This window comes from Passer domesticus, chromosome 3, assembly GCF_036417665.1.
Source record: "Passer domesticus isolate bPasDom1 chromosome 3, bPasDom1.hap1, whole genome shotgun sequence".
NCBI lineage: Eukaryota > Metazoa > Chordata > Aves > Passeriformes > Passeridae > Passer > Passer domesticus.
In genome coordinates this window covers 17,684,707-17,828,885 of record NC_087476.1, presented here as the reverse complement: position 1 = coordinate 17,828,885, position 144,179 = coordinate 17,684,707, and the positions used below count along the sequence as shown (strand labels likewise).

At 37.5% G+C, this 144,179-nt stretch overlaps 1 long non-coding RNA gene across 2 annotated transcripts; it reads left to right on the top strand.

Annotated features, from left to right (window-relative positions):
• The first annotated feature begins 50,634 nt into the window (after positions 1-50,634).
• Positions 50,635-54,290, top strand: LOC135297930 (uncharacterized). 2 transcript variants are annotated; one of them, XR_010359868.1, is made up of 4 exons: positions 50,635-50,881; positions 51,178-51,287; positions 52,785-52,842; positions 54,183-54,290. It is a non-coding gene; the product is annotated as an uncharacterized LOC135297930 (long non-coding RNA). The 2 variants fall into 2 exon arrangements; XR_010359867.1 differs by having other exon boundaries at positions 50,635-51,287.
• Positions 54,291-144,179: the final 89,889 nt, after the last annotated feature.

Genomic DNA, 144,179 nt, shown 5'->3' with positions numbered 1-144,179 from the left:
AGAAATAAATTAAGCTTTGCTTAATGTAGACATTGGAGGACCAAAACCTGGTAGTAATTTCCACAGTTAAATTCTGACAACATTATGAAATATTTTTGTATGGTACATCCTAGTGGAGAGATCTCCCTGCTTTCCTTGTCCCCTAGCAGTTTAATTGCAGCATCCATTTTCAGATGCACTGCTCTGTTCGCAAGCAGGGAGAAGGAAACTATATTTGCCTTGATTTTATACTCTTTCCCTAAGTGTCTATTCCTGACCACTGCATAAAACAGATTTAATAATCCCTGGTGTCTGAGGCAGAAAAACCCCATGCAATAACCCAAGGCCAGACGCTCAGCTACTGTTAATCTGCAGATCCACTAAAGCCAGTTCATAACCTGAGGCTATGGATTCTCAGTGTGTTCAGTGCACACTGAGAATTGCAGGATCTAGTTTATTACTGTACAGGTTTTGAAAATTTCCTGATTATTTTAAAAATAATTCATAAATCCTTATCCCTGCACATGTACTGTATGTGTCTAATTGATACACAAACTCAGAGGATCATTTGCCTGATACTGTACCTGACACATAATTTCTCAAACAGAGTTTGCTATTAGTCATCTCTCTTCCATGTTTTGCACAGGTCACTAAAGTAGCATCAATCTATACTAAAATAAATTTTTTTCTGATCACAGCTACAGTGGTGTAAATGCTTGAGTTCAGTGGAAAATCATCTGTAAAATAGATTTTCTAAACTCTTCCTTTCCCTTTGCTCCTTTTTTATTTGCAGAAAAGAAATAGAGCAATCTACTTTTGAAATAAAAGATGACAGTTCATTTAAAAAATTATGTATTGTAACTTGGTTGTTGAAGAATTGTAATGAAAGAAGTGCAATGGAAAAAACAGTGTCACACTTCTGGATATTTAAAAATCTCAGAGCATTTTACACACTGTAAAGTAAACCTTATGACGCATTAACAATAATATGTTAAAAAATATATATATAGGCTGTATTTTAGCAGTGTATAATCTGAGTCATATACACACCCTCCACACTGTAAGAGAGAATATTTGCAAATGTCAGCAGTACATCTGTGGGATCCAGGACATAGGACTCAGTTCCCCGTGCAGTTGATGATTTCTTGAAGTAATTTTTGGCTGCATTATCAAAACAACTCTATTTTCACCACAACAAGGCTGTTTATTTTCAGGATTATCCAAAATCCAATGTTTTTTCTCTTTCTTTTCCTTTCTTGTGCTATTTACTGATGAGCTTGGAGAGGACTATACATTCTATGAGCTTATTTCTGTAAAAGTAATTTATTTTGATGCACTAGTTGATTTTCAAAACATGTCAGTCACTCATCTCACACTTCCTTATTACTTAGAAGGAGGTATTACTGCTTCCTTCACCTTTCACAGCAATCTCTTTCAGAAATAACTGTTTATTGCTTTGTTCAGTGTATCAGCCAGAGCACAATCTACATCCACACTTGCAGGTGTAACATACCTGGGGGCTCAATATCAGTTTGCTGGTGCTGCAGCCAGCTGGGTGACAGGGAGTGCAGCCATACCTCCCTTTCTGCTGCCCTCCAGAAGACAGCAACGCCATGCAGACTGCCACCAGGAAATAATTCCAAACTGCCCAGCTGAATTACCTGGGAGAATATTAGGTGGCTTCACTCCAGACATGGTGGGTGACTGCTTTACCAGCTCAACACCTTCATGTTGCAGACCAGGAATAATGAGCAGCACCAGGAAACTCATGCATTGTACATGTATAGAGAAATATGAGACAGATGTAAAACAGGCTCTGTAATGCATTGCTACTGAGAAGGACCTTGTGCTGGTTTTGGTTGGGATAGAGGCAATTTACTTCATAGTAGCTGGTATGGGGCTATGTTTAAGATTTCTGCTGAAAACAGTATTGATAATTCAGGGATGTTTTTGTTATTGCTGAGCAGAGGTTGCACAGTCAAGACCTTTTCTTCTCCTCATACAGCATTCCCAGCAAAGAAGCTGGGGGTGCAGAGGGAGCTGGGTGGGCATACAGCCAGGAGAGACTACAACTCACCCGAGGGATATTCCATACAGTGTGAGGTCATCCTGAACATATAAAGCCAGCTGAACACATGCCTGCCTATGGAAAGGGATGAAATTTCACGTTTTCCTTTTGCTTGTGCATTCAGCTGTTGATTTACCTACTAAACTGTCTTTACGTCAACCAATAGATTCCCTCATCTCAGTGGTTGCTGCATCCAAAGTGTTGTGTTCAGTCCTGGTCTAAACAGAGACAGAAGAATTAAAGGTAGTCTAGGGAAGGGCAGCAAGGGTGATTGAACCTGTGCAAAGAAACTCATAGCATGCATAGAAAACAAGAGACCTTTTAATTTAGTTAGGAATGAATAAAAGGGGGCATTAAAAAAATTCCTGACTGCCTGCTCCTTTTCCGAGCTCTGCAGCCATAAATTAATGCCATGTAAAAGTGTTGGATATACAACGGGAAACTCCTCTCAGGATATCTTCTAATATAGAAGCATCTGTTGCCCTGGAGAAAGGGGGAAAAATAGGAAGAATATAGCATAAACATAAGTCTGCTGTGGAATTTCTGGTACCGATTAAAGATTACAGAAGTTACTGTGACATTGCAGTTGTGATGTTTTTTCAGAGAATTCCTTGAGTAAAACATGTTGTTTATCTCCTTCAGAATTAAAAATCTGATTCTTTTTTCATGTAAGGAATAATAATATCCTTAACTGAACTTTTTTCATCTTTGGAACTTATCTGCACACTGTTTCTAAAACCTTCATTCTTATGATGCCTCACTCCCAGCTAACTACTTTCTCTGCATTTCCTATTCTATTCCTAATTATAGTTTTCTTTTTAAAAAGCCTCCTTTTCGTTCTCCTAGTTCTCAACAATTATTTCCAAATTCTTACATATAAACATTGTCTCAGTCTGATTTTTTTTCTTGCCCAAATATCTTGTACCCTTATTTTCCTCATATCTCTCAAGTGTTGTTTCCTCTGTTACTAAGTCTGTCTGTTCCCTGTAGTTATTTTTATGGCATCTATCCTACACGTGTATCCCCATTTTTTTTCCTATTTGTTATTTTCCCTGCACAATTCAGCAGCTCTTTGTAGAACAGCTACAACCTCTGGGAAGATGAGGGAAATTGATAGTGGCAATTGACAGATGGCCTCTTTTTCCATCTGATAATAATGCTAAAATTGCAATGAAATCTTAGAATTGTCATAAAAAATTACCACTCTTCAATAGCATGAAAATTAAGTCACAACCAGGTTTACCAAACAGTAAAATTATAAATCTCTCCAAATAACTCTACAAACAAGAAACAAACATACAAAAAAAAATACGCATGCTAAACAACCAACTCCAACTTTTGGTCTTGCCAGGAAAATGTTCAGGATAAGAAGAAGAAGAGGCTGCAAAGTGGCACAGATTGTGAACTATGGGCTGTAGATAGAGCTTGACAGATGTCCAGTGTTTGACAGGCCTCTAGCATTCAAATTACTCTCAGATTAGCCAGCACATCTCCAGTAATAAAAGAGAGTAATGATTTCAGCTCTCTTGTTTATTCATTTTACACTGAGTCTGAAAGCCATAAAACACTGCACTGATGGATGTAAATTGTCTCAGACAATTAGCTCCTATTGTGCAAAAGCAAATTTGAAGTCTCTCCAGTTTAATAAGCAAGATGTCTTGGATTGCATTTCAAATATTAGGGAAGTAAACAAAAAGAGAAAAAAAGGCTTATAGTGGGCAGACAGATGTGTAATGTCCAGGGTGTGACTGCGAAGCACTGTTAGGAATATAAATCTGCAACAGGACCAGTTCAGCTCTCAAATACATATTTGCCTATACTTTCTGTAATATTGAGTACTAATCTGTTCTTAAAATTATTAACATTTTTACTCTTCCCTTTATAGCATTTCTTGGTTTGATTGCTAGGTCTAGACAGAGTCATGATGTTTACCATTCCTTCACCAAGCAGTTACTCAGTCTCTTCAGCTCAAAAAATCTCTCTGCAGTGTCTGTCAGATTTTTCAGTAAACCCCCCCCCCCCAACAAAAGACTTCTACCAATGATCAGTCAGCAAAGCCATTCAAAACAGTTCATAAAATTTTCCTGTTGTGGTGCCAAAGACAAGTCTGTCTAGACAACTTCAACCTGTATTGCAATATTTCCCAAGGTCTATTTTTTTACAGATTTAAAATTTCCTGGGAATGCACAAGGGATTTGAAGCAAAGTAATACACTGTAGACTTGAACCAAAAGTTCAAAACCTAGCAAAGTGATGTGAATTCTTACATATAATTGATTATTCATTTCATCTTGGCCTTGCTGAAATTTATTTCTCTTGTTTGTCCTGATAGATTTGCATTTGGAAGAGTGTTGAGCCCTGGTCATTCAGAAACAAATTTGAAGGAAGTGTGGGAAGTGATGACTTAATCAGCTTCAGATTTAAGATATCCTTTATCCTTATGGACATTAAAAATTCATGGTTGCATTTGTGTAAATGAAAACCATGACAGATGCAGAGCAAATGTAAGGAATCCCATAAGCATCAGAACTGTCACCCTTTTGCTGGACTTGGGGAACAGTTGACACAGTGTCCCCAAGGTGCCAGAATGATGCTGTTGAAGCATCTAGCACCATCTCCTGTGCTGCATATCCAGTCACAGCAGCTCAACAGGTTCTCCTGTTGTTACAGGGCTGTCTGTGTTGTCTAATTGTTTTGGCTTTGAAGTTATGTCAAAAGGCTCCATGAAGCTGACGCTAAAACTGAAACAATAGCAAAGGCTGGAACTAGATGGTCTGTCCTGGTTTCTACAAATCAGATGGGAAAGGTAGTTGGGATATACACATCACCACTTCACAGCAGCACTCATAACTATTCTTTTGCACTCCAGCTCTGTGTTCTGTCATTTCACATCACTGATCCTAAAACAGCAAGTAAATTTTCATCGTTGTGAGAGAAAACAAACCATCATAAATGTGATATTAAAATAAATAATATGCTTAATATATCACAAATAACCAATAGAACAGAAATAAAATCATCCCAGGATATCTTTTGGTGACCCTGACTTTTGATACCTAAGAACATACTTCAACAGTAAAAGAGGGCTGCAAGGGATATCAATAAGTTGTTACAAAGAGACAGCAGTATCTGAAGGAAAAGACCTGGTTTTCCTTTAGCCTAAGGCTTTTTCCACTGCACTAACAGTGCAAATGAACTCACATAGTGTGTGAAAATTGCATTTGCAGTTGTAGAACATCAAAATGGGCTATTGTACATATATGTCAATTGGGTTCTCTCTCTCTTTTTTCTGGCTTCCAACACACCTGCTCTTAAGAGGAGAAAGATTCTGAAGGACACATTTGTGTATTAACAGCACAAATGTACTCAGCTTTTTCCACAATGATTGTTTCAGCTTGAACTTGGGCCCAAAAACATAGCTGTCTAAAAAGGGGCTTCTCTGGAGTTTCATTCTTGGAGGTCAAGATAATTAAATGAATGTTTTGTCCAACCAGTGAAAACTGAGAACAGTGTATATGATTTTGTACAAAATTGTGTATTTAGACCGTACATATTTAAAACCCTATGATTCCTCAAACTCTGAACTGTGTATAAACAGGCTACAGTCCTAATAAGCTTTTTCTGGTAAACCAAATAGTAACAGTATTTGTTTCTTATGGATAAATTTAAATTTTTATTCAGTACATGTTATCTTCCTGCCTTTAGCAAATCTTCTTGAAAAAGTCCTTGAGACAAGTCCCAAGAGGAACTTTTGGCCATCTCTATAAAACATACACTCCAGCTTGACAGTCTTATCTGTTGTCTTTTCTCCTTTCATCTGTGGCTGGTAAAAATCACATTTTTGTCCAGAAAACCACTGCCAACACTAATGAGTTTGTTTAAGGAAAGGTTGCACTTTTTTCTCCTGTGTTGTTTACCCTATGCTCTTAACTATTTTGTATTTCAACATTCAGCATAAGCTTTACATAACTTTACATTACTCTTCTTTCTGAAGAATAATCCAAACCATGTTTCTTTTTTTAAGAGGAAGATAGAAACTACAAAATCTTTAAGCAGACCTGATGATGTTAATGTCTTTTTTTTTTCTCAGTGTTTTGTTTTTATTTTATAGAGCTCAAGATAATTTTAAGACTTATTTTAATTTCATTTGCAAAATCTAAGTCAGCTTGATCATCTCCATCAATTTTTGGCAACCTATATTATTACTATATTTCCTAAACTTTAATGTACAATTTTCACTGCTGATTAATGTATTTCTTTATTTCCTGTAGGCACTCTGCTTGCTCCAAATATCCTTTTTAAGGTGTTTTTAATTGAGCATGAGATTACATAATTTTCATGTCTGTGCAAAGTGGTTTTGAAATCTCAGAATTTAACAGATTTCTTTAAAGCCAATATTATAGTTTAGCAAATATGGGTATCTACCAGCATATCTACACAATCCATACCAGTTGGTGTCAAAGTAGTAATTAAATACAGCGCAAAAGCAAATCAGGTCCTCCAAATGTTAATCTCATTATCACCTTCTCAGCCTTGCTTGCCAGAAAGTTAACAGCCGTTAAAGCTGTGCTGCTCATCCAATCAGAATATTAAATTAATCAGTGTGGCCTGACACAAATATTGCCAGTGGTGTTAATCCTTTGCTTTGTACATAGCAAATGGGGAAATAAGCATCAGTCTATGGAGCTTGATGAATTTCTATTAATATTTCAAATCTGCAGCACGCTTTGGAATGTTTTATGTCGTGGTGTGCAATGAAAAGTTTCTCAGAGACTGGAAAATGCACCTCATGTCTGGTTCCCAGGCTCTTTGCCTCATATGTGTTCCCCTAACACTGCTCATAGAGAGATTCCTCTCTCTTCCCTCTCTCTGTGCAATCATATGACTTCCTGGCAAATTTTTAAAAATGTGCCAACAGTGTCTGAAATCAGATATGATTAGATGGATGAACCCAGACAGGCTCCAGGACTCAACAGGCATGTGTTGCAGGGAGTCATCTGAACCACAGTGTAACATTGCTCCTTTAAATATATTTTGGGTATCACAAAAGTTATATAGTAAATTTTTTTTCCCCTTAAGCAGACAAACATGAAAACAGCAGCTGAAAGAACCTCCTGTGCTGTAAATTTTGGCTGATGAAAGTCATCATGTTCTCAAAACCTTGGATACTGTTTGGCCGAGACTTTTGCCCTGCCTTTGATATGATAGCTGCATCTAAGCCATGATCCTGTCAGAATTAATCATAGATAATAAAAAAATATTAAATGTACATAATTCCACTTTTCATGTAGATGCTTCCATTTATAAATAATGCACATCTATAAAGAGCATGTTTACAACCTTCCAGAATTACAGTTGTTTGTGGACAACCCTATGTATGGATGGATGTACATACATGAGAAGGTACATATATGGGGAACCTGTATACATGTACATCCATGTGTAGAGAGCTACTTAGTATTTTTATATGTGCATATTTATATAAACATAAAATACACATACATGCATGTACTCATGCTGCAGGAGGAATAAATATTCATTGCTTATTTTAATAATTCATCATAATAAATATTTATATAACATACACAGTGATGTGTTGTGGTATAAATGTTTTAGTGGCATGAGTTGGGGCTGAATACATTATTTATGAGTGACAAAGCCACAACTAAGTCATGCAGGTCAGCAATAAAATCTTTCCAATTCACTCTTATGGATTTCTTACATACTATCAAAAGAAGAACTATTTATCAAATGTCTAGAACCATTAAAATTTTACTATTCCTGAGTTTTTCCTCTATTAATGCTCCTTTTTCTGACCAGAAATAATCAAAATAGACAGCAAACATGTACATAAAATTAATATTTTCTACTTTTATTTTGGTAAATATAACCAAATTTTTATTTGGTAAATATTAATTAGTTTCATTCATTAACAGGGAGCAAAGACAACATTGAAACAAAGGTTTATTACACTGCAATTACCAATAAGTTTTAAAAGTTAACCTGTGATTCTGATAAGAAGCAGGGAAAGAACAAGGCAAAATAAAATACAATGACAACAACTTCTCCAAGATTCAATGTTACACATTTTGGGTTTTGTCAGGTGTAAGTGCTGGAAAAGCTCATACAGAATAATCTTATCTGTGGTAGTATGATTTTCTTTTTTTCTTAACAGACTGTTGAAGCTGTGTAGAGGTGTGGGATAGTCAAGCCTCCTCCTTAAGAGGAGTATTAGTAGCAGGAAAAAGATAAGACAGAGGTAACTGATAAATTGCAGAAGCATGAGATAAATTTTATTTATATCATGGTTTAGCAATTTATCACACAACAATAAAATTTATCCCATTGTTTTGTCATTATTTGTGCAGTAATGTGCTTTTGTTTCCATGTTTTTACCTCTGTCTTTTCACTAGTTTAGGTACAAGGTGCATTTGTTTACATCTGCAAGATACAATAAAAAACCATATATGGTATCTTTTCCCATATCATATAATGCCATGACAATGACAGGAGATGGCTGGTAAATACAGATAATTCTGGAGAAAATGCATACACACCAAAAAGTACTCAACCTAGGCAAAATAGGCAGGTGGGATTTTGAAAATCTGAGTGCATGGGCATAGTGTGACTAGAGATCTGTAATTGTGATTGTCTGGAAAAATATTTTAGATTGAAATAGTATGGACTATTTAGCTTTTCTGTGAATAATGATTCTGTATACCTTCATTCTCATACATATACTTTTTAAAATTTTTATTTTTTATACATGATCTCTTACATCTCTTGTTTGGAAAAAATGAACAAGATTGTACCAGCAAAATAATATTTTTCCTCTACCACATTAGCAAACAACTGCTGATACCAATACCTTGCACCCCCCTGCAACATGATACCAATATCTCTTCTTCCAAGCCCCTAAGCTTAACTGTGCATATTTTCATTAATTATAATTTGGAGGAGATGGAGAGTTTCTTTGAGGTGACAGACAAACAGCAGGATATCATGAATATGTATTACATGTCTGAGAAAATAAATTAGCAGGGGCCATCCACTCTGGTGACCCACTTAGGCTGTCATTGATGAGTGTGACAGGAAGGTTCTGTAAGAACTGAATTTGCATGACAGACTTTTCTCCTGATCAACTAATTTACCCTATGCATTTAGATTATTTTAAGCACTACACAGCAGTCAGATAATTAATCACTAAATCACCAATAGTGACATTAAGGTACAAGCTATACATTATTGCTGATTACCACTTAAAACTCACTCTTGTCGCGTTTCATCTAAAAAATTGGTGTAATCTTACACTGAGTAATAAAATATATGATCTGATATGTTCATAAGGTTAGATGTTTGGGCACATAGGTTGATACTCTATAAATAAATGCATTTTGTTTTCTTTATGACAAATATGAAAAAAAATTATGTAAATTCTCACAGAGGTACCTGGCTGCCACCAGTTAGTAGATTATTGTATTAAACATAAGTTCTATTAAAATTAAATGTCTTAAAATAACTCATGTGAAAATATTTGTGTGCATGCACATATATCTGCATACACATAAGCATATAAATATATAAATGAAACATCATTTTCTGCGGCTCAGTTATCTTCATACAAACATATGAAGATATCTGAGCCACAGAAATTCAGCCAAAGTAATCTAACACTTAAAAGAATATAAACAGATATGGAATTATAATAGAATAGCTCTCTAAAATTATAACAACATTATAGCAATGTATGTTTACGTGATGCATCAGAAACATACAGAGAGCATCTTCCTATGCTGTAGATTTTTACGGATTCATATTAACTTGATTCAATGCCTGTAGCAACATACAGGTTTTCAGATGCTTTCTTAGTAGTTGAATTTGGCCCGAAAGTTATATTGTGAAGGCCAGATATAAACTATCATGTATTTTAACAAATTCCTCAATGAAGGCATGTAAGAGAGTAAAGCAAAAAAGGCCAACTTGTCTCTTTACAACTTGAAAATTAAAAATATAATTTTAAATTATTTTCTATCAAACATTCAAAAAGTTCTCAACTCCTAAAACTGGTCAGGCATCCTCAATCCTATTAATTACATACAGAAAGCAAACAGCTTATAAAACTTTCTTTTAAAAATTGGGACAAACCTTGTGGTGTTTGCCTGGTTTTGACTGACTTTAGACCACATGTTTTTAATAACAGCAGAAAGCTCCAGCACCAAATTCTTTAGCCCAAGAGGCCTTTGACACTTTTGGAAACTTAAGCTTCTTAGTTGGAGGATAACAAATCAGTGTTTGAGACCTGCTGTCTTTAATCTTCTATGCTTACTTGCAATCAAAGAAACAAGTCAGGTTTGGAAGGCTTATTTATCCTGAGGTGCACCTGGCAAATCACTTGTTTTCAGCTCCCTCCCAGGAATTCATCCATCTATGCATGTGCCTTGGGTGCCTTTTGGAGAAATCCACCTGTTGGGACGTAATAGACTGGAAAAAGAATAATCCATTTGGTAGCCAAGGTAATTCTCTCTACATATAATTAATTAGTTTTCTTTCCCAATCAAAAGCTGCTTCTGACTCTTTTTGGGCTTTTTTTTATGCTACTGAAGAGTTTTCAACAGCACTGAGAATTCTCCTGAAGCAAAGTTCTGCAGCTAATATCTTTTATAAATCCAACCTTGACTCCTATCACTCTGCAATTTCTTTGTAAGCTGAGCTGCAATTGTATCTTAAAGGCTCATTTCAGTTCCCAACCAGCTGCTGAGTTTAAGTGACTAGAGGAGCACAGCAAGAGATGAGGCCATTCAAGTTATCAACTGAAGTACTCTGGAAACTGAGAAACTGTGTAGGGCTGTTTTGTTCAGAAGCACTGTGAGGACAGCTATTCACAACACACTCTGCAGGCAACAGCACTTTTCCCAGAAGTCTCTTAAAATCTGTGTTTAATACATAAGGCAATAGCTTTCCTGTGCCACCAACAGAGAACTGGGAATGCTAATGTCCTAGGAAATTGAGCCAGGCACCTCAGGCTCTCCACAGTGCAGAGTCCACGCTCTGGGCTATGGAGGTGAGAATACAAACAGTAACCTCAGTAACTGCTGATCTGATTCTTTGTCTGTACCTACTTTTGGAAATTAGGTTACCTCAATGTGCATCAGCAAGACAAATTTGTATGTATTTAGAGGATAAATCCCCATTTCTTAAACCCCAAACTACACCTATCATCTCATCCTTAGACATCTCATCTGAAGTTCAGATTAAAACTATGAATATCAGAAACTTTGAAAGTCTTACAGGCAATGCTAAAGTTGATAAAATGATTAAAAATCCTTAACCCAATCTGACCAAACATATTTTAGAACAGAAGTAACCCAAAATCCATCTTTGAACAAACTGAAGTTTGTGATCTTGGAAAATATTTGTTCACATTGCATGCGTTACTGTGGCAACAACAAAAAAAAAAAGGTGGTTGAAACTTAGACATCTTGTAGAGAAGAGTCCAAGACTAATTTCTGTAGAAAAGAGGGGGGGAAAAAAGTGAAAACAGCAGTCTGAAATCACAGACTCATACATAAGTGCTTCAAGGAAGGTGATGGTTTTATCCTCTGTCCCAAGTCCCTTTTACATACAGTGTGCATTAAATATACAGAAACTGTATCAACAAGCCTTTACTGGGAGGGAGAATCCAGAGTTCATGTCCCATCTAAGTTTGTGAACACAGGTCAATGTTTAAGCTCATGGTCTCTCCCTGAACATTTACATCAGGAATGAAAGGTTTAGATCTGTGCCAGCTGCTCTCCCTGGCACTGCTCACCGCTCACAGCAAATTCAGTCCCTGTCAAAACAGGTAGAATCACACCAGCTATTGCTGAGAGCATGCATCTCCTGATTACAGCTTCTCCCCAGCAATAATGCCATATTAATTCTCACTAATTTGGCATTCCAATATCTATCAGTCTATCAGCTGAAATAAAAGAATTGCACATTTCCTAAAAAAGCAGGAAATAAAAAGGAAATCCCTTTCAATCTTATTTACTTAAATAAAATGGTGTTATTGACATTCACTCAAGGTTTGGAATGCTACTATAAATCCTCCTATTTTAGTAGGATTAGTGGGTAGACTTCTCACATACTTCAAGAAATTTAACATGGACAATTAACCAGATTTCAAAGTGAGAAAATGAGATGTGAATCATTTTCAGAGAAGAGTGGTTAGTGAGTAGAGATTTAAGAAAGGAAGCATGAGATGCATATAGCATGAGATTAAAAAGCTAGGAAGACCTTTCATCATTTCAATTTTCTTTTTCCTCTTTATATTACATGGTGCTTCAAAATAGTTGTCTGTTTCTGGAACAACTATTAATTTTCACCAATTAATTTTGAACAATGTCATATTGATAGAACATTTTTTTTATTGTGTTCAAATATATTTTTCTTGATTTATATATTTACTTGAGAGTTTTCTGGATTTTCAAGACCCATCTAGAAAGATCAGGTCCATGACCAGCAAGCAACTTAATGAAATTCTTCCTGAAGCTAATTTGTGTGGGGACAAAGGCCCTTTGTTACCACTGTTTCTCATATCTGGAGTTGAAATAAATCCACTTACACATACACACAAAAACAAAAAAAACCAAAAACAAACAAAAAACCCCCAAACAAACAAAAAAAAAATCCCCCCCAAAAAAGGGCTGTTTTCTGCTCATAAGTCAATATCTTTTATTTACATTCAATAGAAACAGTGAATTTTTTAGCCCAAAGTTGCTGGAAGAAAAGAAGCTCTTCCATTTCCCAAACACTAGTAATGTACAAGCTGCAAGTGAAAAGACTTATTTGCATGCTTAACTTAATCATGTGAATAGGTCTGTTCAGTATGTGCATGCCTGTTTGCAGAATGGAAGCCCAAAAGACCAATCTTAGTCCCGGTGGAATTAGGAAAGGCTTTACCAATTATTTCAGTAGAGGCAGGATCATGACATTACATATGAATGAGAATTGATGGTTTAGAGACACGATTGTTTTCAGAGCAACTGTTTTGTACACTGCCAATTTGTCCAGCTCCCTAAGGTCTGCAGTGAGTCCCACAATTCCCTATCTTCTCTGGGAAAGATACATACCTCTCCAATCTTACAACAAGCTGTGAAATTAGCCATTTAGTTTGGGAAGCAAAGATTTATTTCATAATTCTTTGCAATTTTGCTTAATAATTGCATAAACTGCTTGATAATAACAACTCAATATTAAACAAGAATAGAAGAAGAAACAAAGTGAGATTACCTAACAGCTGACAACTAAAATGCTGTGAACAAATAGATAATTACATAGTCTGCAGGGCAGCTCCCTCCCCAAATAATTATTCAATATTTAGCAAACAATTATATTTAAAGGACAATTTATGGGTGTAAGAAGAGGTACTATTTATGAAATGCACCTGGCCATTTATTTGAACTCTTAATTTTTTTCATAAGAAAGGGTTAGAAATAAAATTTATTTAAATCTACAATGACAAATACTCTGGTCCAACCTCCAAGTTTACAAACACTCACCAATTCCTTTACTTATCTCATTCTCCAACTTCCTTTTCTCATCTCCTCCTGTTGGGCCCTTTTCCCTGAAGTCAAGGAAAAAAAAAATAAAGAGAATGACTGAAACAAATAATATAATTGAATATACATATTAATCAGACCAAGATTTCAGATAAAAATACAGACTCCAAGCATTCCTTATGCCAAGGTAAGGCAGGTTTTTTCTTCAGGTACTCGTAGGTTCCACAGCACCTAGGATCAGGTCTAAGATCCACTTATTTGCTCCACTAAATCTTTTGCCATCTGTGTTATCAAAGCATTACAAAATGATAAGCTGACATGTATTCAAAAGAAATCACTCTTTTTTTTTTTTTTTTTTTTTAAAGGCTGTGGAGTTGCTTAGGGAAAAGACTGGAGGATAACCTCGTGTTTGCTTTTCTGTTCCATATCTGTGCCAGAGTTTTTCTAAAAAAAGAATTTTAGACAATAGAGTTGTAGTCTTGGAAGGATACTTTGATGATTTTTACTATACTTGATGCAGGTTTTTTATCATTTAGATGAAAATGGAGTGAAATCTGGATGCTGTAGAAGTGTTTGTTTCAGATTGATTTATTTCCACTGGTGATAGAAAAGTCTTCTCAGGACCAGCTTGTTCTGTTCAAATGAGCAGACAGCTGTGCATCTCCTCCACTGTGGCTCTCTCTATAGCACCTCAGTTTTCACTCTGAGACAGAAAGCACATTCCCTGCCAATACCTTTCAAAGAATAATTACCACTCCCTCCCCTTCCATCTTGCACTTCTGCAGAGTCAATGCATCACAGATGCCAACTACTGCAGCCAGAGTTTGCTTAAGGTGGACAAGACATCATCTGTACTGCAAACAACTTTGCCATGCCATGGCCTAGACCTGCACTTGTGGCTGGCTTTCCATCACTCATGTCTCTGAGAACTGATTAGGCACATCTGGATATGGAAGTGTTTGATGAGGAGGTAGGAGGGCAGATTTCATCAGTGATGGACAATTAATGGATAGGGTAAGGGTCAATGACAGCACAGAAGAAACAGCCAGCTGTGTCTACTCTTTTCCAAACAGTGCATATCATGGTGTAACAGCTGTGGAGGGAAAAGACAATTTGTGGGGACTAAAACCACAAACTTCAACAAGTAGGCTTATAGAAATTTCATAGCAGACTTTAAGAAGATGAAAACACCTTAACATCTGACATATGAAACACCAGCATTTGTCTAAATCTACAATTTTCTTTCACTGTGTCTGGTTTACTAAGTAATATTTGAAACCAATGTATGTAGCTTAATTATTGCTCTCAATTCAGTCCAAATTAATTTTCATCTATATCTTTCCTATGAAATGTAGAGAAGTCCCCAGGTTAAAATTATTTTTCCTTTTATTGACCTTAATCATGCAAGATTTAGTAATAGAAACAGTAACATTCCTAAAACATAAGCATGTGCAACTACAAAATTTACACTTCTTTCTTAATGGAATGAATTAAATCACTCCAGACAACAAACTAGTCCGCAGTGTGTCTGAGATAATTTTATCTCCTGCAGAGCCCTCTGCAACTTCAGGAAATGTGGAGGTAGTCATATAGTTATCAAGGAAAAAGAAAATTATTATAAAATAAGCTTTTATCAGAATATTTTAGTAGGAGAAACTTAAAAATTTGCAGACTATAGAACTGTATAGACCGACTATAGAAGGAGATGGGGAGGACAATCTCTATTTCCCATGCAGAACTGGCCTAGAAGCACAGTTATACATAGCATTTGCGCTGTTCTGTGGGAACACTGCTATATAGTATATGCATAACACTTTTTTCACATTCTTGTTCTCCACATAGGCCAAGGCTGAAGCAACAAATAAATGCATACATGGAAGGAGGTCAGGATCCTGTGTTCTGCAAAAAAAAAAAGTTTCATATAATGTCTGATCAAAAATTATGCAGTTGCTGAAGGTAAGAAGACTTTCCCCTTAAAAATCAAGGGAAATTCCTAGAGTCCCAGAAGCAGGGAGACCTCATCTACCCATCTGCCATTCTGCCATTCTGGCTGCTGCTGCTGCTGCTTTATCCCACCAGTGCTTCCCCCACTCCAGGCACTGTGCTGTGGCTCAGCTCTCACTCACCCAAGTAGCCCGGCTCATCCAAGCAGATGTTTGACATGATGTGTTCCTTTACAAGTGCACTGCTATAAATCAGGAGCAGGTCCACAGAGGTTGGAGGCTTAGTATCAATATATAAGCAACATAAGCAAAAACAGGATCAAACAAAAGTAAAAACTTTGGCCAGCTTTTTGAATTTATACTGAATGACAGATTTATGGAGCAGATTATAAACTATTAAAGGCAGACTATAATTTTTTTCTCCAATATTCCACATACTGAGTCTGAAGGCTCCAGAGTATGAATAATTATATGTCTATTATTAGGAACATTTTTATTTTTAAACATGAAAAGCAGCAGTGTCAGCAAAGCATAAATATATATTTTGAGAAAGACAGCTCACCCATTGACAATCTTTAGTAATGGCAGAAGGGAAAAGGTCATCTCCTAGAACTAAACTCATCATGTATCTAGATACATGTATACTAGATACAGTAGGTTTATCCTCAAACCTACTGTATCTAGTATAACACTGGCGTAGAATGATTGTATTTTCTTTCATTCTTTTTGCTGTGTTTCTAGTGCTTTTAGGGCTTTCCATCCCAGAGTTTCACTGCTGTCTCTTTCTATGTGTGTGGATGGTACAGGAATTTTCCATATGCTCAGCATGACTTAAATAAACTCTTCAGCCATTTGAAATGTGGGTGTTACTGTTTAAGGGGGAAAAAAAGTAGATGGAGGGGAAATGACAGATGTTTTTACTCAGTAGTGTGCTCCCATGATTTTAATCAAGATTTTTGATGTATAAATAGTGCTTGCAAGGCTAAATATTTTTCATGTGGTATTCAGCTGTAGCTTTGTTGTTTTTCTCAGAGTAAAAGTCAGCTGGAAAGAAACCTATATGATACAGTATTAATATATATGTATATGTGTCTTTATGATTCTATAAAAGTGTATGGTTCTTTAAAATGAAAATAAAACCAGAGGAGGAATTAAGGAACACTACAATATTAGAAACTTGAACCATCCTAGTATGTAAACAACATTTTTTTTGCAAATATCCTTATAGACTCCATATGGTTCCTGCAGCTGGATCACCCCACCCAGTTTGGGACAGAAAAGTTAAATTCTATACTGTACATATTTAACCATAATGTCAGTCCCACTCAAGCCCCACGTAATCAGGTATATGTATAAAAGTGTATTCTCAGAAAGATTCTTTTGTACAAGAAGACTGAATGTAGTCACAAAATTTGGGATAGGTTTGTAGTATATGAAGTTTACAGGCAATATGTCATATTCCTAAGCTCTAAATATATACTCAAAAATGGGTCCAAGTGCTGGAGAACTGAGCTGTTTTGAACAAGACTCACATAAACAAGCAGGCCTTTCTCCCTTTTTAAATTTCTTGAACTTTGTATCAAGGCTGAAGTTCTTGATTTAGGATAGCACATGACCAAGGACCTGAGACCATCTTTCTGCAGCAAAACATTTAAATTTAAACATATATCAAATATGCCATTCCTAAGTGAATTTTTTCTTAATTTTCAACTATGTATGGAGAAGTTGTCATGACATCTCCCAAAAAGTAGATATACAAGACAGAGTGAAGATCATTGAGAGCAGAGGGGTGGCCTAAAATGGAGAAGACAAGGTTTCATCTTCAAGTTCTAGGTCTTGCTCTACAAGGAAGCTTTTCTACTCCTGGGCAAGCTGGTAGGGGCAAGTCCAGTGCTACACCCATGCCAATATATTATGTATGGTGTTCCTTTTTTATGCCTCATAAATTGATGCTATCAGGAAAAGTATCTCAACCCTACCCAACTTGCTATCGCTGCAAGTCCCTGTTACTTGTCTTGCACCAGTGTAAGGAAACATGTCATTATACCACTGTGTAATGAAAAAGGGATTTGACCTGATTGAAAACTGATCATTTTACTTTGCTGTGTACATTTTAAGCTGGGTAGCATTTCTGTGTTTTTTCCATACAGCTGAGTTAAATTCAGGCCAGGCAAAAGGGAATTGTTAAGAACACACAGGCAGAAAAGGGGGAGGTTTGAACCATCCTTTCAGCCCCATCCTATGCTGTGAAGTCAGCCTCCAGACTTTCAGCCCAGTATGTTAGCTCTGGTGCAGCATGTGGCTAGAACCATCTGGATCAAAAAATTTAGATGCAGACGCCTACGATGGTGTCTTTTCCCATGATATTTCCAATTCCAATACTAGCATGGCAAGACCAAGCTCAGTTCGGCCTGTACCTGCTAATGTACACCTACACACAGTTTCTGTGCATCTGCTCTTTGTCTGGTAACTTGGGGAAAACTGCATTACCTTAAATGACAGGGAAACACATTCCAAGGAAAAATGCCTTCACAGCTTGTGAGACTTACAAGCACTGAAGTAAGATGTGCCAGTCAAGCATCTTGGGCTACTATGCCAAAAATATGCTTATAGTTCCCAATCAGAAAACTATTAAGAAGTTGAGAAGGAAATATTTGAATATTTTACTATTCTGCTCTGCTCAAAAGCTGTGCATGTTTTAAAGTGGTTCATATGGGCATGGGTCTTTCTCTTATTTTCATAGAGTGAGCTGGTTTTAATCCTTCGTTAGAGCATACTGTACAATTATTGAATACACACATAGCCAGCATGGCTCAGGGAAATTGATACTAATATTTCAAGGGTTTTTTTAGTAACTGATTTAATATGTGCTTCTTTTAAACTTGATGATGCAACATATGTTGTGAAATAAAGGCTGATAAGTAATCCTAGTCTGAATAAGACTCAATCACAGAAGAAACACTGCACACTACGACTGTTTTTGCTAAATTTGGGAACTGTAGCAGCCCATACAGTGCCAATAGTTCTGGTTCATATTGAGAATATTGAACAGACCTTTTACTCTGCATTCTTACTAGCTTTTTTTAAAAAATATTTATTTAAATTATTTAACTTTAGGTGGGAGTTTATATATCCTCAACAACTCTGTTACTAAAGCACCATATTCAATAAAGGGATCAAATGTAAATTTTTCCATTTACAAATGTGATATTGTTTCTATTTAGAAAGGAAAGAACATTGAAGTCATTATTGGAACCAGATTTCCCAAGTGATTTTTAAATAAACTGTATGAGAGACTTTGATCTAGTTAGCTGACCGGTATCATAGTTCCATGCATATATCCCTCACAATTCTATTGAAAACTTAATATCATTTCAGATCATGTATTGCGGTGCCAGTAGGTTAAGTTGCTAGAAGGCCAGTAGCAAAATTTCTATAAGCTAAAAAATATATCTATTGAACATTAACTGAAGTATTTTACAAAATTATCCAAGATTTTTTTTTTAATTATTTTCCTTCCCTTTTTTCTGGGCACTGTATAGTGCTGTGGAAATATGGAAGTGGGGTGAATCGAGTCATCATCTTTTAAACATAAAAACATTTTGGGTCCAAGCTTCTTTAATATGTACTGTGTTTCCAAACCTCAAATTGCTGGTTTTGGCTGTGACTGAAAGTCTATCTCCAGCTGACACGTGTGTTACTTCTCTGTGCACGGTGGTGCAACATTTAGCACAGTGATTTATCATTTGTGCACAGTATCATGTCATGAAACACTTGCCAACCTCCTGAAGACAGTCAGAACAATATCTACCATAATAAAGTACAGTTCCAGTAGGCTCCAAATTACATCTTAGATATTTTGTTACTTGTCCTTTATCAAGCACATGTAAAATTGTAGTGGGGTTACTGACAGACTCTATAATTCAGCTGTCTGCTGCTTTATCACAGCTCTCAGTAGGTCTCTAATGAATATTTCTGTATGCATGTTTCTGACTGATAATCAAAATAAGAACAAGTCCTAATTGGGTTTTCCAGGACACAGAAAAGTGCCTATCTGCATTGGCAGATATCCCAACCAGTGTTAAATTAAAAGTGCAAATAGACATTCTTCTACAATTTTTTTTAAGATTCAAATGTGCACAGCATACAGAGGCTTGTGCATAAAGCTATATGGTGCCCTAGAATAAAAAAACCCAAAAACAATAAAGGGGTTCGCTGCACCCAATGAAAATATATAAATCAGTGACTCTGGATCTGTATCTTCAAAGAATCACACCAAAGCAAACTGAAATGTCAGTAAAGTGGTTGAGATCAGATGAAGGCTTAGAACTTTATCAAATAGTGTAATAAGTACCAGTTTTTTGGAGCAAGATTTGCACACTAATCCTATTCAGGTAATTTTAACCCATTAAGGATTTAACTGACTTGCAGTTGAAACACACCTCTTTTTTAAGTATACACAGCATTAGAGTCAATGGAAGTTACACCAACACACAAACATGAAGCCCATTTAACCAATTTGTCCATACATGATTTATGCAACTTCCTTTAGTTCACAGTGGAAGATTAGGTGAGTGACACAAGAAGAATCCACCTTGTCTCACAGAATCACAGAATAAGCTACCCAGCTTGGTAGGGACCCACAAGGATTATCAAGTGCAGCTCCTGGCCTTGCACGCTCCAGGAGTCACACCATGTGCCTGAGAGTAGTGTCCAAATACTTCAAATACTCTGTCAGGCTGGTGCCGTGACCACCGCCTCAGGCAACCTTTACAAGGGCCCAGCCACATCTTTCTCACTTTCTCATAATATCCCACTTCAACCTCCCCCAGCACATTTTATGGGTTACCATGGATAGAATATCAGTATTCAAGAAGTCAAATTGTGGTTATGTATAGCCAGACAGGATACCTCTCCTTAACCAGTACAAGGGATGTGATCAAGATATGTCAGTTGTATGCAGTGACATACACAGAGCAGGTAATGATTAGCATCATATATTTTATATATCTTAGTCCATAATTTGATCTCCATTGCATAAATTGCATCTGGACTACGGTATATGGCTTCATTTCCTTTAACTTGAATTTCTACTCATATAACGACTTACAACTCAACTGGTTTCAGCTACTAGAATCACCATTGAAATATTTTCATACTTATTAGAATTACTTTTCAGTAGTTTGTGGAGTCTAGTTTTCTCTGAATTAAAATATGTGTGGGGAAAAATGTTAATCTGAGATAGACTGAAGAAGGATCCAGCAGATATAAACAATTGGACTGTGCTTTTCCATAGGTATGGGTAGAATGAATTCAGGTAAGAACAGAGTTCAACAGGCTATTCAAGCTTAGAGTCCTAAATTATCTATAGTCATAGAGAGAAGTAAGTATCACAAAGAACAGGATTAGGTAATGTTATACAGAGTACAGTTATAGTAAAACAGGTAGGCAAGGTGTAACAAAACACAGCACAGAAAAAATCATTGTCTTTAAAAGGACTGACTTCCTTCTTCCAATAATTCCAAAGCACAGCCCACTTCCAATTCCAATTATTTCCATTTTTTACAAAGAATTTTCCATACTTTCAGAGCCTTATTCTTCACTTTCCTAAATTTCTCTGTGTAATGCTTAGACATAAAAGTGGAAAGAGCAGGTAGTTACAAAAGTGGGGGATATCCACAAATACTAGCAATATTAAAATACCAAGAAGCTTATTATAAGCTAGTATCCACAAATACTAGCTTATAAAATACCACTTCACCTTATGTGAAAAGCTAAAGTGCAGAAGCAGAACAGCTGTGGTCTCTTTAAAGACACAGTTTTGAGCATCTCACTACCTTCCCCCTACCACATTGTCAGTGAGTCTTTCTAGCGGGGGCAGAGAGAGGTAATATCAGCTGCATGATTCATGTGCATGCTGCTGGCCCCTGTGAGCCTCAAAATGCTCAGTCTGTTTGAGCTTAAGTGAACTCCTGACCTTCTTCAAGAGAGACACAGAAATTTCCCATTATATCTTCCCATTCTGAACAAGGTGGAATTAAGACACTGGGACAATGAATTTAAAAAGCTGTTTTTCAAGGCTAAATCATGCCTCCAGCAAAATGCAACAAGAAATAGATACAAAATGAAGAACAGGTACTGTCTTTCACTCAGAGCAGAACTGAAAGTTTCATTTAGTTCTTAAGACATGTTTCCTCTTCCTGTGAATTATCTTTACAGGTCATGACTGGAGGCAAGATAGTGAATAAGGTAGAGTATTCATTTTGTATATTTGAGCATTCTCAATTTTGTATGCCTGACTTCAGATGAAAGTGTTTTCTTAGAAAGATTGTTTTCTAAACTTCCTAGACATGGATTAGGTTTCAAGAATATTAAAAGTCAGAACAATTATGAAAAGGAACAGGAACTAATAAATTTATTAAAGATATTGTAGATTATATAAATGTTGAAATTTCTTACTGTATGCATGTTCCCAAGTATACTTCAGACGCTAAAACTCTAACTCAAGGAAAGATCCTGTAGCTTTAGACTATTACACATACTAAGACAACCAGCGTTGTTCAAAGCCTGCCTTGCCAGCCCTGAGGAGATTTAGAACTTTGACTGGCAGAGCCCAAAACTCCTCGCATCTGCTTTATAAAAGTAGTTCTTGAAGGCCAGATATCTAATTATTGTCAAATCCACTATGCAAGTTTAGAGTATCTGATCTTATGATTACAGACAGGTGCACTTAGAATACAGAAAATGTTTCTAATTCAATTTCACTGATGAGATAATCAGGACTGACTTTCTACTAAAGCCATGTACTCCGAAGCCTTGAACTTGGTTTTCTGTGCCATTAATGGCCATCCCTATTGTGTTTTGTAAAGCAAACTAAGAAGTCAGTACTGGAATTGAAGGTACGTCACCATTATCTTAGAGAAAAGCAGACTGGGTGGACAAAGTAAATAAATAATTGTATGTTACTAGTAGAAGTGTGTCTTGATAGGAAACTGAAGAGCTTCAAAGCTAGCTCATCCTAGTAAAATGAAAACCATGCCTGATAGCTAATATCCAGCCATATACGGCTAATATCTAGAAGGTAATTATTTATTTACAATCTTGTAGAGCAAATACAGTTTGACTGACATAGTTTTGTTCTTTTATACAATTTTTAGAAAAGAATCAACCACAGATAACCTCATGGGACAATGACTTAAGGAAACTTTAATCTGTATTGCACCAGAAATTATCCACTTCTTTGAAACAATGTTGTTGCTATTTAAAACAGATGTAGAGTCCACAGTGGATCTGGGTTTTTAATCAAAAGCTTCAAGTAATCTTAACCTCCCAAATAATGAAAGCACTGGAGCAGTTATTAATTATAAAGATAATAAAGTAATTTTATGTTATGATGAGTTACACTGAAATTTGATATGAGCCTATTTGTGTAAGTTGCAGTTGAAAACTCCTTATGCAATTGATGAATTTGTCAATTGTTATGGACCTAGGGATCACAACACAGAAAAAAACCCCACCTTTATTACCTGGATTATAAATAAAGTATCTCTTACTGCCAATATTTATCTGAATCTAGTTCTAAGCAGATCCAAATGAAATAAGGTTGTTGCTCTTGGTGCAGTACACTTGTGAGCCCAGTCTTTTCACCTGCTCTCTCCATAGGATGTAAACATTGCTGCTCTGTTAAAATAATCTATACACGTGTATATCTGTAAGGTAAAATAAATTAATAGTTTATGAAATGTATGGCTATCCTTTTCTAATACAGCAATGTGTGCACGAAGGAATCATATCTAGCAAAAGCTTGGTTGAGAATATTCTTAATAATTCTGAACATTGTGAAGCCACAAGACCAGACAAGTTTTTACTTATTCATCCAATGCATTCCCATTACCTGAAGGTCATCACCCACTCTCTCCGTGCAGATTCCTGCAATCACAGATCTCCTTTGTTGTGTTTGTAACCCAGACTACTCTACTGCCATCTCTGTTGTTGTTTCCTGCCTGGGATAAGCGTGTGGCTGACAATTTAAATTTGCTGTTGCTAGGGCAGGATTTGAGAGCAAGCTGAACCACCCCCCTGGAGGGTATCCTTGGAATAATGGATTGATTCATATCCCTAAGTTTCTCTCTGAGAAAACAGGAATGGGTAACTCATAAGGAATGGGTAACTCATAGGTTCAGTCCAAGGTAATGGAAAATTTCTTGAACAAGTTTGGCAATTTTTCTCTCTCTTTAATAGGAGAATTGCTGTCAAGCATGTAAACAGGAAAGTGGCATTTAGACACATGAGAATTCAGGAAAGGGATAAGAACCAGAAGGAAGACAGAAAATGAGCGTGCAGCAGAACCTTGAGACATCTTTTTGCTAAAGTATTATACCACCAACTGCTGTCACTGCTCTTTCACCCTGTTCCTTGCCTGTAGGATTAAAAGAGGCTCCAAAACTCTGCTGCTTTTGCTGAAGTGAAATTTTAGCAAAATTGAAATTCATGCTGACCTGTGGTAGTGAATAAGAAGCCCTGAGGAGGAGGGCAGTCTGTTTTATTGCAGGCTACACAATCTCAGCCTTGAGGCTTCAATTCTCAAATTAACTCAGTTTATCTGAGAAATTTCTCTAATTTCACAGTTGCCAGGCTGTGACACCTTTGCTATAGATGATTCTTCCTCCCCAGTCTGACTTCAACAAACATGTGCCTTTTGATAACATGGCTGTAAAATTATCACATTTTGCTACATGTTTTCTTGACTTCTGAGAGGTTACAGCTTCTCATTAAATAAAAGCTATCTTGCCATACATTGTAGATTATAATAGCAGAAATAATTATGGCTGTTGATAAAGAAATCATAAAATTCCCTCAGCCAGAGAGCACTTCTCTATGTATTTTACAAGTTTTTAAAAACTGAATCATAGGGAGGTAATCTGACCTTGCATAGATTTCAGGCAGCTCTTTTTCAACTCTGTCACTAGTGTTGAAAGTACTTCAAAGTGTAATAAAATGAACAGAGTTCAAATGCACTGTAACTTATTTTTGAAGCATGAATCAGAGATGCTTAAGTATCAACACTAAGTTGAAACTTGAAACAGCTAATGTGTTAAGCCCTGTACAGATAGTGCTAGATAATACCAAAAGATTGTACTAGATAATATCAAAACTGCTTATTTTTTTATGAAAAAAAAAAAAAACTATTTACAGGCAAAACTGGCTCTTGCAGGGGATTTCCACTAAAATGCATTCTTAATTTCTTTATGAAATTAAAAAAAGTTTACTTAGCCAGCATGACAGAGCATATAATATGCAAGGACATCTTCAATTTATAGTCAGATTATGCCACCTTTACCTTTATTGATTTGAACAAGACTACTCAAGCATCAAGAACAATACTTGATATAGATAAGGCCAGTCAATAGGTCAAAGATAACTATATTAGATGTCTCAGGGAAGCAAGGGAAAATGTTTTAAATATTAACAAGGGACTGAGGTCGAACTACTGTATTACTTAAGCTGAGATGGAAAGAGGGATTTTAACATAGCATTGCATGATTATGTGCAAACTATGCAGAGAAGCCCACTTAGGCTTTGCACTTACACTTTCTGTTAGCTTGACATAACTTTAATCCTACATATGGAAGTGCTTTTCTAGCAAACAAAGGGATCTTCATCTATCAGTGTACCATGGACGATAGTGATTTTCATGTTACCCAGCTTCAGACGTCAGATAAATTAGGGTTTTAATCTACACCAATTTTTCCTGCAGCTAGTAGAGAAGGAGAGATATCTTTAGTCTCTGCTTTCTATTGCTCCACAAAAGTATCCAGCATTCCTCTTTGGCTAAGGAGGAAAATCAAAATAAAAATTAATGCTGTGAAGTACACCTGGAAAGGCATTAAAAATGGGCAACTAAAATAAGTAATTTTAGAATATACATATATATATATATATATAAACATAGGTTTTGCATTATAATTATATATTTTATTAAAAATTTGTTGATATTATATATAGATATATATATACATATACCCACACACCTTATAATAATTCAACTAAAACATCAGATTAACATTAATCAGTGACCAAATAAACTCTAGTCAAATGTTAAAAATTATTAGGGTAAAAATAATGAAACAGAGAATAAGTGTAGCGTATGTTCTAGCACAGATGCATGTCCTTTTTTAACAGCTGGTTCCTTTGACTGAAAAAATTTGTGGATTGACTGGAAAATATGCAGAAAAAACAAGAAAAGAAGTCAAAATTAGGCACAAACTTCTGTATAAAGAAATAATAGAGGGACTGTGACCTATAAAGAAAAGACAGAAAGTGCTAAAATAGAAATATAACTAAAGAAGTATAAAGTCACTAGTGTCTTGAAGCATTCAATACAGAACTGTTTCTATTTTTCTCAAAGAAAAAAATGGTATAGAAAAAAATTGCATAAATTAAAGGAAGCAATGGCTACTGGAACTCGTTAAATGCAAAGACAATAATTTTTCCTCAGGAGGCCCCTTAGCACTAAATCACTGCAAAAGCACTGCTACAGCTTTGCCCTGTTCTTAATCTCTTCCCTTGTTTTTGGCCACTCTCCAAGGCAGGATTTGAGGACATTTACTCTGACCTAACAGGGCTTTTCTGAATCTAATACTTCAGAATTGCTTAGGGGGAAAGGAATCTTAAATTGTTACCATGGATTTCACTTGAAATGATATCAAGGGCATTCTTAAAACCCAGGCAGGTACTTTTGTACTATTTCCCTGAATATTATCAAATAGATAATTTAGGAGGCTTTATTCTCCCTGCAGATGTCAATAGCTCCTGTTAAATTCAGTCTTGCTAGAGAAACTCATTGTAAATTATATTGCCATTCTCCTTCATTTCATGGTATCACATGCTTGGAGCTGTTTGGGTTCCTTGCCAGTTTAACAATGTGATTTTCAGTGATTTTCTTTTTTCTTCTTTGTTTTGTAGCCTTGCTTAACTGTGAGACAAATGGATATATTTAACATTGGAATAAATTATAATTTATGATCCTAGCTGGCAAGAGAACAATGAGCTTGTATGAGGTGAAGACATTTAAAACCAGAGATTAGGCACTTTGCTGAAGTTCAAGAGACATGGAGCTCCAGATGCAGCATGAAATGATACTTGGTTTAAGCAATAGTGGGACCAAGAAACCTCTATAATTGGGAATTTCTGTGGGAAATTACCAGGATTCAGGCATCAACAGCTCAGGCCCTTTTCAATGGAATTCCACTCCTAACACAAAACCTGTGGAGAAATGGAGAGACACTTATCTTTGTGTATGGAGGTAAAAGAGTTCACTTTCCATGGCAAATACCCATGACTTAAACAGAACTTCAGGTATGGAGAGTAGAGGTGAGAGTCACATCCCTAACCTTGGTTGCTCATAATGTAGCCAGTAAAACATGAGGCAGTCCTGGGAAGCTGCTGATTGTAGTAACTGGAGTAACTGGAGATTGAGTCAGTACAATAAATAGATCCCAAGGCGTGGTACAAGTTTCACCAAGACATCTGTATTTGATGTATTGAACATGGTCCAAATTCATTGACTCTAAAAAAATCTTCAAGAGACTTACTATCTCTAGTGTATGCTCCCACGTTATAAACATAAAATAAGATGACCATAAATCAACTTTACTTAAGGAGATTTAAGGGAATCACTTTAAGGTGTTAAGAGAAGCATTGTATCCATCTTTTAAAAGGGTAGAATGGAGAATCCTTGGAACTGCTAACCTGTCAGTTTCACCTTTGTTCCTGGGATGATCATGGCAGAGATCCTCCTAGAAGCATACAGGGTAGTGGTAAATGGCCCAGAGTCCCAATGGACATAAGTGACAAATGTTGTCCCTTAGGGGCCTGTACTGAGACCAGTGTTATTTAATATCTGCATTAATGACATAGACAAAGGGATCGGGTGCACCCTCAGCAAATTTGCAGATGACACCAAGCTGTGGTGCAGTGACAATCCTGAAGGACAGGATGCCATCCAGAGAGACTGAGAAATGGCCCATGGAATTTCATGTAGTTTAACAAAACCAAGTGCACGGTGCTGCACCTGGGTTGGGGCAACCCCTGGTATCAACACAGCCTGGGGTGAGCAGATTCAGAGCAGCCCTGCTGAGAAGGATTTGGGGGTGTGAGGGGGGTGAGAGGCTGGACATGACCCAGCCATGAGCCCTCGCAGCCTGGAGAGCCAAACGTGCCCTGGGCTGCAGCAGAGACAGCGTGGGGAGGGGATTCTGCCCCTCTGCTCTGCTCTGCTGAGACCCCACCTGCAGGGCTGCATCCAGCCCTGGGGTCCCCAGCACAGGAAGGACATGGAGCTGTTGGAGTGAGTCCAGAGGAGGCCACCAAGGTGATCAGAGGGATGGAGCAGCTCTGCTGTGAGGAAAGGCTGGGAGAATTGGGATTGTTCAGCCTGAAAAAGAGAAGGCATCAGAATTACCTAATGTGGCTTTCCAGTTTGTGAATGGAGCCTAAAGGAAAGATGGAAAGAGGCCATTTACTAGAGCATGTAGTGACAGGACAAGGGGGAATGGCTTCAAACTAAAAGTAGGCTTAGATTAGATTTAAGGAAAAAAAATACTTACTGCAGAGTATTGAGTCACTGGAACAGGTTGCCCAGAGAAGCTTTGGATGCCCCATCCCTGGGAGTGTTCAAGGCCAGGTTGGATGGGGTGTAGAACAACCTGGTCTAGTGGAAGGTGACCCTGCCCATGTCAGGGAGTTGGAACAAGATGATCTTTAAGGTCCTTTCTAACCTAAGTCATTCTATGATTCTAAATCCTGCCTTAGGTTTCCAAGTTTGCTTGTTGCAATTACTGATTCAATTACTTGTATAAGGATATCTTTGTTGAAATCAGATGTGTCATCTAAACTGTCAAACACACCAGATTTTAAATATGTTTAAGGTTCTTCTTTCCTTACAGCAATTAGTTATATGTTTTAGAGCGTAGTAAAATTGCTTTAAAATTCTGTTGTAGATATATTTGAATTTCATGTAAAAAAATGTGAAAAGTGATTGGCCAAATTCCCAACCAGTATGACTAGCAATTCATCCATTTCTTAAGGATATACTAGAGTTACATCAGTGACTGTGAAGGAAAGGATCTGAAGGATGTTTTAGTCTTACCTATATAAATGTTGTTAAACTAATCTGAAAATTCGTTAACTGCATTACACCATTTCTGTTTGTACAGCTCTTATAGCAACACAAATATTTCAAAATCTGTCCAGTGATGGAGTTATAACAATATCTTACTTACAGATAGTTCAAAATAATATACCCTGTAACCTCACTTCTGTTCAGAACAGCACACAGATTCTTTATGTAAAAGAGTATTTAAAAATTTGTCTTATTAGCACCTCTTAAGTTAAACTAAGCACAACTGAATATTTAATTTTTAAGCTCTTATGTTTTCAGCATCTTTATTGTATTGTTGCAAATTTGCAGTGAAAAATTAATAATTTTCAAATTGGTTTTTTGAGTTCATTTTTATCATCTCAGTGTCAGAAATAAGTGGTCTGCATATAGAAGGGTTGAAACATGATTCTCCCTTGAGGAATTGCAGAACCCCTGTTCCTTAAAACTTAGAGGTGTGGTTGCACTTCAGTCATGATCTCAGAAGAAACAATAGACCATTTATATACTGTCTTGTTTCGAGTTTCACAACCATTTTACCAATTCAAGGCAAAATGAAAGTAGGCTGCTGTTGGGAGGGGTTTTGTGCAAATAATTAATTTTGTATCAGCTCTTCTTATTTTTTGTTTCTCAGAGTTGTTATTTAAAACTGCCTCCACTGCAGTAATCTAACAATGTTTTTGGTGACTTTATGGTATGATTCAGTGAAATGAAAATACAAAAAAAATTTATATGTTCATTTAATGAAATACCAACTTGTATTTCACTAAATGTCTTGTATTTCACAATTAATGTCTATAATCTATTTTCCGTTCCACTCATATTAAAATTATAAAGACTTTGTTTTAAAAATCTTTATGAATTTCACTGCTTTCTATGAATGGAAGAAAAGGGGGAGTCCATTCACTACTCAGGAGCTACTGCCTTGCAGCTTTTCTCCACGCTTGTCATGCAGGCCTTAGACCTTTAATTCTCCACTTTTATTCATTCGATAGTAAATCCACTCACAGTGTCTCCTAATGGTGAAGTAAGATGTAATAAAAGATAGAATAATAAATAAGAGAGAAAATAATAAAAAACACAAAGGTAAATGAGGAAACAGATGAGGGCAAACCTTTGAAACACGAATTAGGGCTTTTGCATATCTTCAGTAGATAGCAAGTGTCCTCGAGCCATTTGAGAATTAACATGAGAAAGGAGAATTCACCAAACACCCGAGAGAGGAAATTAGCAGTTATTTGTTGTTTTTTCTGTTCAAAGTAGTTTTAAACTTCCTATTTGACCCAAAGCATAAATTGAAATTTTGTTTCCTCCAGCACTGACACCTAAACAGCATCTGCAACACATGTAGGTACTTTATGTACAAGATTACTTTAAGTACATATCTTACCTGCTTATTAACTTTATTTTAGTTTTGAATAATTATGACTATTCTAATGGTCAGCAGAAAGTAGCTTGTCTTTGAGAATAATTGTTGCCTACACTAGCAAAAAAAAAAAAAAGCACTTTTTTTTTGCTTTATCTGGGATAAATTTCTGGTTAAATTGGAATTGCAGTGGTACTCATTCAAATCAAACAAATAATTAATGATGGAAGAGGTTAAAACTGCAGTAGCCAGATGACAGACTTCAGGTCAGCCTCAATCTTAATTCAACTCTGGGATTAAATTTTGCTGAATTTGCCCATTGTGTCAGTAGAAAAGACAGTTGTCAAAATACCTCTCATGTGTGACTATGAAGAAACACTTCCATATTTTTACAGCAGGACATGCAGACACTAACGAAAGAAGTGTTTTGCTTTTAAGTGCAGACTGCAATAGAATGCAGATAGTGACATCCCTTCTAGCCACTGAGTTCTCTGTGTAGATGAGGGCTTTAGTACTAAAAAATAAATACTCTGCATTTCATCTGCTGTAACCAAATACATATATTTGAATGGAATGTAAAAAAGTTAACATAAATTATTAATTGATGTCATTAATGATCTTATCATTTCCTTAAACAACTCCCCATGGTTTTTGGTACAATTTTGAAATGTATAGACATAGAAAATTTTGTTTCCCTATGGTACTAGGATGCTCCTATGAGACTTGAACATTCAGGGTGGTAGCATTTTATCACACATAATAATCTCAGATACGAGAGGAAGAAATTTTGTCTCTCATTAGACCATCTGCACAGCTGAGAGAAGATTCAAAAACTGCCTGGTGGGGCCAGGGAGGGGATGGTTGCTGTTGATGTGCTTCCATCCCTACCTATTTGGAGATGTGAAATTGATACAATACCATGATAGCATCAAATATAATAATTATGCAAGATGAAGGGCCTAGGACTTCTTAACTACTTTTTTTAGTGCTTGTGAAGTACAAAAAGTCTGGGGCAAAATATCTTTACTGAGTCCACCTTGAAAGCTAATATTTCTCTCAGCACAGTTAAATGGACTGCAAATATGCACAGGTGTGTAACACATGAATAGAGTTGAGTGAGCTAGTGAAGGGTGTGATGGAAGTGCTGTAATCATGTTACTGTTAGCCCAAGCTAAGGAATGTCAACAGTACACAAGATATTGCAGAGGCTGCAAGTTAATAAGGAGCCACAGAGTGCCCTTCTATAAAAAAGCAGGCTTGCCCCCTTTTTTTTTAAATTCATTGCTGCAGTGTGGTTATTCATTTGTATATTGTCTGTGCCAATTAACTACTAAATTATCTATCCATTTAACTACCTATTTATTGTCAAAGAGAGGGACTATGAGGTTTTCTTGACAATATTTTTTTTTAAATGAGCTCTTTTCCATCAGAACCAGAAATATCTATAGAAATGGATGAAGAGTCTTAAAAATTAGTGTGACCCAGCCCAAAATAAGGATTAGCAGGATTAAGCTCCAGCATAATGATATGTGATTTTACACATGAATAGTGCCAAATTGAATGGTTTTCATGGGTAAAGTTATTCACCTGTTTAATGTTGAAAGTATCTTTTAATTTTAAATCTGACTTTTACCTTTGTAAAGATTTCTACTTCTGTTCTGCCTAAAACTGCAGATGTATTATAACTAGGCAATAGAGAACTTCCTTGACACATCTAAAATTATTGCAAAGCACCTTTTCAGAAGTTTGATTGCAAAGTAGAATGAATGATAATTATTAAACAATATGTTGGCATTTTTAACAATACTTTTCAAAATAATTTATTTGTCTTTCATTGTTTCAATGAAATAAAGAGCATGATTATTATTTGTAGGTAAGAAAGGGATTTCTGATCTAGTTCTTCTCTGATATAGGAAATTGCTTCCAAAGCAACTCTGTAAGTCTACATTTTAGAACAATTTATTTTTATCAGTAAGCTATTTTTCTTAAAATCATTTTATACATCTCTTGATGAGATATGAACCATAGACTGTGCAAGAAAATGCAAATACTCACTTCTCTTTAAAGGCTTTGCATTGTTCACTCACTCTTTGACCTGCTTGTCCTTCAAAATATAAGAAGTGATTATATGAATAGGATGCCTGCAAGGAACCTGGAAGAATTGCATTTATTTTCCTGTTTTGCTCATGTTGCTTGTGTTATCACAGATTTTCCTTTATTCTCTTTGTGTATCAAGTCCTTTCCTGAAAAACCCAAACAGCAGGCGCTCTCTCACCCCCTCATCTCTGTCTTTTTCTGCCTGCCTGGAATACAAGAATCTTCTGGAGTTTTTGAGAAAGGGTACAGCGGCTGCTCACAGTGTCCACTGTGAATAGAATAGTCCACAGAAAAACAAAAATAGAGCTATTAGGGATCATCTACTTTGCATATATCACTGATTTCAGATTGCTGAGAATTTACCACCTGTAATCATGGTTTTGACAGACTGAGCTGAATTCTAAGAATACTAGAGAAGAAAAGTTGTTCTGCCAGTCTCAAAAAACCCAAACTCTGCACCAAGGATTAAGCAAAGGAAAAGCTTCTTTTTTTTTTTTTTTTCACAGACAAACAGTAAAAGCTATAATATAATAGGATAACAACCTGGTTTTATTTTATTTATTTATTTAATGAATAAGGAGAACATTGAGTAAATCAATCAAACCTGTACAGCACAAATACTAAGCAGTAAGAGCTTATTAAGCCCCTTTTGCACACTTGATTTCAGCTTGAGGAAATTATTTTATTATTAGGAAAAAGTTATTACAAAGCTTGAATTAATAGTAACAAAAACACACAAATAAAAAAAATATCCTTTTTGTTGTCCTAAGACTGCACTTAATTGCCAACCCTATTAACAACCAGAGATTAAATTAAATTTTTTTTGCCTTCTCTCACTGCCTTCAAGGCCTTAACTGACAAGACACACAACAGCTCATAACTGAAGCTTAAATTTTAACTGTAGATAGGAGCCTCAAGACACCCTTATAATATAAGTAACAAAATATATAGTAATTAGTACTGATACTGGGGCTTTCTTTGCTTTATTTTTTTCCTCTCCTTTTTCAGTATTTGGTGAAAGCTTGTTTTATAGTCCTTTACTTGTGACATATTTCTCTAATTTGGTGTGCCCATATCCTCTTAGCTCTGTTCATGTTTAGCCTACCTCAACTTTTCTCTTCTACGAAAACAGACTTTCGTTGTTCTGGATAGTCAAATGCTTTGTCTTTTGGATGGAAATCTCTGGTTGGCTACTTGTATCTTAAGGGGAAAATCTGTTTGTCCTAGCACTTAGAAAGGGCCTAGTTTAAAGCTAGCATGAAAGTAATCCACTCTTTTTTTTTTTTTTTTTTTTGCTTTCCTCTTACTTTGCCCAAAGAATCAACAATTTAGTTGACAAAGAATCTAAATGTGCTTCCTTCTTTGATTTATACCTACTACCTGACAACAACTTTTAACCAACCTCAACCAATCTTCACGCAATTTCTAAACTATCCCAACTATCCCACACTTGTATTTTCACATTGGCTGTGGATGAATTAGGAGGCCACTTCCTCTGATGGGACACCACCATTCCTGTTTGTGTATTCCCTCTCACCTCAGAAAGACACATTTTTGCTACTGCAGTCCCACATGTGGTGTGAGTAAACCTCAAGCACACATCTGACTAGACTATGCCGTGCTGTGGTTTGAGGTCACAGCCTGAATTGTGCAGGAAGTAATTTGGTACAGAGTGCTGTCAAGATGTGGTCCATGTTTGCTACACTTCTGTTGACTGCTCCCTTCTGGTTACTGAGATAGAGTTTGAGGCATTTCCTTGGTGCCTTCAAGAGCACATTATACTGGCTGTGGTTGAACCTAGAGAGGTGCTCAGCACCCCAAATCACCTGGTAATAAAGTAGTGCAAGCCCTTTGGAGAGAACTTTCACTCTTGCCCAGATGAGATTAGAAAGGGTGCTATGATTCCTGTTTTTAACACAGGATAAATATCACCTTAAGCTAATAAGCAGAAATGGATTTCATCAGAGACAATATGTTCAGTCTTATGTTTATCTTAACATGCTGTGCTCAGAAACAGAGCTGGTACAGTTCTGGGAGAAAAAGTTCTCCGATTAGGAATCGAACGGCTGGGTTAAACTGGTTGTTATGAGCAAAGCATCTTGTAAGATCCACTCAGAACAAAGGTTTAATGCAAACTGTCTTTTGGGTTGAACATCCTGCTAAAACATGTCTGAAATAAGTAATAAATAAACAGAATCTTGACTTCAAAAAGCTTAAAGTAAGGGTTAATAGTGAACAGATAAATACTGCCTTTGTAAATATGATACTTCCCCCTTATACGTTACAACTAACTGGCAACTGTGTTGGGGTTTGAGAGCCTTTTTTTTTTTTTTTTTTTTTTTTTTTTTTTTTTTTTTTTTAAGAGGGAAGAAAAGATTTGAATTGGCTCCGATCCCATTGCCCACAAGGTGGCTGGAGCCCGGCCATCTGTCACAGCTGCTGCTTGCCATTGCTGCCACTCTAATTGACAATGAACCCAGCACCCCGCAGTAATTGGGGCTGCACTGTGACTCGGGCAGGTAATGCACCCTTTTAGCATCCAGCAGTCCCCATCTGTGCTGCAGCCCTGGGCAGGGCAGCACAGTGACCCCACTGCTGGTTTCCCAGGCGGGCAGCAGGGATGGCCTCACCTGGGAAGCATTAGGAAGGCCCAAGGGAAACCATGCCCACATTGAAATTGAAAACCTCCTAAACTCACCGGAAGATTTTAATACTGCTGCCAAAGCACACACACACACATCTGCCATTCGGCTCTGGTTTTTATATTAAAAAAAAAAAAATCTTCCAATATTGAGCAGTTCATGGACTCCCCTGATCAGGGTTTCTTTATTAAATTATCTCTCAACAATATTTTCAATTGAGTGGTCTGGGTTTTTTCTCCATCACAAGCACTACAGACACCAAAGCTTTGGCATACGAGGCATTTGATTCAGTCACTGAGAAGACAGCTTTGCAGCAAGTCTTTCCTCAAGACTTAGATATTTTGGAGAGACAAAGCCAAATCTTCACCATGTTTCTTGACTGCAAGGTGTTGGAAAACTCAGCACTTCCCTTGTGCCTTGAGCATAATCTTGGTCCCAGAATATTTTGTGCAGCATTTCTCTGGCTACTTCAGTAACTGGTCTGCTCGTTATGAATTGCAAGTTACTGTTATTTGACCATATTTTGGGAACTGCTGCCTTGTTAAGTGGAAGTAACTCAGGTTTCCATGGCAGGTGCATGTATGGTGAAAAGTAAAGGTATACTCTTATATTTTAAATGTGCTGTCTTTTGGGCCTCATCCAGAACATAATGAAGTAGATAGAATTAAGTCATTTTATTCCAGAGAGATTCAGTCTCAACAGGTAGTTTAGGGCTTAAGGCAACATTTTGAAGCTAAATCTCTGTTCTTTCTGCAATTTCTTCACAATTCTCTATAAATTAGGATATGTGGATGTCAGAATTAGGCCCAGTGATTCTGACAAGCCTAGAAGGATTGAAGACATGGATTTCTTCATAGAAAATTACTTTTGTTTTAAAAAGTACTATTTCAAGCTGTAATGATTTCTAATTACAGGTAAATGCTTCCAGATGAGACCAACTGGCCAGTGGGCCTGCCAGATTTCCAGTGGGAGCAATGTCCTGTGTTGCAAGGCAGCCCCTGTCACCCACACAATTTCAGATCCTCGCAAATCTTGATTTAGTATGATTTGGATGGTACAGAGCCCTTTATTTATTTTTTAATCATTATCAATTCAAATGTGACATTTTCAGTTTTATTATCTTACTTTTTTTCCCTTTGCTTCCCAAAATAGAAGCCCAAAAGTCTTTCAGTTCCCTTTGTGAAATAAAGCTCTCTAGAGAATTTGACCCCTTTAATTTTTAGTATTATTGTTAGGTTTGTATTGCAAAAGTCTGTCTGACCTAGTACAGAACTGCTTTACCAGCTCCTGTCTCCAGAAATGTGATTTTTCCTTCACTTTTGGGGGTGTGATGTTGTACTAACACTAAGTAAATTACTCTAACAGCAGCTTGCAGTGGAGAAATTACAGTGTAATATTTTACAATGTTTTCAGTCCTTTACCCACATATCAGCAAACCTTCACCTGAAATATTAATGAAACTGTGAGTGGAGTGGTGGGAATTGTTGAAAAGAGAAACACATTACACATGAGTTGTTAAGCAGTTGGAAATGCAGTTCCTGTGCATTTGTCCCTTAAATGCAAGAAAGGACATTTCAGATTTGATGTCTAAGTAAAGACAGGAAATATTCCTAACAAAAAAAGGAAATGTCAAAATTCACACGACTAGAAAATGATGCTGATGTGTGATTTTTTTTCCCACAAAAATAAATGATCATGAAGAGGAACTTAGCACATGCACTTCCACACACATGCACAAGAAAGGCCAGAAGGATGTTTCTGATCCTGACATGAAGAGCTTCAGACATTTTGTTAGACCTCTGTCTAGTCAGTTCCCTACAGCATAATTTTTGACATGCAGTTATCAGTGGACTTATACATCATAGATATTTCTCAAAGAACTAGTTGCAAAGTGGTAGATTCTGCAAAAATTTAAGGAAATCTGTTTCTTGTTATGAAATAATTTGGCACTAAAATTATGACTCTAAGACTTCTGTTTCTAGTACTTTATTCAGTTTCATTTTAATCTGGGTTATTTTATTAACCCGGTTTACAGCACGGTTTCAAAAGCACAGAACTGAACTTATGCGTGAAAATTGTCACCTCTCAGAAGAGAGAATGAATGAATGAATAAATGACGTGTGCAATCATCTGCAGTGGGTAACAATGTTGTCTGAAGTGCTACTTGCTTGTGATACATTTCTTAATTTCACCTAAGTATGTTTAAAACCAAGACATGTGAAAAGGGAAGAGCAGAGGGACACTTGACTCTTTTTGAGAAGTGGGAGCAGCCTCTCATTGCAGACAGGCTGCAAGCTGCAGAGCCTGTGCAAGCACGACTCCTCCTCAGCTGCTTGCATAGATGTATTTCCTTAAAGCTGTGGGCTACACTTTAGGTTAATATAACACGGACTTTAGTTGTCCAGAATTTCCCAAAGTTTAGAGCCATGTTTTCTAAAGATTACTTGTGAATACAATCGCAGCATAGGAGGCAGTTATTGAAAGTGAAAATATTGGCCATGGTCCAGCACCTAAAGAGAGATTGAGGCAAAACTCATCTCAGATTCCAAAGGTGTTACTCCAGATTTATATGAGTGTAACTAAAGCAGAAGGAAGTTCATTGTCTATTATGTCAAAGACATAACATTGTCTATTATGTCAAAGACATAAGATCTTTCTGATAATGGGCTATAGATACCAGGCAAAATGCACTCATGTTTTTCATCCTATTCATTGAAATCCTTTGCTTAGAAAACCAGAATTTTAAATGCAATGCTTACATATTGTGAGGAAAGCTTGGAATATCTAAAAAACGAATCGGTGGAAAAGCTTTATATCAATTTTCACACAAAAATCTGTCCAGAGATTGAGATAAGAAATCCAGAGATACAGACAGGATTTTTCACTATTTCTAGACCAACTTTAACTGTCAAATGAAGTGGCCTCACTGTTCTCTTTATATATATTCTATGTGCAAAATCAAGCATATCTCTTCTAGCTGGAGTGACAACTTCATGCATCTTAACAAGTTGTCCTATAACAAAGGATAAACACCTCTGTATTCATGGTAAGAAACTTTATGTGTTGGTTTGAGATATATGACATTTTATAGCTGACAATATGCATTCTCTGAGGGTGAAGCATAGCCTCTGCAAAGTTTTTATGTCTTGATATATTGTGTCTTTGAATATCAGTTTTTTTCAAGGTAGATTGTTGGGGTTTTTTACTTCCTTCAGTATTTCTTTGATTATAACATTCTTTTCAGATTAGGAATTTAAGTTTTGGATTTCTAAGAAAGAAAGACATGTGTGTGCAAAGCTGTGTGTGTTTGTGTACACCCTGAGACACTTGGGTTACTGTATCATTCTGTCCTGGCTTTCTACTACAGAGGCAATTATTCAGCTCACAGAATTTACAGAAGAATACCTTTCACAATGAAACCTGAAGTTTCATTAGTATAATATTGCTTCTTCTATGTAATTATTAAAGGTAAATAATATCACTCTATCTAACACAGTCTGGTCATATCATAATAGTAAATAAATCCTGGTTCATTAACAAGCATTATTGCATTTTTTTTTCACATATTCCAAGCTGCATAATTTGTTCACATGTCAGTTAAACAGATTTCTGTAGAACTGTGAAAAGAAAAAAAATAGAACCAAGACACCAAACTGAGTGCCATGCACAGGAAGACCTTCAACCATGCCTGCCAAGAGCTTGCACATCTTCTGCACAGTGGCTGAAGTGAATTGTTAGGAGCAAGAGGCAACTATATTGTAACTTGTGTTCCAGTCTCCTAAAGTAATTTCTCAAAAGAACCATCCTCAAGAATCATTAGGTAATTTCCAGGAGTTACTTGGTTATTTATAATGCAAGTCTTCTTAAAGTCTGCAGAACCTTTACTCTTGATAAACAGTAAACACTTGTAAAATCTCTGTCATTTGAATGCTGAGCAGATTGAACTCTGTCACAATATTTTCCTCCCTGAGACATACTTTTTACTACTGATAAATGTCAAGATGGCAATATTCTTTCTTTGTAAAGCAATTGTAAAGTTGGCTGCCTCAGGAAAGCTCCTTCTGCTGAAGTCACAGATCTTTGAAGAACTGTCTGCAAAGTATCTTTAAGGTATTCAGCTACTGCAGCTTGTAAACCTGTTCTGCCTGAAGTAAAAAAAACCCCACACTCTTCTAGAAAATACTGGTGCCAAAAATGTAGAAGTTGCCTTCAAAACTAATCAAAAGCTTCTTAAAATTTCTCTGTCAACAGTAAAAAGGACTAAGTTGCTTCTAACCTGGGAGTGGGAGAGGTATATAGGGAGAGGACTATATTAAGTGCGGCCCCAGGCACAAGTAATAAATCCAGGTTTATTGTTTTGCTTGAAGAGGTGACCATAATGTGGAATGGAAGCCTTTCAGCTCTGTGATTCAGCAGTGTTCTGGCCTGATAACAGTATCCACCACCTGCTGCACTTCGACTTTCAGCTCAGTGGCAGCTGCAGGCATTAATTCACACTAGAAAACTGGGAATACGCACTTTTATGATGTTGAAAGGTAGCTGAAAGGCAACTAGAAGTGGCACGAAAGGGAAAAAAAATGCTATAGAAACATAGATTATCCTATTTGGGAGGGACCCAAAAGAATCATTGAGTCCAGTTCTTGGCCCTGCACAGAACAGTCCTAAGAGTCCCAAGTCCAGATGCTTTTTGCTCTCTGTCAGGCTGGTGCTGTGACCACCTTCTTGGGAGCCTGTTCCAGTGCCCAAACACCCTCTGGGGGCAGGACCTTTTTCTAGTGTCCAACTGAAACCTCCCTGACAGAGCTTCATGCTGTAAGCTCAGGTCCGGTATAATGATATGGTTCTGACTGATATAGACTCCTCTTCTTGGGGTCCCACTGCACCACACACAAATGTCCCTGAGCACACAAAGTTTGACTCCTGACACTTAATACTGCTACAGGTACTCATCCAGCTGAACAAGAAACCTTTCTGGTCAATGCCCATTTAGGGAATTTAGAATAGAGTTCATTTTTGGTTGATGTTCATCTGTACCTAAGTTCCCTGCACATGTAGTGAGATGTACTGTGTTTCTCAAAGGAGAGTTCAGCTAGTCCACTGAAGAAATGCTGAGAAAAAAGTTGGTGCCTGGACCCTACCTCAATATGGTTAGGAGACAGCTAAGTGGGGTTGTGATGGTTAAGGACCATTCTGCAGTTCTAAAGTTAGAACTTGTAAGGGAAAAGTAATGGTTAGGTTGTTAAATCTCTTTGTTCTTCAAGCTCTTTCTTTAAAGTCTTCAGAGTGACTCCTGAAGTCTGTGTTTTGTCTTGTAAGTATTACACTGTAAAATAAATGGGGACTGTTTAACATTCCCTTCTAAAAATGCCTGTGTGCATGTTCAGCTCCATTAACATTAGAGGTGTACACAGGACAGGAGAGACCCTGACCCCAGGAAATTATTGCCTACCTGCTGTAATGGCAATTGCTTATCTCTTATTTAAGTAATCAAGTTAAATACCAAACAAATCTTCTAAACTTTGTTTTTTGTTAAGCTCAAAGAAATCGTGGGGAGAATGAAACACAAATCCTGCATGAGAATGATTACAAAAAGTTCCCCAAACCCTCCTTCTATATCCTGCTGGCAAGCTATATGAAGATTAATATTTTTTAAAATGCCAAACTATTTGTAAATATGAGATGTCCCTATCCTCCAAATGCCAACTGAAAGGCTAGATTGCTATCTACGTAAGATTAGCAGGAAATTTAAAGTATTATTTATTGTGGGCAAGAAATTAATTTAGGATAAAAACACTTCCATTCTGAACAGCAGGGTGAAATCAGAATTTGTCTGCTAATTAACCACCAGAGCTTCATGGTAAAGATTTTACTGTCTTCTTAGTTTTGACTTTCTAGTGACTAAAATGGCTTTTTCTGCATCTGAGTGACCGTGTAATATAGCATATCACTGGTGTACCTCCAGATTTTATTTGCTAATGTATTTAGCAAATTCCTTATCATATAACAGATTAAGAACCCCACAAATTGTATAGCAATAATTCATATTACTGGGCTTCTAAGACCACTAAAAACAGCTAGGTAGCACTAATAGTATCAGTAAAATCAGCTTTTTGTACAGGTTTCCTTTCTATTAAAATAGTCGTAGGATAAAACCAGTATATACAGTAATCATGTGTTGTGAGATACTGATCAAACTACAATAAAGTTCTTACAGCAGGGTAATTAGGGCTTTGAATGTGATCTGAACGGGGTAAGTGACACCAACTTACATTCCAATGGTCAAAGAGATGTGATTGTATCTCCCTTACAAAGAATTAAATAACACTCCAAAGTTTATCTGTCCATCTGAAAGAAGTCCCATAAAGGAAAATAAACACTTTTAAATTCTTGACACCTTGAGACCCTTTTTTCACTCTGCTGCAACCCTAATTTTTCCCTCAGTATTGCTACTTTATAATGGTATTACTAATACATTTTAAAAAGACAAAATCAATTTTGCAGTCTAAACTAGAGCAACACAGTATGGAGCAACAAAGTGGACTTTTTAGTGGCTGTCATATGATCTTTAATCTCCAAAGTTCCTGAACATTTTCTTAATCAGTTTATAGACTTCTTCTGGTATGCAGCCAAAATTAGACTTTTTAGCAAATTGCTATTTGTCTAGTGCTCAGGAGCATCAGTGGGAAGAAGAAGCCTGTAGAATCCCAGCTTTAGTGTTTGGTTTAAGGGTTAAGACACATGCCTGCAGATTAAGAATGCTACTGTAATTTTTTTAAATGATTGGAGTGTGAGAGATAACACTGCTGCAGGAGGCATCTAACAAAAGAAGAAAAACAAATGGAGGCTTAGATGTAACGTAAGTATTTCAACAAAGCAGTAACAGTTATTATGAAAGACCCACATAGATGGATCTACTATCCCTAACTCTCATTTACACTAGGAAAAAAATAGCTCTCAAAAATCCCAGACAATAATCCATACAGCACGGTGTCCATAGCTATTCAGTACAGTCCTAACCTCACTTGAAACTCATGATGTTGCCTACACATGTGGTCTAAAACTAATAAAGAAATAGAAAATGGATTCAGAAAGGAAAAAGGGAAAAGAAGAATTTTATATGTAATGTTGATAGCAAGCATATTAATTTTGGTGAGATCTAGATAAATGGAGAGGAAGAACTGAGAGAAGTAGGAGATAATCTGAAATTAAGAATTTTTCAAAAAAAGCTGCCAGAAAATCAGGAAAAGCAGTGGATGTAGATGAAAATAAGATTTTATCATGAATACTCTAATTTCAGTAAGTGTTGAGATAGTTATGAGAAAATATTTAGAAGCCAGAAAGATTTTGTGGACGTTAAGCAATATATGAGAAGCACTAGAATGAATGATGTAAAAACTCACTGTCTGTAAGGAACCAGTATAAACAAAAGGGTAAGCCAGTAACACCACAGGAGTAGTGGGAATTGAGGGAAGAAGGAAGAAGGTTCTATGAATAGGATCTTAAGCAGAAAAAAAGTGAGAAGATATTTACTCCACAAAAAACTAGTTAAGAGATTATCATAATGGAAAAGTCTTTTTTGCAGGTAGATAATAAGGAACTTCCTACTTTTGGAAAGGCAAATTCTATATAACTACATATATAGTTATTTATATTATATACATATATATATATATATATCTTCTATGTAAATTAAAATCAAGGCTGGACAGTAATGATGAAGGAGCGAGAGAACACCATGTGTGTCCTCAGGCAGAGAGAGCCCATTCATTGTGAGGACAGAGAGAGAAGGGCAGTGAACAAGGAGAGGTGGGTGAGATACAATGACAAAGAGCCCAACAAGGTAGAGTTAAGGGAGCAGGAAAGTACAGATAAAGCAAGTGGTTGATACTGTGACAGCATGGAGGCAAAAAAGACAGAAGACTGAATTGAGAAAAAAGTAGGTGGTCTTTAGCTGGGCCATTTGGGAATGGTAATGGTAATGGATATGGTAAAGAGAAGTGGTAGTAAAGAGAAGTGAATAACATGGGCACAGATAGGCTGTGCATGAGCCTGCCAGTGTCACTTTTTGAAATGCCAGAAAGATCAAAGACTAAGCAAGGAAAACTGAAGGTTGTATAGAGCTTTAAAAAAAAGTCAGGAGAGGGCAAAAACTAAACCAGAAGACCTACTGTGAATGCCAAAAGAGAAGACATTCTAAAAGTTGTACTCATCAGTAGTATGAATAGTACAGTAGTTCAGGAACTTTCTCCAGAACAGATGAAGAGTAGGAATAAGTGGTGCCCACAAAGCTAGGAAACAGAGCAGGGAAAGGAATAGCAAGGTGGATCAACAGATCCATATGGTCAGATGAAGACTGGGGGAGCTCTGACAGTGGCACCTCTGGTCCTGTGGACCTGGAGTATTGGGTAGACAGGAGTTAAGTTTAGAACAGATTAGAGTCAGAATGATTGACAGACTGAAAAACAAGTTTGGCAAGTGAATAGAGAGGCAGGACATGAAAGAACCAGGATTAGGGCAGGGCAAGGGAAACTATGATGGGAAAAAAAAAGAGAACATAAGAAATAAGGTCTTAATATGGAGCAGGAGGTGGACAAACAGAAAAGCACGTGTATTTTCTGGGAGGTTAATTTTGTAAAATATGGTTTAATTTTGAGGACTGCGTTTAAACTAAGCAGATCTGCAGCATGGAAATTTCCTCACATGTCTGCATGCTTCTCAGACTTCCCAGAAATCTTTTCTCATTTCAGGAGAGATGACTGCTGTCCCAGATACCTTTAATGTATGTAATCACCCTGTGGTGCCTTTCATCTAATTTGGCATTATGTGCATTTGAAAACCTGTCACAAATGGGCCAGTTTGAAATGATGCTGTAATGCACAAAAATTAGTTCTCCTGCCCTTTGGCTGCTGAACAAGAAAATTGATTTTTGTGCATTATGCAATGAATTTAAATGGTATATTTCAAACAGCTTTGTAAACATAGGACTTTGCAAACAGAGACACTGGAGGGATTCAAACATAACCAAAGGCAATAGTAACTATTTTGGTAATGTATTAAATAATTTTTTACTGACTCTTGCCCATCGTCCATTGAACTAATGGGCAGACTTGTCTTTGTGGTTTATGTATTCGTTAGAAACCCTGGTTCTAAATGCAGCTGGTCACTGCTACAGCTTCCATTACCCATGATGGTTTTAAAAGGTTCTTCTGGTTACAGTACTTAGGTTGTGTATATACAGCGAGTGCTTTTGAAAAGGCAAATTCCTGTGCTGTCATCCAAGCAATCAAAACACTCTTTGTTTGCAGAGCAAGGGAGGATGGAGACAAGGGTAGAAGAGAGGGGGAGATGTTTAGAGAACCAGCAGCTGCCACTCACTGGTGTGGCCGCTGCCTCCCTGTGCCCCTCAGAGCTGTGTGTTACAATGCAGTGTTCAAGGTAAGGTAACAAACCCAAGGAATGCGGACCCAGCCCTGGCACTGGTGTTTTCCCGGCCGCACATCTCCTCCCCGCCCCGCTGCCCGCCAGAGCCCCGGTTCCTGAGGGAGCGCTGGGACCACAGGCGCTGGTGCTGCTCCACCGGGATGACAAATGAAACACTAATGTGTTTGCTAGAGGCTTAGCTGCTGGGCTGGGGTAGCAGATAGGGTGACCCCTCTGCTCTGTGACCTTTGCTTCTTTACTGCAGCTGGGTGCAGAGAGGTTAAAGAACAAACATTCTGCTTTTGATCAGCAGTGCGACACTGTGCTCCAGCCCAGACACCTGATGGGGAGAGAAAACTGTTCGAGCTTTCTCCTCTCTCCATGGCAATATGCTCAATGTTTCTGCAGCACAAGCATTACTTTTTAAAAAGAGATTAAGAGCCTCTACCATCAGGAGCAACCTCTTTGCACTGCATGTTTTTATGCCTCACAAAGATCAGTCTATCTGAAGTCAAAATAATTTTTTCTCTGAAAATAAGCAAGAAATTATGTATTTATTAGCAATTTCTCTGACTGAATTATCCTCCTACAAGCCCTAGCTTCTCTCTCACCAAGCAAAGCAAACAAGCTATTAATTCTCTGTTTTTCCTCAGGGTATGTGCACGAACAGCAGTTGTAGAAGCTCATCAAGCTGCTGTTTGTTCCTGACAGATCCAGAATCCCTGATGAATATTTTATTATTTTCATCCAAAAAGGGGGAAAAAAAGATAATTTCTGGGATCATTTACACTCTTCTAAAAGCCACTGTTAAACCCCTCTTGTTGCAGGTTTATCTAGGTCTCAGTTCCTCTTTTCTCCATTAGAACCTTTTTGAAATCTGGTACCAAAAGCTATGGAGAAGACAGCGAGGTGACTGGCATGGAGCCTAATGTCCCCTTTACACAACCTTTTAGAGCACTACAGTGAAGGCCCCAAAGGCCTCAGCTAGAACAACAAATTGCTTCCCACATGAAGACAGGTCTCCATTACCCAGAACAGATCAATTGCTCTCAGTGTGACTGATGAAGCTGAGGTGAAGGTATAAAAAACAGAATGATGCTAGCTCAATATTTTATTTTTGGTAATGAAAGTGATCTATTGTTGTTTAACTAGTAATTCCAAGAACATCAACACAGAAGACAGGCTAAAAAATGTTGGTTACAACATTGTTTATGTAGCCAGATTTCAAGATTAAACTAGCTGCATGTAGTTCGCGAAACACTGGCATTTCATCATCTTTTATTTATGGAATTCATTAAAATGTGAGACTCTAATATACCATGCACTAAAAAGAAAACCTATAAACTATTCCCTGTATCATCAAACCCATCACCCATACTGTAGTAGATGGCTTTGAGGAACACCTCATATTCCAGTGATGAGCCCCTTGATCCCTTGTGGCTGGCGCATCCACCTTGGCAATTGTTTTTCAGAGCATGACCATTTGTTTCAGTGGCACATCAGGACAAGCTAAGAAGAGCTGTAAGTAAGTGACAGAGAGAGAATTCACCACCTGCATTTTGGCTGTTACATTTTAGATGTAGTATTTATTTTTATAAGCCCCTGGGGGAACAACTCTCCCAGATGCACAGTATCTGCATAATCACCCAATTTTAGATAGATTAAATATTCATATCAGGCTTCTTGAGTTGTGGTAATGTCCCTCTGGGGTTCTGAGGATCCAGGAAGAGCTTTGCCACAGCATAATGATTGGTGCCTGTTATTCAGACTGTCAGGGTTAGCCTCTCCCCATCAGAGCCTATTTAGAGGCAAGTTCTTGTGAACTCTTGAGAATGCTGGGGTTTTCCCCCATATAATTAGGCAAGATATGATTATTTTAATACAAGGTAGTTCAAAGATAACCAGACCTGCTTAAAGACTTTTGCTACACCTGTACACTGAGACTTATTATCTGGCCATTTAGTTTGGACCCATCTAGCAACACAACTGGCTCAGGCGAGGCTGAGGTGAATAACAGGTCAACATCATGGATATAATTATATTAAATAGAAATATCTGTGGAAAAAGTGGGGTGAATGTTCTGTGAGGTATGGATGGGCTTAGTAATATCTTCCCAAAATTCATTCTAGAACTACTCTTTTCCATTTTATGTGCTTGTTTGTTTGTTGTAACAGTATAGTAATGAATGTAATTTTTTTTGCAATTAAATTGGTGATTAATAAATTCAATAAACATTTTTTAAACCCACTCTTTATCCTAATCTTAAGTCCTAAAAATTCTTTGGATTAGTTAACTGATTACATTATGTAATAAGTCTAAATATTGTTCTTGCTCTCTTGTGGTTGGCAAATTACATTAAAGTTTTCAGGCCAGAAGAGCAGCATGATTTAATGAAACTGTGTAAGCAAAACTTGCTGAAAAACTCCCATCACTTTTCTTTGTATTTGTAACTATGACCCATTCTAGCTTTTCCAAACACAAACAGTTTAAAGGGCACACATGATTGTTTTTCCATTTGTCATCACTGTTGGTGACAACAGAGGGTTTAACAAGTATCACCTTGCTTCCAGACAGGATGTGCCTATCCAAACTCAGATGCTTGAAAAACATGTGTATATCAGAGCTAGTTGCCTACAACCCCACTAGAGATAATAAAGAGGAACGAGAATTATTCAGAATAATTCCTTTTGCATTAAATGAAGCATCTAAGATAGGTAAGTTGAATTATTTTCCTAAAATGTTTTCCTCGAGTTACATGTGAGACATGTAAGGCAACTACTTCAGATACAGACATCTGCATTATCAACATTTATAGTTAGGTCAAATAAATTGCACCTTACCTGTTAAAGACTATTTTTTCAAGAATTGCAGATGATTTAGGGTCTCCTTTTATTCTTTATGAAATTAAAACAGAAATGAAGGGGGAGAGAGGCATCCTAGGGTGCCCATTTATAAACAAATCTTGTCTGTGTACAGATAGGCATCACATCCAATTGATATTCAGACATTCAAGTTTTATAAGCTTCATCTAAAGAGTATACCTCTATCACTCAAATGTCGGCATAATGAGGATATTGCACACTATCAGAAGAGTGGATTTTTTAGCACTAAAGAATAAGTTCACAAAATTTTTAAAAATAACATTTGAAATTGGTTAATCATATACATTGCAACACAAAAGGAAATTATGCACATAGTACTGGACAGTAAACAGTTAACAAATTAGTTAAATAAATAGTGGTATTTCATTGAAATGTGGATATGTTTGAAAATTCACAAAAATACTTTTTACAACTGGTAGAAAAACCTGCAGCTTCTAAGACTTGGATGCCTAAAGCTAAACAATTAATTAATGTCTTGAATTAACATTTTTTGGTTTTTTCTTTTTTAAAATGCTGGCTATACTCAAGGAGTGCAAAACCTTTTAAGCATGCTTTTGAAAACCAAGCCAATTCATTTTTTTCCTGTGTAAGATTCCTTAGTTAAAAAATTTGAGGAAACTGAAAAGATACCATGCTAAATGTTAGTAAACTTACATATTAGCAGCTTACAATGTTGTTTAAATACCTTTGTGTTTTGCTATTTATGAACAAAGTACAGCAGGTTATGATAGAAAATAGAAAAGTCCTGCTTTCTTGTTAGATAATATTTCACCAGTCCCACATGATGAGATTCTGCTTGTCTTGCCCGTTCAACACAAAAGAAAACCAGCAGATGGAAGCAATGAAAAGCAGAATCTTTACTGCACTCATTGGCAGCTAGTGCAATTTACTGACTTTCCAAAAGTATAATATGCATCACTACATCTTCCATTCTGTGCTGATAGATGTTGGATGGAGTGTCCTTCATTTCAGGACACTGAGGAAAGAATCAAAAAACATAAGTGGACAGCTGAAAATAGGACATGCTGATTCTATTTCTACAAGGCAAAAATCAAATGTTTCAGCTCCTATACTTTATATGTAATTAAACTTAGTATAATTACAAACTACTATGATTACTACTTGCTCTGAGTATGCACAGGCAAAACCTCCTTTGGGAGGAACCAGCCTAATTCTATTGAAGTGAAAGGACTTGAGTTCCTGACTCACTCTTGAATAGTGAGCTGGCATAGCAGGCCCTTTTCTGGCAAACTATTCCTGTTGTTTGAGCCTTACCTCTTTTTTTTTTGTTTGTTTGTTTAACATACAAGTAAGCCAGTAAGACAGACAAATGCAGTGGATAAATATATTAATACAGATTTGGTAAAATATGGTTTTCAAAGGCATCTACTTAGAGTTTTATAAAATAGAAAATAAGGAGCTTTTATAATACACTCACTTGTTAAGATTTTGAGTTCTGAGATAGATCATCAGATACAAATCAGCCTAGTTTCAGTAACTATGAAACTGTAGATTTTAATCACAAATAGAGAAATCGAGAAAGAAGATAAACAGAAAGTTTACTTTGAATTTTTCAAAGGCAGCAAGCTAGTGGAACAGAAGACAGACTATTTCAATATTATACTCTATTTTCAGTCTTAGTGTAATTAAAATCCTCAGTGTGAATGCTCAGTTATGGCATCTATATTTTACTAGTAGCAAGTAAAACTGTTCAGGAGGAGTTTAACAAATGTTTAAAATTTATTTGAAATTCATTACCACATTTCCACCAGCTGGGATGTAGCCATGTCTGCTACAAAACCTCACAAAGTCTCACACCAAAAGCATGTTACATTGATCTGACTTTTCTATGGGGAGCCAAATTTATAATAATTTGGAACATATCAAAGATTGGAAGGTATTCAAGCCACAGTGACAGTGAGATGAGACTTCATGCACTGGTTGCATTTGGAGGGGAATGGGAGAAACTGAGCAATGGGTTTGTTATGCTCTGGATCTCTTCTTTCTAACATACTCTGGTGTACCTCATTTCCACAAAAGCCTTGTGATCACTCTCCCTAACCACTATCCTTCACCACAAGCTAAAACAAGCTGTATATTACAGCCCTGTTTATTTTTAGAAAGATTCAGAGTCCTGCCTATTCTGGTTTCATTTTCTTTAACTTTCACATTCCAATAAACTTAACCCACTTTCAACATGAAGATAATTTAACATTTCCATGGGGGGACTTGCTGTATTTTAATATAATGTACATTTGTACTTCTATTTCCAAAATGCTTGTGTCTTGTCAAATCTTGAGAAAAGTAAACCAACTTTGATTTCTTGATCTCTAGCAAATTCCACAAACACAACAGGACACAGAAGAACAGCAAAACATCAAACATTGAGTTTTTTTCTGAAAATAGATATTAATGTCTAATATAATTTTTTAATTAATAGAATTTGGAATTTACATTTTAGAATGTAAAATGGATACTTTTTCAATAGTGTTCTCAAGAGTAACACATTTTAAAAGTCTTCTGAAGAAGTCTACATTCTGATAATTTCCCTGAAGTAAGCTTTGGATTTTTTTTTTTTTTTTTTTTTTTTTTTTTTGTTTTGTTTTGCTTTTTTTTGGTTTTGTAATCAGGTTGCTAACTTTTAGGGAGAAAAAACAAACAAACAAACAAAACCCCCAAAACAACAACAACAACAACAGCAAAACCCCAAAAACAGAAACAAAACAAAACAAAATAAAAAAAGAAAAGAAAAAAACAACCAAAAAACCCTACAACCGCAAAAAACCCCATTGTTTAAATAAAGCTTACAAAAGATTATTGAAACAGAACTGACCTATTAGCAAAGCTACAGGACTGTGTATCTATACAGTGTTATGTTTGGAGTGTAAAGACAGTGGATGTGAGAATAGATCTGGCAGTAGGAGGGAATTGCCAGCATGCACTTCACAGTGGGAAAGTGTCCAAACTTATATTTTCCAAGTACTACTCTTTCTCGTTCGATACCTGTGTCTTCCCACCAGCATTGTGTGATCTCAGATTAGTCCTTCCCAGACACTTCTCTTCCAAGACATTCTAATCCCAATGTCTCTTATTCCTATTTTTATGTTGTTATCCCTGTCCCATCAGCCAATGGCTGCCAGTGCTGTAAGACACTCCCAGCTGTTTATTCATCATTGCCCAGTTTGGGAATGGGAAAATTACCCTTCTTTATATACTTTTATTACACTTTTTTCTCTCCCTGACTCTATACCCTAGAGTTCTCTAGGGAATGTTTTTTTAGTAGCACACTAAAAACATTTCTCGGCAAATTAATCGAATCATTGATAGTTTGTATTTGCAAGTAGTTATAAAGAAGTTTCCACAAAGTTTAATAATAAGGAATATGTAAAACCTTTTAAAAATCTATTTCAATTTAGACCAAAATTTAAAATTTTCCGAGAAAATTATTTACCATGGTTAGTAGCAAGACAACATAGTTTATGGGAAATCTGGTTTGTTCTGGGGCAGCTGGCAAGTACAGTGGACATGAGCAGATAAAATGTTTCTATCACTCTCAAATGCAGTCCCAGATGTTACTCCCTTTAACAGCACATCAAGAATGTACTGATTTTCAAATATATGTGTTTGGGTTACTCAAAAAAGGAAAGTAAAAGAAAAGAAAACCACAGTAAAGCATGTTATGCACCAACAAGAAGAAGGAGATGTGACCACATGGTGTACCCCAGAGGTGGCTGTCAGGAGAACTACAGTTGAGCTTACAGGCACTGGGCCTATAAAAAACCAATGGTAATGTTTTATTTTAATTATGGGTCTGAATGTGTTTCATTTATTCTTTCAGTGGCTTCAATCTCATATTGGTCACTAGGGCCATAAAATATGTAGTATGGTTTATAATCCACAGTGCCCTTTGTTGCTTTTGGAGTAAGCGGAAGGCCGCTCATACAGTGCATTGTGCAAACAGGCCTAGTAATCTTCCTCTTGCATGAGCAGCTGTTGGTTAAAACACAATGTGTTTTCTGCTGCTGTGTTACTGGGATGCCTCATGCAGGCAAGACTAAATTCCAAAGCAAATGCTCCAACAGAAGCAGTATGCACTGTGATGTCAGCTGATGCACGGCTCTGGCCCTTGGCACCAAGAAAGAAGAGTCCACAGAAGACCATCCAGCCCACAGATCTCAGAGACCTGAGTCAGGTACAGCAATACTTGAAATGTAGTTCCCTCATCCTGACAGCACTGCCAAAATTGTCTGCATTCTACAACTGAGTTCCAAATCCAAAAAACTTACAGTAATAGTTGTAAAGGCAATTTGATCTGTTCCTGAAGTGGTTATTAAAAATCAGCTCCAGGAAACTGGTTTGTTGGTCTTCTCTTGGGATCCAGCAATTCTCCATTGGAAATTCTCCATCTTTCATCTAGAACTGCTTGTTACTGGTTTTACAGCATGTCCCTGATGTAGATTTCACCATATGGTACTCTGGGGTATATTTCTGGTTATGAGTCCTTGGAGTATTCATATATTTTCCTTGCAAAGAAAACAGAAATGCACACGTGAATCGAGTGAAGCCAAGGCACATCTTGTACTGGACAAATACCTTACCTACCACTGGACACCAAACCTGTGGTCCTCCTTGCTTATTGATAGCATCATTTAGGCTGGAAGAGATCTCTAAGACAATCAAGTCCAAGTGGTCCTCTGCTATAGTTCCTAGCTACATGATACTCACTATCTTTAATTGACAATAAGGGTACATTTCAACTAAATCAAAGAGCTAAAAGTAACTCCTTCTTTACAATAATTGTAGAGATTTGTCACTCCTAAAGAACTGAACTTAAATATTATACAAACGTTCAGGGAAAAGCTATCTTCTCAAAAGTGTAAAAAAGCTGCACTGGACTCCCCCAAAAAAATGGGAGCTTTTGTGATCTCATGCTGATCTCCTAAAACAATGTGTGAAAGGTGATTCTTATCATGGAGACTGAAACCTGCTCAGACAGAGCTCTCCTCCTTGAGGCCTTGGTTGGCTGGCTCCCACAGGGTCTCTCATAATTACTGAATGGCCAGGAGTAAAAAACTGATGCTTGCAAGGAATGCAAGAAAATTTACTGCTTTCCATAGCTGTTCTGCATCACTGCTGTTTCCTTGATGTGGATTTGTAGGTCTGTCCACAAGCCTGTGGAGTGCATGGCCTAAATGCTGGAAAAATAATGTGTTTGCTTATGCATTAAAGGGATTTGCTACATATCTTTTTTCCTTAATTTGAAGAAACAATTACTATTGGATATATTGCAAAGGTTTTACTGCTTGTTGTTGAAGAGAGCTGTCTAAAACCACAAATGTTGAGCAAGCCACATCTCAGAGTGACAGTTCCATGAAAAAGTTTGTAAATCTCAGTAGTCTGCTCACTGCTCTCTAGTGATTCAGATTCTGTGTGTCTGCTCCTGTATATTACCATTTTAATTGCTGTACATGAGACTATATAATATATTCAGTAAGGCATGATGCAGAATAATGAAACATTTCATTACAGAAGCATAAGCCTCTTCATTATATTGTCACGGGAATAGATTTGTCCCATTATAATTGTTTTTATATTTACAAAAAAAAATTCTCAAATATATTAAGCTTTAGTACACTAATTAGATTGTATTTTACAGTACCTGTATGTGTGATTTTCTTTCTGTTCACAGCTGGCAGATGGTGTGGAGCACATAGTTCTGCTATTAAGAGCTGAGGAAGTTTAAAGAGGTGAACACAATGTGCATTGGTTTTTTTCCCCTTTTCATTATGTCTGCAACATTGGCCTGTCTGCTGTTATTTCTCTTTTCTGACATTCTTTATTTAGCTGCTTTTACAATTTAGATCCATTGTACTTCTTCCAGTAAGTCAGAAATAAATACCTTAACCTTTGCATTAAGCTTTGTGTGCTTGAATTTGGTGGATTTCCATCCATATTTTATTTAATTAACTTCACTGGATTGCAGGTACATGTGAAGTTAATAATGCTATTAAACATTCCTTTGAAAAAGCCTCTGGATGCATGAAAAGTCACAAGAGGGCAGACAACATTATGTATTTGATGGTCATCCAGTTAATACTGTCTGATCATACACATATTCTCTCTAAACAATAAAATCTTTATCTTAGTAATCAACATTAGTATAAATTTTATTTAATAAAGAACAACTGATCCACTAGTAATTAATACTCTAGGATACCACAAAGCAACTTAGATCACAAAAATAACTCTCAAACAAATGAAAGGAACAATTTTGGATAGTCTTAAATTTGAATAAAATATAAAGAATATATATTCCAATATACTATTTTCTGTGTAAAAGTGATAATTATCAGATAAAACTGTTTCTCCATAAGTGAGGTAAAATAATAGTGGAATGGAAAATATAAGACTTTTGAAATTTCATAGATACTCATTATAAAATGTATATCAATGTAAGTGTGTAATTACAATATTCCCATTATTTCATGAGAATTGATTCTGTGTTGGAAATTATTATCATATCCATAATCAAAATTATGATCTCTTATAAATTATTACTGGTAAATATTTTACCCAACAAAATCCCTTATAATCATTAACAAAACTGATGACATGTATATCATACTTTGAAATAATAAAAGGTAGATTTTACATTTTTAGCCTTCAGAGTTTTGTATATGTCTTCATTAGATTATGAAAATGAAAGAGTACCTCCTGAAGCTGACAGGTACTCTTTGGTTAAAATACAACCAATCATTAGATTATTAAAATGAAAGAGTACCTCCTGAAGCTGACAGCTCTGCCTACTGATGATCGTAATGAAGAAAACCAACATGGCTGTAGTGTTCTAAGTACTAGTTTCTAAATTCTTTAAGAATAATCCAAGTCCAAGAAACAGTATCTAAGACTAGGAGGTTCAAACCTGTATTTTTAGTGGTAAAAGGTTAAATTAAATACTCTAATGAATTAGGAATGTCAACAAGGCAGACCAGGGCACCTATTTTAGGGAGTCTCAGGCCTTCAGTCAATGTAGAGAAAGACACGTCAAGAAATGAGCCGAAATCCTCACCTCATGTTCCTTTCACAGCCATGAAGAGACCCCAAGTTCTACGGGTTGGGAACTGCAGTGAGTGAGCTCATGCACTTTAAGCACCTTGGAAATGTTGAAGTTTAAAACAGAAAGCCCACCTCAACATTTTTGAGCGTCGTGCCTTCACTGACAGGAATGACTGACTGTCTGACTGACAGACTCTCTGACTGATAGACTGACTGTCTGATTGTCTGGCTGACTCTGACTGACTGTTTGTCTGATTGACTCTCTGACTGACTGACTGTCTGACTGACTGACTGACTGACTGACTGACTGACTGACTGAATGAATGAACAAATGGTGATGCGTGTGTTACTATGCAATGGTACATGATTTAATGCACAAACCTTAAATGTCAGACCCATCTAACCACTTTCCCTGAGGAACAGACAGAAACCCCCCTACAGTGCAGTCTTCAAACAGCCTGAGATTTGTTAAAGACTCTAGTCATTCATAGGAAACTCCTGTCTCCAGCAGGCACTGGAAATACCATTAAGTCCTAGGAAAATTTACACTATTGACCATTTAAGGGGGCATTGAGAGCAGGAAAGATGCACAGGAAAATATCTGTGTGTATTTTTTCTGATGAGGTTGAGTAGATGATGAATGTACAGTGTCTTTTCCCTACTTATTTTTCCTTTAACTACCCATAAATTCTTACACCCAGAAGGAACTCTCAGCCATAAACTACAACTGCAATCTTTGCAATGCACTTAAAAGATTTTCAGTACTTGAAAGGACAGAAATAAATTAATTGAGATGGCTGTTTATTTGATTTCTTTGGATATTTTCTTAGTTATTAGTGAGTGGATAAAACATTCTGAGTGTTGTTTTCTCTACTGTTCTGTATCTTCCTCAGTTTCAAATTTACAAGATTCTGTCACAAGCTTAGTACTTTTCTAGGAAAAAATGAATTTATTTGTTTCAAATGTTCCAAACAAATCAATAGGGCACTTTCAGGTAGCAGGAAATAGAACAAAAATAAAAAAAAGGGAAAAGAATATAGAAAAAAAAGGGAAAGAAAATGTTCCACTTTAACAACCAAGTGTCTTACTCTACAAAACTACTAAATCAACCTCCATACAAAATATCCTGAATTACAGCAGAAACAACAACAAATATTTTCTGTAGAGAACTCTGATTAGAATGAATATTATTTCCTCTTTTGATGAATTGAACTGTCATTTTTATTACCTTTAATTGTCCACATCAAATAAGTTAGTACTGTGCAGTGATACAACAATGCACACAGAGGATTTTTTAATTTAATGTAAACAGTTATATCCTAAATCACACAAAGCATTGAAACTTTCACCTTTCATTGAAACATTCCCTTCACAAGTTTAGAGAATTGTGGCTCTGATAAAGGTTATGGAAGCATCCTACCAAAACAACTTCCAAGGTTTTTGACTGCATTGCAAGACAGGCTTCTTGGAGCTCTATCTGTAGATTCTGACTTTGCTACAAAACAACATTTCTCCTTAAAAAAAGTAGAATACTTATCTTTTTCAAGGGGCTTTACAATCTGCAATGAGTAGCAATACTAAAAATAATGATAATGAAGAGCATCTTGCTGGTATATTTTGGATGTTTGTTTTATAGGCATTGGAAATGAGATCAGTCATTGACTTGGAAAAGTGAAAAAGCATTTAAACATGAGGGGTGTTTTGCAATAAACAATGATGGGTTTATATCTATTGGTTATTTTTATTACTTTCAATGTATGATCAGCCAACATAAACACATGTACAAGTGTGCACTTAAAAAGTGCAAGCAGATATGACTTTAAAAACCACATCTTAGTTCAGTTTTGTCAGATTTTGGCATTCAGTTGCACAGTGTTACAAATATTCTAGTTTCTACTATAATGATGTGCGAGGTAAAAATACATTTCTCATCTAGATCACACAAATATTTTACAAATAGGTTTTTATCTAATTAAAATGAAAAACTGAAGATGGAGACCAAGGGGTGAAGAACAGATATATTTGGAGCATGAGAAAAATAAGGAATTTAAAGGCCTGAAATAAACTGGAAAGTGCCTTTGTTAAAGTCTGGAGATAAATCAGTAATGTTCTGCAACATTCTGAAAGCCCTTCCAGCACATGTAAAAAGAGTTGTCTGTCGTGTATTTTAACTCAAAGGAAGACCTCTAATATATTACAAGTGACTCAGAGAGAAGTGTTACTTTGTAATGAACAAATAAATAAATAAAAATTTAAAAACTTTTATGCTGTCTTAAGCAGAAGTGGAACAAAGAAAAAAAGCTCCCTATTACAAAGTAAGTCAGGTTTCTAACAAGGTGGGGGAAAAAGGATAAAGGAATGCAGAATAGCACTCACAGTTAACAACAAATATAATTTTTAAAAGATTCGTTAATGCACATAGTGCATTAATAAAATTAGCCTAGTCAGACTAATTGGGTGTCCCTTTCTGGACCTGAAAAGGAGATCTGTCCTCATCTAGTGAGAAGCAGGGCAAAAAAGCAAGAGGCAGAAGGAAGGACGCAGTGCATAGGAGGAGTTCAGTAACATTGCCTGCACGTGTAGGGAGGTACCAGAAATGACAGAGCTCAGCTGGACTTGAGACTTCATAGGTGCACAAAAAGAAGAGACAGTACATTACTAGTAAAAGACTGAACAAGGAATGTGTTGAATTGTTGCTGAATGAGAATGATGATTCAGTGCCATGGGAACCAAGATTATACTTGTATATTCATGAGTAAAATTATAGTTTGAAATTTCTTGTGATGATAGGAAACTTTCCCAAAGTGTTACACCCTCCACCCCCAAATAATCACATTTTCTGATGTATTTCACTATAATTGTTTTACTCCAAATTTATGTCTGAATAGTTATTTGCATTTGTGATGTTAAAAGCTGCTTGGAAAATTTAATCAGTAGACTTGAGTTCCCTATCAGTTCCTTGTCTGTGCCATAGGAAATTAGTGAATTTTTCTTCATATTTTTGATGGGCAAAATCATTCATATCTGAAGCTGTCAGCCATCATCCAGGGATGTCAGAACAAGTGGTCATGAGTACATCCAGGACTGATTTTGGCAGTGCCTTGTCCCAGGAGCAGATGAAGAGCCCCATTGAGGAAACTATAGGGCTCATGAAAGTCAGTGAGGAAGCACTTTCCCAGTGGATGGACATTTCATTAACACCTCTATTTGAAGGGCAAAATGACATCCTGCCTACAGTATGCTGAGGTCCTGACCCTCCTCAAGAAACCATCTAATTACTACCCTCTGTCAAACCTCCCTTTTTGGAGAACATGATTAAGGAGGCAGTTGCTAAGCAACTTCAGGAGCACCTGGACGAAGTGGGATTTTTAGCTTTCTTCCAGTCTTCAAGTAATCATTTCCAGACAAGTTTTCGTAACAGTCTTAGCTTCACATTTCCTAATACTGCTCTTGGGACACTAATGAAATATTGTTTTATATCAACTCTGTTAATGTTTTTCACATATATTTCAGTTATTGATGATTCAGGTCATCTTATGTTGAGTAACAGAAGGAACATGTTATTACCAGAATTTTATAAAGAACATATGCATTTAAAATCAAATACTTTTTACTTATATTCATGAGAAGCAAAGCTCACCTTGAAGAACAGATAATGATTTTATTCATATTCATCTCCATGTTTCTTCTTAAATCCCACATATCAAATATGCAAATCCCCTAGCTTCTGTCAAAGAAAAAGAAAAACTGAAATTGTATCACTATCAGGACTTCAAATAATGAAGCCATGAATAAAAAGATCTGTGATAAATGAGTTTCTAATAACAACGGGGTTTCTAATAACAGCAGGAATCAGATTATGAGAACATAAAGGGGAAGTTTCATGTATGAATGAAAGACTGCAACCTTAATGTTTCTTTATCGCTTAAAATGAGGAATGATGCAGACTGTAGCAGTCAGGAGTTCTTCTGTGGACCTGCCAAGCCTCCTGCTTTCACAGATCCTGTGGCACAGCTGTGAAATTGTGGCTAAGAAATTAATCAAGTGCCACAAAAATCAATCAAACAAACAAACAATCTGGTAAAGAAGCTTTCTTCAGAAAACCTGCCCAAGCTGGAAATACTTTGAAATATGAAATATCTAGGTTTGTTTAAACAATTTGTTTATAAAGAAATTCTGCTTTACATGAAAGAAATTATAATTTTTTCATTATATAATTAGCTGGAAAAAATATATTAAAAGCTTTTTGTTGCAAAAGGATGATATTTCTAGAAAATTATTCTGTTTTGGTCCAGCAAGAAGGAGGGAAGAACTGTCTAACTGGTGTTGCTGTAAGTATCAAGAAAGCCCTTTTCTTAAACTCAGACAAATTGTCTGTGAGAAGCAGTTAAGGTGAACTAAGAATGGGTTAATAAATGTAGTGCCAGTGTGTAATTTCAGCTCTGTTGCCCTCCTGTATTGACTTTCTCTGTTATCAAGTTTCTATTACATAACCAGATTTATGCCACAGCTCCAAGCATCACAAGCATAAATCAATGAGTGGGAGCAGTCAGCAGAGTCAGACAGGGAAATTGTTTTAAAGTCCCACAGACATTTGGTTCTAAGTCTGAAACTCTAGCAATGCTCGTGAACTTGTGACCGTGGAAAGTGGTGTTGGTGGGGGAGCTCAGCTCTCTTCTTGCAGCCTGCTGAGCTCTCCACTGCTTAAGCTGCTGATAAAACTGCAGTGAACACACAGGAGGACAGAGCAGAGCAGAGGGAAAGAGAAGGCAGCCAAGGCACAAAAGCACCATGGAACAACTCTTTCTTCTATCACAGCTTCCATCATGGAGGGTGAAGTACTTGAACATTCATTATCCCCTGAGGAGACTGGCAAAGTGATCCTTTTGACTTTTTTCAGCCCTTTTTACAGATGGATTAGGTATTGAGAAGGAAATAAGCTTCAGAAAAACAGTTTCTTCTTTCTGACTGAACATAGAAAATAAGGTTATTTAGTTTCTTCAATACCAACACTAACATCAGTACAGACTTCTTTCTGCTTGTTTTTCTGTTTGGATTCAGAGGCATTTGTTTCAGGCAATGGACACTTGAAAATGCTTTTTGAGAGAAGCACACAAGGAAGAAGAGCTATATGTTATTTCTGAGTTAAAAGTGCAATTCCTATTTGTCTCTTTGCTAACAGTAGACCATTGTCCACTTTTGATTGCCATACCTTCTGCAACTTTCAGAGTAACTCACAGCCAGAGGGGCATTAGGCAGATCGATGGTCTTTCCAACCTGAAGAGCTGAAGTCCATGGCCTGTTGCAGAGCATTGCAGAGCAATTCATGCCTGTCTGTCAGGAAAGGTCCCCTGTTCAGCATGTCCCACCTACCTGGAACCTCAGCTGTAGCAATACAGAGATCCACTAGAACGCAGCATGGCTGCAAATTGCCACACAAATAGGGAATTCTGCTGCAATGGTCTCAGAACAGTCCAGGATACAAGCACATACCAAGTATGTGCTTGTCTTTTCCTGCCGTGGACTCTAGCACCAGGAAAAAAGCAAGCCCTTAGAAGGACTCCTCACATCTTGGAATGAGTGAGAGTGAGAGAGATACATGAGTAGAAAGGTACTTTAACAGACTTCACAAAAGATAAAGAGATTTTCCTTGGACATTTGCAATTCCTCTGTCCTTAGGTGTTTTAAGCTCTTCCTGGCTACATGACCAGTTTCCTAACATGTTATATCTCTTATCCACTATTATCATGAGGCTACTTTCTGTCTGTCTATGAATACATTCCAGTTTGACAGCACAGATTTCTTGGGGGAAAAAACCCCACTGCTTTGGGGATGTTGCAGTTTGATGTTTCTTTGCTCAGTCAGTTCAGTCGTGTAAGTTGAAATTAGCCCAAATATTTTTTTGGGAGAGAATACACCTTCTGGCAGTCCCTGAACATAGCTGCAATGGGGGGTTTGTTTGTAGTTTGGAGAGGAAGCTGTGACATTTCCCACAACCAGGCAATTGCCTACTCTGCATCTACAACTATTTCTAATGGTAGCAGACTACTGAAGGGAAAGAGGCAAGGATTTTGCAGTTAGAAACAATTCCCTTTAAATAGAATAACTCTAGACAGTACCTGTGGTAACTTATCCATTTTCAAGTTCAACTTGTTCCCATGATCCTTTTTCATTTGCCAGATGTATATTCCAACTGATGACTATTGTACCCTACCATCAATTTTAAACAGTCTTTCCAAATAAAAAGACTATCAAAACCGGTCAAATTCCTAGAGGAAGTTTGTCTTCAATTAATTAACATTTTTCCTCACAAAGAATTTTTTGCAAACATCACCTATGTCTTGTGCCTTTCTGATTTACTTGGGTAAGAACTCTAGAGTTATGGTGCTTTGAGTTTTTTTTTAAATTAAAGCAGCAATACAGCATTTGTTTTCACGACCGTTGCAGAATCTATGGCATATTTAAATCCCGAAAATGAAAAATTAAAAGTATTAAATATATGGCCTTACATTTGTAATACTTGTTCTGGAAATGACATTTTGCTTTAAAGCCATTTAACATCAACTTGAAAACAGTTCTTAAAAATTAATGGCCTATGCTAAATAGATACTGAAGGATCAGTGTCTAATTTTAGCTAGACTATATTATAATAAGCAATTACTTTTTCTCATATCATGTTTATATAGCATGACCAAGTTTAAATACCTGATTTAGTAAGGCCCTGAAATGAATAATATAGCTTCATGAAGGAAGAGGAAAAAGCCTTGTGTTATTCACTGAAAACTCATACAGAAGTTTCTTTTAGTTTATTCGGTTGATGAGCTGATAACTGCACTATTACAAGGGGAAAGTATATAAATGAAGTTGTGTCTTTTAATAGCTTTTTATACTGTTAGGTTTCAAAACAAATCCCTTCCTTTCCCTAGAAACTTTAAAGGCCCTTTTCCTTTCCCAGTTGTCTGGGTTTGCTGTAAGGTTGGTAAGACAAGCAGGTTATAGTGTTTTCTAGTGTCTTAGAGGGGAAGGGATGCTCACAATGGCACTGACAGCCCCTGTGGATCAAGACCCTATTCCACTTTTCTTTCTAGACGAGTTCACCAGACCAGAAAGCTGCCAGCAGTGAGACCCCATTTCCAACAGAAGAAATGAGATCAGATGTAAAATCCAGTTCTGTTCAATGGCACTGAAGGTTTCAGTACCTGAAATCTCAGAATTTTTGAAAGATCTCTTAGCATCAGATTCTCCTTTCTTCTAAAGAGGTGATTCTTGAAAGCTGCGGTAGTTCCCAGATAAAATGCTAAAGAGCTGGGGCATGGTTGTCTGAGCCTGTATCAAGAGCCATTCCTTGCCAAGAAATCTAGAGCATTCATAATGGCATTTTTGATCTTGTTAGCTTCAAAGTGCCTGGTAACATAACTATTTTTATGTACCAGTACACAGAGATCACAGAGCACACTTCTATTCAAATATACGGCAAAAAGATGTCTTCTGGCCCAAGGAGATCACATCTGAATATGACAGAGAAGTGACTTGCAGATATACATAGAGGCAAAATAAAGTATTGGTGATCCTAGAAGGTTGTATTCATACAGCATTTGCAGCTTGACCACTGTTTTTTGGAGGAGCAGGGTAATGTAGTTGATGCAAGTATTGTTTTCATATATTTTCTTCATTTCCCATGTACATGCAAGCCCGCTTATAGGAAATGCATACCTTGTACAATAGACTTTCTCACTGGCATGGTTACATTTTTCTTCTTTATTTTTTTATTCTTTAGCAAGAAAAAAAATCATGAATGGTAGCAGAATTGATACAAAACTCTGTAAAGATAAGCATATCACTGTATGCATGTATAAACATATTCAGTATCTATGATGTTTCATACTCACTGCAAGTGCAATTTTTGCTTCCTGAACAGCTTCCACAAGTAGTTTCAATGGATTTCCGTCCACTACAGTACCAGTCAGTCCAGACACGTGACATTTTCAGTCTCACAGTAATGTGAATGAGATTACATGTGATAATGTCAAACAGCAAATGTTGAGGTACCCAATTCCATCAGGTATAACTTGATTTTCAGAAAAACTACACTTGAATCAAAATATATGACTAGACATATGGCCAGAAGTCTTTTTTTCTTTGATTTTTTTAATATTTTAAATTATTTCAAAATAGATTAAGCATACAGTAATTACACTGTTTATGTGAAATCCAGATTTGAAACTGAGTGATATTGATAAACATGTTTAGCTCTTTACATTCTGACGGATGCACACATATTGATGGTATAACACTGTCATATGATTTCTAGAAAAAATGCCTGAAAAAAATTGGCAATAGTAGCAATGTTTCTGAAAAATTCTAATTTTCAGAAAAATTCTGGAGTTCTAATACTTTTGAAAGTCAAAACTCCAACCAGCAATAGAAGTAAAAGAGTGTGAGAAAAAAAAAAAGTTAGAGGAAAAAAATACCATCAAAATGTTTCAAGGGGAAAATTGTATCTTGCTATCTTGATCAGTGTGAGAGAATAGTGTAGAATTATTTATATGATTCACATTGGCAAGAGCTTTTAGAGCTCACATAAAGAATAACATACACTTCCTTTCCTGAGCTAATCCACAGTAACCAGTAATGATGAATTCAAATGTGGGCATAAAATTGGTCTCAAATTATCATTCACAAAGAAAGCCTTTCTATATATCATATGACATTCATCACTGAAGAAAACACATCTTCATTTTTTGGTTTCATGTTCTGGGATGCTGGGGCAAGTGCAAAGACCAGTAAACGCTGAGATATTTTCAAAGCATATCTATAACACTGAAAAGTTACAATTCTTTCTTTCCTGGAAGAGCCATATTAAATAATACAGCCTCAAAGTTCCGCACAGAGAAATAAGACAAATTGTAATTTGTACTTAAAACTGAATTACATTTATTTTCTCTAACTGAAAAAAAAAATTATAAATTAATCTATTTATATTAAACACAACAATAATAACAAAATCTTGCTTCACTGAAAAGCTTAAGCATACATTTAACTAGACTTATTGGTAGCACTTGCATAGCAGAGTAGATGTTATTTTTTCTTTTGCTGTCCTTTCAGTAAACTACTATCCATAGAAGTCACATCATGCACATTCAGACAGCAGACACAGGTAAATCAATTTAACCAGTTTTGATAAAAAATTATCAGGGGGAACATACATATGTATATATTATTTATTTATTTATTTGTGTGTGTGTGTGTTTGTGTTTGTGTGTTTGTGTTTGTGTGTATGTGTACACTTTAAACTCCCTTCTACACAGAGAATTTAGAAGAATTTCTTGCAGAAAAACAGCAGTGGACACCAAAAATCTCTGTCCATCCTTATGGCCCAGTTTTATTCTTAAATGGTAAATACCTAAAATGAAAGAAAAAGCAGAACAAGGACAGGAAAGTCATAAACCCTAAATGAAATGAGAATGCTATTAGCACTGTTTGTCCCCCATCCCAGAAGTGGGAACACTTTTTAATCCTTTTCAAAGATGAACACATGCAGATCTAATGATGCTGATTCACAGACACACTGAGGTAATACACTTCAGATAAGAAGGACATTGCATCATTTCAGCAAGCCTTAAAACATAAGTATTAAAGGGAATTTCATGATGGCATCAGCTTTTACTGTAATCGGACTCCAAGGTATGATTACAGCTATGCAGGTCACACAGTGGGATAGACTCACTGATGCAGTAAGATGGTCCCAATCTAAAGAACATAAGGCAGGAGACACAAGCCAATTCTCTGATTGTATAATAGCTCATAATGTTATATTATGTCTTTAAAAAATCAATTTATGTTCCACCCAACTGCTTCTGGTTAAGGGGAAAAAAACTAACATGTGGACTGCACATATTTATATCAAAGTTAAACACTCTGGAAAGAGGCTGCAAAATGAGATTTTTCCTTGCAGGACAGGATAAGTATCAATTAACTGAAGTGTGCAAACAAAATGCATTGTTTTAAAACCTCTGCATTTTATGTGCGATGTCACATATTTGGAATGGAACAAGACATTCCATGGTTCTGACACTTATTTTTAAGAAGTGAACTCAGGAAGAGAAAAATACTTATGAACACATGCATCTTTACTGGGGAGAGCAAAGGTAGCTCCTGGAGTTATGATGTTCTTATCTTTTTTATGGAGTCTTGACCTGGAGCTGCCCCAAGCTGCTTCCACCAAGGCCTCTGGCTCCTCCCCTCTCCCAAGGGATAACAGGATGTGAACTGGAGAGTAGGGTACACAGTTGTGAAATATAAATAGTACTCTACCTAGAAGTCAGGAAGAGCAACCCAAAACTGAAGATAATAAGATCTGGGTCGTCCCTTCCTCCCTGTGGGCACCCCTCTAGGCCAGGTTCAGGGGCTCTGTGCTCCACCTGCACCCCACCTACTACAGTCAGTGACAGTCACATCCCCACCACCCAGGCAGAGGCACCACTGGGCAGGCCAAGGCACAGGCAACTTGTTTGCAAGAGAGGTTAGTATGCTATTTCTCAAACACCACTCTCTCTCCTTTTATGGACCATTAAAAATCACCTTTACTATGTTAAAATCATAAAATAGTCAAATGCTTGATGCCTCTTCACTTAAGAAAAACTCCATTAAATTTGACTGACCTGCTGGCTAGAGAAGTAAGATTATTTCTTGAGTGTTTGAGTGCTTTCTTTTTTTTCCTTCTTTCTTGCCAGGTGCCTGTTTCCCCCCCAGAGATGAATGTTGGATAAATCTTGAGGAATTACAGCCAGGACTTCATAACCTGCAATATCTTACTCTTGTTGAAAAGCCCTAAAAGTCCTGTGGATTTTCAATGCAATGGCTGAGCACACACTCCTCTCTACCCATTTGCATGTCATAGCCACATGCTCACAGTACTCAAGCACAGTGGTCCAGCAGCAAGTCTGAGACATTTTGGGCAGTATTGGGCTTGCTCTGTACGTTTGTACAACACTAAGTAGCATTTCATAGCCCTGTTGAGGGGAATATCTATTTGTCTGGATTACCATGTCTTCAAAACCAGCACGTCAAAAGGCTTTGAGTAGGACAGCAATAGAAATTCCAAAATTTTCAAATATTTCTAACAATATTCAGGGCTGCTCTGTACTGACTTGCTGTGCATTATTTATATAGACATGAGTAAAATCGGAATCCAATTTTCTTTAGTTGCTGGTTTCACTGCCATGAGTCCTACACATGCTATCCCATCATTTTACTGGGCCAGCCCTTATGGTAATTTGTGTATGAAGTCTGCTGTTGTGACTTGAGTGGTTGGATCCCATATCTTCTCTTCACTAATGACCCCACAAACTTGAGAGTATTCCCAGAAAATTGGATAAGAGGTTTTGTTTACACCCTCTTTTGGCACTCAGGAGCCCTTTCTTAGATGATCTAGAGTTTTGTTTTGTACAAGTTACTCTACCACTGCCTGTAGAGAAGAGAGAATAGAGAATTACCCATCACCCAACTCTTTAGGGTGACTCCTGCCTCAGTAAAGAGCTCAGACAGTTTCTGAGTACTGCAACACCAGATTTGCTCCTCCTTGCTACAAATGTTCATCTCTACTACTAGTTCTGTAACTAGGCCAATGAATAATTTCTTTTTGCCTGTTCCTAGAAGAAATTCGTATCTATAGAAAGAAAACTTGGTAAGTTTATATCCGAGATAAATTTTCATTTATTTTACTTAGAAAATGAAAAATCAGCTCTCACTGCTCTTCCCCCAAACCTTCTTTTTTTTTTTTTTTCCTCAAGAAAAGCTCTGTGTATCTGTTTTCAAACTTTATCTTCATGAGAGTTGTGTATAAGAAGAAACTGGCTTGCTTATTTAAGCTCTGTCATTGTATACGAAATGAAAGCTTTTATTGTATCACGTTACATATATGGTGAGGTAGGAGTGAGAGTGTATAAAAGAAATCCAGTATCTACATTTGCTCATTCATTGCATCACCGTATTTAGTTGCCTATTCACATGAAACAACAACGCTTTTGTAAAAATCTGATGTTTAAAATCTAGTCTACTATACAATATTTATTCTACAGTCCACTTTATTTTAATTTTCCTAATGCTTTCTTTACACTTTGTAGAGATATGAAGCCATCTTTTGGAGAGGGAAGAAAGGCTAATAATATGTGAAAAGAAATGTGTATGGGTGTCACTCACCCAGCACTGGTAGAAGTGACATGTTTAATGCCACTCTACTTTATTTGTTATTAGTGTGCCAAGGGGTCTCTTCTGTACACACTGAACTTCACAGTGTCAATGTATTTATCTAAGTATGGCAGAGAATTACACAGTGGTAGGTACTGGTGTTAAAAGTGGATAGACTCTGTGTCTGTGCCTAGATAGAAGTGATTTTGAAAATGTCTCCTCTTTTCACTGGAAGCAAATTTACTTAAAAATAAGTCTTGACAATAACTGAAATGACTCTGTTACATAAGAAGAGTTGTTAAATGAAAAAGCACTGCAAAATAATGATGTATTTAATATTTTTAATGCTAAATTCTGAACTTAAGGTAAAATTAGTGTTGCTTACACTCTCCTGCCTTCTCTATATCTTTCCTTATAAAGCATTTACCTCAGACTGTCTCCAGGCCTGTCCTGCCTGCTTTCCTCTTATAAGTTTGAAGTAAAAAGAATAACACAATTTCACAGAGGGCTGCAGAGTCCAGAAGGTTAATCTGGCAGAGACTGTCCTCAGGGACAGATATTCCAGTTTTTAAAGCTATTTCCAGATTAAATGACCATCACAAGCTGCCTCTTTTCTGCAGCATTACTGAAGTTTCAGCTACCCAATTAGCCTCATTAAATCTGCAGCAGGTTGTCTGACATCTGAGTTGCCTTGTGTAGTTTAATATCAGAAAACTGCCACAAATTGACTCCCAAAGAAATTACTTTTTTTTTTTTTTTTTTTTTTTTTTTTTTTTTTTTTTTTTTTTTTTAAATCAGAGCAGTCTCTTGCCTCTGGGTGCTGCCTGCTACACTGCAAACCCTCTAGTTCCTCTCTGGCATTTTTTCTCTGAAAATCAGCTTTTGGCCTGCTGGATCAGAAGCTGAGTGAGTGTAAATCAGTGGCAGTGGCTGGAGCTGAGCCAGCAGTATTAGGCAGGACGCCTCGTGGAGGCAGAGGCATTCACCCATGAGACAAGCCCAGAGCTCAACCAGCAGCACAACAAGGAACAGCTTCTCCCTCTTTGTGTTTTCTTCCTTGTCTGCTTGCTTTTATGGAGCATCTTAATGTGTATGTAACTGCATAGATGCATTTGCACCTTAAACATATGAATGAGTAAAAGAGGAACAAAACTCTGAAATTTTTCTACAAAACATAAGTTAGAGTATTCACAGAAGAAAAAAGTGTCCAAAAGAGCACTCATATATATTAGTGAGATGTGCATATACACATCTGTGCACAGGATTCACAAATTGGTAAATGATGTCTCTGCACAATTTCTTGTGTCTCAACATGCCAAATCATGATCTATTAGGTAAATATGCAGCATAAAACTTCATACAGGTATTAAAGGATTCTGTTAAACTAGAAAAAAGGCTTAGCTTCCTGGTAGTGCTGAGCTGAGGGGAGCAGCAGAGCTGAGGAACAGATGCTGCTGGGGCAGAGACTGACAGTCCTGAGGTTTGCTGAAATGGGCTCCAGACCCATGGGTAGGGTGAGGGGAGTATGGCTGGGGCCAGTTCCCTTCAGAACCCTGAGTATATGCAGCTTTGAGCAATTATGCAAGCAAAACACAACAGGAGAGACTCTTAGCAGTGGTTTGAATGATACCAGTAAATACTTAGCTTTTAAATTACCTTTAGAAAGGCATGTTGAGGGTGGGCTTTTCTGGTGACCATCCTAAACATCTTGCCCACATGCATGCATGAAAGAAGACAATTTTAATTATACTTCTGTGGTAGTCCTGCTGTCAGAGTAATCATAAACTCTGATGTTTCTCATCAACTGTGCTCTGTTAGAAATGAAACATCTCAGTGTGACAGCAAAAAGATTTCATGAGTGCACCCGTCAGATCCTGGAAGTGAGAAAGCTGGTACAGTGGATTATAAAAGTATTCCCACTACACAAGCATTCAGCCCTTGCTATTAAATGCATTTCACAGTGAAGGGAAACACATCATCTGGTTCCACTGGTTGTGACTAGGTGGGTGAATTAAAGCAAACCAGGGGGGTTTCCATACTCAGACAGCTAGGGGCTTTAAATAAGCCTGCAATTACTAGTACACCAACTGGCACAGCCCCTCAGAAATGGAAAAATCATTTTGCTCAGATCCTGAAATTCCAAGCCTACCTGTATCCTACACAACTCTCCATCTCTTGTTCCAAAATTAATGAAATGTAGCTCTCTCCCCCCATTTTTTTTAAAAAGCCTTCAAAGTTAAGAATTTTGTGTTACATTTTGAGTCCCTGAAAAGCTAACAATTGGGCTGTCACTGCTTTGAAAAGGGAAGAAGACAGATGAGAGGTGTGTCCTTTCTTCTGCCTCCTTGTGCAGAGAAGACCCAAGGGCAGGAAGATAAAACAGTGCAGAGGTGAACTTCAGCCACCACACTCCCAGCCCAGTGAGATCCCAGCCTGCAGCCCTCTGGCTGATGGTGGGCCACACAACAGCAACAAAAAGATGGTAAAATGGTTAAAAAATCCTTCCCAGTACACATTTATTTGGGCTTTCTTGCCCTTGTATGAAAGTGCATGAATAACATGAGGAAAAAATTGAATGTACTAACTCAAATTTTTACTGTTCTATCTCCTTTTTGGAAGTTGCAAGAGAACAATTCTGCAAGCCAGAAAATAGTAATTTTGAAGTTGTTTTATGAAGGAAATGGATAATACTTGAGTTGTGCGGGGGGGGGGGGGGGGGAAGGATGGATGATTCCTTGATTAAAGTGGTCAAGAGACAATATTTTAAATCTAAAGTATTCAAGAAAAAGTTTATAGCCTATTTCCAGCTGCAGAGTTGTTAGCAAAGCCTGACACAAGTTAGTATAAAAGCAAAGCAACAATATTTCAGAAGTATTTTCTTCATATTCTCTTGCTAATGAGAATGTTATGTTTCAGAAACAACATTTTTTATATTCAGATTCTACTCTGGAAGCATAAATTATGTTAAGAAATTACTCCTGATAATAATTTTACTGAGATCAACAGAAATATGTTCTAAAAAAATTCTACTTAGCCTAAATAAAGGTTGGAAAAATAGACTTCAAATTAAGTTCTTTCCTTGCTGATAATATTTGGAACTGTATTACACACAACTCTTTTTTTCCTTGAGGTATAAAATTTAGTCATAAATTAAGTACTGAGCCCAAGTATTTGTTCTTAGTCTAATTTCATTTTCCTTATCGTCCTGTTGCACTGCTTTTGAAGTTGGCTTGCCCCATAAAAAACTGATTTCTTAAAACATAATGAAAATATTTTAAAATCTACTTTTTTGTGGAATATTTTTAAACAGAAGGAAGCACTTGCTTCCCTGTGCCCATGTTATTAAGCTTTTATTTCTTATTTTTTGTCAGTAGATTTTAATTTAAAGCATATACTGGTGTTTTTCTTGGCTCACTCTGCAAAACCCAACTGTAACATCATTTTCCAAAATGCCCACATAGTGAAATCTACTCAGCCATAAAAGATTTAATTTAAGTAAAGTAAAGTTGATCTTAACATCAGACTTAAGGGTCTGGTTTAAATTTATAAACACAAGGAAATTTTAGGCACTGTAAATGAAAGATTAAAAAAGGTCATTCATTCTTTAATTGAGAAATATTACAGTAATATCTGCCTATTTATTTATTATATAAATTACTAGCTCTGAATTTTCTTCCTTACTCTCAGACAAGAAGTCACTGTGTAGTCAAAGACATTTTTGTGTGAATTAATGATTTTTAGTGAATTTTTGGGGTTTGTTTTGTTTTTGGTTTTTTTTTTATTATTTTAGGAAAAAACAGTATTTGAATTCAAGAAACCCTGAAAGTTTCCTGATATACTTTAGTAAGCAAACAGTGATTGCAGTCTTCCACTGTCAGTGTGCTTTAATGATAAATTTACTGACAAGACAGTAAGAAATAATAAATTATAAACCCCAAGGGAGGGCATTTCCTTGGCAGCTCTGGCTGGAAGAGGACTTGCAGAACTAGGTTCCCGGGTGGGAGCAGTCTCTTGTGTCCAGGCTTTCCTGGGATGTTTCAGTTCACAAATCATTTGTGTATAGGCTGCAAAGCCTCCCAGGGAGCTACTGCAATCTCATGGGTCAACACAGACCAGCGGGGGCTCTGTTTGAAGTAAAGAGTTGCACAGAAAATGAGGGACTGTTTTTACTTACCCATCCAGATAGATAGATAGATAGATAGATAGATAGATAGATAGATAGATGGATGATAGATTCCTCGAGGCTCCTGGATAACCTGCATACTGACCCATTTTAAAAGCTAGCTGGAAATATTCACTTCCTGCACGCACACTGAAAATCAAATCTCATAACATATGCATGCTATACGCTTCATACATCAAAACACAACCACAGACAGTTTGGCAGAAAGAAAAGTAGTGTTAATGAAGCAGTTAGATCTATAATAAAGAATTTCTTTGAAATGGTATTGTCATACCAGGTTTAATTCTGGGAAAATGTTGCAGGCTTTGAAATCACAGGTCTGGTGAATCTGTAATGGCAAGGCTGACAGACACATTAGCAACTCCCTGTACAGAAACCATGGTGATGGTCACCTTGCCCATATCAATAAATAAATAAGCTATATGGCAGCAGCAATATCTAGACTTCCAAAATATAAGGGTAGCATGGAATAATTGGTTAATCAGTATTTTGGAAAAGAAAGGATGTTTTAATAGATACATGTTTATGAAGAATCAGAAGCTTTGAAACTTTAAAGGTTTTGGAGATTTGAGGGATGGAAAACTAAGTGGAAGAAAATAAAGATGTTATAGCTATAATAATTAAAGAGAAGAACAAATTAATCAATCAGCTTCCTTTTGCTGAGGAATGTAACACTCGATGCTTACACTAAAGAAATTTAACCTAAGAATGAACTATGGGACAATTCTTCTAAAAAAAACTGCCATTTTACTACAAGGTCATTAAAAAAAAAAAAAGAAGTTAACAAGTTCATGGCAATTTCTTTAGCTTTTTCTAATAATAGGGAGTGAAATTTCAGTTGCAAACTAGAAAATAATCCTGGCACATAGAAGCCTATAAACATTGCTAATTTTTTATTTCTATTTGGTTTGATTTTCTGGCATCTAACCTTTTTCCACCCGTGACCTTAGCAAAGCTGGCGTTCTGTCTCAGACAGACAGAGCACAGCATGGCAACCTGAAACCTGGGTGCCTTTGCTGAAGTGTGTATGAGTAGCACGTCACACCATGATTGCGAGGCAGCGGAGCAGAGGCAGGGCGGATTAAATCCCCAGGAAGGATTCCCCCAACAGTGCTGTCCGTCTCCTTCTGTGCAGGCCGGGCAGGAGCGGTGTGAGGACGGCCGAGCATCGCTGCAGCCGCACCCGGCGCTGCCTCCCCCGGAGCCCGGGCGGAGAGAGGGGAGCCAGGGCGCGCAGATTCGCTCCCGCTGCCAGGGTGCCCGGCCGCATTCTCAGCCTCCCTGCAATGCTCCATGACAACAAGGTGAGACGGCAGAGGTTACCCGAACAGCTGCTTCCTAAGCCAGAAATTCCAGGCATTGAAAACCATCTGTCTATACATTCACAAATGTATATAAGGGCAATCTATCAGGCTGCGGCACTGCAGCTGCCACTCCATCAGGCCTGCTTCCTTTCTCCAGGCTGAACAATAAGAGCTAGTTCTTCACTTTGTGTCACACAGAATGGCTGATTTGATTAAGTCCCCAACTCTCATTATGCTAGGTAGGGGTGTAGAATTTCAATGATAATCCATAATGCATGACCAGTTTGTCGCCATGGTAACATAAATTCAAGGTTACTAGCTCAGACGCATAATTGGGTGTGCATTGAGTGCAGAAGAAGGGCTGTTAAAATTCTTGTCATAGAAGAGTAGCATCCATCATACTGTCTGAAATTGCAAAGTACTCATAATCAGAAAGAAAAATCCTTGGAGAAAAATGTTAATAAAATAATGATTACATCTAATATAGTTGTTTAAGTTTAAAAAACCAAAGTGGTTAAAGTATTTTAGCTAATAAGAATGGAAAAGGCAACTCATTAACTGCAGAAGACTTCGTTTGAACATTCCCCACCCCCCAATATTTGCATTGTAAGATGGACCCAAAGCAGTTCAGCTCTGAAACTGACTGATTAGCTCAGAGTCTAATCCATATGATACAGTAAAAGATGACGCTTCGCACGCAGACGGCACAGCCTTATAGGCATCGTTTGTCCAGTTTGATCTTTTGTGGGTAAACATATCTTCAAAATTAGCTGCTCTAAGGATGAGAGGACTATTGCATGCTGATTTTTAAATTTTTTTAGATGTTGCCCTGAATTATTGCACTATACAGCAGCCATTTTAACTATCCAAGATGAAATAGGTAAGGTCAAATCGAACAGATGGAAACAAGACATTTAAAATCATACTGAGAAAACCTCCAGTATGTATATAGTAGGTAGTGATCTTACTCCAGCAGATGGATGGAATAGATGACCTAGAAAGGCTTATCTCTTTTTTTTTTTTTTCCTCTCTGTCTCATTTCTATGCATTTGTGACTGCAACATACCTGAAACCTGACATTCAGTATATTAATGTAATGTGGGGAGGGGATTGGGTTTTCTTTTTTTTTAAATATTCTTGTGTACATCTCTCCTGTATTCCTATATTATTCCTATAATATTAGCAAGATTGATGTGATGTTTGCATTACTTATTCCTCAACAAACCTTATTTTGATGACCATCTTTGATAGCAAGGAAGAATAGGCAAATCAGATTTTACATGAGCTCTTCCAATATGTCAGGGGCTTAAACCTAGCATGTCACTACAGGAAGAAAGATCATTACTAAATGAATATCTTCCTCAGCTCCAACCCCATTTTCCTTGATATTGTCTGACTTGTATGTATGAGTTTTAAAGCCTTGGAAAATTCTAGCTGAGATGCTTCAGCACATGGTCTTATTTATTAGGATTTCTAGTAGTAGAATCTGACATTATTTCAATGTATGTTTCTGTAACAATTTTAGAAGAGTTTTTTCAAAGGAATAAAACCTTTAAGCTTACGCCTTTTGCGTCAAATCTGTCCCTTGTTTCTGGGACTGAATTTTTATCTAATTCTGTTGGAGATGCTTATGATTTGTTGAGTGAACTGATTAAAAATAACAACAGAAAATTCCCATTTCATGGAACTGGAAAGGTTCAGTAAGGAAAAGGTTTTTCCACCATGTATTCTCTGCAAAGATTAAAATAATCTATTTGAGATTTTCAGATTTCAGATTGTGCTGTTTTCTAATCTACTCAGCATTTACATTTTGAAAACATACATTGTAGGCAACATGGCATAAACAAAATTCAAACTGTTAAACTACAGTGAATTTTAAAAGAATTGTATTTGATATTGGCTACTTTTTATACTTTTCATGTTTATTTCTAAGAAGATTATATTTTGAGAACTGGAAATTTTCATTACAAAATTGCATTACTTTTATAAGGTTAGAAAATATGGGTGCTAACCTGTATTTTTTTTTAATTAATTTTTGCAGTGAACCATGAAGCTCCTTTTCTGAACAAGTGAGTCCAACCCATGCTCTCTTGTCACCATTTTAAAATTGTTTAGATCTGCAACTAATTTCCATTACAGAAAAATGTGCTGGATCATAAGCCTATATGCGCTGTAGGATTTTTCACATGAGTGAGAAACGGCAAGATCAGATGCTACAGTAATGGAGGATGTGGTTGCAGCATACTGAATTTATTTTTCTCTGTGTGTAAGATCTGGTTTTGTATGTAAAAACATATATTACTGTTCAATATCAAGATAGGACTGTGTGTTCAATGTTGTGTTTTATTTCAACACAGCCTGGCTCAATATGAAGCTTGCAAATATCGCATCTGGAGGTGTATTCTCTTCTTGATGTGCACATGTAATTCCAATTAACATTAAGAATGTTAATGAGAATATGCCCCTCTAGGGGCTGGAGAGGGGGAGGTGAGGGAGCAGGTTTGTAGTTCTGATTTAAATAACAAGTGACTTTTGTGGAGAATACCAGCATGTGGTCTCATGCACTTATATTGTGGAAATGCAGTGGCTCTGAATGAGAGTGCAGGATTTAAACATTGATGCTCAGTGATGCTTAGCCAAGTGAACCCGTTGTTGGGGGCAAATATTAAATCCCTATGTGCCTTCTCCAGGAAGGAATATTTGTAAAAATGCTTACTTCTGTATTTGTCCACAGGCATAAAAGACTCCACTGCAAGAGACTGGGCTGTAGTTTTGTGATTTAATTTTTTTTTAAAGACTAGCTTAGTTTGAAGAAAAGAACCATTTAATTACTTCTTGTTTCTCAAGTACACAGAATGTAAAGAAGAGCTTTCAAAGCCTTAAGCAGCAATGTGCTCCTATGCTTTGATTAATGTACGTGCTGTTCTTTTAGTGTTACGAGAAGGAAGTGCATTTAATATCAGATTTCAAAATAACAACAATATCTATATTCAAATGGCTGTTAAATCAGTCTTTTCTTTGAAAGTATGATGTCACTGGTGATATTTTGAGGAATCCTGTCTAAGCAAACAGTAAGAATAAGTGTAGCACTTCCATTTCTGAAAGTGGACAATAACAGATTGTGGAGTGGTTTTAAGGCAAGAAGGTATGCAATATATATCTTATAATTGCAAGAAAATGTCCGTAATAGATGAAATCGAATTATAATTTCATTTTAATAGATGAAAACGGGACAGTGTTTATGTGTAGAATACACTTCCTGTGTGTTTTCGCTAGAGGACAAAACCATGGTACAACAAACAACATGTTGTATAACATGCGAAGAAGAAAAAATGTTAAACATGTTAAGAAGAAAAAATAGAAATAAGAAAGACAAACTTTTTATTGTCCTAAGAAATTATTTCTCTTTTTTTCTGATAATGATTATTGCAGGAAATAAAAATGACCAAGAAACAAAAGGCATTTAATTGTTCAATGTTTACTGTATAATGTGCCATCTAACTCTTTTGATATCAGTGACAGAAAAAATATCTCAAGTAATATAATTTATCTGTTTTGTTAATTCTTGCTACATAAACTTTCTGCATGCCTGTTCAATTTACACATAGAGAAGTGCTGTTCATTTCATTGATCTGACACATCAGATTTCATTGTGTTGATTTCAATGCAAGTGCTATTGCAGGATGGGCAATGTGCAGCTAGCAGGATACATTAAAACTGTAAAGTGAAAATGTGTGTTTTGTATATGTCTTTTACTGTGACATTTTTTAGATCAAGCAGTTGAAAAGCTGTTATTTGGATATTTGTCTTGTACATTTTATGTGTTGAGTTTAGTATTTGTAATATTTCTATTTTGTAAGTACACAGTGGAATATTTGAAATTACAAAATACCATTTACCCTCATTTTTTAATTTGTTCAGGTCCTGATCATATAGTCCTCATTACACAGGCTACTCAAGGCTTTTAATAAGACTATTAAAGACAATAACAATTGTCCTTGTGCTTAGGAAGTAATAATCTAAGGCTTAGGTTTGTCCTTCTCCCACATCCTGCAGTAGTTCTGTGTGAAATTTTTGGGGTTTTATGAAAAAATTATTTTGCAGAGACTGGAGTCAATGCTCACTCAGTCCCATCTCTCAGTATGAAAAGACTACACGTATGCAAGAAGAGCTGGGAATTGTACGAAAGCATGATGGGAAAACCAGAACTGTTACTAGCAGTTGTAGGTGAGTGAATCTGTTTAGGAAAAACAAAGCTAGAACAAAATTTTAATTGGAGGTTTCCACTCCTCATTAATCAATTTCTTCAGGTTTGCAAAAGAGAACAGTGTTCAGCTGCAATACTTCCATGAATTTATTTAATTCTTTACTTTGAAGAAAAAAATCAATCATTAAATCAGAAAAAAAGGCATCAAAAGCAAATTAAATAGATTAAGGGGGATATGACACATGGATGACATGGTGACCAAACCACCAAGTCTAAGGGATGATTAAATGTTTGTCCACCCCACATTGAGAGGGCACACACTTGAGCAGCAAGAACCAGGGAACAGGCTGCTCTGAGTTCTCATGCTGCAAATCCAAGGAAATTTCATTAGACTCTATAGAGTAATTACAGAAAAGATCAGAATTTGTCCATCTGGTTCTATCAGTCACATTAACTTGATTTCATTAGACATTAAGATTACTAATACCATATCTTCCAGAAAAGCAGAAACATTCTCAGAAAAGCATCAATTGTGAAAAGAAGTGTTTAAAATATCAAGACGAATGACAAGTCTTCTGTAAAAATTTTAGCAGTTCTTTCTTCCAGTGCCAATTTCTGATAATACACACATAAATTATTTTTTTACCACACTACAGAGACTAAAAAAATGATTAAAATATTAGGGAAGTAAATACAGAAACACGCAAAATAGTAAACTAGCATCCCCTTTAATTAAAAAAAAAAAAAACCCTGAAGACAACAGATTTTTTAATTAATCAACTGCAGTCAGAATTCACAAAAAAATCGCAAAAGGAAAATGTTGTGCCACATTTACAAATGGCCTCTTAGACTATATGTAAGAAAGCAGACCTATAGATGTGATGGTGCTTTTGCTGTTGGCTCACCTCACACCTGACTGTTGGGATATTGCTTTTCTGGAGCTGTGTCAATGTTTCACAATGCTCTCTAATGAAGAAGAAACTGCTGAATGAGAAAAGCACCTGACAAGGATGAAATTCTCTGACCTGTGGTGTGCAGAAGGTCATGTTGGCTGGTCATAATCTATCAAAACAGTAAATGTAATACACATTCTTTAGGAGTTTCAAGGATCAGTGGCTATGTGATTTCCAAAAATTTACAGTGGTACCTTGTGTGCTGAGAAATGATCACAAACCCGCATAATATTGAACTTGTCTTGAGGTGACTGAAATGGGTCAGTAAGTTAAATACTATAACCACAGAAGCTATGGAAAAAGGGAGAAAAAAAGGGAGAATAATTGTTTCTGCTCTTAAGGGCAGCACTAGTATACTATATTTGTTCTTTGGATGGTCAAGAAGAGAGGAAAGTATTTTCTTGTTTTGATTAAGACTTCTCAAAATGTGTTTTGAGATTAAAATCAGTGAGATATTTACCAGTGTTGCTAATGGCATTGAAATACTCCTGTGTTTGATCCCCTCTATGGTCCTTTGCTGCTGCTAATGGTGGCATTTGCAGAAAAAAGCTAAGCCTAAAGTAGATTTCCTATGAAAAATTCTTCCCTATCAGTTCAACTGCTCCATTTAGGAATGTGATTTATGTTTAAACATTATACACAGACCATTTGAACCTTCGGTACAGGTAGAATCATACTATTTTGTACATGTTAATACCAGTATAGCTTGCTCATTTCCTTTTCTGCACTGGAATCAACTACCCTGGTATAATCACTTTATATCAGTATAGCTGGGCTTGAAAAAGGGAAGATGGGATGTGACTTGCAGTTTTATTACTTTAAATGAACCTGAATATTTAAAGCAATACAAACTCTATGTTTAGACAGGGCTTCAGGCCTTGGAGAATTATGAATGTGAGTCACTGACTGTCTTTTGCACAAATTGTTCCAAGAACAAACCCCAGTCCTTGCCCAAACCCCTAATTAATGAAAACCAGCTAACCCTGATTATCATGTAGGGCACAGAAAGTGTGTTGAAGGGATTCTACTCAGATTTTAGCTGATGTGATTGAGCACCTATAACCTTGTTTTCCCCTTGCCGAGCTCAAGCAAAGGTGTTTCATCATAATGGGAATTATTCCCAAGTCAATTTTCACAGGTTTTTGCTCTGTCTCCTTTCAATCCATGTGATCACAGTTAGCTTTAACAATGAGGAAGAAAAGAGACTTTGGTTTACTGTAAGTACATTTTTTATCTTCTGATTCAGAAGTGACTGAAAATGTTTTACCCTGCCTTTACAAAAATCAAGTGCTGTTCTACAGAGAACATTCAGGGAGATGTTAGATTGGAGAGATAGATGATTTAAAAGTTCTGCACATAACAGAATGCAATTAAAATGAAATAAAAATAATAACAACACAGCATTTAAATAACAATACATATCCCAAAGCACTTCACAAGTAGGTCAATATCATGATAAGCGTTTCATTGCTGCTTGCTTTAGTAGGAATGGTTTAAGAATGAAAAATATTTAGCCCACTCTCCCTCTATTTGTGGCAGTTCCACAAAAGTGACAGTTTCTATAGAACATCCTGCTGCTGAATACCCAGGCAGAAAAAGCCTGCCCAATGCTGAATTGCATCTCCAGGTGCAAATGTGTTATTTTCAGTTTGGTTCATATTAGTTTTTAGGATATTTTTAATAATTTAAACATTGGAAACCAAAATAAAATGCAGATTGGTTATCAGCATGCAGCTTATTTTTGTCATTAAGTAATTTGAAGATCTAGATGCAGCATTCATGTGTCCTTGAAGCTGTGAGATGTGGGGATGGGAGGGGTGGGTATGTGCACTCTGCAGGACTGAAGCATTAATCTAAGAAATCGTATAGGGAGAAGAAAGCCAGTTTTTCATACCTCCATCAGTATTCTTATCTTACCAAGAGCTTTCATTAGATGATATTTAACTTAGATAATTACCTTTCTAGATGACATTATCCATAGGAAATCACAATTTCACTATGCCAAAAAGAAGCTAAATGGCTAACTCTATGGCAATTCATACCTTTCAACTAATTTTTCAACTGATAATTTAAGGCAAAATATTCTCCCCAGTCTCCATATAAGTGTGTGTTTCTGCGTGGAAGAAATCTTTCTTTTGTTTTCATTTGATTCTCCTGGAAATGGATAAAATTATATCCTTGAACAAGCTGTTGAACAGCAAATCTTTTGCTTTTATGCATTCCCTAGGTCTCAAATGGATTAAATTCACAGAACTCATCTTCACCTTGGAGTTACACACTATGAAGTATTTGTTTCACTCATACCCCTCTGAAAAGAAAATTACCTAACTGGGTCCAACTATTTCTGCTCTGCACAAGAGAGGTGCAGGTGTTCCACTCTGACATGCAAATACTCTAATGTATAGCACCGTGGGGACCACAGTCCTTCTCCGCTGCCAACCTCTTCCTCAGAATTTGGGCTCCACAACCTCCATTATGTCTATATCCTCAGCTTTTTTTCCAGTTCAGTCCTGTCTGTCCTCCCCTCCAGCACTTCAGCTCCAAGGTTCTCAAGCACAGAATACAATTCCTAGGTGTTCTCAGAACATAAACGAAAACAAGCTTTGTCTTTAGGAAGACTGGAACTAGCACAGTGTGTAGCTGCTCTGTCCCTTGTGAGCTTTTTGGGCAGGAATAAGAACTATTGCATACCCAATGTGGAATTCTTGTCCACTGCAGAACATCAAAATTCTATGAAAAAGTAAAAATATTCTTTGAGCCTGTGTGTTCCTGAGGCTAGGCTCAGGCTAAGCTTAATCCAAACCATTGGATTTCCAAATGTTGTTTCTTTCCTGCTCTAACATTTGTTATCCCAAAAATATCATCCCATAACCTTCATAACTATAACCAGGTTGATCCCATGTATAGACCAGATTAAATGTGTCCTCTTCTTTCCTGCTTGTTACTATGCTGCTTGGGTCTAGGGCAGGTTTTAGCACCACCAGCAAAGAACATTAGACTTTCTTTCAGGTTTGAGCAGAAGGTCTCCAAGGGAACTGCTGGTTTGATATGTAATGAACATATGTGGGTTAGTTTGGTGCGCATCTGATGTGCTTGTTACTAAAATAGTGTTCATGCTAACAACAACTGGAATAACCCAGGATTAAGAGCCTGAGGTATAAACTTTCCTCCATTTGTCCTTTTCCCTTTACATCATCCATTGTCTATCTCAATTTTAAAATCATCCTGTTCAAAAAACTAAGTACAGTATAAAGCAGAAAATCTGACTTGTATCTGCTTTTAGACATAAAAATGCACAAGGAATTTTTAAAACCATAAAAGCCATGAAGATATGTCCCAAGAAACCTAAAATTGGATAAGAACATATATTCAGTGAAAGAACAGTATAATAGGCACTTACCAGATTAAAACCTGTATACCATTTACTTTCAATTGCATGTCTTGATGCGAAAAGAGTATTGAACCAACTGACATTTAGAGGCCACTTCCAGTTCACATTTTTTTATGATTCTGTAACTGGGCTAAAACCATGAAGAGGCAGGGCTTATTTTGGGATGAAATTCCAAAAAGAACAAAAAATCATTGTTTTAATCTCCAGGGGTGTGTTTTACCTCATTCAACTTTACATGTATGGAAGAAGTTTCCATGTGAAGCTGGTGTTCTTTAGGCCATTAGAGAGGAAGAAACATCTCCAGAACTACTTTTTGTCACCTTAGATACCTAATATGACCTGAAACAAACTTGTATTGCTCCAGTAGCAATACAAGACCTGCATGCAACCAATTTTCTAATGCTGAAGCCAAGAAAAGAATTACCTATTTTACATAAAAAATGCACCCCTCAATGAGTTATATTTTCCTAGTGATAGTTTCTTACCTTCAAGCTGACTGCATCTTCATCCAAAATTTGAAAGGAACAACTCAAACATTTGAATTGAATAGCAGTGGAAACATTCTAGCAAGACATGAAGCTAAGTATCAAAAATGACAAACCATATTCTTCTGTGTTAACTTGTTTCACTGACAAAACTGGAGGGGAGGAAAAAAAAAGGTAAAAAAAACTTGTGAGTAACAAGCCCCAAAACCTCTTTATGGAAATGTTATTTTATATTACAAGTCAATAACACTGCATTGTTGACAGATCTCTCCTTGTCAAGCACCTACTTGCATTTATTACGTTTTACAAATGCTGAACAAACCATGCAAGATCATATTAGGACTTAGTGCACAAGGTTACCATTAATAGCAGGGGATTAACAATGTGATAAGGCATTACAAAACTGCTGAAATCAACTTGTGACCTGAGTGCACTCTGGGTTCAATTAGAACATTAAATTCTTCATGCACTTAATAGCCACATGCTATTAATAACAACAAGAAATCACATCTGAAGAAACTGTTTGATAAAGAGGTTTATTTGGCAGTAGCATGTAGGGAAATCATCATTGAAGTCTTCTACATACACTTGTAGGGCACAGGATAGCTCTGAGCCAGAAATAGCTCTCTATTCTATATTTGCAATATTAAATATTGCAAAGTCTGGCCCAGCAACTACTTTCTCACTCCAGTAACTGTCATATCAAAATTGCACTCAGGGTCTTTAGTTCTAGTATTTTAAACAACTGTCATTGGATTTTTTTCTCTCTTCTTAAGCACAAAACCACAGAATCACTAAGGTTGGAAAAGACCTTCTAGATCATCAAGCCCAACCTTTGACCTAACACCCCCTTGCCAATGAAACCCGTGCTAAGCAGTGCACTCACTGAATCATCGAGTAGTTCAGACTGGAAGAGACCCATGGAGGTTGTCTAGCAGGGTCTGATGGGGCAGCTAGCTTAGGACCATGTCCAGTCTCATTTTGAGTGATACCAAGAATGGAAACATCTCTGGGCAACTTGCTTTTGTGTTCAGAAAGATTGCAATCAAATAAAACAATAAAATGCTAATCTCTGCTTCAAATAGAAATTCATCCATCACAACCTGAGTTTCAGTTTGAATCATGAAGTGTAAAAGACACCTGACATATCCTCCCTGAAGCTGAAACTCACTTTGCAACTCATTTATTCAGGGTAATCAGTCAATAGATTTGCAGAAACGATGTGTTGATTTCCCCATTTTTTAATTTAGTCATTTCTGTTAGCTGCCAAAATTAATTAAATAAGGCATAGCTCTGAGAGCTACATACTAATCAGAAATAGCAGGTGCTTTCTCTCAAAAAGCTGTCAGGAGCCCAGTTTCTGGGCCCCCCATGGTCTGAGAAAGTGACTGTGCAACTTGGGCTCTCAGAGGAGACGCGTGTTGCTTGGGAAGTGTCTGCGTTGCCTGGGAGACTGGACAGCACTAACAGAAGAGAGGGAGGAAGCCCTCACCAGATTTTGGGAGTTGCATCAGGCCCTGATGTGCACCTGGCAGGTCAAGGGGACTTTGAACCAGCAGATCCCCACCTGTACATCATGGAGCAGCACCAGCTGCAAACACCTCCCTTCAGCCCACCCTGCAGGACAGAAGGATGTGCCTCTCCTCCAAGGCCACCATGAACTCTGGGGATCCCCAAGCTTCTTTCAATTGGAAACAAACAGAGATTCATAAGGTTTGTGGATTATGATGCCTTATTTATTTGGCTAGGGGCTTTTTCCAGCTGAAGCTGTTTAAATGAATTCATGCCAAATGAAAATTGAGAGAAGTAATTTCCAGCTGAAGTTTCAAATAATTCACTGTTTCCTTAAAAAAAGCCAACAAAAAACCCAACCCAAACCAAAAACAATCAAACAAACAAAATCCAAAACCCAGCAAACAAAAACCCCCAAAGAACAAAGAAACCAACCCAAGACACACCAAGTAAAAGTCTGGCTCTAATTAAAGTTTCTAGCAACAAGTAGAGCTCACTGAGATTACTTTAATCTTTTCTATTTTCTTACAAACACTTTGGATAAACTCTCTAAATTTTTAAGATATAAAAATACATTTATTCAGAATGCTGAAATATGCAACTAACTTTAAAATTTTCTGCATTAACAACAGTGTTTGGCCTCCACATAATAATCATATCATCTGAAACTTGTTGTTTTGGGGTTTTTAGGTTTCTTTTTCATTTTGTCTGAATCTACAGACAAATTCATCATTCATCTTTGAATTATGCTAATGAGGAAAGTGAATTTAGCTTGTACAACACTTAGGGGTCCATATATGTATTTTTTAAGGTGAAGTTCTCTCTTCCTGAAGTGAATCCTCTAAAAATAAAAGTAATGGATGACTTAAAAGAATAAAAAAATAGTCAGAGTTAAAACAGTGTAAAAAAAAGAAAGAATATTCAAGTCCAGCAATATTGGATAGTTTAAAATTACATGAAGCATCAAGATAATACACATAGCATTCTTCATCCCCTGGTCATTTTTTTAACCATGTTTGATGTACAAATAGCAGTTGTACAAGCTGACTTCCATGGAATTTGTCTTCAGTAATAGTCTTGCCTCACAAAATGTGTGTTTGGGAGTGAAAACCTAAAGGCTGGCATTTCAGAAGTTCCTCTTCACAGCACAAACTTGGGAGCTCCCTTAAGCTCTTCGCCTGCCTCACACAACAGAGCAACAAATACTGTCCAAATTCTCTTTTTGTGCTCATCACCAAAGCAACAAAGGGAGTCAGTTTTAGCCCCACAAACTCAATGGCAGACTTCCCACTGGTATCAGTGAAACAAATTTTTCACTGAAATCTACTCCTTACAGACAAGTGTTCCATTTGTATATCTATTCATAGTGGTGATTATGTTTCACAGTACTTTCGAGATGCAGGTAAATATTATTCAGAATTTTCACAGCTTGTTAAAACTGTCCTGGGTCATGAGTCCACAGCAGAACCAGCAACAGATTTCCAAACAACTGAATTAACAACTGAATTCCATATTCTCTCATTAAAAGGAAATATGAACTCTTACATGTCAGCAATGTTGCCTTTGATTTATTAAGCCTTGCTACCCACTCTTCTTCTTTTATTTCTCTTTCTTTTCTTTTTTCTTTTTTTTTAAACAAGGATGTTTTTCTATCCAGTTTCACAGAAATTTTCCTTAGCAGGTACCACACTGAAGTAGGCTGGAATTGATGAGATTAACAGTGGTCTCTAATTTAGGCTCCTCCTGAGAAGCCCCAGTGATTTTTGAGACAAAAGTGCAAGTGTACATCACCACAAGAATTTAAAGGCACACGTGCATATACTTAGAAATTTGACCTATTTGGAAAGCCAGCCTCCTGCATATGATGGAGTGGGTGTACCTGTGTGTTAGAGTGAGAAGCACAGCAAAGGTATGAGAAGGAAAGATTCAGGCAAAACTTGGACCAGGCTAGGCTATGACTGAAACAGAGAAAGGGAGAGAGATTCTTCTTCAGATGGCAGAAAGGACACTGGAGCCTCACATCCTACCAGGGAGACAGGATTCTGCACTTCTTGTGACCATTGCTTGTGAGAAATTACTTGGACGACAAAAAGGACCTGGGATCTTTGCTGAGGGAGATTTAAAGCATGCAACTATCCTCAGAACCAAGACTGATGTTCCTCCCTCAAAAAATAAATTTCAAAATCACATTTAACAGCAACCTTCTCAATAAAAGTGTTTGCAACATTCAAATATTCTATTTTTACAATCATACTCCATTGAAAAACTTACTGAAAATCAATTAGGTTTTGTTTCATTTTTCAAAATGTCATCACTGCTGCAATCAACATGTCTTTAAAAATATTAATTTTAACCACTATACCACCTGATAAATGCCCAAATAACAAGGGCCTTACTAAACATGAAGTATATCTTCATAAGGCTTAACTGATATTTATTCTGCTTCTACAACTGAATTTCAAAAATTACATTTTTCCACATTTACCCACTGGAGTCTCAGATCCTGCTTCACATCAGAAATAATTGTCATCACTTTTGCTGTAGCTGGGGAAAACAAGAAGATTCTTTGTATATCTTTTTATTACATTGTCAATATATTAATACAAGTTATATGAACAAACCTAAAGAGACAAAGAGGTATTTGTTATTATCCAGAGGTGAAAGCACAAATCTTAGGAAAAATCCAGTAGGGATCGCAGCTGAACAAAAGGTCTAAGCAAGGCAGGCTTCGACACCTGATTATATGCAAACCCAGCAGTGCAGCCGTGCAGGGATTCCCTTCTTCTGTTTGCAGACAAGGATTGAATGAGAAATGGTGAGATAACAAGGAAGCGTGCAAGCTTAATGATATGCCTATTTTTTCTATCAGTTGCTAATCTGTAGCTCTGGTGATGATTACTATTTCATCTCCAGAGAGATGCTATTCAGAAACATCAAAATGTCATACAATTGAACGCCTTGTGTTTCTGTAAGTATAGGGCCAGATTGTCAGGGCTGTCAGCCCCAGAAGGGAGAAAGTCTTCCCATTTCATGCCGCTCTTTTCCCCGCCCCGAGTGATGCCTTCCAGCAAATGGCAGGAGGAGGCTGAGCCCAGCCCGCTCACCTGATGTGCGGGGCGGGGGCGGGAGGAGCCGCGCTCCGGCTGCGCCCGCAGGAGCTGCGAGCCCCGCGGGAAGGCAGTGCTGGCTGTTCGCTGCACAAGAGCAGAAAGAAAAGTGAAAGCCTTGCCTTATTAAGCCTTGCCTTATTTTCTGCTTTGCTCTTGCACTGAAACAGCACGGAGATGCCACCCACATGCATCAGCTTACAGGGATGTCAGGGCACTTTCAGTCGCCGCTCGCCCCTTGGCGGAGCCGCAGAAGTGAATTCACTCCCTGCTGTGCGCAAGAGCTGCTCCCTGCACAAACTGCAGCGTCTGCTGGTAACACACCCTTACTGGCATGACTGCAGCTCCTAGAACTAGTCTCAGTATAGCCTTCTCTCCAGCCTAGTAAACATGCAGCTGGGTGTCCTAGGGGAGTAGGATGCTTTTTCTACTACTACTACACGTGACTGGTCCTGGATCTAGCTAGTTTGCCTTCAGATTCTGAATGCTTCCATGAGCAGCAATTGCATGTCTGGACTTCAGAGCATAGTGTCTCCTCCAGTTGTCACATCAGGCTCTCCATGTGCAGAAGCTCAGATCTCTGACTTGGGTGGGTACCAGTCACTGGAATTGACAAAACTTCCCAAAAACATCTGATTTAGAGAAAATTTAGAATAATTTTATTCTGGTGTGGAACAATTTATATAGATGATCTAATAGGTCTGCAAGTTTATAATACCTTCCTTCAAGAAGACAATATAAATTAACAGAGGTCTTTATATTTTGTGTGAGTCTCTGGTAGAACCATGGATCCTTCCTGCTGACAAATAAATGTTTGTGCCAAAGACACTTTGGAAATCAAGTCTGATGTTAGTTCCTTCTTGTGAAAGTGCTCATAACTTGGGGAGGTTAATATTTTTTTTTGTCTAGGTGTCACTTCTTTAGGGAAGGAATTCTTCCCAGTTCTGAAGAGCACCACATCATTCAAGTGACATCACATACATATGTGGACTTTCGTGCACATATGGTCTAAATTCATTCTGGTACCTCTTCATTGCATGACTGGGGGGACAGAGATACTGCCAGAGGTGATCCAAAAGATTTGTCCTGACACATGAATGCTTTGCACAATCACTGCACACAAAGGCAGAGTGTGCTGAAAGACTTTAGAGGTGAGGATGAAACAGGAAATGCCTTAATAAAATACACAGGAAAACTATTTATTCTCTGTACCAATAAAAAGATAAGTTATCAATTAGTACAGGAATCACTACTAACTTTCCTGGGCTAAAGCTTGGTAAACTGCATGAAGACCCCATGCCTCCCTCTGAGACTATTTCCTGGGGGTGCAGAGGTCTGTGTCACTGCAACTGGGCAAACCAAAACTGCTTTAAAGCTCAGTGTTACATTAATGCTGTGTTGGGTGTCTGCTAGTATAAAATCAGAATGGTGTGTGACTTTGGTGTGAATTGCCCATGAAGAATGGATGCTATTTGTATGTTAATAACTGTGTGGCCTTTTGCTTTCCTTATTTATTCCCTGTGCTTTGTCCAAATTCGAGCAGGTAAAGTGACCCACGTTGTCCTCTGACACATCACACGTGGCATTGCCCAAGCTCAAAGTGTGCAATCCATTTTTCCCTGCTGCATAACAAACACAAACACACAGACAACCTTAATCACAGCGGCTGGTGCAGGAGCAGCCTCCTCCCCTCCTCCCCTCCTCCCCGGCCGCCTGGCAGATGGCACAGCAGCAGCACAGCTCCACAGCTCCAGGACCAAAGGAACAGATGTTGGATTACCGCACACTTTCTAGAGCTTTAATCTTCGAAGAAATTCTGGATCTTACCTGGCTTTTCCTTTCCTCCTGTCATTCACAGAAGCAGCAGAAGCCTCTGAAAACAAGATTATGCAGGCCCTTAGCACTGCCTGAAGCCATGATGTCAGCAGAGATAACGACAGTGCGGTTAATAATGGCTGAAATACTTGTACGGGTGCAATCCTTCACAATGAGGATTTTTGAAGATAATTACAGGGGGTGGAAAGTTGGGTTGAGAAAGATTTTAACAGCAAAAATATTTTCATTTCTTAAAATGCTACCATGATAAATGTTGTGTTGTGAGTTGGTCATATCTTATGTGGAAACTAAAAATGGAGAGGGCTATTTGAAAGATAATTAGGTCGCTACATAGAAAGAAGCATGTTAAAACCTAAGGATCATTTCCTCTCCTTCTTCTTGCCTATAGGTGACTGCCACATTTGAAGCTGATTTGCCATTAGATTGGTTGTGGACAAAGAGCATTTTTAACAAATCCCACATCCAGAATATAATTTCAGTGGACAGACATGGCAGAGCAGCACCTACAATCAAATCCACAGCTGAGACTTGTTTCATTTTGTTTGCAAGTCAAATTTTACATATATTGGGGCCAAACTGTCATGAGTGGTGTAATCAGCATTATATTATCAATTGAATTTACATTATCAATGATATTATGATATTATTATTAGAGATATTGATCTCATTTGATCTGAAATAAATTCATAGTAGCTTAAAGCAGTTTGAGCAAAATATTTCAACACTGCATTTTAGCATATGTATTCACAGTCATGACTCAACTTTAAACTAAAATGTTTAAATAAATATAATACAAAAGAAATCATTTGTTTGGAAGCTGGTAATATTTTGTTCAGTGAGATCCAAACAAGACCTAGTTGCATGAATATTTCTAACATTATTATTTATTATGCAAATCCTAAAAAAAAGCGCTCCACTTTATTTGATGCACATTTTACTTTTCTCTTACACACTTCTTAATTGAAAGGGCAATGTTAAACTTTCTTTTGAGTTACAAATTGCTTCAAATGATTATTGAGTTGTAGTTTAAATGAATCATTCGAAGTTTAATATTAAAGATCTCATCCTAATATTGAGAGATTGATTATTTTTTTCTGAAGTGTACAAGTATACTCCAAAAACATGCTACTTTGAATCACTTGCTCTTATTGATTATTTTTGTAGGGGCTGAACTTCAGCAAATGCATAATTTCTTTTCCTGTCTTTTTACAGCTAGTGATAGAGACCTGAATACCAAGAAACTTCTAAAGCAGTCAAAAAGAATATGTTAAAGGTTCAGCCACAAACCAAGTCTGAATCTTGGTTTCACCCATGTACTAAGAGTCACATTTAACCAGTCTCTCTAAGAAAGTATTTTAACATATGAGAAGGCCTGAGAGCATTGCAGGCAGATGCCTGTCCCTGTTTCCCCAAATTGGAGGAGGCTGCTAACAGGAAAATTTCATTTCCTTTTCATTACACAGCTGCCAGCTGTCTGAGCTGGCTGATACAGGGAGGATATGGGCAGGGGTGTCTTTGTGAGTTCTGGGGAAAGTGCTAACAGGATTTATACATTATCAGAGGACCACTGGAGTTCAAGAATGAGGGAGGGACACACACATTTGTTAATATAGGTGTTGTCATTGGTATCAAAGACAATCGACCATGTCTGTAGCTAGGTCTTGTGTTATTTCACTCAGGTTTCTGATTTGAAAATACAGACATAACTATTACTAGACATAGATGAAGGCTGGACAATTTTTTGTGGAAAGAATCCTCCCATTTGAAACAATAAACTCCTTGAACTTGCAGGATGCTTTAATTTTGATGTGCACTTTCCCTCTTAGAAGTTCCATGGCTTATTGGCCTCTACAGTTGTGATATTCCGTGATGCAGCTTTATGTTCATTCTGGAGAAAGTGACTGCACACTTTATTTAAAGACTCTGCTCTCTGCTGCATTTGGCAGTTGTTGGAAGGATAATTGGAGATGCTTTGCCTTAGTTTGCCTTGCTTCCCCCACAAATGTCTTCTGCAACTTGTGTGACACTCAAATCACAGGTTTCCTCATGGTGTTGTCCATGGCTCCCTCCCTGTGTCAGAAGAATTTCCCTTGCACTATAGATTTTTGTTTTCTTAATGCATTTTTCAACAGAAGGCTACCCTATTTGAAAGCATGGTTCAGGTATCTTCTCTGAAAGGAAAGAAAAAAGCAGTTGATAGAAACAGAGATCTGGTGGGAATAGCTTAAATCATTGATCTGGATGCTTGCAAACATAGAAGCTATGCAATAAATGTTTAATACCAAAAGCACAGTTCACACATGGTATCCACAGAACACTTCCCAGCACTCCAGAAACAGAATAAAAATTGTATAAAGCTCCAAAGTTCGAAACAATACAGACCCACAACTGTTCAAATACAGACCCACAACTTCTAGTCCCTGCTTTACCCCATTTTCTAAGTATCAGTCCTACCACAACCCTGTAAAGCAAATGTTAGATAAGTAGCCTCTATTTCACCTTTCAATGACAAGGTCATTCCCAAAGTTAAATTTCTGCCTTTTCATTACATTGTTTGTCAAGGATACCTGAGAAAGGAATAATACAAAATCGTCTTCGTTTGGAACTCACTGAGAGGTCACTGGGAACTACGGGCATATTGTTGTTGGCCTGATGCCAATGCTGCTGAAATAATGCTTGTCACATTTCTTTTCCTTGTGGAGGCTGAGATCTTGCAGCATTCATGGGATGGTCACTTTCCTTAAAGGAAATAACTTCTCTCCATGGTAGGAAAAAGAGCTCAGAATTTTTATCTTCCAAGAACTTCCCCAGATAAAAGAAAGGAAATATAAAGATGAGGAAAGGCAAGATTCAGACAGTTGTGAGAAAAAAGCAAAAATGTTATACCTCATAGCTGTTGGAGTGAGAAGCGTGCAGCTGATATAATTCATTTGTCTGTACATGACCACCAACCCAGGACTGCAGCTGGAAGAGCAGAGGAGCGGGAGGCCATGGGACGTCTAACCTCCTGCTTTCAATGATGCAGAAATATTTTTCAGGCTGCAAAGCTGAGAGGCAAGAGTATTGTGATCATGGAAGAACAATGCAGTGACCATGTAAGCCTCACATGACCGCTGGAATCATTTGGTGTGACACACAAAGTCAGGGCTTTATCAAGAAGCCCTACCAGCCTTCCAGCTACCCTTACCCTTGAGATACACTCAGGTCCTTACCTTCAGCATATTGTAAAATAACACTGTGTTTATTCCTCCAAATCCAAGCAGCTTCTCAAGATGAGTGGTAGCCTCAGAAGCCTTCCACCTTGACAAGGATTTCCAACTGCTTGGATTTAATTGAGTCTTCAGCTTCCATGCCTTCTATTCCTGAAAACTTGACATTGTTGTCTGGGGAGGGGAGACTCCAGGAGAATTGATTTTTTGTTGTTGTTGTTTTTTTGGGTTTTTTTTTTTTTGTTTTCCTTTTGACATGCTGAGAACTGCAATGTTGAGATCTCAACAATTAAAGTTACCAATTTACAGTTATTTAATAGTGGATGAATTATGAGGGTGTGTGTATCAAGACAAATTAGCACTCAGTAGTGTAGAAAGGGATCTGCATTAAGTGTTGGATAAACATTCCGCCCATGCAAGAGGAAGAAGGCAGTGTGCTCGCTGCAAATGCATGGCTTTCAAGGTGGAACTGATCATTTTTCCTTTGCTTCACAGTGCAAGCTCACCTAGGAGCTGGTGTTCAGCTGCTGACATACTATAAAACCACACAGTTTTTCAGGCTGCTCCTTTGGGGCACAGTGGCTTCCAGCCACTCCAGCCTCTGGAGCCATTTATTCTTAACTCCTAAGTGCATTTTGCCACAATCCCCCTCTTCTGCTGATGTAAGTTATGAAATGCTTTTCTTTTGTAAACCAAGTAAATAAAGTGATTCAATTCAAAAGTTAATCTTCAAATAAAAGGTAGTAGTGGTTTTTTTAATCTTCAAATAAAAGGTAGTAGTGGTTTTTTAAGTGGGGTTTGGTGAAAAGCAGGTGCTTGTTTTGTTTGGGGTTTTTTTGGTTTTTTTTGTTGTTGTTGTTGTTTTTTGTTTTGGGGTTTTTGGGTTTGTTTTTTTTTGGTTGTTTTTTTTTTTTTTTTTTCCCTGGGAATAGACGAACCCTGCAAATGTGTGATTCAGCATCAGGCAAGGGTAACACCATGGCCTTAATGCACCATCCTAGCTAATAAATGAATCAATTGAAAATATAATGAAAATTAAGTTTAATCCTAAGTAAATAAAATACCTGGCTACTTGAACTGTCCCCAGTATATTTTCACCTTCTTTGTACCTTTCTTTTAATTGCCTAGAACCCCTTACAATATCCTAGAAACCGTGGGTGTACCAAGGACACTAGCCAGGCATCCAGAGCAAAGATCAGATTAGTCCAACATCTCTCAAGAATAGTTTAGAAATAATTGATTCTCCTTTGGGACCGGGGAATGGAAAAGAAGCCCTCTCAAGCTCTCTTTGATCTTGTTATCTTGTTTATTGTATTATCTTGTAGTCAGTTCATATGTAGCACAAAAGAAAGCAGACTCTGTCACATATTGCTTCTTTTGCTGCTCTCTCAACTTACACTCAGATAAAAGCAGCTAAGACTACAATTCTTTGATTTTATTCTAGAAGAGAGATTCTTTAGGGGCAATTAAGAATCAGAGATTCTTGTTGTTAAGTATTAGGTTTGGGGTTCATAGCCCATATTTCACAATCCTCCTGGCGGCCAAAATGTCTGGGTGACTCATTGTGAGAGTTTGTTCTCTTCTCTTTAAGCTGGGCTCAAAATGGGAATTTTCCCTTTTCCCAATCCAGTGTTTTTCTCCAGGTCAGCACAACCCATAAGTGGAAGAGAGTCCTGAATTATGCTGTGTTCAAAAAGGAGTCTGAAGAAGAGGTCTTCTGGGTGAGAGAAATAGCTCAGTTATGCAAATGAATAGAGATATAAATGGATGTTGATGGATTTCTCTGCTTGCCTTAAAAACAAGAACTGCATAAGGAAGTGACATAGCAAAACCTGTGCAGAGACTTCTCCGTTTCTGACAAAAGTGGACTGAAGTGGGAGGGTCAGGTTAAGTGTTCTGGAAGGAAAGATAAAATTATTATCATTATGATTTTAGGGAGGTTTTATAGTACTTTATTGTCAGTGTTCTCATTGCTGATACATTGCTCATGGAAGGAAACATGAGTGAGTTTTCAACCTGTGCTTCTGGGAATGGATACGGTAATGGGAGAAAAGGGAAGTTCAAAAGGTGTCTGCATGTCTGTAGAGGAACTCAAGCCCCAAAACTGCTTGGTTGCTGCCATGGTAACTACATTTAGAATTAAATGAAAATATGAGATAACATTTCCTCTGCTTTTGACCTATTTGCTTTTCCTATGGGATATCTTATCTCAGCAAGGTCAGACTTGCCTGTGAGCACCTCAGCCCAGATGCTTTGCTCTCTCTGCATCTTCTTGAGAGCCTGCCCTCCAGCCCAGATATCTCCTCAGGGGATTTTCTTCCAGCCGTCTGAAAGCATTTCCACCTATGTACTTTAATTTTGCTGCAATGAAATCATCACACTGTGACATGTCCCTTCTTGGCATGGATAGTTCTTGGCAATGCTTCCACCAAGGCTGTCCTTTCCTTTCAAACAGCCCAGGTTTGATGTTTTAAAAAGCTGAAAAGAGAAAAGGGGGGGATTTTGAGGCTTTAGATTTTTGCATTTTTTTCTGAATGTTTATGTGCAGGTACATAGCTGAACCCAAAGACACCAAGAGTTCACTTTTGCTTAGAGATGTTAAGTTGAGGTACATCTTTACCACCAGGCCTTCAAGTGTTTCTGCCAATGCTGAGTGCAGGAACGGGTGGGGTTAGGTGAGAGTCAGCTGGGAAGAGAGATGCAGCATAGCTGTCCAGAGGTCTCAGGGTGAGTATATATTTGCACAGTCTTTTTTATTTCTTTTCAGCTTTAAAATTGGAACTTAATGTGAAACGTGGCGTCATCATGTGTGCAACACAGGGATGTAAAGGAAGGAAGCAGAATTACTCCTTACCATCAGCAATAGCTGTGTGCCAGCAATAGCTGCACAGTATCCCAGCAGCACTGACTGGTCCTGGCACAGACAGAGGCCACCAGGAGTGAAGGACACGGGGCAGGACAACATTCCTGTCTCTGAGCCTTGCTGTGGGAAGCTCTGAGGTGTTCTCAAACCTGCCTGACCTTCCTGTGCTGTTCCCCAAATTTCAACACCAACTGCAATTCATCTTCTTTTACACAGCACTTTGATCTAGCAATTGATCTTGCAGGTTACAGAAGACTAAGACAACTGGATTACAATTAAAATATCACTGCAAATCAGCATAATTACTGTCTGTGAGCTGGCTTCTCATCTCATTTGGACCTTATAACCTCAGTTTTTTTACCTAGAAGGCTATTTTCTGTTAAGGTTGAGTTTTCTTGTTGGGGGTTTTTGTTGTGGTGGTTTGGTGTTTTTTTTTTGTTTTTTGTTTTTTGTTTTTTTTTTTGTTTTGTTTTGTTTTTTTTTTTTTTGTTTGTTTGTTTTTGTTTTGTTTGTTTCATTTTGTTTGGTCGTGTTTGTTTTTGTTTGCTTTGGGGTTTTTTTTTCTTTTTTCTTTTTTTTCCTTCTTTTTTAGGATTTTTTGAAATCTCTGTGTAGAGCTCAGTTTCTGTTTCCAAGCTGGTACACAGGGTTATTTGTTCATAGCAGGCAGAACGCCCCTGTTTCCTTAATCTAGGTATTTTCTTAATCAGTTTAACAATTTAACCAGATCAGATAAAGGTAGTTAGTTAACTTGCACCATGATCGATTTTATTCCATGACATAAAAGTATCGGAAGAAAATTGTCTCTCAATTTGCCTACTTTGTACATTTAATGTTGTCAGAAACATGTCTAAAAGATACGAGAAAAACAATGCTGACATTCAATAAAAGAGTTCTTCAAGATTGAAGTAACATTAATTTGTTGCGTAGTTTTAAATAAAGCAATTAGAATGGCTCCTAAAAATTCTGAAACTTAATTTTGATAACTTGAAAATTTTATTTCTTTAAAGCTGCCTGATATCTTTTACTGGGGGAGCAGGGATTATTTTCTCCTAGCTATAAGTAAAAATTTAAGGAAAATTCTCAGCAGAATTTTAAACTAGGCAATGTTATCAGAGAACTCAAATGCTTGCAGGTGCAAATTCAAGTTACAAATACAACAACAACAGAAAAAACCCATGTGTTTGCACTCCCGTTATGCAGATATTAATGCACTGGTTTACTGTTATTTTAGGAAAGTAAAATAAACACATGGGTGAAAATTTAGTGGGACAGAGTGACAGGTAAGAGGAGCTTGCAGGGGGCGGCGGAGCTCGGGTGCGGGCGCGGCGCTGCCGCTGTGCGTCCGCAGGCGCGCAGCCTTTCTCGCGTTTGGAGGAAGCAGGGCAGTCCCTGGCTCGCAAGAGGCCGATGGCAGCGCTTTTCCGCAGACTTACAGCTGTGGGCTGCCCTGCCCTGGCTTTGGCTGTGTCCTCACCCGGATCTGCCCTCTGCCCGGCTGGGTCTGTGCCGTTTCCTGACACACCGCAGCCCCCACGGAGCTTCCTTCTGGGCTTGGGATGCTTCCCCACAGCCATCACAATAGTGCCCGTGTCTCCCGAATGCTGAATCTTTTCTGACTGCTTTCCAGCAGTTTCTTGCACAAGGGAAAAGTCATTCCCAAAAGCATTATTGGCACTCTTAAAGAGCAAACAGATGTTGTCTGGAAATTCCACTCTCATCAAGCCTGTGTGTCTGGTTGTGCACATCTCAAACATCTTTTCTTCAGCTACAAATCACCTGTCTTCTCTGCATGGGTGTTTCTACCTCCCAGTGATTTTGAATACTGTTACCAGTTTTTACCGTAGTTTTCTCGAAAAAAACATTTAGCATTTTTTCTGTTCTGTGAGAATAAATTATTTCAGTGATACTTGTACAGTACAACACTTTTTATATGAGGATTTTTCTTCCACAAGAGGGGAGCATGCAGAAGACAATGTTAAAGAGGCTTCTCTGCCCACAAATCACACTGCAGTGAATTTTTGTGTCTCTGCTCTTAGACTGGCCAAATGTACATTAATACAATTTAACCTCTTTCTCTGAAGTTTTGATTAAGGCCCATTACATCACAAATAAAACAGACCAAAACTGATAGAGACATTTATAAACAGTTACGGTTATCATCCAATGTCTGACAACCTGTTTTACATCCTTAACTCAATTCTGTGTCCAAACTCTAGAGGGAGGGGCCGTGTAACATTTTACTTGTAGCACTAAGGGTAGTTTAATGCAATTTCTGTCAGCAAAGTAGATCTGATATACTATTTCATACACCTTATCTGGAAATGCAAAAGTTGTCAGGGAGTCCAGGACCCTCTAGTATAAGTAATTTGCAGTTAAACTTATACTTTTCCCATTGAATCAACTAGCTTTGCTGCTATTTGTGTGGTTTTCTGGTTTTGGAAGATGTTTCATTCATTTTGTTGACTTTGGCAAACATTAACATAATTGCTTGTCCATGTTCTGAGACATTTCCATGAAACAGTTCATCTGTTTAAAAAATTTAGCTGTATGCTCTCACTCAGATGCACAGGACTTAAAACCACTAGTTAAATATTGATTATGGATACCACTCTGTTCAGTTTTGTTGTTGGAATCTGTTGTATGACTGAAAAACAGAGAGTTTAAAACCAAAAAAAAAAAAAAAAATACACCAGCAGTAATTATCTTTTTTCCTATGATTTCATTCCATATGATTTTGGGATCATACCTTAATGATTGTCAGTCCCTAAAAACTACCATTAAACCCAATTATATTAATGCAAACATGAAAAAAGACATTAAATAATTTGGCAGCCTGTTCCTTTTTCCCCTATTCTCAAAGTCTGGTACAAGCTCAAGCTGCTCACTACTGGTCCCAAAGCTCATCACTTCAATCATTTTGCTCTCCTTCACTTCCAGAGTGCACCTCTGAAGCAAACTACCTGCATATTTTGAGAGAAAGCACAAAACTGGTCTCTTTTTTACATAAAATAAACAAACCTGGGAGACGTGTTGGAGAAGCACACCTCACATTGTGAGACCATGAAGTTTTCATTCAACCTGATTAGAGCCTGTTCAAAGAAATCATCCCCAAACATATCTGGGACAGATGCAGGCTCCTCTGCACCATCTTCTTTGCTCTGCAAATAGTGGTCTGCTTGGCTACAACTTTTGGTGAAGACTGAAGAAGTCAATATTTGATGTGTTTTGCTATCCAACTGTAGCTGCTAAAACTGGATATTATGTATGTATATATATGTATATATGTGGGTGTGTGTATGCAACAACCTGCTTTGGAGATGTGGCATGAAAAAAATAAAGTATGAAAATTATACTTCCAGGAAAAGAAAATTTTGTGGGAAAACCATTACAACTTTCAATTCATAGGAAATATAACCTTATAACTTTACAATCCATTTGGTCTTAGAAGTTATGAATTTATTTAAAATATCATTTCTTATTATATTATTAATGCACAGGCTCCTGAGGTTCTACATGTGGGTCAAAAGTATGCTAGGGTGAGTAATAAACATTTCCAGAGAATGGTCAAAACTAGTCTGACATCAGAAATGTCTTATCAGGTGGTGGTGCAGCACTGACTCTGGCTGGGTATTTAGAAAGCATTATGACATTACCTAATGCTACCAGTGATGTTACTTAAGGGGATGCACAGATGCTTTGGTCAGACCCTTGTTAGGGCAGAGCCCCCAGATGCACAGTCCCTTTTCCAAAGAGCTTACAAATTAGGAAATAAATGTGATAAGAATGGAAAAGGCCATGGTAAATATTTCAACAGCAGTCCAAAATGCCACAAATCTTTGGAGGAAAACCTTCCAGGAATTTTTTTAGTCTATGCTTTAGGCCTCTTCTGTAATCTGTTAATATTTCCTTCTTAAAGGATTTGAGGAGGGATGGCATATCAAGAAGAAAATGAAAATGCATTGCATTTATCTGTACACAGGTATCTTTAATTATGTAGCATTTGGTATTAATCCTTCATTGGCATCTTGCTAAAAATGGGTCTAACTATCCCAGAAGCAGGGTCATGAAACTTGGGAACCTGAGCAAGCAAAAGGATTAACAGATATGAACAGATTCTGATACACTCCTCACTAATTTGGATAATAGTCTACCCATCAAATAATTTCTTTGATTAATAAGGGGGTTTTTTTTTAATGAATAATGAGCCAGTAGAAAAAGTGAAAGGGTTAAGGACCCCAGACTCTACCTGGGCTATCTATGGAATAGACAGTTTTCATCAGGGCTAACAGTGACAGAATGAATCTTGAACTGAATACTTAAAGTAATGACTCTGTTACCCAGAAAATTATTCCCCAAAGAGTAGGATGGACAAAAGATTTTATTTATTTTTATTTCATATTTTAATGATGTATATTTTAGCCATCTCTTCTCTGCCAGGTGAACTTCTGTCTTCTTCCTATGAAAGCGATGATATCATGTAGCAGCTATTACAGAGTAGTTGTTACTTTTCACGATCCCAGCTGTTTCATTCTAAGAATAAAAAGATATTGGATGCCTGCCAATTAAGTAAATGGAATTGCCATTTTCATTTATTGCAATAGCTAGTTTAACTTGTATTCATAATGTTTTTTGTTAATGTAGATAAAATTACAGCACTGGCAAGAGAGAGGATTTTTATGAGCAAAATATGTGTGTTAAAATATTCAGCCTTTTCAGAGGATTCACAGCTGTTTTGGTTTCAAAATGCAAGTCTTAAATGGTTACTAATGTTCTGGTATCTCCTACCTGTCCACTGACACCAGATCCCCCTCCCCTCTGCTCATCTTTCTGGTTTTGGTGCAGAATGATCAATAAGAAGGAGGGCTACATGGGCATATTTTCCCACCTACTTCCTATTCCTGCCTTCCAGTTAAAATGCTGAATAGAATTATAAACCCATTAAGCAGTGTTAAAATGCACTAATATCAGAGTGCTCTTTTTGAAAACTGGATCACTTTACAAAAGAGCCACATCTTCCTTTAGTGAATGTCAGGAAGGGTTATGGAAAGCAGATATCATCAGCTAGAGAATTTTTTTAAGTACTTCCTGTAGAGAATTAAATGCTTCACAGTTTCTATTACCTACACAAAATATCCATCAGAAAAAAAGGATTAAAAATTATTTTTAATTTGTTTCACTTACTATCAAAACATGGTGTTGTCTCAAAAATGCCATAAACATCCATTGCCAAGCTCAGAGACTCCACATATGGAGGCTCTTTTTGGGACAGAGGCATAGGTTTGTGACAGAAGATATGTTTGGAGTGTAAGGCAAGGAAGTGTGTGAAGGGGTGGATGGGTCTTGAAGGAAGAAGGATTCAAGCATGGTGTTCACTTCTCAGTGGTGTGCTAAATATTCAGGTTAAGGAAGGCATTTAAAGAAAATTTTGTGTTCACCTAAAGAAACTGCAGAGCCTTCCACAAACAGAAGCCCTTTTAGCAGAGCAACCTTATGTCTCTTGTTACCTTTGAATGCCTTTGAGGAAGGTAAGTAACAACAAGGAAGGCAGAAGAGAGGCTGGGTGTCTGAACATCCTCCTCCACAAGCTGGAGCTGATGCAATGGAAGAGTTCTCCACCCCACTGTGTCATCTGATATTTGGGGTGCTTTGTTTGGCACATGCATGAGTAAGTGACCAAGATGAGTTCAGATAAAATAAAGTCTATCTGAACTGGCTATTTAAACTTTGAATTATATTTTTTCCAGAAAAAAAAAGTACTGTGCTTCTGAAAATAGTAAGTGCAACAGCTAGGCTTCAAATGCAGAGTCACAATCAGAAAACTCAGCTTCTCGTTAATTAGAAACATACCCCTTCAGCAAAATTACAAAGGCAAGAAGCAGACACACAAAAAGGTAAAACTATAAAGCAAAGCAGAAAGTAATCAATTAATGCACTTCAGCTTTGGATTGTTATGTTTACCTCCCTCTGAAATGTTTATACAGATTCCTTGTTCTAATATCCAAATATCCTTGAATGCATATTTCCTCAGAGCATCTCATGACAGGCAGAGAGAAAATGGTTATCCCCATTTCACAGGGGGAGAACTGAGGCAGGAAAAGCCTGTGATCAAAATGAGTCCCCTGGAGATGCAGTCTCCAAAAAGCAACTGGCTTTCCTATGCTTCACAGCTATCAGTGGTAGAGATAAAATAAATTCTACTTAAATACTGAATTGGTTTAAGGTCACAGAATATGGGTGAATTCTGCAAACAATACAGATTTTTAAATTTGTACTCTCACTTTTATAGCTCTTAAAATGCACTACCTTTCAATTCTCCATGTTTTCTATGCAAATCTGAAAAAAGGAGAGAGCAATAATGCATAAAATGTTATATATAATCTATATCATACATATTTAATGAAAGATTATATTCTTAAGCAAGATTGCAATTCAGGCAACTGGAGATTAGAATGATTTAATTATACATCTATATATAAATAGTACAAGTAGAAATTAACCAAATTTTATCTATTTCTCTATGTATTTATGTATGTATGCAGATGCATTTCCTGACCTTGAAAAAAAGAAATCTATAAAAGTTGTCAGCAGTCTTTTGGATATAGGTGAATGAAATTTGAAGTAATTACAGAAATAAATGCCGACCAATCACCAATTCAAAAAAGTAATTTCTTCTTAATGTAACGATAATATAAAAATGAGGAAAATAAAACTAATGTACAAAAAAGAATTTTAAAAAAATTTAAAAGTGTTTTTTTTGTTGATGAAAACACCTTTGCTCTTTGCTCTTTCTGTCCCTCCAGTGCTCTATGGCCGTGCCCCGCTGGCACGCCCCTGTCCTTCCCCAGCCCTGGGCAGGCAGGAGGTGGCCATGCACAGCTCTCCCCCTGCCAGCTCAGCCGCTCCCTCTCCCCGGGCTGCCCGGCCCTGTGCCGGGGCTCTGGGAGCTGGAAGTGCCTCCTTGCAGGCTGGGGGCGGTAGGAGGCATTGGAAGGAGCAGAAGGGTCTGTGCTCTCCAGGCCCTCTGGCCAATCCCTCTGCAAGGGATCCTTACTTCAAACGCATTTAAAGAGCTGCTCTCCAGGTGTCTCCCAGCTGGCTGGTAACCCAATATCCTAAGGGTTCATGTACGTATTTTTCCTAAATTTCCCCAACTTCCCTTTCCTCTGCATCAACATCTGGCCTCAACCTAACCACAAGCTTGAATATCCCTTCAAATGCATTCGGGGCTATTTCTCATTAGCAGTCAGGCTCTTTTTGAAATCGCAGTCATTGTATGCATATTTTCATAGCCTTCAAATTTCACAGGCCTTGCTGAAGGCAGGATTTTATTGGTCTTTCTACATGGTTAAGATTGCTTATGTCATTCATGGATCACCAAAAGAAAATATCAGAACTCTGCATCTCCATTAATTTCAGCAGACTTAAACTGAGATGAACACAGCCTTTTATGCCGTGGCATCTCAGAGAAGTACACTCATTTCAAAGCACTGCATGGAGTGAAGAGATGAGGCACAAATGCCATGCAGAAGCAGTAACTTAACTGCAGTTTCCTTTCTTCTATTTCAGCATAGCTTTGACAGCACAAACTTTTGTAACTAGTGTAATGATTCTTGATGGAAGATTGTAGCAAAACATCCTAGCAAATGCTTAGCTTAAATTGCTTGGTTTTTTTTAAGATAGCTTTGATAGTTTGCAGACTATGAGCAGTAGGTTTAAGCACACTATTTAAAAGGCTGGGACAATGCACACAACTTCTGTGGGATGAAGATATAAAGAAGAAAAGTATCTGGTATTTGATGGTAACAGAAATTCTAATACAATGAGCTAGGGGCAAATCATCTCAGTTAATTCCACCACAGTTATCCAGATGTGTTTAAAAAGTGTTTGTCTTCTTCAGAGAGGTTGAGGTACTTCCCCTTACCGATGGGAAACATACAGTGACTCTCTCAGAATTAAATAGAAGTACATTAACATAGACACAGAGTGACATCATTGGTGTAAATTGGTAAAACAAATGCATTTGCCGAGAATTTTCAAGTGATTAATGGTTCTGGATGACTTCTAAGTGCTTTGCTTAAAAACCTTTTAGAAGGACTGTTTTCCTTTAGGTTAGAGCTCTGTGTGAGAGTAACCTCCTTTTACAAACCTGAAGCAGAGTTCTGGGCTAGAGATGAGTTTCCAGAGTCACTATTTGTGAAAATGTAGATCCTACTCCTGGATGTTCCTGGAAAGTGTTATACAAATGTGTGGTGGTATTTAGTTATACAGATTCAAACTTACCATATACAAATAAGAAGTAACTCAAATTTTCCAATTTATTTAAAGAACTTATAAGCAATCAATATGAAGTTATCATCAATAAAACCTAGGGATGTATTCAAGATATATTTTAGGGCTGCTATATATTTTAGGTGTTAAAGCCAGACATTTATTTCTTTCCTATGAATTGAAGAGTCTGCTTCTGTTCCTCTTTGAAGTCAAGGAGAGTTTTATCACTGTCTTCAAGGACGGGCAAATTAGAGCCCAAATTAGCATCTGGAACTATGTACAGTAGGGTGTTTGAGTGGTGTATAACTTGTCACCACAATTATAGTAATTTTAATCAACCTCATTTGCTATTTGCTTCTTTGGAATTTCCAGGAAAATTTGCTCAACTGCACTTCAGTATTAATATCTCCCTACCCTTTCTGTTTTACAAGTCATGCTTTTATTCTGTCACTCCTGCTGCAGCTGAACCGGAGCATTTTAATAAACCTCTTGTTACCCACATCTTCTATCCATATGTCATTGACTTAAGCAGAGCAGTTTGTCAGGTTAATATTTTATACATTTTGTATTTAGACTATTACTTAGCTGATCCATAACAGGGGATTATAGTCAGGGATAGGAATATTGAGTGGCTTTTTTTTTTCCCACGTGCTTGTCTCCAAGACAACTAGATGGCTGTATTTAAAAGAGCACAAAGACCAGAACGAGTAGCTCATCCAAGTCTTTTAGCAAGTGAATGCTCTGCGGTTTTGCATTTTCAGGCAGGCCTTTCACTCCATTCCCCTGACATTTTTCACCTCGGGCTCTGATGGGTGGTAACTCCAACTGGGAGCCCAGTTGATAATTGCAGATATTAAGCCCCTGCTAGTGTAACTCCAGTTCCCTTTTGTTTCTGGTTTTATCTGGTTTAGCTTGAGACTTTAATTCCTGATAGTCATATTTATAAGCCACATTGATATTCTTCCTTTTTCCTTTTCAGTCAGTGCTGGTGATTATTGAGTACATCCTCTCTCCAGTTTACCTTCTTGCAGCGATTTTTCAAAGCATACATTTGCTTGTGCTTCCTGGATTTTACACAAAAAAAAAAAAATAAAAAAAAGAAAAGAAAACCCAAAAAACCCCAAACAAAAAAAAAAACTCATTTAAAAAAAAAAAAAACCCAAAAAAACCCCAAAAAAACAAACACAATTCGTGGCCATAACAAAAGGTGCCTGTCAATCATAAATTAGCAGTAGAAATTGTCATCAGCCAAGCTGGAAGCCCTCGTGCTGTAGCCTCAGACGGACCAGCAGCCAGGCAGAGGCTGCAGCTCACTATTAACCAACCATGATCTGCCATTAATCTGAATCTGCTCCTGAAATTCATCTCAGCACTCCCTGAATTTCCTCTCCCTCCTTGGCTCTGTTAGGAATAACACTGTGCACTGGCAATGCAATGTTTGAGTGGTCAAGCTTCATTGCTCCCCTGTATATTTTTTGGCCTGATAATTACATTAGGGATGTCAAATATGTAATGTAAGTTTCCTGTGAGAATTTGCTGCTGAGCTAAGTGCTATCACATGTCATGGGGGTTTCAAAGTGTGTTCAATACAAAATCCCAAATCTGTCCAAACAACATATTTAGATGGGCACTGCAAGAAAGATTGTGCTTTTCAGCTGTGGAGGAGGCTCATGGCTGCTCCTGTGGATAGCTGGTTGTGACGCCTGTGAGGTGCCAGTTTTTATTTGAACGTTTCATTCCTTTGAACAAACTTTTATGATTCAGATAACCTTTCAGAGGTTTCATATTCCAGGGGGATAGTACCTTTGTATAGACTCAAAAAATCCAACAAGCCATTTCCATCGTCTCCCAAAGATGATTTATCTTGCTTCATTTCAAACAACTCCTTCTGTACTTAACCCTCTTTATGAGAACAGAGTACTCCAGTCAAAATTCAAACTAGATTTCCTGTGCTGGCACTTCTGAAATTTCACATCCTCTTCCTATCAGTTAATCTAGTAGTGAAGGTAAACTTCTGCTGTTGGATACACACTGCAGACAGCATACAGGTATGAAAACTGACTGCAAATATTCCTATAAAAAGGATTGTTGTATTCATGTGTTTTCCTGGGAAAATGAAGTATTGGCAATCCACAGCCCAGAATTTTTGTGCAGTCAAATGAGAGCCTGAATCCTTTGTAAGGCTCAGCTGATGTTCTTCAGGAAGTTTTAGAAAGCAAATATGCATTAATTAAATTGCCAGTAAAATAAAATAAAATAAATATAAATGGATGAAAAGTGCCCACCCCCAGCCTCAGCCATTCTCCCAATCCTTTCTCTTCAACAGTAGCAGAAGTAAATCAGCAATATTTGAATACAAGCAGAAATAAAGTTTTGGAGGGTAAGATGTAACAGTGAAGTGCTTCCACCAAAATCTGGTTTTGACCAAAAATATGTTTTGTAAATAGGTATCTTCCTGTTTTCCATAGAACATGTTGCTTTTTCTCACATATATCCAGTAAAATCTGCATATCAAAAAGTTTCCAAACCAAATCTTTCAATCTCACTTTAAAGGGGAATTAAAGATTTTAAGGAAATCCTGGGAATAGTAAACAAGCATTAAAAAATTCTCTAAATTCCTCCAATTTTGTTGATATCATTCTGTTTTGGAACAAGTATTTCCTCAATGTCTAGGCTAGGTCATTAAAAAAAACCCAACTATTTTAAAGAAGATCGGTTCTCATTTTCACCAACTTCAGTTTCAGTCTTGTCCAAGGGAGCACAGTTCTCTTCTGGTTCATCACAGAAACAGGAAAACTGAAACCAAACCAGGAAGTAACTTGAGGCGGGGAAAGATCAGATAAAGCTGGTGCAGAAAATTAATTTAAACAAAGATTAAATAGGTAGGAAAAGTTCGTGCCTTCCTTTTCTCACATATTGTCTGTGGTGCTGAGATACACATATTGTTTCAGGTGGCTAAGGAGCTGTCTGAAATTGTCATGTACCAAAGGATTGCCAGCATGAGAGACTTCCAGATGAGTCTTGAAGTAAATGAAATCTTCTATGCACTGCTTACTATTTTTCCAAGTTCTAAGCATCTGAAGGGATGTGGTCTTAATTTTCTGCACAAGTGAGTATTTTGAAGCCCTGTCCCTGTTTTATGTGGATTTCTGAACATATATGCATCAAAATTTGGACCAGGTTTTGTCAGTTGCCAAAAAATCCCTTGGGTTTCAAAAAGGTTGTCATAAAAATGTGTATTCATACACACACATACTTTCTCCTCTAAATCACTAGTAAGAAATTTTTTGTGTAGAAAACATCAGCATTTTCATTACCCTCTTCTGATTTTTCTCACATTTGCTAAAAGGTAGCAGGATTGTTTTGTTTGTGAGAAGGTTTTACAGGTTGGATGTGCTGAGAAAGGGAAAATTCAGACTGAACACTGAATAAAACTTCCTGAAAATAGATGTTATTAGGCTTTGTGATAATATCCCAAGGGAAAGGAACAACTCCATCAGTTGTGACATTTAAAACCAGACTGGACAATACAGTAATAAATATTCTGTGTGGGCTGTTCTGCATTGTCATGGAGCTAGATGAGGAGAAATATAAGGTCTTTTTCACATCTAATTTCTGCAGTAACTATTGGAAACACAAATGCAAAGAAATATCTGTTTTTTTAAAAAAAATTTAATAACTATTGTTGGAAGACATGAAATGGAAAAGATCCTGGTAATTCCTCTGTAAATTAGCTTCTGTCTTAAATCCTCCAGGTTTTGGATATCCAGGTAGGCCTGTTTTAGTCATTCATTAATACAGAAAAGGGTTTATTCTAATTCCTGTTTAAGTGTAATAAATCTAAATTGTATGGAAGAGAGATTGAGAGATTGATTGATTTTGCTATATTTATCAAACCAATCAATCCGGTACTGCAAGCACAGAGTATTAATCTTATACAGAGACATAACCCCAACCTTGTCTGTTCTGAGCAGGCTGAAGCAAGGAGAGCACTATTCCCAGTCCCTTCAGTGTAATGAATGTCACCCTGCAAAACTTGATTATTGCTATCTTTTTGCTAGGGATGTGATTCCCCAGTACCTTGGAACTAACCACTCACCAGTTTTAATAAATATTCCAAAACAGAAAATGGCCTTACTATATTTTCCCACAAACATATATAAAAGCTTCTGAAGCACCTACAAAGTGCTCTATTAGAATGCAGGGGGAACAAACAAACAAACAAACAAACAAAGGTATTCCAGCCTTCAGGACCCTACTGAAGAACATTTCTCATTTAAACTAAGGGATGTAATTTCAGCTACATTGGGGCAATACTAGCGATGGAATTATTTCACATGGTTAGGACTGAATACAACAGACTGAATACAGCTGTCATCTTAAACTCCACCCAAAAATCAACTTGACGTCAGTGCATATTATGGAGCAGAGGTAAAACACATTTTTCCTGTGGAACCTGCTATTATAAGAAAGGAGCCCTATTCAACAAGAAATGCCATTCACAAATGTGCTTACACTGAGCACCAGGGCAGCATATTATAGTAATCCATATCTGAGGCAATAAAAACATGCCACAAGCTCCACAAATTACAGGAAAAGCTCCAGTTTTCATGAAGCAACACATAATTAAAAAGAAAAAAAACCCCCACATAATTTAAAAGAAACAAACTTGTCAACATTTTCTACCTGAATAGCCATGAACCTGATAAAGGAGGTGGACAGACTGTATTTTTCCTTCAACAAAACTTAATTGTAGTTGCACTCTTACTGATTTGGAAAAAAAAAAAGGCCATTTCATATTTAAGTTCAGTTGTTCAGTGTAACTTGTGACAGTAGTAGTAATATAATAGGAACTGAAGAATAATAATGTACAGAAAAAATAAATTAATCTCATACAGAATTAGGGAGAGAGGGAGAAATAGACAGAGAGCTTTTTGAAAGAATATGTAATTAATTATCCAATAATTTTTCTCACTATTTTACAGTACAAATAGCAAAAAAGGTTTATATAATCATACCATCAATGCTAATAAGCTTGTAAACTTGAGCACTATAAAACATGGATTTGAATACATTAAATTCTACTTACGTGTTTGACAGGATGCTAAAATCTGACTGTACTACATCTTGTTATGAATTCACACATTACTGTCGGTCAGAAAACCCTGACACTAACTTCCACTGCTAATGGTAATTGGTATGGGAGATTTTAAGAATAAAATGTGCATGCTCGTTATTTTTCAGAGACAGTCTGTGGAAAGCAATTCCAAATCAAGAAGTATGACAACAAATGAATACATTTGCATCAGGAAAATATAACATCCCTGAGGGCTGAAGGAAACAGTTTCATAAGCATCTGAAATGAATTGTATGTATAACTTCCACAACTGTAAATGTGAACAGAAATACAGAAGATCAAAGATTTCAGTGCTGTGTATTATGCATAGCTGCACTGAACTTCCACCTAGTAGCTGAATGACAATAAATTTATTTTGAAATCAGGTGCTGTTCTCAGAGCTTTCAAGCCACAAGTTGCACTGAGTCAAAGACTACCTGAAAGCTGAATTATCAAGTGAAGGTTTCAAGGCTCCTTTCCCAAAGAGAGGAGAAAAGTGGGAAATGTTTTTTATAACCTTGTTTGTTTATGAGATACAGAAGCTAACAGATCAGGACTTAAAACAACACACTCTTCAGTTCTCATGGTGAGAATGTCCTGGAAATTGTTACCCATGTGCCTAAGGATTTTCATTCTCTAGCACTTGTGGCTTATGTTGTGAGTGAGGCTGCACTAATACCAGCACCTTTCTGGTGATGATGCTTTGGGCTGCAGCTGGTGCGTTTGAGAGAGGACTCAGTAAATTTTGGTTATGGTAGGCTTAAGGAAAATAATCAAGGAAAGAGACAATCAAAGTGGTTCTCAGTCAAGAAGCCATTTAGCCAATTCACCTATCCCAAGGCAAGATGTCACTCTTCTGTCACTCCTAGCCTTCGTGTGTCCAACACAATCTTACAAACTGCTGCTGGGTGCATATTCTTCAGTCTTTCCCAACTATCACTTTTTATGCTGCACTGTTCCTAGAAAGCTTTGCAAATGTTTGCTCTTAACTTGTATCCTTTTTATTGTGTTTGCCAAGAGCACAAACAAATTTATTTTTATCTTTCTTTTGATAGCAACCTATTACACATTTAAAAATTCTTAACAGGTCTTTTTATTTTTTCAGATTAATCAATCCCATTTATATCAGGCAATAGTTAAATGTCATGCAACATGGTCATAATTCTGATAATTTCTGCTGCTTCCACCTGTGATGGGTACTTTTTATTCCTTGCAGTCCTGTGGTCAAAACTGAACAGTTGCTTGGTTGAAGCCTTAACTGTTCTGCAGAGAGTACCAAGAGGATTTAATATGTTTTGTAGGTTATGCATGCTTCTGTGAGTGCAGTCTGGTATGACACTAGTTTTGTCCACAAGATTGTGCTGTTTAAATTTTCCTGACTAACTGTCCTCATCTTTCCCTGGAATATAATAGCTGAGGTATTTGTATTCCCATCTTTTAACTCGGACAAAATAGGTATTTTATGTTTTGCATTGGCTTCTGTGGGAAATCACTCCAAGGTATTATGAGTTCAGAGACCAAATCACATTACTAAAATGTTAGCTGCCCTTGTCGGTGTTATATTTGTTTGCACTTGCTCCCACACTGCCAAGCTATGACCACTGTACATTTCTACAGACTGCAGGAACAATGAATGCAGCTGACTAGAGCAGCTGTTGCAGTAACATTCCTTAGTAATATGGATGATTTCTGGGTTGTATGAACAACTTCATAGAGTTCTGAATCTTTTAAAAAATATTTCCTATTCAGAAATATGCAGTGATGACTTTAAACAAACAATTTGCAAATTATGAATGATCTTCAAGTTCTTTCCTTTTTTTCCTTTTTTTAAAATTCATTCACAAATCAGGCTCATTTGCTTGCCAAATATCTTAAGGCAGCACTTAAACATTTTTTGTCATATCCCATTGATCTGAGAATGATCTGACACACTTAGTGCAAACCTTAGAGGATAAGCAGGAGGGAACAACAGCCCAACAATGTCCCACAGGAAGGAGAGAGGAAAGCTGGTACCTCGTGGCATGTACTTAGAATATCTCTCAGCCACTGCACTGGAGTGGACACTGAAGTGCTGTGGGGCTTGGTACTTGCATTTCCCTTTTTTTCAACTTCTTTAGTTTAATCCTTCAAATGTATACAGTCTTCAGTTTGAGTCACATGCATAATATTTGTTAAATGGATAACAAAACATTTAAAATGGAGTGACTATAAATAAATAGTAAGTAGTACAGGGCACAAATAAACAAGATTCCCCAAAAACTAATAAACAAGATTCCCCAAAAAGTAATAAACAAAATTAATTTTTCCAATATAATTTTTTTATGAATATAGGAAATCAGGCACTCCACACAGGGATTTTGACACTGAACATTTTCTATTAATAAATGTGTACTTTTGCCCAAGATTATAGGTGAGCAGTGTAATTGAAATTTAGAAAAAAGACAAGATTTAAAAGCCATTTTTATCTGAATTTAGACATTTTCTGGATCTGATTTATCTCAGTGGATAACACTGTCATTAGGAGAATGACCATTTTTATTCATCTGACATGCAGAAAAAAATAAATTACACTATGGGTTATAAAAATCACTTTTATTTTTTCAAGAAGTGGAACTCTGTTGTACTTTATGAATTAGCTTTGAGTGACTGACAGATTACAACTGATCAGATTTGCCAAACCTGAAGATTTTCAGTGCAGACTGAGTTTCCATACTCTAAGATTTTATCTATACTTGCAATACTCAAAGAATTAATCTCTAATTGTATGCAATTCAGCACAAAAAAAGCAGACAAGTGGATCAAAACTCTTGTTGTTGAAACCCCTGCATCTGCACCACATGTGGTCCAGGGGCTTTAATTTGCACTGAAGGCTGAATATCACCATGACACATATGGTTTGAAGCTGTCCAAAGGCCTGGTCACTACGCTGGACCCATCAGAGGTCGGAGCAGGCTCAGTGCACCTTCAACAGTGCTTGTTGTGTCCTTTTGTCCCAAAGGAATCCCACTGGCTCACCCTGCAAACAGAACCAGAGAACCAGTGTGTACACCTTGGTGCTGATCAGGAGTTCCACACCAGGACCTCACTGCTCCTGCACAGCTTGTGACTGGGCATGCAGAGCAGTCAGCTGAATCTGAAATTAGGCTATTTCAATGTGCTTATTTCAAGTAATCTGAAAAAAGACAAATTAGCATCCAAATTTTGAATGGCGCTATTTGTTCTGAGGGAATGCATGCTGCTGAAACCTTTCTGTAGATTGTATTTCTAATTTTGCTGCTACTAAAGGGTAGGACCAGCTACTCTTAGAGTCTGAAGGCCCTGTGTTACCCACTGAGGGGGAATCTTTCTGCCAGGTTTACCCTGGAACTCTAAACTTTGGAAGGCTGACCCAGGAATTCCAAATGTTGGAAGCAGAATGAAGACCATGGAAAAAGCTGACCTGACAAGCTTCCGACCATGTGTGTGAGACTATAAACTCCTTACAGCCTGGGTTCACCCTGGGGACTCCTGGGAGGTCTAACCTTCTTGCTAAGGGTCCAGAAGCCACAGTCAAGTCAGATCTGGGGCTAATGAATTATTGAATTTGCATTGCGTGTTGCCTTGAGGTCCTGGGTGTGGAGAGGATTTACCAGTGACCCAGTTGCAAGTCCATGTCACAGCACTGTAGATCTTAGAGCGAAGGAGTCCTTTGCAGGAAGGAAATGTGAAGAAGCCCATGTACTACAACTTCTACAGCTTCAGAAAAATCACTTGAATGTAGGAGGTGTCAGTGAAGAGTATCAGGTTACCATGTTCTAACAAAAATTACCTGATTTTTATTTTTCTTTAATTTAGAATTTTTAATGTGCTTCTAGAATTATAACAATATTGGAAAAAAAAAAAACAAAAACAAAAATCGCAGCCAGGCTCTACATCTGAAACTGTTAGTCTGGAATGTTCCTAAAAGGACCCAAATTGTATATTCATACCACCCCTTTGCTACTTTAACTCCCCACCCGCAGACAGTATGCCAAGCTGTTTCTGTGCAGTGATGTGTCCCTGCCTGTGCTCTGTATGTCTATATTAATACACATATAGATGAGAAACGGCTGTGATGGTTGGAGCCAGGGAAGGGAATATTTGTGCCTCCACAGAGCTCTGTGGGGAGGGACTGCTACGAAATGGTCCAGAAGGTTCATTACAACACTCAAGTTCAGGAACTGAAATTAGTAAACTGCCATTTATGTAGTAGCAGAATGAATTATTCAATCTGCTGTGTGGACTGAAAGTCTAATTTTAAAAGTCTAGCTTGCCTAAAGAGCCCTGTGCAAAACATTCATTAAATGTAAGGCAGTACCAAGTGTTACTGCCTGGCTGAATATCTTGGGAGGGGTTGTCTGGTATGAACCACCATGGCTAATCTGTTCCATAAACTGTGGTAAAAGCAGAACAAGAATCTGTTTCCCTGTTTTATGAATATTTTGGAAAAATTATGGGTCTCCTCCTTATGCTACATTCAGGATATGTTTGCATTGATACCACTGGGCTCCCCAGCAAGCTGAATGTGTGGGGGTGCAGGAGGCGACTCAGCCCTGGGGGAAAAGCCCTGGAATGAACCCTGCAGACCCATGGAGGAGGCAGAGCCCTGCTCTGTCCTGGGGCCTTGCTGTGTCCCCAGAGGCCAGGGTAGACACAAGGGATTGCAAGGTGTCAGCTTGTGGCCTGAGGATGAGAGAGGGTGAAGTGACAAAGCTTCTCCCTCTCTCTTAATGTTTGATTTTGATAAGAGAGCAGAGTGCATCTGAGCATCCCTTCTCATGGAAACTTCTGTCTACCTCAGCATTTCCCTGTAAGAGGAGCCACCTCGGTGCATCAGCACTTTTCTGACACAAAAATATTTCCCTGAAAAATTTCTGACTGGCCAGTAACTAGCATGAACATCAGTAAAGAGATCCTCTAAACCAGCAGCCAGCAGATTATGTTTGTTTCTGTCAGCCAAAAAAGGTGCAATTTGTACATTGCGTGGCAGTTTGTCCTCTAGACACTGAATATATGATGCAGGACTTTATTAGTTAGCAAACCACCATACCCTGAAATTAATGAAAGGTGACTTTTGTTAATGCACCTCTTTTATGTAGGGACATTTTCTGCCACCTTAGATCATGACTCAGGTTTTTGTCCTATGGGAAATGTTGTGCAGGTCACCCTTGAGATTCTTCCCAGGCTAGGATCAGATTCTGCTCTGTAAGGAAGAAGTGACAGAAAATAATAAAATTCAGTGCAGTACTTTCTGTTACCTTTGGCTGTACTGTAATATGTAATGTCAATCTGAAATAACTATAACCAAAGTATTGTCATATGTTCACAGAATAAAAATACATACAGTAGTTCCATCAGTCAGTTAATTATTTTCTAAGTACATATATGTACTTATAAATAAACATTTAGATTATCCAGACGAGTAGCATTCATTGAAAGAATTGTGAAAACCTTAACTGAAAAACTAAGAACCTGCTGAAGTAAAAGCTACCATATGCATGTGTGAGTTGCCCTAGTGAGATCATGTTTAACCATCTTTAGCTTATTTGCTCATGAATAACAAAGTAAGGAGATTTAAATCTTCATTGTTACTTCAGTAAAGTCTAATTAACTTCCCTGCTTCCTTCCAGAAAAACAACTATCCTCAGACAAACACATTCGGATAACATCACCCAATATCCTGAAGAGCTTTGGAGATTTTCAATTATTTCAAAAGTGGAGTTGTTTCTGTCTTTCTCTGGTCTCATCCCACATCATATATCTTAGGTAAACACTACAGGGAAAAAAAAAGAAAAAAAAAAACCAATCAAGCAAGATGCCATTCAGAGGTGTTTGTATGGCTCACCCTGATGAAGCACAGGAGATAATTGTCAGAGATAGACAATGCTGCCTCTGGTCCTTAAGGTGGACTTCTCTTCCATGAAGTGCTGCTTGCTGTGCTGAATAGAAAACTCCTGATTTCATTTCTGGCTGTCACTTACTGCTTTGTGCCAGCATCTTTCATGCCAATTGCAAGTCCATCTCCATTTGAAACAAACCAATCTTGGGCCTGAAAATACTTGTGTGAAAGTACAGTTTGGCACATTTAACTGTGCAACTCAACATAAAGGCCATGCTCCTCAAATCTGTTTTCATTCTAACCTACTTTTTGTGCCAGAAAGTATCCACCTGGAAGGCAGCAGTACATGGAAACATTCAAATCAGTCTGCTGCAAGGCATTTATAGCCCATGTTTAGCACAGTGTAACTCAACAGAGAACGTGACTTCAGGCATTGCCATTGCAGCTCCTCTTTCCCACTTTCTATTCATTCTTGTGCCCCAAAAGGATAAGCAGAGTTTTTTGAGTTTTCAATAAGGAAAGCCTCACATGTGGTCTTACATTTTACTGCTTTTAAGATCTTTGGCTGTCATAGGAAGGGCGGAACTACATCGATGATTCTAATTTTTAAAATATAATTATTTTTCATATGCTGCATATAAAAAACAGTGATTTTCCTCTGTCATGGTTTAATTGCAGCCAGTAGCCAAGCACCACTCAACGGATCACTCACTCCTCCATCAGCAGGACTGGGGAAAGAATTGCAAAGGTAAGAATTAGAGAACTCATGTTGAAATCAAGACAGTTTAATAGGGAAAGCAAAAGCCATACATATAAGCAAATCAATTCACTGCTTCCCATGGGCAGGCAGGTGTTCAGCCCTCTCCAGGAGAGCAGGGCCTCATCATCTATAACAGTGACTTGGGAAGACAAATGTCATCACTGCACACATCCCCTCTTTCTCCTTCCTCCCCTCACTTTATATCCTGAGCATGATGTCATATAGTATGAAACTTCCTTTCGGTCAGTTTGGGTCATCTGTCCCAGCTCCTCCCAACATTCCAGGCACCCCCAGCCTCCTCACCAGCACGGCAGTATGAAAAGCAGAAAAGACCTTGGCTCTGTGTAAGTCCTGCTCAGCAATAACAGAACCATCTCTATATTGTCAGCACTGTGTTCAGCACTAGTCCACCACATAACCTCATACAAGACACTGTGAAGAAAATTAAAAACAACACTTGCTCATAGCGTTGACTTAAACTTTGCCATAAAAGTACTTCTGCAAGGACATAATAGCTCAGAAATCAGCATTTGCTTTATGATGATTTGCAGAGGTAAAACTCAGGGCTTTAAAAAAAAAATCCCACCATCAAATTATCTTTGCAGTTCCAGCAGGGCTGGGCTACAAATTCATTGTTACTCCCCTTTCACACTGCACAGACATTATTAAAAAACAAAAGCAACTAAACTTGCAGTTCAAAAAGTTGGACATGACTTTGCACCTGTTTATTCTGGTATTTTACAAAATACATGTCTTAAGTTCCATCATGTTAGGCAAGGCCTAAACCCCACAAATAGATACTTGTTGGCTGCAGAATCGATCCTTATGACTATTTCACAAAATGTGGTTGGGGTCGAAACGCCCACAGCACTGACAGCAGGAATTTGGCATGCTGAGGGTACAGCTGGTGAGCTGTGACCCTCAGGGCACTTGTGCTGTGACCCCTTCCCATGGCAAAACCTGTTGACCATGCTGACCTCCCTCTTGCCGCTGTGTTTCTGCTTTAGCATCATAGACTTTTGCTTGCTCCAATTTTCTTATAATTCTGTGTGGAGAAAAGCTGTAAACCAGACTGCAAGAGCGAGTTATACTGAAGCATTTCTTTTTTATTTTTTATTTTTTCCCAAGATGGGTCATTGTAAAAGTCTCAGTTACAGTAAAGCCTACAGACAGTTGCAACAGAGCAACTGAAAACAAATTGCAGTGCTGGGGTAAGAATGACAGATGGGAGAGGAATTTCCTCAGCCATCTGCACCACCAAATTACACAAAAAACTATACAAAGCTGCAGCCTCAGGGATTTCTCCAGCTGAACTTTTCATCACAGTGACCCTAAAGTAGGAATCAGTGCCAAAACCCCAGCCAGGTGCTCCTGAAAACTTGTAGGGACATAAGCTTAGGAACCTTGGGAATTTTCAGGTTGATCAGGAAGATTCCAACAAGTTTCAAAAGTCTCCAAGGTTAGGTAATATGACAGAGAAGCTTTTGATATCTGTGACATTAATTGGAGAACGGTGCTTAAATTGCATGGGTGGAATGGGGGAGATCTGGACCCTGATTTTGACTAGACTCCACTGCAATAAATGACAAACCTTTTCATGGTATCTCTAGAGCAGGACTGCACTCTCCTTTCATTGGAAGGCCACATGCCAGAGGTCATGTAACACCCTTCTTATGGTACACCTGCTTGACAGGTTTAAAGATTCCATCTTTAACTCCTAATACCTCTTGGCAACAAGGTTTGTTCCTTCTTTCCTTTTATTTTTTGATGTTTTCTTGATGGTTTGTTTGCTTGTGTTGGTTTGTAGATTTTTTTTTTCTCCTGAGAGTGGCAATTCTATGTTTTTCTAGCAGAAGCAGATTTTGTGATATTGGCTGACATCTAGAAAAAACTTATAGTAGACCCTTTTTTGCCCCAGCATTTTTCCAAGAGGTTCTTCATCATGGTGTTTCTTTGGTTTCTTTGAAACCATGTTTCATCATGGTTCTTCATCATTTGGTTTCAGATATTTTCTATTAAAATATATTTTGCAAAGGGTTATTTCTGTTGAAGCACATATTGAAATATTCTGATCACTGACATCCTTCCTTCCTATTGAAATCTACCTAAACTTTGTCAATATTTTTAATGGAAACCATTGATTTCCACTTCTGACTGCATGAGTCGACCAATCTTTCTCTGTAACTTACTTTTTCTATGTGTAATAGTAAAGCCAAACCTGCTTCTGACATATCAGAAGAGTCTGGAGAATGACTCTGAAGTGCTGCTCCTTTTTTTTTTATCCCAGAAAAAGGAGCCCTAAACAAGTCTTCATGCTCACAGCAGCCACTGCAAGGCTTAGCAGAGTGCTCTTGTGCAGTCTGGTAATGAGGTGGTGAGGTGGTTTTCCCGCAGAACTTTCTTCTTCCCCTACCTTCAAAAATCATTATTTCTTTTTAGTAGAATTTAATCTATGTTTTTAATTCCTGCCTTCATAATCCTTTTACACTTGCTGGACTCAAAGTACAGACGTGCCTATAAAGATATAAAGATATTTTTTATAACATGAGTTATGCAAAGAAAACATTTTTAAAAGTCTAACTCTTGTGTTTCATGATTAAATGAGCTCTGAACTATTTTGAGGCATGGGTATTTATATTGGTGTGTAAACACTGAGTCCTTTTCAGAAGATGGAGAAAGACTGGAATAGAGGAAAAGAAATGAGAACTTCTACATGAAAAAAATTCTATTAGTTGGTCCTGGTCTCTACTCTTCACCAGCTGGGGGTGAAAAAAAAAGGATAAAAACAACTGAAACAGAGAAGATCAGTCAGAAAATTATCATTCAGCTCATGAACATGCAACATATTGACTCCCATTTTTCTTGATATCCTCAATTTTGCAAACATCATACTTTTATGAAGGAGCAACTTTAGTAAGTATAGACTAGTATATGTAAAGAAAATCAGACACAATTAATAATGTAATTATTGTGTGCCACGTATCATGCTTGATGCATTATTTATTCAGGTAGAGATAGATTTTTAAGGCCAAAGGTGTCATTATAATTATGTAGTCTGACAGGCTTGACTCCGTCAATACACTGTCACCCAGTAATTCCTTTTTTAGTGGCAACACCTGCTTGAAATGCAGCCTGTCTTTGAGAGAAGCCTTCAAATTGAATGAGAAATCTTCATGTGATGGGCAGTTTACCTCATTCCAGTAAAAATATTTTCCCGTTTCAGAAGGTTAAGACAAATCAAAAAGAAATTTGTGTTGAAAACTCGAATTACAATGGATTTCCTTTTAAAACAAGGCTGAACACTAAACTTCTAGCTTGTGAAACTTTTAGAAAAGTTTGGTCTCACTGGATTTGATTCAACAACCTTGAACTATTTCCTACATATCATCTAGAAAAAAAAAGAAAAAAGTTATTCTAACTCTCCTTTTTGTCAGATTTTCTAATACTGAGGTTGTTTTGTCTTTTTTTAATTTAATTTTACCCCCACAAGACAGAAAATATTTTTGAGAACTCTAGTTCTAGCCATTATTAATAGAAACACAGAATCATGGAATAATATCTTTCGATAGGGACCTCAGGAAATTGTCTAAAATTGACTGATGTGATTAAAGAAAAAAGTAATGAACAAACCCTTTGTCCCCTTAGAAAAAAAAATATACTCCCTCACTGAAGATGTATTCCTTTTTATATTTGTCTGCTATTGTGCCCTCAAATTCAGAAAGTCAAAGTGGTTGTCCATTACTTATGGAAATAATAGTTCTTGAATCACTACATTAAAATTTGGGTCTTTCAGTGAGGTAAATTATGGGAAACAATGAGAAATGGTCAGCTCATTCTCTCACTCTCGTATCTGAAGAGAAAGGCTCTTGCAGAGGGCTGTGCAGAAAAACAGCCGACCTATGGCTCTCCTTGTAATGCAGGTGCCTGTGGTCACAGTTTTGATGGCAGGAATCTAATCTACATCCATCGTTTTTCTCCTGGAGATGCAATAATCTCACCAACTTGTGACCCAAGTGAAAGTCTGAGGAACAAATGGAGGAGACCCAAGAGAATTTACCCATCAGGGAAAATTTTCTGATGGCCAGGAAAATTCAGTTTTTAAACCTTATATTTGAAAGTCCATTTTTAAGATTTCTTTCAACTTTCCAACCACAGATAAGCTGAAATGTCTCTTGAGTCATCTTAGATTTAAACAACCAGTTCAAATGTAAATTTCCCTCAAAAGTGTTAAGATTCTACATGCACAGTATTTAAGTTGCTACAGTCAAATATTTAATGTTTTCAAATTATGCAAGCAAGAAAGCTTTTGGAGACATCTATCTTCAGTTAAGTTATTGCAAAGGATAACATGTCATTGCATGTACAAGCATCAGTGTGTCTTCCCAGCTGCATTGTGGGCAGCTTCTTTTGCTTGGCAGTGAATGTTATAACATTGTCTCTATTAAAAATGGTGTTCAATCTCTACTCAGAGAAGTGTATGTACATGTAATACCTTCTATCCAAGTATTCATTAAACATAAATGGTCAAGCTTTGGTTATCTTCTTGAGACAAATATCCCTGCTTCATAAAGGGGTAAATGAAGCAAGTTAGGATTAATTACGAAAGTTAAAGAGTGTCTCAAAAGGAGAGACAGAATATCAAAGATACAATCATCTCTTGGTGTTGAGTCACCACATACCCTTCCCAGTACACATATAAAAATTAAATAAAATTCCATGTAATGAAAAAAAATCTATTTTTTCCACAGTTAAGATATAAAACTTAGATAATTTTATTTATATATCAATGTTCAGTCAATAAAAGACAGAATTTAAGTTTTCTGGATTCTTGAAAAATGCAATACCCATTGTGTCATTCTACATTTTAGAGTCAAACATTTCCTGATGGTTACTTACAGGCTTTTAAAAATTCAGCCAGATCATTTCCAGATGCCCTGGCACTCCTCCCCTCTGTGCTTCCTATGCATTCCATGCAGAAGGCTTTAAGGTTTTCAGCTGTTTTCTACATTTCTGCCTGCACTGCTTGAAATACTGTTTGCATTTCTTTTTTCTTATTCCTTTAATGTGGTGTCTTCATGTGTGAGGAAGATGAGGAGCTGTGAGGGAGCACATTTACTCATCTTGCAGCTGCTCTTTGGGCAGCTCCTCAATGAGGTCATGCAAGAGCACTGCAAACCCCACGCTGCTCCCTCTTGCTGATGCTTCTGTCCTGTTGCTGAAGTGACTTTCAGGCCTGCCAAAAACCTTAGTCTCCAATATATAATTGTGCATTAGTATAGAGGTATAGAAAAATATCTCTAGAATGCGCCTTACACATTTCAAAAGTGATGTTATTTACTATTGCTTTTTTCCGTGCTTCTGTTTCTGATATACTGAATTTCATGATAAGATTGAAATTTGCCTTTCAGAAACAGTGTGTACCTTATTTGCTGCATCTGAAAAGCAGGTGTTCTCAAGCCAATCTGAATATTTTGAGCAAATCCCTGCTTTGAAATGCAGATGAATTTGCAATGTCTGCATAGTTTGAGATAAAGCAGTTAACAATGAATTAATCCTCGCTTTATGCAGTTCATTATCAAGAGACTATGACCAGGCCAACAATGTATTTGGAACATAATAGGGTCTTGCCAAACAGGTAGAGACTCTATTCAAACTGAGCACTGACAGTTGCAGTGACTCTCATTTTTAAGGACTGCATAAAATAACACAATAAGCCTGATATAATTTTTTGTGTTTGCCCCAAAAGCTGGTGCCTAGGTACAGTTCTAGGCTTATTCCAGAACCAAAGTCTCCTGGATGGTATGAAAACATTGTCATATGAGGAATTTTGTGTAAATTTAATCTTTAATGAGAAAAGGCTGCATTTCAGAGGAGGTGGTATTTTAAATTTAAAAGATTATTCCACTACCATTCTCACAAGAAGTTCAAGTGCTCTGAAAATCTAAATCATTGATGATAAATACATCAGAAATATCCTCTAAATCAGCTAGGGTTTGAATCTTTCTTTGAACCAGGCAGTGCAGTTTGTTCAGGTTTAGATTCCTGTGCCTGGTTGAACAAGGGTGACATAGTGACAGCAATGGAGTTCCCATGGCAGTCGTGTGATTGATGGGAGAAACAGACCTCCAGTGCAAAATTAGTAGTTCACCAGCATAATGATACTGTGCAGTACTTTATCTAAACAAAAATTGTGGCCAGTGATCTTCAGCCCTGCTGCTCTGTCTCTGCTGGGACTCTGCAGAGAACATGATAGAGCTGAGCACCTTTAGCACAGAACCACTGAGGGATGAATCTTTATTGTGCAGACCTGGGAAGAACTTGCTGAGCCTGACTCTGTGGGATGTGGGAAAAAAGACACAAAAAAGTGTGTAGAAAACAGATTGGAGGTGACACCTTTGTAGCCCCACTCCTATTGGGCATGACCTCTCTCCTAGCCCTAAGCCTTCCTGAGGACTGGGCTGAGCCTTAGCCATGCATCCCCACTCTGTTGTAGGTGAAAAAGATCTCAGAGAAGAGCTTAACTGTGAGCTAGAACTTCCCCTGGCTGAAATTTGAAAAAGAAATGCACTCCTTCTCCCATTCATATATGGCACGGTTAAATTAAGAGAGAACAGTCTAGACAGATAGGTGAGGGGAAAACTTTCTGAGTAGCTTGCTGGAAATGAAACTGTCTTTACCTTATTTATTTTGCTGTTTTGGGGTTTTTTTAACAATATAGTGCTGTTGTATCTCCTCAAAACTCTGTCACAACTTTGTAAGGCACTGTCATAAGTGAAGAGTTTCTTAGAATATTTTTTATATTCTGGAGTTAGTGGTGAGATACTGTACAATTATTTACTTGAATATGGTAGTTTCTTCCCATTACTACAGATTTTTTTTTGTTCAGTATGTTTTGATGACTTATATTCATGATCTGCAGACTGCTGAAAGGGAGGACTTCAGTTTTGCCTGTCTCTAATCACTCTAGTACATAATAACAGATGGCAGCCTTCCTAAACTGCCTTGTTAAACAAATGGTATGAGATAGATATTTCAATGATTTCATCATTCCAATTAATAATAATTATTATTGTCAAGAATTGAGAATGAATCTTCTACTTCATAGGATACCTCTTGACCTACATTTTTGGGATTCCTAGGAATTCTGAGCCTACAGAGGACAGATTATAAAGACTCCTGAGTTTCAGACCAAACTGAGCAACATGTATTTGAAGATTAGGCTGCTTTAAGGGATATTGTGTTAGTTCAGAAAAATAACTAGTTGCTTTTTAGCATATTGGCTCTCCTTACATAGTTTGCCTTTTGTTCAGTTCAGGTATTGGTGCTTTTTTTTCCTTATACTTAATAGAGATGAAGTATAAAATAAAAATTTGCATTGTGTTTCAAAAGAGCAAATTTGTCCATGTTTTTATCATGACATATCTGAACTAGTTATGCTTAAAAAGAACGGGCTCCTTTCTCCACCCTCTGAAGACACAACCAAGCAGAGCAGCAGTGACAGACAAGAGGGAACACTTCCTCTTTGTGCTGAGTCTTTTATTTTACTACAGTAATATACTGTGTCGCTGACCTGAAGAGTCTTTGGGGGTCCAGAGGTTATTGGACTGCAGTCAGTATTGGATTTGAAGTCTCCTTCCAGCTAAAAAATCAGGATCCAATAAAAGTTGAGCTGAGACCAGGTCTCTACTACAGCCTCATAGTCTGGCAGAAGAACTATTGTAGTTTCATTTGCAAAGCACTCTCCTATTCTAATATTGATACATTTTGTGAAAGACAGTTTGCACATTCTCTTTGTTCAGAGTAACCTTTAAAATATAAAACAAAGGAATTACTTTAAAAATATTCTCATTCATGAGCTATTTCTCAAATCATTATCCTGCTGCCTGACAGTACTAATGAGACCCAACATTCTTTTTTTTTTCAAGGTCTTGAAAACAGTGTCCTCATGTATCCCAGAAGGAAATAATCTCTTGTTTAAATATTAATAAAGAAAAATTACCTTAACTGCTACAGGTGCTGTGTCAAAGTCCTTATCTAGCTTTCAAGAATTTTAAATCCAATCCTTTAAAATTTTATTTTAACAAGTTTTCACCAGTGATGACAGTAGAAGGAAAACAGTTATATCAACGTAAGGAAAAATGGCTCAACAATGCTTCAAAAGCATTTTAAACCAAGGTTTAAAATCAATCAATATTTCTTAAAGATTCTACATTCTTCTGTAACAGGTTAAGACAAGTAAGAACAGGTGAAAGGGTGGCATAGCTGGCTCTAAACAACTGTTTGTGACTAAAAGGCTTAAAGGACATTGACTATGCTGAATGTCAAAATTGAGTAAGGTGCTGAAAAAGCTTCAGTCATAATTCATTTCCTGAAGACTTATAATTAAGACAGTCTACCAAATTAAGGATGTCATGGAGCTGCCACAAATGCTGCATTAGGAATCATTCCTTTTGGTCTTCTTACATATACATATGAGCAAAAGGAACAGGACCACACAAATAATCAATTTCTTTGGTCTAATTTTTCTAATGCAAATTTTCTTGACTTAAAATGCTCTATCATCGATCTTTTCCCCCAGTTAAAGTGTCTTTCAGGATTTATCATCTTCTTCCCATGAAAATTCATTTACAATAAAATCAACCCACTCTGAATCTTGCTTTCAATAAGCTAGTCAGAACCATGGGTCTTGCAGAACAGATGTCTTCATTTGAATTCCTTGTTCTAATCCCTATTTATTATTCCACTAATCTTTATGGAAAACTTTATCACTAGTATCTGTATATGTAGAATCACTGACAAAGTTATTCTATAGAACCAGTTCTGTAGAACTGATTCTGGTGGAATCCTTCCAGTTAGCTCTCTCTTTGATGATGGGTCACTATAGAGAGCATTTTTCAAATGCTATAGAATAGAATTATTGAATCATTAAGGTTGGGAAAGTCCTCCAAGATTATAAAATCCAAGATTATCTTTTCCTTTGAACAAACATTAGCTTGTCAACTAAACCATAGAACTAAGTGTCATGTGCAGACTTTTCTCCATTTTCAGGGATGGTGACTACACCACCATGTACTCTTTCAGTGAATAAATTCTTCTTGATGTCCAACAAGAACTTCTCCTGGCACAGCTTGAAGCCATTTCCTCTTGTCATGTCACTGGCTGACTGGGAGAAGAGACCAATCCCTACCTGAGTACAACTTCCTTTCAGGCAATTGTAGAGAGCAATAAGGTCACCCCCGAGCCTTCTTTTCTCCAGGCTAACCACTCCCAGCTCCATCAGTCGCTCTTCATAGGACTCATGCTCCAGACCCTTCACCAGCTCTGTTGTCCTTCTCCGGACATGCTCCAGCCCCTCAATGTCTTTCTTGTAGTGAAGGGCCAGAACTGGGCACAGGATTTGAGGTGGCTTCACCAGCGCAGAGTACAGGGGGACAATCCCTGCCCTGGTCCTGCTGGCCATAGTGTTTTTGGTGGAGGCCAGGATGCCATTGGCGTTATTGGGCACACACTGGCTCAGAATGAACTGACTGTCAATCAGCACCTCCGGGTCCTTTTCCACTGAGCAGCTTTCCAGCCATTCTGCTCCCAGCCTGGAGCACTGTCGGGGGGTGTTGTGACCCAAGGACAGAAGCCAGCATTTGGCCTTATTGAACCTCACACAGATGGTCTCAGCCCATCAGTGAAGCCTGTCCAGATTGAATGTCAATTTGTTGGTGTCCAATTTAAATTGAGTGTCCACCAATTATTAATTCATTTCCATGTGCTTCCTTAACATAATTCAATGCTTTATTCCTTTTAGCTCAGGAAGTAAAATCATGGCATAACTCTAAGAATGTTGCATCTACATGGGTTCTTTGTCAATCAAACTTGAACTCTCATCAAAAAAAGAGTTCAGGTTTTTATGACAAGACCTATTTTCTATTAGATCCTGTTGTCTGGCATTAAATATATTCTGATCTTTTGATTATTTTTCAATTAAATTCCATACAGCCCTTTCTATTATTCTCTCACTGATATCAGAAAAGAGACTGATAGACACCTGGGCTATCCCACTTGCTGTCTTTGATAAAATACTTGGTTTTGTTCTTTTTATGAGAAACATTCTGATGTTTCTTCATTGATACTCTTGACAATTTTTCCTTCAATTTCAAGCTATTTAAACTCACTCTCTTTTTCCTATGCCCTTAGCTGAAATCTGTTCAGCAATACAAACCAAAATATAGTATCAAAATATTGCATCAATATGTGGCATAAAAGCCACAAGAACTTGCAAACACTGCTTGACTTGCAAAGCAAAACACAAGGTGTCAAGGTTGACCTGTATCACCAGCAAACACTAAAAAAAACACTTGGCAAGACATTCCTACTTTTCTCACTTTGTAGTGAAACCCCCAAAGAGGTCAATTTTGTACTGTCTAGCTTCATTGCAAATGCTTCACACAACTCTACTGTTAATTCTCTACATGTTATATCCATACTGCAAAGGATTTTCCAGATTATACATGGTGACCTCCATAAAACCTCCAATTCTGAAAATAGGAAATCCATTTAGATCAAGAATAATTGTTAAATTCACAATGCAGAGCAGAATAAAAATGATTTTTACTCCAGAAGAGAGTCCTGTCCAAGATTAGTAGGGGTGGGACTTCCCTACAAGAGCAGAGTCACCAGGAGCCTGGCAGGACAGTGAGGCTAACTGGGTAGGGTATTCATTGATTTAGACCCCATCTCAGACCCTCAAACAAGGTAAGCAGAGCAGGGCTATCACCGTAACTCTGTTCAGCTGGGAGCCCAGTGATGTCCAGGCACATCTCTAGTGGCAGAACTTAGAAGTTAGCAGTCATTCTTGTAGTACTTCTACCATGCTTCCATGTTTTCAATGAAGGTGTCTCAGTGGAGAAGATTATTCTGTGATTCAGGGTCTGTAGCTGTCTGGTGCAAGAAGGATTTAATTTAGTGTTATGCCTAACTTTTGCTTGTGTAATGTGTAGCCATGTTGTGGGATTTCAGTGAAGCAAAAAAATGTACCAGAGTACTGAGCATCTCAAATTGCAGTTCGCTGTAACTAATGTTATGAAGGAAAGTCTTCGTTGGGGCTGTGAAATTTTACCAAATTTTTAAAATCTGTTTTCTTAAGCATTCTCAGGAGCTCTGCTTTCATGTGAAAGAGAAAAAGCAGTACTTAGCATGCCTCCATCAATAGGTAGAAAGCTTTTCCTTCTTTTTCACTGGATGAAGATTAAAATTTCAGGAACATAATTCTTTGCTGAAAAAAAATGTGTAATTTTGTAGCAGAAAAGGTTTGTTAGAGACATAACCATTGTAAGCAATCCAGTTGTAAGAACTTAGTTACCACTTGTCAACCAAGATGCTATAATGGCTCATCTGCATGTTTCACCTTCTTGCAAAAACAGAGTGAAACCAAAGAGGAGGTTTATGCTGATGGATTTTATTTTACAACTGCAGCAGGCACAAGGCAAGCAGCTCAGGTAGACTCATACACTTTGGATAAGCAATAAATTGTCAACTGTGATAACTGGGTTGTTTATAATTGTAAAAATATATCCTATTATAGTCTTTTTAATTCTGTCAGTATATCATAGTAGTATACTTATTTCAGACTGAGGAGATTTTGAGAAAATCTAATTATTCAAAAACTTCTGGATATGAGGGTGCAAAAGTGCTTCAGTATTGTTCCCTGATTCACATTTTACTGGGGTTAAAGTTCTCATAAGAAGATAGTTCACTAGCTTAAGATTCAGGGACATGTAAAGATTAATGGTCCCAGAGTCAGGCCACTTTAAAAAAAGTGGTGTTTTCTTGTGTCAATTGTAAATATTTTTAAGAATTAAAGTAGTTTTAACTCCATCAACCTTGGGTTATCTGTTTCAATGGCAATGGCTTTCTAAATGTCTTTAGTAAGAAGATATATAAACACCTATTGAAATCCTTCAAAAAGTCTCTAAATGCATATGAATTGTTCATTGAACTTTTCCAGGGTCCCGAGGTTTTGCTTAAATGGACTACATATGGGCTTATTTGCTTAGAGAAGTGCCAATATCTTCAAATTTTAGTCTTTCAGAGTGAGAGCTACTAAACACCAATGAAGCAACACTGCAGCAGGTTGCTTTCACAGTTCATGTGGCTCCATGCAAGAGAAGCAGGACACTTTAGCAGCATGCTGGTCAGTAAAGACCAGAACCATCCTGGAAAACAAATGTTTGGCACTTGTTTGTACTGGGACACTACAAGTCAATAGCTTTATTTCCTGGTTCCACTGAGAATTCAGGTACAGTCTGTCATATTTTAAAAATGTCACACAGTTTGTCATTCCTATACAACATCCACTTGCATCTGCCTTTTTTTCCCCTTTTTTTTCCTACTTGGAAAACCTAGAGCTATTATAATACAATAATAATGTTCCTAATGATATTATTCCTGGCTGTAACAGATAAGTGGTGAGCTAACCATCTTAAATTAGCTGTGTTGTATCACTGATGCTGTCAAGTCTGATTCTTACAGCTTAAATATATTTGTCTTTCTTGTTGTATGCATATATATACATACCCACAAACATATATGAGTCAATATATGGGGAGATACCATGTTCTGTATGTCTTTATCAAAAATGTATTACATGGGCACACAAACTGAATATGTGTAATGAATAGGCATAGTCCTTCTATACACATAGAGCTTTACTGGTAGAGTCTTGATGTTAATAAGATCTTACCTCAAAACCAGCGCAAATTCACAAATAAATAATCACTTAAAACATTCAGAGCTCATTCATTCTTTGTTTATCCTTTTTTCTTTTCCCTTTCACTGCCAATATCATCAATATGTATTTGGCTTAACCCCACCTCAAAAGTTTTGCCCTCATGACTCTGAAAGACGGAGGGGTGATATTCTTAATCTTAATATTTTTTTTTACTAATGTAAGCCATAGACAATTGTCGATTTTCATTATTTCTTTTCCAGCGAAGATAGTAAGAGATAAGTGGTTTGTAAGAGCTAAATGGTCTGACTTTGTTTACTGTGATTCTTCCACTAGGATATCTATTAGCAGCACCATCTTCAGTAGTACTAATAGGTACAAAAGAGGACAAATCTCCATAGCCAAAGATGCACCTGTAAAAACTGTAACAAAGTTGTGATTATAACTCCATATAACTCACATCACACTAGTTTTCTATTTTGAGGTTTATGTTTTATTCTTTTTTCTTTTGTGTTTTTTTTTTTACTGGTTTGGTTTTTTTTACTGGTTTGGTTTTTTGTTTGTTTGTTTCTTTGGAATTTGGTTTTGGTTTTGATTTTGGTTTTTTTGGGTTTCTGTTTTGTGGATTTGTTTGGTGTGTTGGTTTAAGTTTTGAGTTTTGAGGTTTTTCAGTTTTTTGTTTGGTTGGGTTTTGGTAATTTGGGGGTTTTTGGCTGGTTGCTTGCTTGTGTGGTTGATTGGTTGCTTGCTTAGTTTTTTTGATTTTTGGGGATTTTTTGATTTTTGGTTTTGGGATTTTGCTTGTTTGTTTGTTTGTGGGGGTTTTTTTGACTGTGCAAGAATGAATACTGTATAAATACCTCTATGTCAATGGAGTAAAACAAAAAAGAAGTATCAGTAACACATTAGGTCTTCATATATCTGACTAATAAATTGTTCATACTGACATCTGGCTATTTTCTTTTACAAGGGAACACCATTTTTATTTGACTATGGATTTTAAACTTGTTTGAGGCTTCCTGGAGTCTAACAGAGTCTGGAAAGCATCCTCATAGTAGAGGAACCTGGGTTCTTTGGGAAAGAAAATAATATAGCTTCTCCCTCTGTCACAGTAACCAGCATACAGCACTAATTCAGCTAAGAAACAGAGGGTACTACTGCCTAAGCTTTGTCAAATCTCATTTCTGTGATTTCTTCATAGAATAATGTTATTTTTAAATCCCTGGCATAGATCATGTATTCACTTTTTTCTTTTCCTGTTTTAAATAAATACACTGATACAGAGCACTGTGCTCTACCCCAAGCAGTAATTTGTGAAAGCAACTGCATCCATGTTCTTAACAAGTCCTACAATTTCTAGTCATTATGCATTTGTAGTGATTGAATGTGACTGTTGGGAGAAAGGCATAATATAATTTAATATCCACAAAAAAGAAGTTTGATGGATCCAAGGGAACAGCCTGCATGTGCAATAGGACTCAGAACAAGCAGACAGACCGGTTTATTCCCTCAGTGTTTGCATCTTGCTCTGATGAACAGAAACTATGAGTTAGCTGAGTTTTCTTATAAGTACTGTGTTAGGTAACAGACATACGTATCCAAGCTAATGGAAAGCAGACTAGACCTACTGGTCTCATTCTTCAAGGAAGATGAGTTACATTTACATCAGCCAAAGGTTTTCATGTACAAAATATTAAATCCACACAGACATTGTAGGCTCCTCAGAACTCCAGTGAAACATCCACTTAAGAGTGCACGCCACACTGAGAGAAAAGAAACCTTAAGTAGGGATGTAAATATTTTTTTAATCTAGGCAAAATATTTCCTAAGCAAGAGACTACTTGAGTTAATACTTTACTATAAATATTCTGTCTCTGAAATCTTTGTTTTCCTGCTTGTATGATCTCCCTCCAGCCCTGCTTCTGAAACAGAGTCAGCGGCACAAGCTACAGCACAGCTGAACTTCTGCACTTCCTTTTAATAAGGACAGATATGCAGGGGACCAGAAACCAGAGTAATCAGTTTACCCAGCTAGAGACAGACACTCTTCTCTTCTGAGAAAAGCTTGTTTCTTGCTGAGGTGGATATGGTATATCATTGCTAACATTATTTTAGGCAATTTTTCTACTTCCCTGATATTTCTATTTCTCATCACAAAACATTTCACATAACACAACATTTACAGTTGTAAGCATTCCACCCTACTTTGGAATATTTTCTACACATTGTACTTCTCGATATTTTAAAATCATGTGGTCTCACTTTAGTGTAAAAATCACCAATGCTGAGTCACCTTGACTTGGAAGCAGCATTTTAAACAATTTTCCAAGCCCAAAAATGAAACAAATATACAAATATTGCATTACTTCCATTAAGTATTTCATAATGGCCACCTCCATGAAAAAGTGATTAAGGCAATTTGAGTTCACTAGCTCTATTTATGTTGTCTATTTCTTTAATATTGAGAGGAAAATGCATGATGTAGATGTCTATCTTTACCCCAAGAGTCAAGCCCCAGGCATTCCTTAGAGACTTTTTCTGGTATCTTGAGAAGACAGCACAGAAGGGTGTATCTGTGGCAGCAATTTGAAATTTGCACCCTCTGGCAGATCTTTTTCCATCCACCCACACTGGAATCATCATTTCCCAAAGTAGACGTGCCACCATACAAAGTATGATAAAGACACAGCAGCAAGACTAACAGTGGGGGTGGAGAGTAGGGGAAGACGAGGAGAGAAAGAAAACCCACACAACATTCTCTGCCAGTCACCATAAGAAGTGTTGTCTGGGAAATCAATTGCTCAAATGCCACGAATGTTCATTCCTTGGTATTAAGGTGTGGCCTGAGCTATTTCTTATAAAAAGAACAGCAGCATAATCTGCTCTCAGATAAGCTCATGCATATTCTTTGGTGGGAGGAAATTTGGGCTTAGATTTCTTTTGGTTTATATTGACACAGGCCAAGCTTATAGAAGCAGGAAATTACATATGAGGACATTATACTTCTGTTTTCACATCTTGCCAAAGACTGAAAAGTCAAAGTTTGTCTAAGTTTCTGGAGCTCAGTTTACCATCTCATGAAATGTCACCACTTCAACTTATTTCTACACCATAAAATGGACAAAGCTTGAGATGCCCAGATGGAGAATGCTGCAGAACTGAGAAGTTATTTTCTAACATTCCAATGGCAGCTGTAAAAACAAAAAGAGCTCAGAGTTTCCAAACTGAAAGTTATCAACCATTCTAGCTGAATTTTCATTTACTCTCCTTTATCTATACTTCATGTATGGTCAAAAGTTGTCTCAAGTAATCTATTTTCTCTCCATGCTCCAAAGGTGGACGTTTTCTTCTATGAGCTTATTTATGTGTCAAGAAACAAATCCTCCAGATCTGGTTATTGAACAAGTACTGAAGAGTAATACTGAGGTTTTATCTCTTGAATTATATCTCCTCACAGGCAAATACCTGTGTTCATGGTACTTTCACCACAGTGCCATGGAACCAGCAAAGTCTGCAAGCTGGGATACTGATAAGAAGAGCAGACATGGCACTCCTTTAGCTAATTCTAAGCACAAAAGGTTCATTGAGATTCTAGAACTGTTATGGAAAATAGAGCAAAATTAGAAAGGGTTTGCTTTTGTGAAAATCTGAAAAAAAGTTTGAAATTACTTCCATGCTGAATTCTCATTATTTCCACTTGTCTTTAACATAATTTATTTTCATCCCATGTATGAAAAAAAAAAATGCTCTCTTAGGCCTGCAACTGAGAGATGACTTTATTAGGAATTTTTAGAATATTTTGCTTTGTTCTACCTAATCTCCTACAGAGATCAGTCAGAGTTATATACCACATCCTTGAAAAGAGGCACAGATATAATCCTAGCTTAAAGTGTCTGATAACTCATTAGTGTGGGTGTCCATGCTTATTACTTCAGGGAAAGAAATAATGATTTGTCATGGGCATACCGCATATCTTTTCAAGAGGCTTTCAGTGACTGCAACTTGCAATTATTGCTGTAAATATAGCATACTAATTTAAGCAGTATGTGTGCTCCTCTGTTGACCCTTACTCTGAGATAGCCTATTAATACCTTTTCTGGAGTTTCCTGCAGGCTCCTGCAATGCAGTGGGTGGGCAGCAGGTGGGAAGGGTTGGGCATGTGGGAATGCAGCCTACTTCCCCAAAGCCCACACAGCCCAGCCCTGTGCAGCCCAGCACAGTCTGCCAGAACAAAGCCAAGTAGGAGCGACCAGGGCAGCGCCAGGCAGCAACACAGAAATGGGAAGTCCCCTTCCCATGCTGGAGTTGCAGCTGCTCTTGTTGCTTCTAGGAAGCAGGGCTCACTTCTGTTCGTGCATCAAGCATGATTTGGTAGTAAATTTGTAGTACCACAGCAGCTGAGAAGCTGTGAAACTACTATGTTAACACAGGCTGAAAAGTTTACTCCCTCTTCTGTCCCAGAGAAAGGTGGTTGTATGGATCAAATCATATCTGGATTTTGTGTGGTTTTGGAGGGTCCTTGCTGAAGCTGAATAGTAGAGTTAAAATGTACCTCTGGAAAGCCAAAGAACTGACTTTCCTTAAGGCCTAAGTGCCTGACAAGACTGTTTAGTAGAATGCACATGGTTTAAGTTAAAGTTGTCTTTCTGGTTCTCCAAAATGAGGTTTTTGAAAATAATGACAGAAGAGACAGCGTCATGTTCCCTATTATTCCCAAATCATCAAGCTTTTTACTTAAAAGTAATATTTTCACAATACCTTGAGTTGGTGTGTTACCATGCCAAAGCAGAGGAGCAGAGTGGCTGGTAGCATTTCTTGTTCCAGCTCCCTCTTTGGCTCAGCATAGCTGTGAAGATGAAATCTCACTTTTCCAGGGAGCTGTAGCCCATTGCAGCACACTGGGAATGCCTGCCAGTCGCTACCCTTGGCTAGAGGCATGTGTTACAAATGTTCTTGTATGTGACTTACAGTGGGATGTACAGAGGAGCGTACAGGAGGGGTACAGGGGTTCACTGAACACGCTTTCTCTGTTGGATTCTACTTTAGTTGGTATTGCCTTTTTTTTCAATGTTTTCATTAATAAGGAAGGGAGAAGAACCAGGAGGTCCTGATCAAACATCTGGAGTCTTGTTTTATGCTCCCACCCAATAAACACAGTATATGCTTTAGACAACACAACCAATTATTTACATTAAGAATCAAACAAAAGACACCAGAGAGACAGAGGGCAAAATTTTAATATGAACAAATACTATAAATTATTTTCTTGTATTTAGGTCATCACTGTAGCATTATTGAAAATTCATAGTGGTCAGGATGTCTTTCCTGTGGTCTGTGATACTTGTTTTATGCAGATATGGAAACTAGCTGATGCAAACAATGACATTTTCCCCTTGACTACTTCTGTTTGCAAGAGTCAAAACTATAAATATATATCAACTCAGTGGCTTGCACCAAAAATGCTGGAGGATTCATAGGCTCCGGATGGGCTCCCAGCTGTCCAGCTGTGTGATCTTGGGAAAGGCACTTTGCATCTGTTTTCTTCCCCCATTTCCTTTGCTTATCTAAGCACTGGTCTCGCTGTATGTAATGGGTGCCTCCCTTTTGGTCTCCAGTTGTTGAAACAGAACAAACTTCAGCTTCCTCTCCCCAGTCCCTTGCTTTAATTTTATCTTTGTTTTTATCTCTAGGAATATGTTCCTCCTGGATCCCCAAGGGTGTTTCTGACTGGAACACCCATGTGAAGCTTGTCAGCAGAATGGTAGGTCTCTTAATGACATGTAAACCTGGTGCAAACTTTGGCACCCCAGAATCCAGCTCCACCTGGACGGCCCGAGTGATATGCAACAACATTGTGCCAGCTGCAGCTGTGTACCCTGTGGTGTGAGCAAAGGCTCAGGCATAAAGGACTCCTTGTAAATCTGCTGCAGATCTCTCACATCCATCATTTCACTGCTTGCAAGTCCAGGGGGATGCACTCTAACCTCAATACTCTGAAGCCACTGAGTTTCATCCTCTTATCCCTATCTACTCATGCCAGAGAACTTGAGTAAGATGAAAGCACTTCAGAGGAACAGGACAGACTAAAGTTTCCATTAATACCTTGTATCCTTGCAATAACAAGGAATCCATTAGAGAGCCTGTAGCAAATGCCCGTCAGTCCTTTCTCTTCAGCGTTTCCCACAGGCTACACATTTTCTTTCAGAAGCTGGATTAATGTGTCCCTGGTTTACAACTGCATTTAAACTAATGGTGAATTCGCCATCTTCATGTGAAGAAAAGCCAGGTTCTGATCTTTAGTTAACTTTCTCTGTTATGAAATATCTTCTTATTTTAAGATTTAATTTGTTTAACTTCACCTTCCAATCACTGGACAGTTTCTGACTTACATAAGGAACAGCTTCCAGACACTGGCTGAAAGTTGAGGTTAGATAAATATACATTTGTCAGAAAGGCTGAAATGGCCTTGCTTAATTATTTTCAGCTTCCAAACCTAACTGTGTACATACTTTGACCAAGTTACTTTTCATCCTTCTCTTCATCTAGCCAAATGGGTCTGGTTTATTTACTTGTTTATTTTCCAATCTCTAATTTATTTGTCTATCTGTTGCAGAATTCACTATAATATTTCCAGTGGACACCATATTTGAATACTGATGAGATGCAGTAGCTGCAACCCTAAGTGTAATGACCTATTTACACAAAATAATGTTGCATTATTGTACCAATTTTTACCTGGACAACTTTAAGATCAATGACTAGCCTTAAAATGTTTGAAACATATTCCCTATGCCTTATCACCTGCTTCCTTCTTCCCTCAACAAGAGACAGGACTGCTTTTGGAGAAAGTCTTCAGTTCTTGAGCCTGGAAATTCTTCTACTAAGGGTTTACCTTTTTTAAAATTATTTTCAGTTAAAGAAAAAGTTTAAGGATTTATGTATATATTTATACGTAATTTATTTTTGTGAGATTGGTTTTATGAAGAATCCTAGTACTGAAGTGGTTGTGTGCCACCTAGTTTGGCTTTTTCAAGGCAGTCGGATTCATGTGCCCAAATGTAACTCTGATAAACTGCTAAAAATGGTTCCTTTATATGGCACACTTTATAAACAACTCCAGGTCCTCTTTCTTCTTTTGTTGATGGTAGAAGATTAAGTCAATTATAGCAGATTCCTAGAAGTGGCATTAGCTACACAGTGAGGTTTTTTTTCTAAAGATTTGGTGCTTTTTTGTTTTCTATTTGAAAATAGAAATGCTGTAAATTAAGACTTTTACCCGCTAAAGTATAATATTGGTATCCTCAATTCATTAGAGGTGAAAGTAAATGCAGAAATTAAAAGAAAAGAAATACAGTCCCAAATGTATTATAAATTCTATAAACTGAGCATGAAAGATTAGTTTGGCAAAGCTCAGTGAATATTTTCAGTGAACACTGCATTTACTGCCTCTCTACACCTATTCTAATTAGTTAGTGCATGCAACAACTCTGCTAAAACAGTATAAGAGAAACAATACCACTCAACTCTATAAGTGGCAAAAATTCCAGGTGGCCTCTGTTACTTTAATTCCACACTTTTTTCTGAATCTCACATCATGGAATATCTGATTATATGATCGAGACCTTGAAAGATTTAAAAATACTTAGATGTGCTGGCCTAAAAGTAGAACCAGACACTAGTTCAGAGCTCTACCTACAGAACTGGGCTACTTTTCTTATCTCCTGAGTTTATTTATTTATTTACTGTTTATTAGGAAAATATTTTTTTCATGAAGTAAAGCCTCTGCTGAGCACAGACTATACTGAATGCAAACTAGGCTGAAGACTCACTTTACGGTTAGTTTTTTTCTGCAAATTCTCTCTGTATTCTTTGTCTATTGTAATTTCTCTTTTTAAACAAGCATCAGTCTTTTGGGTTGAATTCACCGCATCTGTCTTTAGTCACCTAAAAATTAGTCCCCTAGTCTGAGTTTGAGGTTTAATTTTTTTTTTACATATTATTGTTAAATGTTTAAAATTAATTTTCAGTGAGGTGAGTAAATACCCACATTTAAAAGCCACCAGCATAATCTTTTCAAAATGAGGAGTAACTTCAAGGAGGTCTTTTGTCTTCTCTTGGTCCCCATTACTGAGATGACTCTCTAAGAGTCAAGACAGATCCTTGCACACACTAAAAATTCCATTGACTTGAGAACTGGAAACATCAAAATCTATTCAAAAATAACAAAAGAAAAAATCAGTAGCAGGGAAGCAAGCTTGTAATGCAAACACTTAACAGTTCTGCACAGCACAAAATATGAAGTTTCTGATGCCACATGAAGAACCAATTCTCCAGCATGTGCTCTCAAGACTGTTTAGGGTAGTATTTGCTGTGTAAATTAAAGATGGATCAGTGAGTGAATTTATGTATGTTGCTATTTAAGAGATAGGACACTGCAAATGTGTTGCTATGTACAAAGTTGATTCATCAAGTAGTTAAATCATTTTCTTCCCCTTATTTAGTGCCTCTTACACACAAGAGAGCTCTTGCTCCTTCACCTTATCCCCATACAGAACTTATTATGCACACATAGGCCCCTCATTCGCTCCATATGCTCCATAGTGCTTTCCAAGAGAATTATAATAATGTGGTTCCAACTATCATGCCAGTGTAATTAACCCCTGGTCTCTTTACTGTATTTTGATACACTTGAAATATTACCTACATTTTAAAATCTCTGCACATTAAACAGGCCTTTCCGACAATCATTTTTCCTTTCAATTTCTCTAGTTCATTTCAAAATAATCACCAACTTATCAATATGCTCAATTTGCAGAGCTAATGGAATCTCCAATGACTCTTGAGAATCATCCCTTTCATTATTTTTCATCAAATAAATAAATCAAGGCGAGACATCAGAATGTCCTAGCACCTGCCCAGTGTGCCCATGCTGGGCAAGAGGGAGGGAATAAGCTTCTCCTAACACAGCTCTGCAGTTCAAGAGGCTCCTCACTGGGTTTCTGGACACCTCTGCTCATAAATCTCCTGAAACTGAATTTCCTGCTGCTGCTTGCAGTCTGCTTTTTTCTCCTCTAATGCACTTCCAGAGTGCCATGATACCTGTCCCCTCCATGGGTCCATCGGGGGGTCATCCCCACCTCTCACTGCAAGGACTTTAGCAGTGCAAAAGGTCAGTGTTTATTTTTCTTATTTTGCTCAGCTTTTGCTTCCATTGTCACCTCATTCAGTCCTGAGCTCTGGTAAATCAGGCATCTGCTGGAAGGGTACTCAATGGTGCGTGCTGTTGGCACCTCTGCAAGTGGCAGCTTGGTGCCTACCACCAAGCAGTGGTAAGAAAAACGATGGCTCTTTTAATTGCACTAAATAAAGCTCTGCTAAGTGCAGATTTGCTGTGTTAGGATCTTATTTTCTCTTACTGTTTTTTCAGAAAAGCTTCTATGCTAATAAAATTGTGTAGTGTAACACAAGGATTTCCACACAACGATTAGCAAAAATATAATAATAAATTAATTTTAAAAAAGAAATAAACGTATTTCACTAGAGAACATAACACAGTGAAAAATAAGGAAAATCCAGTTTAATAATGCCACTTATTAATTAAAGTAATAAATATTTCTTTAAGTGAACTAAAATTATGTCAGATTTCTTTGTTCCAGTTGAAACAGCATTTAAAAGCACCAGTGAGAAAGAGAATTTTAATAAACTGACGTACAAGTCAAACTTCCTGCCCTCAATTTCTCCATTTAATTTAAAACATTATACAATGGGTGTATGTGACAAACAGTGAGAAGGACAAGGGAAAGAGGAAATACATGCAACTTATTGAATGAGTTATGACTTGATCTCCCAAAGCCATTAAATAATTCTCACTGGAATAAATGGCATTGATTATTGACTTAGAATAACTCTGAGTAATTACAAATATAGATAAAATAGCAAGCATTTTGTTGTTGCTTTTCTAATACTGGCTTTTGGATATTATCTCATTACATTTAGGTGCCATCCAGGAAAATAAAAGTTTCCTTGTCCTTAGAGCTCTGGAAGAAGAATGAGGTTGCCCTTTTGGTCTGATGACACTCTTAAAGAAGGAGATAAAAAGTTTCCCTGCATCATTAATTATTTTGTTTTGAAAGGTTGGTTTGTTGGCTTTTTATAACAACATATTTTATAAAAACACTTTTGAATTTTGAATATTTTCTAGGAGAAGTTCTTTGGGGTTTTTGGGGTTTTTGATTTTTTTTTAAATTTTATTTAAGACAAAGCTGCAAAACAAAATGCTTCACTTTTGAAAGCTTTCATTTCTATAAGTTGTCTGCTTTTCTCCTTTTGTGGGGTGCCATTAATCTTCCACCCTTTATTTTTGAAACCAAATGGAAAAGATGAAAAAGGAAAGAAAAAATGAATTACAAAAGATCCTTTAGAAAGAGAAAATTTGGAAGCCAAATATGTAAACGGAAGTGACTTTACAGTAAGTAGGTGGAAGATCTTTCTTTGTATCCCCTGTACCAGTTGTTGGTGCTTAGGAAGATGAAGAGCTCTATGGCAGGTGTTTCCCTACTGTTGGTAGACCATGGTAGAGCAAAAATCCATGGACCAGAGGACCTTGTGCCTCAGAAGGTGGATGTGCCTCAAAGGAAGTTTCAGCCCATGGAAAACCCACACAGAAGCAGGTTTTTCCTGAAGGACTGCAGCCCACTAGAAACCTGCACAGGAAAGGTGGGAATGTGAAGGAGCTGCAGAGAGGAACAGCTCTTTCTGTCCAGGCTGTAATCTCCTCCACCGGCCCTGTGCCTTTGGGAAAGTGAGAGAGGTCTGGACTTGAACCTAACCAAATGAAGAGGAAAGGTGTTGGTTAATGCTTTCCCTTGTTTCTCACTACTCAAATCTATATTAACTGGCAATAAATTGTTTTTCCCTTAATTGAGTCTGTTTTACCCGTGATAGCAATTGTTAAGTGATCCCTTTTTCTTTTTCTTGGCTGAGGGGTTTTCTCACCTTGTTTTCTCCTCTTGTCCTGTTGCAGAAGGGGAGTGACTGGGTGGCTGGATGGGTGTGTGGTCCTTTGACAAGGTTAACTCATACTCCATTCTTTAAGAGGTTTTCTAAACGAGTTTATATGCCAGAACATCATATGTGGCAGGCATGTGCCTGGTGCATCAGCCTTGACACACATCTTTATGCCTCCTTTGGTATCCAGTCTTTTCAATTGCTCTAAGACTTCCCAATCTTGTTTGTTTGGTATTTAGAGATAAATGCACAAAAGGGCATAGATATCTCAGGGCACAGTGCTGCCCTGAGAATCTCAGCCCCAAGTAAAATGCTGGTTTTCCCACAATGAATGGAAAGACTTAGCTATAGGCAAACAGGAGTCACCACAATGATGTGATGAATGGGGACACACCTAACCTACATAACACATCATGCCAAGAGGGATATGCTTTAAAATATCAAACACAGTGGGACTGACCCACCCAGACTTTAACTAAACAAATGCTAATAGCATCTGCACTGAGGAGGCCATTATACTCTTTCTATACCCAAAGGAGGGCAATAGGCATCTGTAAATGACAATTCATGCCACCTATTTCAATCTTGTTTTATTTTCTCAATTAACTAGCAAGAAAATCCAGATGATTAGATTTGATGCCTAGCATTTAGATGTAAAAATAATTTCAGATTAATCCCAGCCCCACAGGCGTTAATATGTTTAAATATGTAACAGACTTCTAGGAAAGACAGAGAATCTTGGATGATATGTCAAAAATCAGAAATATTGGCATGGGGTGGGGGCCTCTAAGTGTGAAGTACTCAGAAACTACTGACACAGATGATCAAAGAAAGTGAGGGAATTGTACCTTGGATTCCTCCCGAAGTGCTGATGGTCAGGGCACAGTGTCCATCAAATGTGAGGATGGCTGTCTTTCCACCTGGGCCAAGGCAAGAGACTTTTCTTTCAAAGTGGTCTCTTGTCTCAAAAACATCTCAGTTTCACTACCCATGACATAGTTTATTAAAGTCAATGTCTGCTGGGAGCCCAAATGCCACAAAATGCATCTACATCCCCATGCGGAGCACTCCCTTTATATGTCTCCTTGTTCTTCTGGTCAATCTTTAGGTGCAGTCAAAAATGTTGGCTTTTAATTTATAATCTTCATGAAGTTTGAATCCTGGCTTTTTGTCCTTTTAGCACTACAACAGAAAGTAAGGGATCATTGCCAACATATTGCAATGCAACTGGATCCAGCGTTTAGCAAATGAGCTAATGGCCTCAAGTATAAGCTTGTTTTTGGATCATGTCAGTGGTTCCTCTGAACAAGAAATCGTACTAACTTCCTGCTATTTTGTAGTGTAAACAGGCCCTTAGAATCTTCAGGCCAAGTCCTCGGCTGGCAACATCAGCAAAGCACGGCTGAGCTCTTCTTTCAATGCAGATGAGATCCTCTACTAATGTCTCTCAAATTTAATTTTTTTTTCTCTCTTGAAATTTCTGTCATGACTCCAATAGCAACACGTTCACTGAAACTTACAGTTCTCCAGCATCTGATACCAGCTGTCAGGCTGTGTTTCATCAGACTGAACTCTTTGTCCAAGTGCTACCAGCTGGCGTTGCTTCAACCATCTGGGATCGCAGTACTCTAACCTACGGACTAACGCAGCTCCAGCAGAGTCACGGCTCCCTATCCTTTCCTACAACAGAATTTACCAGCAAAATGAAGCAAAGCAAAAGCCACTGCCCCTAATAAAATCTCAAATCCTCCTAGTGCTCACAGTCTCCAAATGTCCACCTCCATCAGAGGGAACTCAGTGCTTTGCAGCTTTCGGATGTTGGCTGCTAACTGCTGGCATAATTTTGATTCCCAGACTCTGTTGTTGGAAAACACACTATAATGTACTCTGAGGACAGTGAAACAAGACTTCCTCTATTTCCTGCCTCTCCATTCATGGTTACTTGTGTAATTCAGTGTTATTTGTCACTTTCCAACCTGCACACTTATACTCTGAAAAAATTTACAAACTTTCTACTCCTTCTTCCCACTTTCATATCCATTAATTGTATATCCCACCCTTTCTCAAGTTTCTTTTTATGTAACCACTGATATTACTTCAGGAGGCTCCAAAAGTGGAAACTTGAAAATCTGTGTTTAAAATTACCATGGGGAAAAAAAGTCTCCTTCCATTCAATATGTTTTGGACATCTGGATATATGAAGAACCTCCCCCAACCCACCAAATTTTGATTCTTCATTTGATGTCATTAGTTAAATTTCTGCCAGTAATCTTATTATTGTTATTGAATGCCAGTAATATTATTGGCACTGTTGAAGAGCCTGGGAATTGCCATACTGGATCAAAGCAGTGATCCATCTCTCCTAGTACCCTATCTCCAAGAGTGGTCAGTACCAGCTGCTTCAGACAAAGAAACGCTACATCTGGCAGTTTGGAGATAATCTGCCTGCAAGCTAAGTTTCCCTTGTTTAGCATTACAGGCTGGCTTATGCCCCGAAGCCTGGAGATTTATATCCCTCCCAAAACACTTGTTTATGAAGTCAGGTACTGTCCTTGCCTTGTAAACTTACAGATTGGGATAAAAACTGAAAAAGCAGGAAAATACAAATGCTTAGGTCAATGAGGCTACAGCTCAGTAATCATTATCCCCCATGCTACAAACTTCCCCAAGGTTACACCAAGTGGACTGGTGGCAAGGACTGGAATAAAACTTTGGACCTGCTCACCTTGAGCTGGTGTTAGAGGATGATGTTACATCTTAAAGCATTTAAGACGTGTTAAATGTTAATTTTGTAGGACTGACTACCCCTTTTTTTCCCCATTTTTTTCCTCTCAAGTATTCTGCAGAGGTCCATATATTTGACTGTTTTAATCCAAAAATACTAAACTTCCAAAAAAATGGTAGATGGTAATTTTGGTGACAATAAATCCAACCTGTATTACTTCTCAAAATCTGTGTTAATTTTGGGCTAGGACAGTATGTGAGGCCAGACCTCCCAGGAGAAATTGCTTTAGATATGTAAGGGAAAATTCAGATTTCTACAGAATTATCATAAAGCTATAGATATTAGACATATACATCTTGGACCACACAAGAAAATATTTTTGAGGGTTTTTTTTTCCTTAAATACTCTAAGAAGTATTTTTAAATTATAAATTTTTGACAGAAAAAATATCTGTTAAAATAGAGTTAGCAAAATTACCTTTCTCCTGTTAGCACAATGAAATGTATTTGAGCTTCAGCAGATTAATTTGAAAACTAGTGATCTTATTGTCAAAACAATTTTCAGTGTCACTGGCATTTGATCATGGGAAGAACAGGGCCTTATTCTTATTCACCATACACTGGAAGCAAATCCTTATTCAAATCCTCCCCCAACACTAGATTCCATTTATTATTCAGAATCAAATGCTACTTCATCTATGCTTCTGTTACATGCATTTAATGGTTTATGCATTGCTTTTCAGTAAATAACACATATTAAATCACCATTCATTTCCAATATATAAAAGACCTCATAATTGCTATGTATATAAATAGAGGATGCATTTATTGCATTAGTTGCCTTTCTCAGCCTTTTCTGCACCAGCATGTCCTGTAAATTGAGGGAATGTTCAATTAAAAATATTTTCTAGCTTTCCTTAGGTGGAAGATGTAGAAATCAATTCAATAGCTAGCTGGCTGATTCAGCAAGAAATCAGCCAGCCTCCAGGAGTCCCTTTATAAATGTTTTCCTCTCTAATAAGGTAACAAACCAGAGAAACATGCCACATGGACTGGGAGATAGGGAGAGCTTATGCAGATCAGCTGTTCTGTTCCTGCAGGCTGCAACCCCTGATTTGATGCAATTTTTATCCTGCACCCACTGCTGCCCAGTTAACTTGTCATTATCATATACTATGTACTCAGTACTACTCATATATTGCAGCAGGGTCTTTAAATTTTCTATGTTCCACAATGGAAAGTGCATTCAGCTTCATACAATTCGTTTCAGTTTACAGTTTCATTTGCATGAGGCTTAATTATCTACATTTGAGTCACCACTTTGAAATATAAGCACTGTAAAATTTTAAGAACTTATATAAAAAATCCAAACAAATGTAGTTGTGGATATGAGAATACAAAAAAATTAACTCCAGAAGTAATTCTGCCAGTTGAAGAGTACAGTGCATTTTCTTGGTTTTCCTCTTTTCATCCTCCATGTACCTTGTATCCTGAAAAGGATTCCAACAAACAATAAAAATTACGTAATATTAAAATATTCAGGCTAAAAGAGAATAAATATGGGACCATATCATTGAATAATGACAATTTAGAGTTTTAGTTAACACAGTCTTGTTCTCACAAATATGATTTACTAGTTAAAAGGAATTATTTATTCTTTTTTGAAACATTTGTATCCTTATTCAGTAAACTGAGCGCCTAGCATCCACCTTGTTAGTCTGCTTAGCCTGCTTTTCATTATAGTCTTTTCTTATTTTATTTAATATAAAAATCCCACAACAGTTAAAGATAGAAGATAAAATTTAGTCAATTTTTGTGTGTTCCTTTTGATTTAGTGAAGCAGCAGTGTCTGTATTACATCTGGCACTTCCATTAAAATTTAACAGAGCCTCAAATGAAAGAGAACCATTTTCTGGCTTTTGATTCATTTCTCATTTGCCTAAAAAGTTACAAGCCTTTGTAGAAGCTGTAAATCTGGCTAGAAGTGGGACTAGATTTTTTTTCCCTTAAAAAAAAAAGCTGTGTCTCCTTTCACCTAAGTGTGTGCTTCAGCCATTGTGTTTCCTGAATTTGGAGCCATTTGGTACAGTGCTAATTTATTTTACTGACTGAGCGCATGAATCCCCACTTCAGAGGAGCACGGATGGTGCTTTGGCTCAGAAGGGAGCTTGCATAGCAAGTGGAAAAGGGGTATCACTCTGAATGATTAATTGTAGACCTCAGAAGGGTCTCAGAATATGATCATTCTTTATAGAAAATTGGATTAAAATTTGACACTTCTACAATTTTTTTTCTTTGTAGTGAAATTTTCATTTTTCATCTGTTGGCCAAATAATTCCATGTGCAGTCATCCCTAAATTAATCTTGAATTAATTTTTAAATCCACTGTCCTCTAATATATAATTCAACATAAGAAAACCCAGAGCAGTCAATCTTTCATTAGACATGGGGTGAGAAAGGGTCAGCAGACACTCCTGCAGTACTAAAAATAAAGGCACCACATCTGGTATGGAATGATGTCTGGAATTGCAATGCATATGCATCCACTTACTCGTTCTGCTGAAAACACAAACTACAGAGTGGCTGCATGTTGAAACATGAACCAGTGTAATAGGAGCTTAAACCCAGGAACAGACTGTTTGTATATGTAGTCAGTTTATTAGCAAATGTGCAGGCCTGTAGAGTACAAGGACCATCGTTTCAAGCCGATCTGTCACACATTTAACAAGCTGTTTGTAATACAGTCCATTTCAGATATGAGAGAAAAATCTTTCCCATAGGTACAAGAAATATACGATACTTTTAGCATATGGTGAGCTCCGGTTTTGCAGGTATCCTGTATTAGAAACTGCTGTAACATGTTGGCTTAACTTTTTGTTTGTTCCCAAAAATCCTCCTTTCCTTTGTTGAACACTTTACCACAAAGCACATTACAGCGGATGTTAAAAATGAGATTCTGTGCAACTTGTGTTCTAATGTCAGGCGCAGCCATGCTCACTGAGAATAAATCTAACCCTGGTGCAAACAGTTCACACTAAACCTACTTTATATACCACAGCAGGGCTGAATGGGCAGGAATCAATAGCAGAGGGGCCTCCACTCCTCCAGCACAGCTGTGCCTCTGTGCCTTTCCATGAGGGAGGAGCAAGATGCTGGGCTACCTCTCTAAAATGATACACACTGTCAGTAACCAGCAGGGAGGTGCTGGGGAATAAACACCCTGCAGTGCCTGCACCATGCCTCAGCTTCTAGCTGGATTTGCAAATGCTGAGTGGGATTCAGGGATTTCACTTAGGGAGAGCGCCAGTGCTGCTTGACTCATCTCCCTGCCGGCAGGTCCAGCCAGGCTCTGCCACAGCCCGGAGGCCTCGCTGCTCGCCCCACAGCAGTGCCTGACCTGCCCCCAAGACACACAGCACAGAGTCCCAGTGGAGAGGAAGAGGAGAGAAGGTTGCTTCCTCCATGTTGCCCCGCCTTGTTGGTGGCCAGCAGGGCCAGCCCCAGCCCTGCCCTGTGGCTGGGCCTGTGCCGGCGGTGCAGAAGCAGTGGACTCTGTCCTGCAGCGGTGTGGGCACCCCTGCCCGCCTCCCTCCCGGGTGGGGGACTCCATATGCTGCTCCACGAAAGGAGAGGGAGGGAAGGATCCTTCCCCCAGCAGTCTCCATCTGACTCCTGCCTTGCTTCCTTTGGGAGGAGGCAAGAGCTGGGCTCTACTCTGTCCTACTCCAGCATTTTCCCAGCTGTTGTCAGGCTGGTTTCAATATATAAACTTTATTTAAGCCTTTCTGTCTGCCATGGACAAATGCTGAGCAAGAAGGGCTGTAGTTTGCAGACTGTACCCAAGCTGGGTTTTAATTTGAAACAGATTCAGTAATTGTGCTGTGTTTCACCTCCAAGTCAGGAATTAAATCTCACGCATGTCAGGTGTTAGTGGTTATGAGCCGACTTTCCAACCCCCAGAGGGAGCATGGGGACCACAGCTGCTGCACAACACCCGGGGGCTTTGCCCCCCCAGGAGCAAAGAGAAACTCCTCATCCCAACTGGCAGGGCTCAAAGCTGTTTCCAGCACCAGCTGTACCCTGTTCTCTGCCTCTCTCCCTAGCAAAATCACTGAAAGGATTTCATCTTGAACCACATATTCCACAGTAACTACTGGCCCTTGTCAGCAGTCTTAGAGAAGTAGCCAAAGGCTGCTCAGCATGACTGTGTTAGTGGGAATATTTCCCTACATTTGAATGGGTATTGTCTCAGACCAGGAATGAACAAGCCTATTCTGCTTCAAGTCCGTCCATCTGAGGACAGCGTGTCAGCTCTGGAAAGCTACTGCTCCTGACA